This window comes from Centroberyx gerrardi, chromosome 14, assembly GCF_048128805.1.
Source record: "Centroberyx gerrardi isolate f3 chromosome 14, fCenGer3.hap1.cur.20231027, whole genome shotgun sequence".
NCBI lineage: Eukaryota > Metazoa > Chordata > Actinopteri > Beryciformes > Berycidae > Centroberyx > Centroberyx gerrardi.
The window spans coordinates 19,625,918-19,728,420 of NC_136010.1; the positions used below are offsets into that span (position 1 = coordinate 19,625,918).

General features: G+C 42.0%; 10 protein-coding genes across 14 annotated transcripts in view; 4 read left to right on the plus strand and 6 right to left on the minus strand.

The window, feature by feature from the left end:
- Positions 1 to 1,786, minus strand: part of LOC139928791 (ras-related protein Rap-1b) — an 8,755-nt gene extending 6,969 nt beyond the window's left edge. Inside the window, exon 1 of the mRNA XM_071921447.2 lies at positions 1,748 to 1,786. The gene's annotated coding sequence lies outside the window, so the exon portion shown is untranslated. The remainder of the gene's footprint in view (positions 1 to 1,747) is intronic.
- Positions 1,787 to 5,067: 3,281 nt separating this feature from the next.
- lmod1a (leiomodin 1a (smooth muscle)) lies at positions 5,068 to 9,425 on the minus strand. The gene is made up of 3 exons (XM_071921399.2): positions 9,145 to 9,425; positions 6,308 to 7,972; positions 5,068 to 6,134 (listed from the first exon to the last, which is right to left on the minus strand). The coding sequence occupies exons 1-3, from the start codon at positions 9,394 to 9,396 to the stop codon at positions 6,108 to 6,110; spliced, it is 1,944 nt and encodes a 647-aa protein (XP_071777500.2). The 5' UTR covers positions 9,397 to 9,425; the 3' UTR covers positions 5,068 to 6,107.
- Positions 9,426 to 10,371: 946 nt separating this feature from the next.
- kdm5bb (lysine demethylase 5Bb) lies at positions 10,372 to 25,897 on the minus strand. 4 transcript variants are annotated; one of them, XM_071921396.2, is made up of 28 exons: positions 25,569 to 25,897; positions 23,980 to 24,057; positions 23,200 to 23,322; positions 22,920 to 23,090; positions 22,230 to 22,286; positions 21,094 to 21,231; positions 20,728 to 20,821; positions 20,468 to 20,586; positions 20,026 to 20,184; positions 19,681 to 19,800; positions 19,432 to 19,590; positions 19,057 to 19,238; positions 18,102 to 18,264; positions 17,821 to 17,940; positions 17,132 to 17,326; positions 16,655 to 16,836; positions 16,338 to 16,462; positions 15,948 to 16,098; positions 15,701 to 15,815; positions 15,198 to 15,553; positions 14,089 to 14,227; positions 13,763 to 13,942; positions 13,503 to 13,664; positions 12,878 to 13,363; positions 12,653 to 12,737; positions 12,300 to 12,508; positions 11,938 to 12,207; positions 10,372 to 11,343 (listed from the first exon to the last, which is right to left on the minus strand). In XM_071921396.2, exons 1-28 carry the CDS (start codon positions 25,719 to 25,721, stop codon positions 11,206 to 11,208), a joined length of 4,629 nt encoding a protein of 1,542 aa, XP_071777497.1. In that variant the 5' UTR covers positions 25,722 to 25,897; the 3' UTR covers positions 10,372 to 11,205. The 4 variants fall into 4 exon arrangements, with proteins under 4 accessions (XP_071777497.1, XP_071777495.1, XP_078144253.1 ...); XM_071921394.2 differs by having other exon boundaries at positions 20,468 to 20,589; XM_078288127.1 differs by lacking the exon at positions 22,230 to 22,286.
- Positions 25,898 to 27,518: 1,621 nt separating this feature from the next.
- On the minus strand, positions 27,519 to 31,624 carry tuba5 (tubulin alpha 5). The gene is made up of 5 exons (XM_071921379.2): positions 31,491 to 31,624; positions 29,904 to 30,129; positions 29,298 to 29,446; positions 28,134 to 28,814; positions 27,519 to 28,033 (listed from the first exon to the last, which is right to left on the minus strand). The coding sequence occupies exons 1-5, from the start codon at positions 31,491 to 31,493 to the stop codon at positions 27,737 to 27,739; spliced, it is 1,356 nt and encodes a 451-aa protein (XP_071777480.1). The 5' UTR covers positions 31,494 to 31,624; the 3' UTR covers positions 27,519 to 27,736.
- A 1,084-nt stretch (positions 31,625 to 32,708) lies between these two features.
- klhl12 (kelch-like family member 12) lies at positions 32,709 to 39,496 on the minus strand. The gene is made up of 12 exons (XM_071921421.2): positions 39,231 to 39,496; positions 38,339 to 38,568; positions 37,772 to 37,925; positions 37,337 to 37,554; positions 36,210 to 36,359; positions 35,953 to 36,067; positions 35,731 to 35,837; positions 35,452 to 35,647; positions 35,152 to 35,310; positions 34,961 to 35,059; positions 34,667 to 34,853; positions 32,709 to 33,696 (listed from the first exon to the last, which is right to left on the minus strand). The coding sequence occupies exons 2-12, from the start codon at positions 38,519 to 38,521 to the stop codon at positions 33,570 to 33,572; spliced, it is 1,695 nt and encodes a 564-aa protein (XP_071777522.1). The 5' UTR covers positions 38,522 to 38,568; positions 39,231 to 39,496; the 3' UTR covers positions 32,709 to 33,569.
- Positions 39,497 to 39,632: 136 nt separating this feature from the next.
- On the plus strand, positions 39,633 to 47,874 carry ptpn1 (protein tyrosine phosphatase non-receptor type 1). Its single transcript, XM_071921386.2, has 9 exons — positions 39,633 to 40,069; positions 40,872 to 40,962; positions 41,981 to 42,081; positions 43,809 to 43,907; positions 44,039 to 44,176; positions 44,400 to 44,609; positions 44,878 to 45,039; positions 45,240 to 45,400; positions 45,578 to 47,874. Exons 1-9 carry the CDS (start codon positions 40,013 to 40,015, stop codon positions 45,870 to 45,872), a joined length of 1,314 nt encoding a protein of 437 aa, XP_071777487.1. The 5' UTR covers positions 39,633 to 40,012; the 3' UTR covers positions 45,873 to 47,874.
- Positions 47,875 to 58,156: 10,282 nt separating this feature from the next.
- On the minus strand, positions 58,157 to 59,736 carry cebpb (CCAAT enhancer binding protein beta). The gene has a single exon (XM_071921408.2). The coding sequence runs from the start codon at positions 59,515 to 59,517 to the stop codon at positions 58,648 to 58,650; it is 870 nt and encodes a 289-aa protein (XP_071777509.1). The 5' UTR covers positions 59,518 to 59,736; the 3' UTR covers positions 58,157 to 58,647.
- A 1,930-nt stretch (positions 59,737 to 61,666) lies between these two features.
- peds1b (plasmanylethanolamine desaturase 1b) lies at positions 61,667 to 68,026 on the plus strand. The gene is made up of 6 exons (XM_071921380.2): positions 61,667 to 61,889; positions 63,030 to 63,149; positions 63,350 to 63,441; positions 63,620 to 63,764; positions 63,908 to 64,120; positions 64,252 to 68,026. The coding sequence occupies exons 1-6, from the start codon at positions 61,754 to 61,756 to the stop codon at positions 64,371 to 64,373; spliced, it is 828 nt and encodes a 275-aa protein (XP_071777481.1). The 5' UTR covers positions 61,667 to 61,753; the 3' UTR covers positions 64,374 to 68,026.
- Positions 68,027 to 68,271: 245 nt separating this feature from the next.
- On the plus strand, positions 68,272 to 72,182 carry LOC139928738 (ubiquitin-conjugating enzyme E2 variant 1-like). 2 transcript variants are annotated; one of them, XM_071921384.2, is made up of 4 exons: positions 68,272 to 68,367; positions 69,517 to 69,665; positions 70,230 to 70,355; positions 71,240 to 72,182. In XM_071921384.2, the coding sequence occupies exons 1-4, from the start codon at positions 68,346 to 68,348 to the stop codon at positions 71,384 to 71,386; spliced, it is 444 nt and encodes a 147-aa protein (XP_071777485.1). In that variant the 5' UTR covers positions 68,272 to 68,345; the 3' UTR covers positions 71,387 to 72,182. The 2 variants fall into 2 exon arrangements, with proteins under 2 accessions (XP_071777485.1, XP_071777483.1); XM_071921382.2 differs by having other exon boundaries at positions 68,346 to 68,367; positions 69,502 to 69,665.
- Positions 72,183 to 74,136: 1,954 nt separating this feature from the next.
- On the plus strand, positions 74,137 to 78,852 carry slc52a3-1 (solute carrier family 52 member 3-1). Its single transcript, XM_071921431.2, has 4 exons — positions 74,137 to 74,233; positions 75,571 to 76,673; positions 76,863 to 76,986; positions 78,066 to 78,852. The coding sequence occupies exons 2-4, from the start codon at positions 75,664 to 75,666 to the stop codon at positions 78,276 to 78,278; spliced, it is 1,347 nt and encodes a 448-aa protein (XP_071777532.1). The 5' UTR covers positions 74,137 to 74,233; positions 75,571 to 75,663; the 3' UTR covers positions 78,279 to 78,852.
- The last annotated feature ends 23,651 nt before the right edge of the window (positions 78,853 to 102,503 follow it).

Here is a 102,503-nt window from a genome sequence, read left to right on the forward strand (position 1 = left end):
AGACTTTTGCTCATCTGTTTTAAAAAAATGTAGATGGATGGCAGGAGGAAAACGGTTTGGCAGTTTTTTTTTTAATTTACACCATCTAGATTATGGATGCAAAATACACTGGAGACCATTGGTAAAACAGCCAATGAGGAGAATTATCAAATTCATACATGGAAGTTTCAGGTTTGCTATGCTGCATGTACTGTCATAAAGCGAGTTGGTCATATGCTTTTGGTGATGACTATTAATGTAGCCAAACTGTCTGCTGTGTGGGCCTATTTCAAGGTGTCAACAGGTGAGCTCGGTCTAAAACACAAATAAGATAAAATATTGGCTATATGTATAGGAGACAACAGTAACCTAGCCATTTATAAAACCTACATCATTTCACTGACCTGCCTCAATGTATGAAAAATGTCCAAATGTTTTACAATAGCACAAAACCGTTTTATTTCTTAAAACCTGTTGCTGATCAACGTAAATTAGAATTATGAGCAACATTTAACAAAGGCCTTAATGTTTTCCTTGTAAAAAAAATAAAATAAAATGCTATCAAGAAATGAATCACAAAGTTAGATGATTGTGGCCCATTATGGGTAATTGCAATACCCGAGCTCCATAGACAGGACTTCTTGCTATGAATATTCTCGTATGTTTGTGCTTGTCTGTTGGAGCCAGAAGGGGGCAAATGGGTTTTAACTTCACAGAAGAGCACAAAATGCTAAACTTCTGATTGAGGTCGATTTATAAAACCTGAAAAGATTTTTATCTTGTAAATGCATTTTTGAAATTACCTAAGTGGTGCGCTTTTGGCGTTAGATACATCTCAATATCTAAACCTAACTTATTTTCGTGTCTACTTGGGGCACGGTTGATTTCGAAAGGAAGGGTGGGGCTATTAGTTAGTTTCCCAACGCAAGTGACTGTGGAAGCAACTGTTACAACGTTTAACATAAACACAGTCAAAGTCGGTAGCGTTAGCAATGGCTAGACAAATTATATCTGACGTTAACGTTAAGTTTGCAAGGTGATAGCCGGTACTAAAAGCCAGCTTAATCACGACCAGGCTTGACAACCTGAATGCTAACGTTTAGCAACATTTGTTAACGTCCATGAGAAAATGCTAACGTTATCGGATATTAACGTTAGTCTGGAAAAGATTCGGTAAAATGTGCAGTACAGACGCCAAGGTTGACTAAAGTTGGCTTTGCAGTGAAGAAAGTTGATTTAGCAGTTTAACGTTAGCTAGCTCTTGGCTGACAAACTTAGCCTCCCTTTTAAGTTACCTAGCGGCTAACGTTAACTTTAGCTGTTTAGCTAACGTCGGCTGGCGAGAAGTTAGCTAGCCAGCTAGCATTTTTCTGGACTCACAAACCTCCTTTTGTATTTCGTCTAGAGCTTAGAGCAGCCAGCTGGTTTGCTGTTAGCATGTGTAAGCTGCGACCTAACTAACTGACGGCGAGAAAGTTAACGTTAGTCGGTAACGTTAAATTACTTGAAAACCAAACCATGTTAGAATCACGAACTCGTTAGTTAGTCATTAGCTAACATTCGCTAGTCAATCCGGGTAGCTAGCTAACGTTAGTACGCTATTTTACACCCTGAATTATTCTGCCACAGTGAAGTCGTCATTTTACTATCTAATCGAAGATAGGCTAATATTTTCAAACTAATTATTAATTATCCGATGTTACAACCTGGATAATTAGCTATCAAATCGCCAATTTTACACAGGGGCAAAGCTTTACAAGACACTTACCGTGTTCCGCTATGTGTGCGCTAAATCACACTGGGCGAATGTACGGAAGGGTCGGGACAGCAGCTATTGATTGGATCATGATCAGCCTATCAGAGCTGTCCAGGTTAAGGTACAATATAAACCTCTTCAATTCAAACATCTCCCACATCTTGATAACGAAGTATTGTTCTGCCCTTTGCACATTTCTTAATAAACTCGGACTACCAGCTACAAAATCACGATTAGTGTGGATCTCTTCACAGTTCACTGCACTGGTTTCATTATAACCCCTTCAGACTGGTTCAAATAGCCAGTAAAGAGATGACTGGGCTACGATCTACGTCTCCTCCAACATATCTGTGGGTTGCATAGTAAACATGATGTGGTTTGCATCAACAATGATTGTTGCTCTGTGGAATAGCCATCTCTCTCATTCACAAACCCTCTGAGTATTTTGAATAGTGCATTTCATACACTGCCCCATATTACATTATTTCAAACAAAATGTACACATTCATTTAGAAGGTCAGTGGTGATGTGAGGCATAACATAGTGATTGTTAGAAATGTGCACCCGAGATTAAAGTTTGTGACAACTGAACTGAGGATAGCCACAACAGCAAAGAAAGAGCAGAAATACCATCATGAGTCTTTTTTGGTTATAATCTCCACAACATTAATGTCACCAGGGAATTGAAAGCATGTTCCATTTCCAGTGCTGGGATGTCACCTGTAATTGTGTGAACTCGTGTCTTCCTGAGGCACACACAGTTCAATAATCTCATTTACATCTATCCACACACTGACCGACTTCATTTTCACCCTGAGAAAAACGGTGTGTGTGAAAGAGAGAGAGAGACACAGATGAAACAGGAGAGAAGAGGGGAGGAGGAGAGTATTTTAATATAATTTAGAGGGTGCTGATGACAGAGGAAGGGGAATGCATAAAGAACAGAGGCATACTAGGAATTATGGGTTTGTTATATTGTAACTGACTCAATATTCGAAATGAGAAGAAAACGGAGTGTTTTATCTTGATGTGTGATGCTTGTTTTCTGCGTAGGACACTATGCCACTGCAGTGAGAAAAAATAGAAATCATTGGAGGGGAAGGATATTGCCAACAGCAATACGCATAATTACAAACCTAAATAAAATGCTGAAAATGTCAACTATCAATACTAAAAAAAGAATTCTGGTTGAATTACATCCCATACAAAAGGCAAGCATGCATGTATTTTCTGTTTAAAGCTCTAAAAATATCCTCTTTAGACAGTTAATAGCATTCAGGACTTAATTTGTTTATATGCTTTTTCAAAAATGTGTTTCATTATGGAACGCCTCATAAAATGATAATTGTTTTTCACACTGCAAGATGAAAAGACACTTGGAGGAAAAAGTGCCTCTTAAAGCCATTTTGAAACCATGTTTATTCAGTTAGTGATTGTTTTGTTGCAGTTAACGTGTGCACACCAGTGTAATAGCACTCTACAGTTAATAAGGAGAACGGGTTAAGGTGTATTTTGGAGCATAAGGTTTTGTCTGTTGAAAAGGTATTGGTTATGTTTTAGGGCCAATTTGAATGTTAAAGTTGATTAGCCCAGAGGTGATCCTGTCTCAAACCAACAGGACAGAACTGGTCTCTTCCCTCGCATTCACACTGAACAAAAATAAGTGACCATTGGTTACTTTGTCAGATGGAGTTTTATGTAAAATAATACAATGTATCAGAATCAGAAATAGAAAAGATAGCATCTTCTGAATAAATCAAGAGTGTTTTTTTGTATTACCAAAACTTAAACTGCGAGTCAGAGAGATCTCCTTAGTTGGAGACCAGATCACCCAAACGGTTCTTGATACCATGAGTGACACATGACACCAACATTGCAGCTCTTCAGCTGGGATCATAGTTATTCATGTGTTTAGAGTGAATTTAGGTCAGTGTAGGATTTTAGTTATATTCACTGTACTGAAAAGTACCCTTCATTTATTTGATGTGGCACTTGATGAGAAAATTATTTTGAAAATGTTTTGAGTTTGCGAAACACCTTCACATTTAAACCCTATGTAGCCTAATTTTAGTCTATAGACTTCTATAACCATTTGGAATATTTTAAATGTCTAATCAGCTCAGTAGTGCATTTGCATTTCCCACATTCTTAAGAATATGTTTAGAGTTGTGTTTCAAAATAGAAAAACTGGGTCAAAATGTATTTGTACATGTAGCTCACTTTCAGTCCAACAAAACATTTATGGCCAAAATATATTTTGGTAAGTATGCAAATATGTTATTGTAGAGGATTGGAAACTGGCCTCTATTTTAAGTATAACGTTCTGAGAACTGATGTTTGTCAGGTGATTTTAGCAGAATCCAATAACAAGTGCAGTAATACACCTAACGTGATTTAAAAAGCCATATTGAGAAATGTATTTTTTGCACTGAGGAGTTTGGATTTTTGGGTGCATCTACAAACATCACAGCAACAAAATGGTTGTTTTGCAGTCCTTGCAATCTAATCACAGTTATGTTTATGTTCTTGTCACAAATATTTCATGGAATTGTTCTGTTCCCATTGTGTTATATTTTAGCATGAAAACAGACTGCTGATATTCCCTTGTTGCTGAATGGATTATGAAAGCACTTGCCTGGGAAACCATCCATCTACAGTGTCTGTGTAACATGTGGGATGCAGCCACTTGGTGTGGACTCACTCCTGAGCTGAAATACGCTGGCCTGCCATCTGAACTGGATCCTTTTCAAGTGGTGAATCTGATAAGGCAGTACATATTTAACTTTTGTGATCACATGGCGCTGGTGAGAGGAGGGCAAGTGCTGAACACAAAGTGCCTGGCAGTAGCCAGTGGACACAGTGGTGCAGTGATAATAATGCACCAGTTACCATTTAGCAAGATGGTCTCCACCACAAACCGTCAGTCAGACCTGCAAGGTTCCTGACGATTTGAGATTACATCTGTCTTACCGTTCTTTTCAGTCCATTTCTTTAACACTGTCTGATAATCAACAAATCGCTGAGGGAGTGTTGACTGCTTAACCTCCAGTAAAGCCTTTACACTTTCAGTTTGCTCGCATGAGAGGCTCCAGTGAGCTCAAGGCAAACGCATTGAATTCTAATAGAATTCACCCACCCCAAGGCCCTTGTGGTTTCTGTGTCTGTCCTGTTTGGGTGTGTACTAAGATAAAGGGTGTATGTGCATGTGTAGGCACCACAGAAGAGTGAGTGTCTCCACTTTCATTATTGAGCATTCAGAAACTTTCAACACACTCAATTTGCTGTTGTGAAGCACTCAAATTGTTGGTGTAACTAAACACCACATTGTGTTTCATAACATTTTATATAGTCTCAGTACAGCAGAACTGTCTCACAACACCCACCAAAGATTGTTTTGCCAGAAGCCCAGTGGTCTGTAGGCTATCGGTGACACCTCAGCTGCCATTTCATTTGGTTTTTAAACACATTTTAACTATTAAGTGGGTCACAAAATTGGTAGTGTCTAAATATTTCCCTCCATTTGATCTTCCCCTTTTTTATTGACATATTTCCACTGTCACTGTGAGCCTGACTATTCTCAGTGCCTTTTGGCATGACAAAGCCCTACATAACAGAGCGAGACGCCCAGTTGGCTATGGCCCAATAATTGAATGGATTGGATGAGTTACTCTTACTGCATATCTTCCTCATTACAATGGCCAAATATGGATATTGAATTCATGACAAACAGACAGGAGGCAGTGCATCACAGGATGACTTATGGGTATGAATATCATCTTGATGTGTGCTTAAGACAATGTTACTATGTTAGTCAAACAAAATGTTCCAGCCTTTGTTCAAACAAACAAGTTGAGGAACGTATTACAATAGAGGTCCACAGTCATAAAAGTTATAAACCATAAGCTAACATCAGGCACAAAATTATATTGTAACTTATTTAAATATAATTATATCTCTACTTCTTTGGTATGCTCTGTCATTCTACTAATAGAAACCTATGAACATTTACCTATATACTGTCCTTTAAGCTCATAGTACAAACCACAGATTGTCTTAAGAGGGTACACACACTCTCCTATTGTTCTCATTTTTCAGTGTAAAAATAAATTGGTGCATAGCAACAGTGACTGAGCTTTAGCTCAACATTATAAAATAAAAGAGACATCAAAGAACAGATATATATATGATGTGAGGACAAACCACAGGGCTTTGAATGTGAAGACACAGTTGAAATTTCCTTTCCAACTGTAGACTTGCTCCAAGAGTCATCCATCCACTCATAATAACACCAAATCAGTTGGATATTTGAAGATATTTCATGTTCACAAACTACAGTTAGTCAGGTGCGGTTCAGTTAAGCGCATCTCATTCTTTAGCGAAGACGCTTTGGAACATCAACCTGCAAGAGAGAAAGAGGCTTACTGATAATTTATTCACTGTTCACATGTGAAATGTAATTACGAAAATCCAATTTACACGATTTAATATTTGCCTCATTTGCAGGGCCTTAAGTTATGCTATTGCTAATTGTTTAATACATAATGAGATCATATCCTTTTCATCAGTTCTAACCTTTTTGAGAGCTTTCAATGCGCTGTTGCGAATGGAGTCCAGCAACTGATCCCTGGAGTTTCTCCCTCCAGTCTGTCGTGAAGTCTGACGATCCAGTTTACTGGGTGACAGGCCTTCCAGCGTGGGAGCAGGAGGAGCAGCCGGTGTAGAAACCTGCCCAGATCGGCCAGCCTTAGCCTTTGGTGTTACCTTGACGCAGGGTCCAAGTGAGGGGTCAGTGGAGGAGGGATACTGTGTCTTAATGATGCGTCCTTTCTCCTTGAACAGAGGGAGCGTGGTTTTTTCCTTGTTGACCTGCTGCACGTCTAGAGGGCTCTTTAGTGTTGTGTGTCTGGATGGAGGAATGTGCTGGAATGAGGGGGATTTCAGGCCAGACTGAGCTGGACGGGTTTGCTCGGCCTGCTTCTTCTCTAGCATCCGTCTTTGGCGCTGCTGGTCCATATTGCGACTCAGGATGCTGGTCATCGTCATCCTGGGCCCGGCCAGCTCAAAGTGATAGCCCAGCTTTAGCAGCGCGGTGTTGCCTTTTAACATCTTAGCCATCTCCATCTCCGTTTTCCCCCCACATATGTGCCGCTGGTTGTGGAAGCGAAGCTCGGTGACGGTCGTGTTGTTCTCTATCGCGCGGATCAGAGCCAGGATGCCTTTGCTGGTGAGGTGGTTGGAGTCCAGATTAATGCTGGTCAGGCAGGCGTTGCTCTGCAGAGTGTCAGCAACGGCATAAGCTACATGGTCGTCGGCCCGAGTGTTTGCCAAAGCCAAAGTATTTACGTGTACGTTGTCGTGAAGTGCTTCTGCAAACTGGATGAGCGTCTGAGTTTGGATCACGTCCGAGTTGTTGACGTTCAGCTCGGTCAGTGACGGGTCATTTCTCCTGACTCTCTCAAGCAGTTCATCAAACATACTGGAAACATCGCCCTCGCCCTCCTCTGTTTCACCTGCTGGGGATTCTTTGCTATTGCTGCTTGATAGTTTTGCATTGTCAGTTTCACATTTATTACCAGTCCCTGTTGTCTTTTCTCTGGACCATGCTTTCTTGTGTGACTTTGTGTTGTCTTTGTGATATTCCTTCTCACTAATCTTATTGTCTTCCACTGTAGATCCCCTCAGTTCACTTTGCCTTTCCTTTTCAGGGTGGAGTCCTCTAATTTTGCTATCCTTAAATTTTTGTCTTTTTTCATGTCTGTCCATCCCCCTCCTATCCTCTTTCTCACCTTGGCCTTGCAGCTTTGAAATTAGTTCTTTGGTTTTGCAGTCTGCTCTCTTTCTGCTCTCCTCTTTTCTGCCCTTCTCTACTTCAGTCTCGTTTTTTCTTTGTAATTTTGATATGAGGTCATGTGTTTTGCAGCCACGCCTCTTCTGTTTCGTAGGCTCCTTGTTTTTCCCCTTCACCTCTAGCGTACCCTCAGCTTCTGTTAGCTTTACACTCTGACTTTCTTCCCTGTTGCTGTCTTGAAACACACCAGCACACTCCAATTGTTTGTTCTCTTGCTTCTCTTTTGTGTCCTCAGATCTGTCATTCTTATTTATATCCAAATCGGTGGCGTCAGCTTTTATTCCACTGCAGTGATCTGGTATTGTTAGGGTGTCACAGCTGTCACAACCTTTCTCCACCTCTGTCGTAGTTTGGCTTCCTCTTCTCTCACTGTCGGTTTTTGGCTCCCCCTTCAGTGAGAAGCAGATTAAGAGCAGTGTATCATAAAGATATTATAATTGCACAATAACATTGTCAAAACACTTCAACAAAATGAATGTTCAGGGAGGCTACGCCACCCATGAGCAAATCCATTTTTGTTTATTATGCAAATAAAAAGTCAGGGGTTTATCTGTTAAACCATTACAGAACTTAAATGATAAAATAATATGTTGTGCTTGTGAACATTGCCCCATTGGTCAGTGTTTTGAATCTAGAAAGCAAGCTGTTGTAGAAAAACATGCTGGAAGAGATTTACAAGAGTGTGTTGAAGAAACTCTAACTGTCCAGTCCTTAAAAGGCACTATGGCTTGGCAGTAGCCTCATGTACAGGAATTTAATTTGTCTTCACATTACGAGCAGCGTGCCTGCATGAGCAAGCCTGCTGCAGTCCCTGAGCTCCATTCCCTGCTGTTAAAGGAAACTGACTTTAAAAGTGAAGGAAATTGAGATTTGAGATAGCAGTGCAAAAGGAAATGCACAGTGTATTATAACAGTAGTTTGTTGTGTAGACTAATTTGTATGGTTGGGTTTCTATTACAGGTCTGTAGTAGCTCCATTTTGACTTGTTTCTGAGTGGTTATGAATCTGATAAACATGCATGAAATACCTGAATGATGACAACTCTGCTCTGAAATAATCATCATCGCATGCCAATTTAAAATCTGCATGTCCTTGTTGTATCATGTTGTTTGTTGTGGCAGATTAGACAGGGGGAGCCTTGCTCTGTCGTAGACATATTTTTTATTTATTTTAATCAGACATTCTGCCTTTTCACACTGGTATAGAGATATACAACCCATAGAAATGGAGCATATGCAATAAAATAAGTCATGAATATGGTTGTATGTTTGGTTCCTAACAATTGAAGAGATTTGTTCCAAAATTAGATATGCCTCTATAGGAAAATTGCAACTGGGCACTCACTTTACATCCATTGCATCCTTTTTGCTTGCCTCAGTTCCATATATCTACACAATATGCAGAGGTCCACCTCAAAGAAACACACCACAAGAAGTTGCATTTACCCAGATAAAGCCTTACGTAACACTTAAGTTGAATCCTACAGGTTACTAATAATTAAGAATGGAATAATTCAAACGCAGCTTGGGATGGGAGACAAAAAAAAAGTAAATCACCAAACCTCAAAGGACATTTCCCTCTGAATGAGCTTCTTGGTCTCTTGCTCACAGAAGTCCAGCATCGCCTCCCTGTTGTACTGGACCGACGGCTTCTTCTCCGTCTGGTTCCTCTGCCGGAGCCCGACAGGCACGGCCGGGTCCGGGTCGATATCCATCAGTTCATTCCCCAGCTCCTCCACCTCCGCGGCCGTCAGACAGGCCAGCAGTCTGTCAATCTCCTCCTCACCGGTGCTCTCATCACGCACTTTGGACATTATCGGGCGGCCCGGAGGAGGCAGCTGGCCCGGTTTATTATGTGGGGTATTTGGTCTTCTTTACACCTGCGATAGACGGTTTATGGTCACACAGTAATGGACCTCCTTCTGGCACTAACCTCCATTAGCTTCGCCTTCCTCCTCACACCCTATTTTGGAGAAGAGCGGGACCATTGGTTTATCAGGTGGACCGTCCGGACCGCCTCTCCAGTCACATAACAGGGTGAAGCACACTGAAATAACTTAGCTGGCACTGTTAAAAGACAGTTTCTGGTTTTTTAATTTATGAGTGGAGGAAAAAAAAGAATCGGAGTGGGAATACATTATGGTGTTTTTTGGAAGTTTATGCCAAGTCTAGGTAGCCTAGCTGTGTCTGCACAGACAAAACAGTTGGAGATATCAGGGCTCCTCCCTTCAGAAGAAGCTCATTTGCTGCCGTTTATTTTTTTTTTCTTTTCAGTATGAAAAACAACCTCCACAGCCTTGAACATTGCCCGAGCTAGATAGTCCATCACAGTAAACACGAAGCCTTCCTTTGGTTTTGTCAGATTTTGTTTTACCCTTTCTTCACAAGGTTTTATGTTTTTGTTTATGTTCTCATATCAGGGCGCGCACTACGACACCCTCGGGAACAAATGGAAGTCTCCGCCAGGAAATAATCCCTCAAAATATGTCGCCATGCAAACTTTGTCACATCCGTGTCTTTTTATTTTAGGGCGTCTTTGTTAGCCGGGACAGCAGTTAATTTAAATCTAGACACTGTTAAGTTGTACTTTCAAAACTATGAAAAGCGAGTTCATGTTAAAAAATATAATTAGATACGGCATGCAGGAAATGATTAGGGGAAATGTAAACTAGATGTAGACAGAAGTAAATAGGCTACAACTCTAAATGATATTCTCATTGAAGCCATGTTTATGAGGACATCTAGTGGTTTGTTTCTATCATGATCAAGGGAAAGGATGAGACTTGTTCATAGAACAAAAGGGTTTTATTCCACAATATAAACTTGCAACGTCTTTAACTACCCCACGGCCTTCTCAAAGTATCCTAAGCCAAATCACATGCTGTGGCAGCAAATGTAAGCAGTTTCTTTCCTTCAGCCTGCTACATTGTCACTCCACAGCTGTAAGCCATCCATCTATTTAGCATTCTGTACACCACACCATTGCTAAAGCACCAACACAATTCAGCGGAGATCAAGCCATTTAAGTCAATTCAGACAAAAATTATTGCTCAGATAAATAAACCTATTCTACAAAAATCGGGAATAATTATATTAAGATGCATGTACTAAACACTGGGTTTCAAAGAAAAAAAAGTTGTAATAGTCATTTTTTTTAGGGGAGGGGGACAGGGGGTGAAAACCTTTACTTCTCTCCCCTTATCTCTGGTTTTGCATGCAAGGAGGTTCCAAAGAAGATAATATAATTAACCCTTGATCTTTACAGGGTGCATCATGTTCGTTAAGACTCCTCTGCACCAATGTAATGGAATCCCATGCAGCACACTCCACATCCTGTTTTTTTTTTTCTTTTAGACAACCACAAACAATTCATAGGAAGAAAGAAATATATATAATATATATATATATGTAAAAATACAAAAAAATAACTAAACAGTATAGTTCTGGACAACAAGTCAATAAAGAGGAGATAGCACCGTTGTTACAAAAGGGTTGGACAGACGGGACAGGGGGTGAAGGGGATAAAGGATCAGTGACACATCCAGACTGGTGGCTTGCTATAACGGATTGACGGGCAGACCTCTCCAGCCATCCTTCAAAAAAAAAAAATCTCAATTTTCTCTTCACTTTCTCATGTGTCCATCGTTTATTGTACAGCCGACGCAAATGTAGTCCTCCTTCTCTGCCAGCTCAGCTGTGACGCCCACGCAGACTTGGTGGAACCACTGGTTACAGCTGCCGTCGCACTGGACCCAATCCACCTGGAGGGACACACACAAGTCATTTGCACCTTAATAAAGAGGGAACACGATATGAAATAATATGATCCGCGAGCTCCAGTGCTTCCTCTGGATTGAGTCTTGATAAGGTTTCCCAGTGACCTTGATCTAGAGAGGCGCTCGCATTTCAGATTTACAACAGATTTTACCATCCAGATCAAGTATGACACAGAAAATGGGAAATAGAAGAAAAACTATGACTTCCAGTTGATGATAATCATAAGGAAAACAACAAACAATATCACCAAAAACCTATGATTTCAGAAAAACAATTTAGGTTCATTTTTGCTTTAAAGACCCTATCCTCAGATGCCTTACATCAGTTTGATGTTACTTACTATGATGTAAACCATGTATTTAAATCTATGAAATAATTAAATAAAAATAATAATAATTAAATCTATTTATGACTATCTATTTAGTCTAAAAAGAGGTCAAGTATATTCGGTGAAAGAACGGTGGGTTAACTGTATTTTGGTGGTTTTACCCTCCACTACATCCCTGCCTACTGATGCGAACATCAGTGACAACCCGAATAAGGTGGACAGGATGTATAATTGAAGCCATTTTCCTCACCTCATCTCCCTCTGGCAGCTGACACCTCTCTGCCGGACACATGGCCATTTCCTCATCAGAGTCATCTGACTGGGAGAAATCGGAGCGGGGGGAGGAAGAGGTCGAGGCCGCCCTGCGCTCCAGGTTCTTCTCTTTATTCATCTTCTGTCTCTTGTGATAGTGCTTTTTGTCCTTTCCCCTGCGCTCCGCCGCTAGACTCTCCCTCTCCAAATGCCGCTTGGCTTTCTTTTCTGAGCCATTCATAACCTCCTTCACGCCGGCGACCCCATCCTGAAAATATAAAACAGTTAAAATTTAAAACTGCCATCGTAGCAGCTTTGAAATGCATCTCATTCCTTGCATTTGGTGGCAGGTTTATTAACCTCTTTCTGTGGCAGATTTTTTCCCTGAGAGTTGTACTGCGTGTGTTTGTCACAGTCTGTGGAGTCGTCTTGTGGTGGCGACATGCATCCATTGGTGTGGTGGGTTGGGACCCTGTCCAGTAAAACGTGGTAGAGGTTCTGGATCTCTGGCAGAGACACCTGCAGCAGGAGTCCCTCCACCATCAGCTCCTCAAGATCCCTACTCAAACCTGCCGCAAAGAAAATTACAGAGAATATATACTATTATACTGCACGATTAACCAAAAATCCTGTTTTCAAGATATATCAACACTTTACGGAAATGTGTTTTCCCATTTAGTTACTACTACAGTTCAGAATAACACGACACTGACCCTGTAGAGGTATGCATCTCTGCTCTGTGTAAAAGACAGTCTGAGCATGGCTTGTCCTATTCCACTCTGGAGTCAAACAAGGAGCCTGGATCAGAAACATCAAAACACAAGTTTGGTTATTCAAAATGTCAACCTGTATATTTTCAACGAGTGTGTAAGTAATACAATTTTTCAAATGATCTGCTACAAAAACTGGCAGTCAAGTCAAAGGAACTGCTGGTTGACCTGGGCGTTGTTGTCAGCATTGTGGCTGCCTGACGCCCAGCGGGTCAGAGTGGGCGGAGTTCCAGGTCTCTCTTCCAGCTCTGGTAGGTTAAAGGACTGCGAAACCTGCTGTGCCCGGTGCTGCCAGTCGGCCGTCCTCTCGACCACATAGTGCAGTGCCTCGCCCTCCGGCAGGCGCACCCGTATGCGCTGCAGGGACGCCAGCAGGGAGAGGACCTTGTTCAGGGGGGGCTTTTCAGATCGCCGGCACTGCGGACAGAGCCACGGCTGGGCCGCGCAGGTGTCCGACGGGTCCCTGACGCACACGCTGTGGAACGCGTCCCTGCAGAGCTCGCACTGCAGCATTGCTCCCATGGGGGCCTTCTGACAGACGCACACCTTCAGGTCCATGCAGTCTGCCGTGGGAAGGAGCTTCGACTCATTAGCTGCCCTGAGAATGGAGAGATCCTCCATCTCCCTCACCCGCAGCTCCTCCAGAGTTGCCATCTGGTGAATAAAATAGATACTTATTTATTCGAGGCACTTCTTGACAGTGAGACCTGGTACGGAAAAATCTACTGCTCTGACAAAACCCTTGGCCCCTTTTACGCTCATTACAGGCAGCTGTCAAAGTTACTGCACTTACAGCCGAGGTAGAGTCCTTGGTCTCTGAGAGCGCCTTCTCCACATCAGAGAGAGTGTTTAGCCTGGCTGTTTTCTTTTTGTTACTCTGAGGTAATTCTTTCACTTTCTTGGACTTTCTCTTTGGAGAACCTAAATTTCCAACCTCACATCTTGGACACAGGACCTGTGATGAACAAAAACAAATAATACATGTCAGTCAGTCTGTTGCACTAGCAGGACCTCAGTGGCTTTAGATTGATTATAAGTTGTTATAAGATTTACCTCCAGTAAAGTAAAGGGAGAGGTTTTCAGCAGGAAAGTTGTAGCTGCAGATTCTTTCCATTCCTGCACTTCTCCCACCAAAGTCTCAAGCCTCTCCAAAGGCTCCAGATGTACTTGAATGGCTTGTCCTCGCAGCACCATATCAGACACGTTGTCCACCATAGGTACGTGACCACCAGCCTGAAAGACGGTGGGTTATTTCAGCGTTATTCGAACCAAATCAAAGATCACTTTGAGTTTAAAGAGCAATAATATAGAGTGCAATATCCAAAGATAACGTGAAAATAATGTTCCTCCTGGTCATGCCAGGTCAAGTGTGTCCAAACCTGAAGCTCCTCGGTTTCCTGAAGCCACTCTCTGGCTTTTCTGATGGTGTCCTTCAGAAGCAGACAGTTAGGGAGGTAAGCAGGGATGCCAGACGCCTTCTCAGCAGCAGCACTCAGAGTCTCTATGGAGTGTGGTGGTCTGGTGGAGAGTAAAATATAACTGATTTAGCTAATAAGCTTGGCAACAAACACCTGCATCACCTTCAAGTTAATAACTATCTATGAAAGATACAGAAATCCTCACAAGAAACTTTTTAAAGATTTATTTTGCACTCATGCAACACCTTCAACTGCAAATATCCAGTGCTATGCAAAACCTGTCTTCTCCAATATAAAGGTCTGGTAGGACAGTTTTGACCATGTTATACCCTACACTTATTCTGAAAACCAAGAACCTTGCTGAGTTTTTACAGCCACATTCTGTGGAGCCACAACTACTGTGATATGGAAATAAAGTTCTAAGTCATGAGAAGTGTCAAACATCGTGGGAAACGCTAATAAACGCTATCTTAAGCAAGCTGTGAATCTCAAAATTCAAAGCTGCTGTAACAATGATCATTACACTTTTGGGAGATGCAGAAAATAAAGGCCTGACCCAAAGTTAGTTAATTTGAAATATGGAGAGCACAGATGCACATTCCTGATAGCCATGCCATTAAAAGCCTTTGGAAAGCACTTGTGACAGTTAATACTGAATAGCACTAAGTGCCGATGGAATGAGGGCAGAACTAAATATGCATGCTCACTTTTTGTTGATCTTGTTGAATATTCTAGCAGCAGCATTTTGCACTAGCTGTAATTAAAATGAAGCAAAATCAGGAGCACTGATGTAATACTACATTATTCAGTTAAAAATCAGTGCAAATACTTGGACAAAAAGTTAAAGCTCTCTCTGGTAAAACAAAATAACAACACCCCTGTTTGGTGGTAAAACACTGTGATAACAGTGGACAGTGGACAGAAACATAATGTTTTGCATTAGTTTTCAGTTTGAGGCTACTATAAACAGAGCATAGCAACCTTTCAGTTTCCCTTTCTAAACCTTGTGGGTGTTGTTTCCACCCAGTCGCTTAGATACTGCGTCTTGGCCCAGTCGGTGCTGCCCTCACCTGGCTTTGAGGAGGCTGCTCGCCTTGTCCTCCCAGTGCTCTGACACAGTGAGCAGCTCCTGAAGGCGAGCCATGGCTTTCTCCACGGATGGATGCGGGGCCAGGCCGACTCCCTGGTCGATGAGCCTCCTCATGGTCTCCAGCGTCAGGGTGGCAGGCTGGGTGCCGGCCTGCTGCACGCCCTCCAGCCAGCGTGCCTGTTCCAGCCTCACTCTCAGGCGAGGCAGCTCAGGCAGCTCCACGTCAAAGTCAAAGCTGACATCCAACAGGCTCTGGATCTCAGCAACGCCGGGGACTTCATCCGCCAGGACCTTCTCACTGTGCTGCTGGAAGTCTTCGATGCGATTCAAGAGTTCCTAAGGACGGACATCGAGAAATGTTCAAACCAGATGTACAGGTATTCAAAATACTATACCACAGCAAAACACGTGGTTGCCTACACCATTATTAATCTCATTTCAATGTCATAACATCACAGGGTGCCTTTCTCCCCTTCAGCCTACCTTTAACAAGGGGGCTTGAGTGAGACTGCAGGGAAGGTTATAAAGCTGCCTCACAAATGAACTCAGCTCCTCCACACTCAGCTGGCTCTGTGATTTCCCACCACCACACCGATACCTAGGGGAGGATGTCAAAACAATGAAAGGAATAAGCCGTATTTATGTCACAACACTGTAATACTATTTCCTAATGGGATGACAACTAAAGTATATGCCTATCTGACAGCATGGTGGGGTGTTTGCACTCTACCTGGTCTGCCTTTTGCCATTCAATAGCTGCTGTGCCACCGAGGAGCACTTCTCTGCATCCTGTGTGACTAGACGCAGCCGACGCAGGAGGTCGTTCTCAGGGAACGTGTTGGTTTCTGATTCAGCAAGAAGGGAGCGAAAGACTGCCAGGCCTGAGGAGAGAACACCTGGTTAATCACACAGGGAAATCACAGGCTGCCTAGACTGAAGTTATGAGGGCTGGCTCACCACTAAATGTAGCATTCACAACGTGAATAACGTGCTCAGCATTCAATGACTTGGTGCTTACATGTTTTTTTTTATTCATTTTCACCTGTGATGACTATGATATTACATGTCGTCATATTTGCTTAATCCTTAGTTTTCTCATTCACTCTCATTCGCTCCTCACCTTTCTTCTTTTCCAGTTTAGCCTCGAGTGTCTGCACCACACGGGAAGCCCATCCATCATACAATTCAGCTCGCTGTCTCACAGCGTTCATCATGGGGAAGAGGTCGTCCAGTGTAAATCTGAAACTGAATGAGAAAATGCAACACTGACATTACGGGGAGCACAAGTGGTAATCTCACGATAACAGAAGTATTCAGTTATGAAATTTATCTCTACAGACATATTCAATGTGTTCATAAATCTCATACAGCCCCTGTACTCTCATCTCTGTGTCTAAAGCCTTTAACGAGCTCTAAATCAGCTCCAGAGAGACTTACTTCAGTGTGTAGTTGGCGACAGGGCAGGAGCAGAGGTCGTTGATGTGGTGCAGACAGACCAGCACTCCTGGGCTGCAGGGACAAGTCACGGCAGACAGGTAGCAGGTGGTCCTGCACTTGGCACACTGCCGCTCGTCATCCTGGAGGTGATCGTATTTTGCCTCCTTGCAATGCAACACCCCCTAAGGGAGCAAGACAATAACAACAGAGTTTATAGCAAAATCCTCAAGTATAGGGCAACACAGCAGCTTTTTGCTTGAGCAAACATGGTTTCTCATTACATTGTTAATCATGTAATAAGTATAAAGCAAGCCTAGAACCTATTGCACCAGCATGACTAACTACTTGCAAAGCTTTTACAGATAAAGTGACTGGCTTACACATGTTTTTACACATTGAGCAGGACTCAATCTTGCCAGAAAACTTGCACAATATACAGTATAATGGTGCAACAACATGATACGAGTCCCACCCTACCATTTTCTTGATTTTCTCTCTCAGTCCCTGCTCTTCACGGATCATGATGGCCATGTCCTTGTGGACAGCTGATGCCAGGACCACATCGAGCGTCTCTGCTTTAGAGGCCATGTTGCAAACCATCTCGTCATGGGAGAAGACGTTGTACCGGTGCAGCAGACGGTAGTGGTCAACACACTGCCTGCCGAGGGGCATCTGGTATAGTAGAGTGGAAAAAAAAGATGGGTTACAAGGACAGTTCACTTCATGTCAGATTTACACACACTACCGTTTCACTGGAGAGGCTAATCCATAAAATAAATTAGAAAATGGATAGTCCCGGTCCTCAGTTCTGATTGGCTGAGTCACGTTGGATGCCATTGTAAAATACCTGATAAAAAATACTCTGGGACCACATAACAGTTAATTAAAATATTGATGCACTAACCAAAACCCACAACTCATACCACTACTTATGTGTTGCTTAGCAAGCACTTTATTTAGCTACTGTTTCAGAACTATATTGCTTGGTGCAACATTATTATTATAAAAGATTAATTGAAAAATTGATACAATTGGTAACAATGATGTTACCGCCATCTTATAAAAGCAATGAGCCACTTGAGGCAACACTTTACAGTGGTTATAAAATGGCTAAGAGCTATTGTTAGGAACAATACAAATTGAATGATAAACCAAGAGGAACATACCCAATCCACAGTGCAGAAGTTGACTGCCTCAGCAAAGTTGAAGCCCTGATTGAAGCCACTGTGGTAGGCTCTGGGAAAGGTAACAACGAACTCACCGGCACACTGGTTTGTTCTGTAAATCTAAAAGGCAGGGGTGGCAAAAAAAATAATTATTTCCCTGTTACAGAAAAACCATCTCGTCATTCATGAATATATCAGCCATCACTACAGAAGCGCATTACTGTGAGGTGAGAGAGACAGAAAGAATCAGTAAATTTGAAAGCAGCTAAATGAAGACGTACTGGGACTCCGTAGGACATCAGGGTGTTGGGGTTCATGATGGTGACCAGCTGGTGGAGAAGGTCAGGCTGGGACTCAAACAGCTCTGGAGCCAGTTTCTTCATCACCGCCTCCAGCTGTTCTGCAGCAAAACCAGGAGCTCCGTACCACGTTTTCGGTTCCCCCCTTTGTAGTGAATAAGTTAAACAGCAGAGTTCAGTTCAGACATGCCAAAAATGATGAGAAAACCAGGAGGTCTAGACCTGATGTTTACCAACACATGTTATAACCACATATCTCTCTGCTTTGGTCAAGAAAAACTAAAACTGACGTGCCGGTCAAGCACAGGAGTACATTCAGTGCGAGACTCATTCCACCAAGATGCACCACAGAGCGCCACAGGAAGTCATTCCTGCCTGTGGCCATCAAACTTTTCAACTCCTCCCTCAGCGTGTCAGACACTCTGAGTCAATAGACTGGACCTTGGACTTATTTCACCCGTCAGCAGCTTAATAACCCCATAATTTATAACTTATATTTTAAACTGTGCAATACTGATTCCGGTAATAATTTTGTGCAATAATTTAAAACAAAGGGGAAGGAAAAAAGCAGGAGTGAAAGGCCCAGGTCAGGGATTTCCTCCTACTCCTCCTCCCCCACACCCACCCACAAATTTCTTATTTTTCTTATTTCTATATTATTGTTGTTATATATTGTAGCATAATGCACACACTTTACATATTTTTATTTGCACATATTTTTATAATGCACATACGGTACTTTACATATTTTTATTTTATTGTAGTATAATGCACATATTCTACATATTTTTATATTTATTTTCTTATTTCTATTTTTCTTATAATTTCTCTATGCCTATATATATATTTCTGTGAGCAACTGCAACGAAACCCTCAGGGATCAATAAAGTATTTCTGATTCTGAAAAGCTGTATCACCAATCTATATCCCAACGTACCAGTGCAGGTAGTTGATGGAGTAGCTCCAGTGGTCCTCGATGTGCCAGCAGAAGGAGGAGAAGCACATGCCAACATAGAGCCATGGCAGAGTCATTCCACAGATGTCGGCTGTGACATGAGTCAGTACGGACGGGTCCATCATCGCCATGTTGTTGAGGTTCCAGCCACACTTGAGGTACTTCTGCAAGAGAGACAGACATTCCCAGATCAATCACACTGGAGTTATTGCGTACTATATCACTTAATTTTTCATTACTGATGCTGCCTAATATCGTCAAAAGATGTGATTGCCACAACACTGTTTCTGTAGACAAAGCTAGGGTTTTGAATGCCTTATTTCAAGAGTATATTTTCACGTATAGCGAGTGGTTTACCTCATCCGCTGGGGAAATCTTAAATTTTCCATTCCGAATGGGGAATCCACTCCCAAACTCCTTCGAGGCAATATCTGCTCCGTATTCCACAGTAACATCCTCCTCGATGGCTCCCACCAAGCGCCAGAACTCTTTCTCCACCAGCTCTGTTGGTACCATCTGTAACAAATGCACGACAAGAACATTCAAATTCAAAATACTTGCAGCAATAGAGACTGAAAAAATTACTCTGAAACCTTTTCTACTTACATGAACTGGCATGTTGAAGTAATCAGACTTGAATGCATCAGCCATTTGCCCAAATGCACGCAGGGAATAGTCTCTGTAGGCCTGCTCGAAGCCAAATGCCTCTTGAGGTTTGCTGCATTCCTGCTCGTGACATAAACAAATGGGTTGAACAAATAAGTTAAATATCCTTTGTAGCATTTGGATAGCTTTCATAGATATTTCTAATTTGTCTTCTCCTTTTGCACGTTGACATATTTTGTGTAAACTCTTTTAGGAGTAGTGGGACTTTCCATATCATCCCCGGGGGCTGCATAGATGAAGAGCGAATTTGCAACAAGGTAGGCATATACTGCTTGTTATTCTCACCTGAGCCAGACACTTGGGGCACCTCCAGTCTCCTTTAGGGACATCGTGGAGAGGGGGGATCAGGCAGAAGGTGTGGTAGCTGTCGTCACAGCCGTCACACAGCAACAGACGGTCCTCCTCAGCCCCGCTGCCGCACACCAGACACACAACCAGGTCCACCTGGAGAACAAGGGAGTGGCTTGTAATGAATCTGTTCCAGAGCCATGACTACTGACAAAAGTGGCTTCAAGTTACATGAAAGTGAATGGACAAAGAAAACACCTTTAGCAGCATCACATTAACATTGTTTAATCTAAGTGATTAAAACTGAGCTTGGACTTGGATTTGGCAGGACTGACGGTGCACTAAATAGACTAAGGTCAATAGCTATTTGGCCAAAAAATGTGATAACTTGTACATACTTCTCCCATCCAAATAGTGGACAAAAGGGGTTCCTACTTACTGGGCTCGGAGGGACTGGAGGCATGTATTTCTTGTATCGTGACTTGTTTTTGTCAACTTCAATCACTGGTTCCTTAATCTCCACTGGTTCCTGTTTCACTGGAATTGGAATCTCTTTTTCTGCTAGGTGACAGGAATATAGGAATTACTAAGCACACCTTTTTTCTGGTTTTAACATAAACAATATAAGTAAATGCTGTGTGGTCTGTATAGTAGTTCTGTATAATAGTATTTTTTGGACTTTGGGATGTTGAGCCTTACCTGGTTCTGGCTTGGCAACAAAAGAACCCATCCTCCTCCTCAGGTTAGGCCTGTTGTCACAAGGCTCGCCTGGTTCCATCTTCACACAGACAGACTGCAAGAAGAAGAAATAAATAAATAAATGAAGTGAGAGAGAAATGAGAGTGCAGGTGAAACAACAACCATGAAATCATGGCGTGGGAAAACATGGAGATTAACTGAATATTAACTCCATCATATTACTTTTTACATATTTCAGTTTCAGAAGCACAGATGGACAGAGTGAAGTAGGGAGTGTGAGGTATTATTTGGAAATCTGTGTTGCTGTTATTTGGAGAGGCTTCTGTCAGGTTTGTGTGTTTTTAGGCTCTGTTCAAGAACACCCACATTGCACTTCATGCGCTTGGCTCGGCGGGCATTGGGGCAAGTCTCGGACGGCTGGGCAAACTGTCTCTGAACCAGGTCGTGGGGCTTGTACTCCTTGGTGTCCATGCTGTCCACTGGCAGGATCGGTTTCTGAACATACTGAAAGAAACAGGAGCCACAAATTGTCAGTTATAATCACAGTTCCCTGGCTTATACAAAGAGAGTGTATGCTTAACTGGAGATGTTTGTGTGATCAACTGCAAATGATGATTAAGATATCAATGGAATGGAAGTTGTATCTTAAAATCTGAAGAATACAGAAGCACCGACAGAGGATTGATTTCGGTGTCTAGTAAATGTGAGCATACCACAGCCTACATTTGAAAGGGATCTAATTATATTAGTAATTATTACTTAAGCCTACCAGTGGTAATGAAATAAATTGAAACCTGAACTTGATTAGATGTAATAAGATACGTGAAATTCGCTGGGCTGTATACTGTATACTGTACACTGTATACTATTGTCATTTTTAACAGGTTTCATCATACAGTTTTTGACATTAATCTAGCTAATAGGTAAATAGCCAAAAAGAGAGGGGGTCAGGGCGTGAAGTGGTTAGTTATGCTTTGCCCCAGAAAGGGAGCACAGAAACCAAAAGGCAACATGGCAAATCAGAAGCCAGACAGATACAGGCTGGAGTCGTTTATAGATAAAGAGTGTCTGTTGAGCAGAAAAAGGGGGGTTGCCTTTTGGTTTGCAGTTTAATTCATTTCTGTATCCTTAAGAAGTGCTGGGCAATCTATAACAGAAAACTCTATTGCAATATTTGAACTGATTAATAATTACCTACTAATTACTGACTAATTATCATAGTGACAACACATTCTGTTGAACATTTGTGCCAAGATACACATTTAAATGTAGAATGACTTCGGTGTTTGATGCAATCCATTTGCTGCAAATATATGATGCTGCCAATGTCTTTTAGTTTGAAGACTGTCAAAGAAAAATGTAATTCTAATTGTTATAGATTAATTTCTACAAATATTGCAACAACAATAAGCTGTCAATATACTGCCCAGCCCTTTATAAACGTGCAATTTGTTAATTATGAGGCCTATTGGCTTCTTGACCATGACACAAACATACTGTACCTTTTCAAGTTCAGGATCAGCCTCCAAACCCATCAGTTTGGAAGCTGGCTCTGGTGCCTGAGGCAAGAGAGAGCTTGGGTAGTTAAACAATTTAGAGTGACCTGTTCAAGAGGTCACACAGTACCAATCCACTCTCCTGGATGAGCTCTCTTGCAAATTGTTATGAAATATGAAGGTGCAAACTGCTGTTATCTTATCTATCTTGACTAGACACCAGATAATCAATTCACACTCAATATATTAGTCAAACAACAAAGTTAGCATCTCAAAAAAACATCAAGTTATTATGGAAGCCAATTTGTCCTCTCTAAATAAACCTAACAAATAATTTTCTGTCCATCACAGAACATGCGTACTACTTATCATAATAATGCACTTGTCCACTTAACTCTACTGTGTTGCCACTATCCATACCCCCCCCCCCAAATGTTTGCCACAATCAAATGCTTGATATGGCTAGTGGCCTACTGTTGAAATATAAAATGTGAAAATGAAATATAACTCTTTTAGCATAATAAATTTGAGCTTTGAGTTTTGATTGTAATGTTAAAAACCTGGTTGTAAATAACTATACAGCAAAGCATTATTACGCCTACACCTACAGATGAGCCAGCCATTCTTGAACCTCCTCTTTGGGTTTATTATTAGGTACAAGATATGTTGACATATTGATGCATGTGTCCAACTCACCAGGAGGTTTGTTCCATTCTGAAAGAGATTGTAGGGATAGAGGATTTTCTCGTAATGCCCTCGCAGGTGTGAGCCTACAGCCTTGCCAGGGGCAAAGCCCATTTGTAGTGCAATCTTGGTCCATCGCCTGTCCCGACAGACAAGATCAAATCCACCCTCATCTGCTACCAGCTGAAACAAAAGGTTGGCTCAAAGTTACATTAATGATGTGTGCTGTTGGAGGCCATTTTTAAACAAACATCAAAATAATATGTAGTGTTGAATTTCATCAAACATCAACCTTGTTTAGCTTATATAAATCCAAAATCTTCCTCTCCACATGAGGAATCTTCAGGGCACACCCCTGCAAGTCCCAAAATTTTGCAATCTGGTCCAAGAAGTTAAGCTTGACTCTGGTCTGTGCCTGGGAAAAGGGACACATGGGCATATACAATGACAATGGTTTAAAAAAACAACAACAAATTAATTAATTAATTAATCAATTAATTAAATAAAAAAATTTATTCAAGGAAATCATAGTGTTTACATTGTCTCCTGACTGAGAGACTTAAGGGATAAAAGAATGTATCCACAAAAAATAATCCAAAGTTGATGAGCAACTCAAACCAGACTAATTTTTATCCAAGCACCTGGGGGTGGGGCGGGATGGGGTGATGCATTTGTGTGTGTGTGTGTGTGTGTGTGTGTGTGTGTGTGTGTGTGTGTGTGTGTGTATGTGTGTATGTGTGTGTGTGTCCCTTTGTTCAACAAAACATTGTAAATACACTTTCCCTTTATTTATTTTAGCCTGCATTTTGTGAAATTGAGGCCTTGTAATTTTCTTTCTAAATTAGCAGCTTGTCCTTTGTTAGGTGATATCACTAACAGGTGATCGTGTAACTGTCCCTTGTTCCATGGTTGTAATAATCAATATAGCCTAAATAGCAATTATCTATACAAGGTAACAACATGCCATTAATCTGTATAATTATATAAGTATAAAAGTGCTGCAACAGACATGAATAGTATGGTAAATTATGTTAATTTCTAGATCAACACAGAGATGAATAACCAAACTTACCTCCAGTTCATTGAGCCTCTGGATCCGAGGAACAAAGTGAAGTCTGTCAACATCGCAAGCAAATGGAGGCTGCCAACCCTAAACAGCCACAAAAAAAACAAAAAACTTTTACGCTACATAATGGCACATGAAGGTCATCATAATGTGTAGCCTAAATAGTTTTGTAGTGGACAGTTTTCATGATTTCCATTCTGGCACTGATTAACAATTTTGGATACTATTTGTATTTTTCTTTCAAGACTCTTGGCCTAGGACCGTTTCTTCACAAAGCATGGGCCCACATCTAGCAAAATTTCAGAGCCTTCACACATAGTGCCTGAACCAAAAGTAGGACTAAAAACAGAAATCAGGCTAATAAACACAGCATATGACTGCACGCTTGGAGATATGATTTTTAGACTGAGGTTAAAATTTAGTCTGGGAGAAAAGCAGGCCTACTGATATAAAAAGACTACAGGGATCATTTTCAGCTAAAATTCAGAACACCAATCGATATTTATGTGCCATTATTACAGACAGCCTAGCTTATAGGATGACAATACCCCATCGGGCAAGGAGAGATCCAAGTTCTTGTTTTGACTCACTAGCCAACATCCCCCACTGACACACAAAATGGCCAGATGGAACACTCACTCACCAGCCCAGCTTACCACAAAGCCAACATGGAGGACAACACCCTAACACAGGCTGATACATGAACATGAGTAACAGTGGCTGATCTTAAAGAAAGTTAGGCTAAATTACAATAATGTGTTACACAACTATAATGTATTGTAAAATGACAGTTTAGAGCACAACTTCAAAAGTCCCAACTTGTTATGTAACAACAATAGTGGTCTATGTAGTTACACAATATAGTTCTTGTCCCACCACGGGGCAATTTCTTTTGACAGCTAACCATGAAAAATATATATATGTATTTTATTCTGCCACACAAAATACCAAAAAGATTAAAAACACCAGCCATTCATTAAGAAGTACCAGCTGGCCAAGAGGTGGTGGATCACACACTGGGGGACATTGATGACTGACTCAACTGCATCATGATGCTCTTCAACAAATAATGCAGAATAACTGCACGGGTTTTCAGGAATGAAGAGCCAAGATGGATTATTAGCGTTGCCGTCACTATTTATCTCGTCGTCATATCATTATCATATTCTATGCAGTCGAATGGCTTCCGCATAGCCAAGTATGTCAATGCCGTGTGCTAAATTATGACAGGTTGGTGAGCTACTAGCTAGCGTTAGCCTGCTAGCTAGCTGGTCAGCCTCAATGACCTGACCGAAGCTTTGTTGACACATTGCAAGCCACAACAACACTCCAAATTTCAAGACATTGCTGTCTCTGTGTCACCGCTAACAAGCTACAACTCAACCAAAAACGCAACGGTAACTACAAAATGAACACGAATGATAGCTAGCTAGCAACACAAAGAATCAGCATAGCCTTGAATCCGCCATGTTGAAAAGTCCCTTTAAATCCCTCAGCGCTTGCTTGTGCTTGATCCATCTTCAGCTACGATCTTATAGTTAGATGTGCTTAACTAATTCAGCATCAGTGTCTTTATCATCTTTTATCACACTCACCGGAGGCGGGCGGACTTTGCAAATGCCAGTTTTTTCGGCGATTGGACGGATCTTGTTGATAAAAGCAAAGGGATCTCCAAATTCTTCCCAGCTGGGCTCGAAGACTGGGCACTCCGGAGGCGGCTTGAACTCGTCCGGCCGAGGCTGGGTCATCGTTTTGGACCGACCTTGGAGCTCAGACAGGACAAGTCGCGGCAAAGTATCACCGTGTTTTGATTTTCCTGGGGGTCTATCCCTTTTTTCCACCGTCAGACTCGCTGGTAGTCAACCGACATCAACACGAGAAGCAGCTTACACACACACACACACACATACACACTCACACACATCCACGCACAGTGAAGCGAATGTTCCAAGGCAGTGAGCACGTCCGCTCAAAAAACTAGACACCAAATAGTTTCTATAACGTTTGTGTAATTTGTCAAGATTTCATAATGTTTAGTGTAAAATAAATTTCACAATAAGTAGTTAATCCTAAATATGTATTGATTTTTTTGTCAGCGATGTGGCATAATACATCGATTGTTAAGAGTTTTAGAATTACACTCAGAATTTCAGATCAAGACATCACATTGTCACATTTTAATTTTGAATCTTTTAATAACTACATTTTTTATAACTACCCAGTCCGGGCATCCTGGTATGAGAAATTTAGAATAAGTCTATAGTTTACCATCCAAAAGATGGGGGATAGGGCTGCCCTGGAGTCTATAATGGTGTAGCCTAGAGGTTTTTAATGTGCTTTATGCTATAGCCTAGTCAAAGAAAAATTCTGACATTGAGGTAAGGCTGTTGTAATGTTAAAAACTCATTATACCTATATAATTTTACTGGCAGGATGTCTGAGCTCAGTTGGTCTTGGCTATAGAATTGTGATGGATTTTATGGTCCTAAACAACAGCCAAAATGAAAATATTTACATGAATTTAAAATAGTCTATGGTTAACAGCAGGCTACCTATAGAATTTAACGAACATACTCCAGAAATCATGCAAGACCGGGCTACTTTAGTTATGTCTAATTACATATCTAGCTTGAAAAATAATCGAAAAGTGTGACGGCCCATGGCATTTTCCACTGTATCATACTGCTTATTGTATCTAATTGTGAATATCAATACGATAGTTTTGGTCAACACCTTGTTAGTGAATGTATTATTCACTATCTGTAAAACAACTCTCCTTTGTAGCCTATCTTGTGTTTACACTTGCGCGGATGGATATTTTCAGGTGACACCTTCACGGCCACCGGGACTTATTGTTTAAATAGCCAATAAGGACAATTTGATTGGATGTGCCTCATAAAGGTTTTATAACACTTGCTGCTACACAATCAGAGGCTTTTGTCAACTGTGTTCCAGTTTAGAAACTTGGTCAATGTCATGTTCAGGGATGCAGTGGAGGGTAAACCCACACAAACTCAGTTTAACCTCCACTATATTTGCAAATATAGTAGCCTATACTCACCTTTTCACACACAAATCTTGATGATGCAAATTCCTAGTATATATTTCCTAGTATATAAGTAGCATCAAAATAAGTTACATGAAGATAGGGTCTTTTAAGAAAGAACAACAATGAATGCTGATTTTTGTTCATATTGGTGGTTATGATCACTGTCTGCAGGTCATAGTTAATCCACCTTTGCACTTGCCACTACATCACTGGTCTTATTGCTTGTGGTGTCTAGTTGGATGATGGGCCTTATCTGAGGAAAGACCAAGGAATCAGACTGGGAGCTGTCCTTTTCCTTAGCTACTAAAGCAATGAATAAGTAGCCATGATGGCACAAGTGAAGGTGCCTTAGATACTCTGTTGGCTACTAATGGTACATACTAACCTTGCAACTCCTTGTATTTTGGAAGATTTCATTTAACCTAGTTATTTCATATAGGCTATTGTGGTTAGTTTTATGCATGCATGTGGTTTCTATTAAATCTCACACAGAATATGCCAAAATGAGCTTTATTCAGCAGCACATGATTCAAATGCAATATAGTTTGTCCCTTGAATTTAAAACTGACATTATACAAGCACTGTAATGAGAAAGAAATTCAATTTGTTTTTCTTGGGCTTAGAAGATACACAGTGTAATTATGAAGTGGTTATTAACTCAATACAGGATAGGACAATTGCTGTGTAGCCAGCACAGCCCCCGGGCTTCAAGATTCAGTATTGGCCCTCTTCGTCATCGTCAGAGTCGAGGCTCATTTTACCCAGCTCCTCATAATCCTTCTCAAGACAGGCCAGGTCCTCTCTGGCCTCGGCAAACTCTCCCTCCTCCATGCCTTCGCCCACGTACCAGTGGACAAAAGCGCGCTTAGCGTACATAAGGTCAAACTTGTGGTCAAGGCGAGACCAGGCCTCGGCAATGGCGGTGGTGTTGCTCAGCATGCACACAGCCCTCTGGACTTTGGCCAGGTCGCCTCCAGGAACTGCAGTTGGAGGCTGATAATTGATTCCAACCTGTTGAGACAAAGTCAGAGAGAAGTAATCACAGAAAAGGGTGTGTACTGATGTGCATCTCAAGTTACAATTATAATTGCCAGTTCATAATGTTACTCACCTTGAAACCAGTGGGGCACCAATCAACGAACTGAATGGAACGTCTGGTCTTTATATTTGCGATGGCAGCGTTTACATCCTTAGGGACGACATCACCTCGGTACAGCATACAGCAAGCCATGTACTTGCCGTGACGAGGATCGCACTTGACCATCTGATTGGTCGGCTCGAAGCAGGCAGTTGTGATCTCAGAGACAGTCAGTTGCTCGTGGTAAGCTTTCTCAGCGGAGATGATGGGTGAGTAGGTCACCAGAGGGAAATGGATGCGCGGGAACGGCACCAAGTTGGTCTGGAACTCCATCAGATCGACGTTGAGGGCGCCGTCGAAACGAAGGGAGGCGGTGATGGAGGAAACAATCTGACCAATCAATCTGTTGAGGTTGGTGTAACTGGGACTCTCGATGTCCATGTTGCGATGACAGATGTCATAGATGGCCTCGTTGTCCACCATGAAGGCGCAGTCGGAGTGCTCTAGGGTGGTGTGGGTGGTCAGGATGGAGTTGTAGGGCTCCACCACAGCGGTGGACACCTGCGGAGCCGGGTAGATGGCGAACTCCAACTTGGATTTCTTGCCGTAGTCGACAGACAGACGCTCCATCAGCAGGGAGGTGAAGCCCGAGCCGGTGCCACCTCCAAAACTATGAAACACAAGGAATCCTTGCAGACCTGTGCACTGGTCCGTCTGAGGAGAAGAAAAGTATTCTACATTAAGCGTTTTTTCTGTGTTCCTGGTTGCTGTTTTCAGGTAGAAATTTGATAGTAATTCAAATTTGCCTGTTGAAATTACTGATAAGTAAAGTCAGGGGAAAGGCTTCAGTTCCAGTGGTAACTACAGTACAGCTTCCTGGGGTCAGAGGTTGACTGTTGAATTTATACATATTCATAACAGAAAGTTAATGTGTTCTGCATACATATGACATTTCTTTAAGCTTACATAACAAGACTAATTATAGCAGCAGCATCATTCTCATCATTAAATTTGACAAACCTTTCTCTCTCATTTCTGGCTGTGGGAGACGGCATACTGAATGTTCATTAATATTAACTTAGGGCATAGGAAAACCATGTTTGAACAATGAAATTCACTGGTATTCCCTTTTAAAACCTCAATAGTAAACAGTATGTCAGCTTCAGGCAGGCATCATAATTATTACACCCCACTGACCATTTTCCGAACACGCTCCAAGACCCCGTCGATGATTTCTTTCCCGACAGTGTAATGGCCGCGAGCGTAGTTGTTGGCTGCATCCTCCTTTCCAGAGATCAGCTGCTCAGGGTGGAAGAGCTCCCTGTATTTTCCAACCCTGACTTCATCTGAAAAGAAAGCGTTTTTTTTTTCTCACTGAGGATGTTCAGATCAATTGCAGAACTCGATTTACCTTGACAGATTGCACAGTGGCGTATGTCTGCCTCCAAAACAACATACACATTATGTTCAGGTGTGTATTATCATCATAAATCAATTCAATATTCCACTCAAAAACTTACCATTTACATAAATAGGCTTTTGTAAGTGTTATCGAGCATCTGTCTCACTGGATAAAAGGTAAAGCAGTCATCACTGCCACCACTGTACTTGTTGCTTGGATACCTGCGTTCCTTTCAGTACAGTGTACAGTGAACAATCCTGCATGACCCATGTGGAGGGAGACGCACTCACACTAGATGCGTGTGACCACACATGATGCAGTGATAAAGGGCGAGGGGAAAGATAATGAGAAAAAAGAGATAAAGAGAGTACACTATGAGCACATATAAAGGGGCTGCTCACCAACCACTGTGGGCTCCAGGTCTACATATATAGCTCTCGGGACGTGACGCCCAGAGCTCCCGGTGTTGAAGAAAGTGTTGAAGGGATCCTGACGGGTGTTTGGCTCGGCAGGGCTGTCCAGAAACACGCCGTCAGGCCCGACGCCATGCTCCAGGCAGAAGAGCTCCCAGCAGGCGTTCCCTGTCTGGACACCTGCCTGGCCCACGTGGATGGAGATGCACTCTCTCTGAACAGAAAAAACTGTCATTAATATATGACATTTTTCATGTCTGTCACAAAGATTCCACATACTAAAAGCACCAAGTAGACAGTAAAAACTGTGGTTTTCAACATTTTCTACTCGTCTACTCGTGAAGCATAAACCCTATAGGATGATGAACTTTGGAGTCAAATGAGGATTATTTCTCTTTTTAGGCTCTTAACTTTAATTATTGGAAGGAGCATAGAGACTGCAAACATTCATCACATTCAAACCTGCTAATACATTTTTATATTAGAAATATGCATTTTTTCAGATACCATAAATCATCTTGCGAACCCCTGCAGGGTCCCGACCCCCAGGTTGAGGACCAGAGCCTTAAACGAACTTCTAACATTCGACATTGCTGTTGAGGTGAAGTTCATGGATGTTTCAGAGCCTGGGGGTCAATGTAATTACAAACAGATGACGCTGCATAACAGCTCAAGTTGCAATGCAAAAATGTGTCCGGACATATTGTTCCTTGTAATTGAGCTCTGCTTTCGCAAGTGTTAAGAGTAAACAATGCTAGAAACAGGATAAGCTGGCATTCTGCATTTCCCAAGTATTTCCAGCAGTCATGTTTCAACATGTTGAGAATTTCAGCTTTTGTCCTCCTGGGGGAAACTTCCCCCAAGATGATTTTCTGCTGTTGAGTGACATTTGTAAGACGTCAACAGACTGAAGTTTACAATATGAACACTGATTAGAGGTAAGACACTAAAAAACCACAAAGAACCAACAAAGGTCTGATTTGTTCTGAGGCTGAAGATAAAAATCTGCAGTGAGCACCTCTTGCTGCAGTATAGGCAGATATCTACCATAAACAGCCTCTCTATGCTCATGATTCACAAAACAATTAAGAATAACATTTTGAATATGCTCTGTAACACAAGGGGACGTTTAGCTTAAAATAGCCTAATTAAATGATAGCTTCAAAAAGTTGTAGGTCTACATGGTGAACCTTAACAACTGCATCTGTCATCCTAAATACACTACACTTGTAGTGGGCAACTTCTCACCCAGGGTTTTGTAGATTGGAGAAAATCAGGTGCTATAGTCTATTCAAATTCAATAGCGTCGCCCTGTCAGATAATAAGGCCTAACAAGTCTTTTGACCAGATATGAACATTTAAATAGGCTACTTAGGCTTTAAAAACTGACTGAGGTTCGAAAAGCAGCAAAAGACAAACATTCCATCTTTTTGTAAACGATAAAGAAATTTGCTCTGTTCTGAACTGCTTATGGTACTAAATTACAGTCAAAAGCCAATAGCCAAACATCCCCAAAAAACAAAACATCCCTTCATTTCAACTAATTCTGAGTCAAAAGTTAGTACAGTCTCTCACCATGTTGCTCCAGATATTTGTAAGTAGTAGGTTTTGATAGAAGTTGATGGTCTATCAAGAGGCTTCAGCCTAAATAGATGAGCTGTTCTGCAGTGTCGACCGGACGGGTAACGAGTCTCCGCCAACACAGCGCTGCACTGTGCCGCCCGCTGTGCCACGCGCTCTTTATAGTTTCGTCTGGTCCGGACCGCGCGGCGCGGCGCACCGCTCTGCTCTGACGGTGCACGCTCAGGTTATATTACTGAAGGAGCATAGGTGCAGATTTGGAGGAGACATGGGGACATGTCGCCCTCAATATCAGGACAAGATGACGAGAACAAATTACACTGCCATGTTTCATATTTTGATTCATGTTTGCTCTTCTGATCAGGTTTAGATTTAGCCGTGTCTATTCTATTTCACATTGAGCAATAATTCCACTAACGCTCTTTCAAAACTTAATACAGGGTTTGATCCAGACACAGTACCCCCCCCCCCCCCCTCCCCTCCCCTCCCTATTAAGGTTAACCTAGTCACAGTTGTTCATAGTTCATTCCAGAGGTAAAGTATGGATAAATAATGACTATTTCACAGATGAATAGTTTCTACTTTAAATTAAAATGGTTTAGCTGTTGGTTACATATAGGCTACATGTTATTTCATAACTTTGTCTTCTGCATCTTAACAGAGGTTAGCCAGCAAAGGCCTTTTTAAAGGGAAAGTCCACCATAAAAATGAATTGACATAAGTCATTCCCTTGAATTTAGAGAGTTCAGTGTAGAATTATGAATAACAACAAGTCTCTCTCCCAGAGCTAGAGAGAGACAAATCCTTGAGCTGCTACATTGATACTGAAGCAATCTTTTCCATATGGTACAGAAAAGAGTAAGTGTGGTACAGTGCACATTGAAGTTGAACCATGATTTGCATTGCGATGGCTTGTGGACATACTGTTTATGCTCTGGAGCCATAGGAAACAGGTAATCAGTTGCTCTGAGTGGTTGGTCCATTAAAATCTTTAAAGCACACCGTGTCAAGTGGTGTACAATGGGATTTCTGGAGTCAGAGAATAGAGTTTAATCCAACATTTTAAATAGATGTAAATAAATTATCACTTTGATGACAGAAGTGCTACTGACTCAGCTGTTGATGCGTAAGAGGCTGGGGCATTTTGTCTCTCTGCATTACTAAACAGGTGTTAATGGACTGGAGAGACTTAACAGATAAAATGAATCACTTCTCATTATGTTTATTCACTTCCCAAGCAACAGTGACTTTAGGACTTGATGACTTACATGTACATGTCCAAATGAATAAGCTGAGGACAATCACATGCACCTCATACTCATTATTTTGCCTTTTTTCCTCTCTTTTCAATCTCAACAATCACATAAGAGGACAAAATAAGCGGAGTAAAACGGTACAATTCAGTCATTTCCTAAAACAATATTTATCTCTAAATATATTTTCTATTTTGAGAGCAATAACAAGTAGTAAACCGTTTGTATTAAAGTGATTTGATTCTAAAAGCACTTTATACAGAAAGAATTACAAAAAGGGATTGAATTACTGACCCATTAATGACCTTGCAAATGCCAAATGATTATACTTGATAACAAGCTAATGTAACAATCATCACAGTCAAAATGGGAGGCAACACGGATGTTCTCTGTTAGATGTAGGCCAAGGGCATAAGGCATATAGCAGCAGCTGGAGTCTAAATCTGCTCCATCTTTTCATTTTTTTCCCCAACAAGTAGAAATATATTGCACTTTGAAGACAAACTGAAAAAATAATCTCACAGGTAACGACAGCAACAAGTACCACCGAAGAGAGTCATGCAAGTGGTGATGGGTTCCTTGGAGTCTACCACGGCGAAGCTGAATCTCTGTTGCACAGTCCAAGTTGCAAAGGTTTAACCGTCTGGTAGAGAGAGCAGCACAAACAGCTGCAATCAATAGTTTTTGAGTGTAGCTATTTGCATACTGGCGACCAAACATCTCCCTTTGTGGCTCCATTGTAGTGGCATTTTAACAAAGTCTAGCTGCCTGTCCTCTTCGCCACTTGTCGTCTTCTAAAGATTCTTGTTCTTGGCAAAGATCACTTTTCTCGTAGAACACACACTCCTGCATCACAGCGCTGTGTGGCCATGGAGGTGACGACCTCCCAGGTGTCGATAACTGGGTCATAACACTCAATACTGCTGAGCAGAGAGTTCCCATCATAACTACAAAGAGATCGAGACAGAGTGAGGTAGAGAGATTGTGAAATACAGTGGGAGAGAGGGGTTTTAGTTGCATCACATCACAACAATAAATGACTCCACAAGGAAATGCTGCTTAAAAGAATATAACAATAAAAGCATAATGTAAACAAGTGTGCATTACTGTACTGGGATTTGCCTATAAATAATCCTGCAGCCTGTTGCACCAGCTGGATGTGTGTTCGCTCCCAAGTTAGGGTGTAAAGTCTAAATTAAATGTTAGGTTGAAACTAGTTAGTTTCACACTAAAGCTGTATCTTTGCATAATTGCACCATGGAGACCAAACGCAGGCCTACATCTTAGTGTAAAGGAACCACTAACCAAAACATTGTTGCTGACAGAGATGTTTTCCATTCAGTGGCCAATAACATGCATGCCAAAATCAATTTCTCATGTCCTAATTAACAGTAGCCTCACTTAGTTTTCTAACTTCCATGATAGCAAGAGAAAAAGAGGATAAACTTTGTCATAAAACAGGTATGTTATCTCGGATAAAATATGAGGATGAATTTGTAGCTTGTCTCCCATACCCTGCTATGTAGTTAGGCCTACTGCAATTCTCCTTATCACTAATAGAGTGGAAAAACGTTATTATTTTATTGTTAGCTAGCTAAAATTGCAGTTTGGTTCTGTTTCTGGTCTAATTTCATGTTGCCAACGTAAACTGGACTGTAATTGCTCCTCCGGGTCCTGCAGTAAGTTTTCCCATCTATCAAATCGATGCTCCATACAACGGCTATTTTGCGGAATACTTTACACCTAGGACGAGGTAGGCGTGAGTTCTAAGTTGACTTTTTTTTTAAAAAGTTAACTTGTGACCATTAAAATTAGCAATATGTAAACTCAGACTTAGTGAGATTTTACACTCAAACTAGCCTACATGTGAACTGCCCGGTGCAACAGACGGCAGGTGATCACGGGACCATTACTTACCCAGCTATAGCATAGAGTCGTCCTCGGAGAACAGTTGCTCCCACATAACATCGAGGAGTGGTCATACTGGCTACAGTGGTCCAATAGTCTGTTCTGATGTTATACACCTCCACAGAGTCGAGGTGTGAAACGCCATCAAAGCCTCCTACCACATAGATGTGGTCATTGAGCAAAGCTACACCAGCTCCTGTATATAGAAACAGTATAGAGGCCTGTCAGATAAACAGTTCCACCAAACAACACACAATAAGCTGCCTAGTAATATTTAATTCCTCTCCATTATCTTAAACCTACCTGACCGCTTGGTGGCCATGGGTGTAACGCTTGTCCAGTGCCCCGTGTGTGGATCATACCGCTCCACTGAATTCAGTATATTTAAGCCATCGTAGCCACCTGTGAATAAATAACAGGACAAGCTACCATATTTTCTAAATCTGAACCAATGTGTCAAAGCTGCGACTGCGATGTCAGATATCTGTTCCTACCTAGACAGTATATAAGTCCACTGGCCACCACCAACCCCGCTCCCTCTCTGGCTGTCTGCATGTCTCCCAGCATGCTCCACTGGTCAATGTTTGGGTCGTATCGCTCCATGCTGGTATGACGCCGGCTGCCGTCGAAGCCTCCGGCAACATAGATCATGTCTGTTAAGAGCCAAATAAGAAAGAATGCACAACAAAATGAATGCACTGTTGACTTTTATAAAAGAGAAGAAAACGTTCAAAGGCGGTAATTCTGTCTGGATGAACCTCTGACCGTTCTGGCACCGGCAGAAGATCCTTTACCTCCGAGTGTTGTGGCCCCAGCAAGGCCACGCCGTACATTCATGGTGGCCACGGTGTACCAAACGCCGTCCTCGTCCGCTGTGTAGTCCAGACATTCCACTGAGCTGAGCCTCGACCGACCATCGTAGCCTCCGATCACATACACTCGGTCATGGAGCGACACCGTGGCCACGTAACGCCTCTTCCGTGCAATGTTCTGTAAAGAGCATGCCGGGGATCAATCAACTGCACTAACATCAGAAAAATCACAATGTGCTATTGCAAGTATTCAATACTTACAGGTAGGAAGCTCCATTCTTGAGTTTTAGGATCGTATTTCTCAACTATGTCTATTGGCGATTGTTGACTGCCAAACCCACCTATAACCAACAGGACTTCTTTGGCACCTGAAAAGAATCATAAATCACTTTACTGTTTTATATCAACAACAATGTGGTTTACAAATGTGGCATATGGGAGGAGTTCATAGAGCTAAATTGCTATTAAGAACAGGACTCATACCTAATCTAGCTTGTGTGCGTGGGCCCTGCATCTCACTCCTCAGCTCTGGTCTTAAGTGGAATTTCTTGGCCTCATCCACAAGGTCTCGACATGGTAGACTACACCGAATGAGTGGCTGGAACATGTTAAAACATAACTTAATTGGGATGGTAACTGTGGAGAATACCTCAAAAGTTAATTCTCTGTTGGAAGCTAGATGTATTATTACACAATAACTGTCAGGAGGGACTCAGCCTCCAGTGTGCAGTCTGGCTCACCTCAGAATCAATGACATCTGTAATGTAGCGGGGAGTCAGCAGAGGCATTCGAACAAACTCAAGCATGTCGGGTAAATACGGCTCTCTCTCTTTCCGGTTGTGTTTGACCCAATTCAACACTGCCTCAAACACAGGTTCTTCTGAGTCCACCTACATACAGACAGCGTATAATAAGATTTATAACTTAAGTAAAGAAATTGAATTCACACATTATTATTAAAGAATGAGCTGACAACTGCATTTGTTAGATCTTGGATAATATTCATTAGTGAAACAAGAATGCAACTAGCTAAGTTGTGCAGCGCTAAGCACTATCAATAACTATTTTTCAGCACTTAATTATTATTTCAGTAATTGCGAGTCTTGTTACATAGGAAAAAAAACGTTCTTGTGGCATTAGTGTTAACAGTAAAACTGTGCAGCCTACTAAAGGTAAAGCACGCAACAAATTCTCTCAATAAATTCTTCATGTGAGAGAGATGTTACAAAGAGAAATAGGTGTACTGAGGGCAAATGATGCGTGCCTGTGATTTACATGCATGGTCTAGCTTAATTTTCAAAACAACAAAAATGACAGGAAGAATCCTTTGAGTGATTTGGTGATCTATAAATCATCATGTGATAATAACCATGTTTTCACAAAGCAACGCGTGTGGTTAGAGACAGGAATTTCCTGAGCACAAAGGCAAACTTAAATCAGGTTTCCTTCTCTGCAATTTCATTGTCAGCCAAATCCACAAAAGTGAGAGGTACTGGGAGTGGGGGGGCACTAACTGAGATTACAGCAAGTTGGTACTTGCTTTTTTCTTTTCCTTCTCAGGTGTTTGTAGCACAATATGAAAGCTGTGAAAGTCAAACACTATAATTCACACTATTAAAATCATGCAATTTTTTCAGGCATCTTAACACTAACTCTGACCCTGAGAGTTGCTGCAGGTATACAGATTTATTGGGGAGCAGAGAAGCCATTATTATTACAGACTGATCTCAGGTGTCTCCACACACAAATTTAGTTTGTGCTTGAGGCACAGCTCCACAATATACAACAATACAGACCAAGCAGCCTGACAGCACACTTGACAATAACATCGAAAAGGGCAATGCCTCAAGACATCCAGTTTTCCTACCTGGATTTCATCACATTTTATAAGCTTTTCAACTTCCGTCTGGCTGAGCAGCATGAACTCCTCGTGCTGAACCACCTCAGGGAAGTGCTTTTGGGAGAAGAGCTCAGCAGCCTGCATCAGGTCAAGGCAATTGTGAGTCTCGGCAAAGTCCCGAATCCCCAGACAGTTGGAGGGATCGAGCTGACTATCCAGAAAATCACAACATGCTCTTTTCACCCCTGAGGAAAACAAAGATACATTTGTATATGTACACATGTATCATTCAAATTCAGCCAAATCATGAGAGTCGCACATCAATCCAGATCTGGAAATGCTGCAGACAACTCATTTGAAAACTGGTGCCATGCCTGTTTTACACATTATACTCACAGCGATACCAGCTGCCTTCAGCACGTGCTATTCAAATCAGGTTACAGTAGACACTTCTAAACTTACCTTTGAGCTGCAGCAGGCATGCTGCAGGAAGCAGTTCTTGTACATTCTCCACTGTAACAAGCACTGTCTCTGTGTAGACAAAGTCCAGCAGGATCTCCATTGTTGATGCAGTGAGCCCCTGAATGTCGACAAAAGATTTCCCCTTCTCTGCTAGCTGCAGAGCCACAACAACAGAGACAACAGGTGTGACGGCAAGGAACACAGCATTAAGGGATTATTTATAGGGATTAATTATAATCCCTTAGAAATTCTCTTATGATTGTCTTTTAAGCATGAGACTCAACTGTAGGCAGATATATATTAATAATGGGAAACGTTGCCTTAGTGATCCTCAGAAAGACCAAAATAGAGAGGTGAGCTAAGTCAAATTAATTGGTTAAAATAAACAGATCATATCCTGAAGTGTAACCGGGGCGCCTTCCTTTCCTGAGAATAGAGTCCATTATGCTCTTAACTTATTTCTGTCATGCCATAGGTAACACATTTAGAAGAGGCAAAGAATTCAACAACCCTCTTTGTATTCAGGCCAAGCACTGAACACTCAAAATAATGAAGAGTTTCAGTTACCTCACTGGTAAACATGGCACAAAAGTAGTCGCTGCAGGCGGCCAGGACAATACGGTGAGCTGGAAAATCTGTGTTCTCCACCCTCAGAGTGATATCGCAGAGTGTGTTGCTCTTGCGAAGTGAATTCATGGCATTGAGGATGGATTTGGCATGGGAATTGGTCATGATGTCTTTGGGAGCCATGATGTGTTGAGGAGTATTTCCCAAGGACCTCAAAATAATCCAAGACTCTAATAAATAAACAGCCAGAAAAACAACAACCTTTGAGAAGAGACAACGAAGTCCAGACACAAGGAACTTCAGCCTGGCTCAGTCCGATCATAGCTGGGAGAAGTCAAACCTTACTGAGTAAATAAAATCTTAACTCTTGTCACTCTACACGTCAACATTTTACAAGCTGAGCATACAAATTAGAAACCACTTAGTAGATATGGACTGGACAAGATTGAGCCTTGATAACTGCATCTTAATCTTTGTTCTGCAGCCCTGCAATATTATTTGTCATTTGGTGGATGAGTGAGTGACTGAGTGAGTGAGTGAGTCTGTGTGTGTGTGTGTGTGTGTGTGTGTGTGTGTGTGTGTGTGTGTAATGTGGGTGTAATGTGTGTGTGAAATTCGAACAGCAAATTTCTGGTATACAGCGAAATAAAGAAATGGAGTTTGGATGTGTTTCTCAGCTAATGTTACCTGTGTGATCATTTAGAGGGTGGAAGGCAATAACTATAGTTGCATATAAAAGCTAACACAGTTAGCAGCAAACGTCAACTCAGGGCTAACGTTAACTCTAGGCTAACGATACACACAACATGTAGCGTTATAAAGTAAGCTAATGGTTGGAGGAAGACAACAAATCAACTGACACACAAAAAACATGTCCAGAATTTGCATATACCTGTCACCGTAGTAACGTTGGTTCAAAACGTTTGGCTATGTAACTAGCTTTGCTAGCTAGTAGCAACAAAGTCTCTAGTCCCAATCCCTGCTGTCACAGTCTCTAGTAAAAGCCACTGAACTATAGGTAATCCATGATGGCCTCGGCTGGGGTGCCACTACGCGTGGGCCCTCTTGGGGAAAAATGTGTTTTTGATATTTCAAAATAATGTAATATTATCTCCGACGCGATTTTGAACTAGCTACAATATTTCATTTACACACTGTAGCGCTAACTACAGCACGTCACAGCAGAGATTCTCCAGGCTGGACGTAAACAGCCCACTACGTCGGTGTACGTGCGCGCTCCACGACGAAGGACGCGTTTCATTCCAGAAGAAAGATGCCTTCCGCGCGTCCTCGTTTACTCACCTCCATAGCGCCTGTAGGAATGGTAAAGTGAATATCTCGTACATATGAAGCGATATATGTTGGTCTGACGAGGACCTACAAACCTTCCCTCAGACCTCCAAGAGGAATAATCTATCTTTTAAACGCAGTTTAGTTTGTTTTTTTAGCCACCCAAGGACAGTCGTGATAACGTGTAGGAGGAGCCTACGGCGTGTTTCCGGTAAGACCAGGCCGAAAGACAACAGTAATCTATGTCGCCTACAGTACTTAGAAATATAGAATAGTGGCGGAACAGTTGTCGGCAATTGCTGGACACTGTCGGAGTAGAAATAGTTTAATCGTTCAGGAGTTGCAGTTGACCGTATCGGGTGAAGGAGTGGCAGCCGGACTGCGATGGAAGCCGAGTTTCGGGAAATCGATGAACTCGGGAGTTGGAGCGCCATTTACCAGGTAGGATCCCTCGGTAAATCAAGGTGCAAATCGAGTGTTGAGACTGGCACATTTAGGACAGATAATCCGTTATGCCGCGCCGACATAACTGTAATTTCTGTAATTATCTGCCTTGTTCCTCTTAGTTGACCGTTCTCCTGCTCGGACCAATCCGATGATTGATGTGTCTGCCTGGCTCTCATAAGCAGCAGATCTCATCACGTTATTGCCTCGTATTTAGATAACAGTCTGATGCAAATTATACATCTGGTATCACTTGATACTTTTGTAGCATGTGCTTTTACATTAATACAGTTTGAATAATGTCCATTTCAGCCTTTTCAGCTCGGGCCGACCATTTATGACAGCTTCATGCACAAAATAGGCAGTAATCACTGATAGTATCAGTATATGACTGTATTTTACTGTTGTATATAGGCCTACTTGCTATGTCAAAGCACCCCCCCCAAAAAAAAAAAAAAAAAAACAACACACACACACACACACACACAACATAGGTCACTTTGGGCACTTTGAGGGAGTTTCTCACCATATAACATCTATGAGAATTTGACTGGAGGTGTTGGTACAGTTGTTTATTACAGTTTATCAACAGACTTAACCAGAGGAAAAATCCCCCTTTCCAAATTCTTTATAAATGCTACCAGTGGTGGGCCTAGTCAGAGAGACCTCAGGACCTCTTATCATATAAATTCTGTTTTAAAGCCTGTAACAACCACAGGGGCATGACATGTGATGGCATGTACCTCTCATATTGCACCAGCATTTTAATGTAATGTCTTTTTTTTTTTTTTTTTTACAGGAAATTCGTCAGCAGTCAAGCGAGCTGCCTTGCAAACTCGCCAAATTACCTGAAAACAAAAGTCGGAACCGTTACAGAGATGTTAGCCCATGTAAGTTACACTTGACCGTCTCAAAGCAATGGACAGAACAATCTATTTAAATGTTATTTTACAGTGATGACATTTAAATGGAGGGTAGACAGCAGCCTGTGACTATAAGCAGCACACCTCCTACAGTGTTACATATCACACCTAAGATAGCTGAAGCTCTGTAATCTCCTATTTATGATCAAACTTCAGCCAGTGGTGACTTAAAGGGTAATTTATGCTTCTGCTTCTTAGTCTTTATGGTTGTAGTACCAGCCAGAACACAGTTGCTAAGTTGATTCGCCCACAACTCAGTCTCAGATGCAAACATTGTATTAATCATTTTGTGAACAGCACAGTGCCATTACACAATAGGCTAACCACTGCATCATTGCGGATGGAGTGACATAGTGAAAAATGTGACTTCTAATTCCTATTTTATGTCCTATTCTCAAAAGCAGTTGATTTCCTGCCATGTATTTATTAATGGTATCAGTATGGCCGTATTAAATGTAGACAAAGCTCCATGAATGTCTTATCTTTAATGTGACTGCTGTTCAGCTGTCATCTTGGGCACATCACATTGTACGGCTGATGCGTCTTTTCATGTCAGAATCACCATGCAGCAGTAGGTGTAGTTCAGTGTTTTTTACATAACGTCACAGTCCAGCAGCTGAACTGTGCGGTTTCCTCTTTTTCACATTAAATAGGATATGCAAATAGTGCCCACCAATATTACAACTAGTTTATGTACTTTTTTTATTGATGTGAAAATCAGTAACCGAAACAAAACATGTTTATTCCAGTGACTCAGCAGCTGAAGTGTTCTTTCACTTCATATCAAGAAAACGGACACAGGCAGTCTTGCTTGTAAAGCCAAAAACCCAACGCCTGTGTTTTGTTCAAAGACACACATGTCATGTTCCGGGCAGCTGTGCTCGTCTGACGGCCTCAAGACAATTGCACTTGTAGTCTCTGGGGGGTTTTGGCATATTGCAAACATGTGAATATATTTTCATGATTCTTATTTTCTTCTCCCCAGTCGACCACAGCAGGATCCGCCTGCAGCTGGGGACGAATGACTACATTAATGCCAGCCTAATATCTGTGGAGGAGGCGCAGAGGAGCTACATCCTTACTCAGGTGAGTGCTCAGCAAAAGGCTTTGAGGAGGACAAGACATGCTCCTGGAGGTGCAGTGATGTCACCTTCAGCATGATACTGACTGAGAGTATGACTTTCCCTCGCTATAACCCAAAAGACCGCAGGGGATAATCGTCCCTGACACAGAATTCACATGTGTGATTCCTATGATCTTGGACATTTCACTTAATGTTTGTTATCATGAACAGCGAAGCTAGAGAATCACACCTGTAATCTGTAACATCATCAAGAATCACCTTCTGGCTCAGTGACACTGAATGTGCGGCTGACGACTTGTGGACGTGTTTGAGTTATTCATTTATTCTACAGTCTATGATTCTTACACAAAAATTTGCATAGCAGTGAACTTGAAAGTGTTCCCATATCTCTAAAAAAAATACACCTGGGTACTGTCGCAATGTGTTGTTTATATTATCAGAGGAGTGGCTCCAGACAGTGCCAGGTGATGGCACTGATGCATGGTGTTTGCAGATTGGACTGAACTATCCAGGATCATAGTAATGACGCTAGTGAATTTTGTTTTATTTTTTTATTTAACCATTTTAGTCTCTTTTTCCAAGGAGACCTGGCAAAGAAAGCAGCATCAAGACAAACATAAAAATTATTGAGCAACAACATGCAGCAATGTATGAAGTCAGAATACAGTCAAAGTTACATAAAAGGAAGACCAAGGTAAAATAGTGAATAAAACCAAAGTACAATCAAAAAAAGCAAAAAAAGAGAGAACTACATAAGCGCTTCAAAAGACAATGGTCCAGTATCGAACCAGAACGCTCGTGGGCCAAATCTATTTTAACCTTCACTAAACAAAGCTCAAGGCTCTTTTGCCTAATTCAGTTCTGACTTTTGGGACAGATAACAACTTTTGGGACAGATAACATAAACAATTTCTGAGACCGTGAACGGTCATTTCTACCAAGTTTTGCAGAAATCTAAGTGCCCATTTAAGACCCAGAAAGGCCTTATTGATAAAATGTATAAGTGCACGAGTGGACAGGGCAGACCAGTCAGCCTGAACATACAAGATATAATGATGACTGAGCGCTTTACAGTCAGTAGTAAACCTCAATGGTCCATGATACACAGTGTCCAAGGCATGAAGGCATGTGACTATAGAACATCTCCATAATCAATTACTGCCATGAAAGTGGCGGCATCCAGTGTTTCTCGAGATGTGAAAGAAAAACAGGACTTGTTCCTAAACTAAAATCCCAATCTCCCTTGTAATTTCTTAGCAAGGTGCTGAATATGTGGCCTGAAGGAGAAGTAGTCATAAATTAGATTAATTCCTATTATGTAAAGATTCAACTGACTTTTTTTTTTAAACAACATATGTTTTGTTCTCTCAGCATTGAAGTTTCAAATGACACAAGGTAGCTTGTGCTGTCTTAAAAGCAGTTTGGACGTTTTTAAAGGCTTCAACAAGGTTAGCAGCCCAACAGTAGATGATTAGCATTTGACACGTTTTGATACTGAGTTTGATACTGAGTACTGAGTTCGCTGGAATCTATCAGGAAGTTTACAAACCATCCTTCCTCTTGCATTGAGAGTCCTACACTAAGCAATCTTTATTTAGGAAGAGTTTGGTCAGCAGTATCAAAAGCCTTGGCCAGATCTATAAATAGGATGACATGATGGTTTCATTCAGGCCTACTGGGAATACACTCCGCTTTTCTAATACCACATCTGTCCCCTTTGTCTTTTCAGGGACCCCTTCCTAATACATGTGGCCACTTCTGGGAGATGGTGTGGGAGCAGCGGACCCGCGGTGTGGTGATGCTGAACCGAGTCATAGAGAAAGGATCTGTAAGCAGTGGTTTCTTTCTTCTCAGTGGAAATTATGTATAAGTGACATAGCCTCAGTAACTGTTTGCCCCGATATCATTACTGCTTGCTTCTGGCCCTCAAATGTAAAATACAACTGAATTTGTTTTTAGGTGAAATGTGCCCAGTATTGGCCCCACAGAGAGGAGAAAGATGCTATCTTTGAAGACACCAATTTCAAGCTTACCCTCGTTTCAGAAGACATCAAGTCTTACTACACAGTCCGTCAGCTGGAGCTGGAAAATCTGTCTGTAAGTTTTCTCTCTAGTTTTTGCTATTTTTTGGGCATGTACATGTAAAACCTATGAGTACTGATCTAGGATCGCTGGCCAGGTCAAATGACTTATTAAACTTCATAATGACTTAAGAGAAAAACTGTGATACTTAATGCATATGGGTCCTGGTCTCTTCTTTGGTCCTTTAACTCACTTGTTGTATCGCTGGATTTGTTTCCCCCTCAATGTCCCTCTACAGACTCAAGAAACTCGGGAGATTTTACATTTTCACTACACCACCTGGCCTGACTTTGGGGTACCAGAGTCTCCTGCCTCCTTCCTTAACTTCCTGTTCAAGGTGCGAGAGTCAGGTTGTCTCAATTCGGACCAGGGACCCGTGGTGGTGCACTGCAGCGCCGGCATCGGACGCTCCGGGACCTTTTGTCTTGTTGACACCTGCCTCTTACTGGTTTGTACTCAGCTCTGCTATTGAGAAATCATGATGTTAATATGGAGTTAACCTGTTAAATTAGCTCACGCTTATCTAGAGCAACTGAGTGAAATAGTAGAATAATCCTAAATTTGTTGATCATCAACATTACAAACAACCAATAATAAGGAGCACAAGGCTCCAGTGATATTTAGGGGTTGATATTTGATACAGTTCCATTTCATCAGGCACTTTAAACTCTAACCTTGCACTTACGTACCGCATGTCTTTTTTCGATTATATTTAGATGTCCATCCGCAAGGACCCGTCATCTGTGCGTATTCGCGATGTGCTGCTGGAGATGCGCCGTTATCGTATGGGCTTGATTCAGACTGCAGATCAACTTCGCTTTTCCTACCTCGCTGTCATTGAAGGTGCAAAGTGCATCATGGGAGACACATCTCTGCAGGCAAGTCCATTCTCTGTCTTCTGTTCTTTCTTTTGGTGGTTTTTAACACAAACGCCACGTTTTCCATGGTATATCCAATTTTTTTGTCAGATTAAGAAAATGCATATGCATATGCACAAACAGCTTGTCCTTCTCGCTGTATGAATTTCAAGAAATGTATTTTGCAAGTACTCAAAGGGATTTTACATGTTTCTGTCCAGGAATCCTGGAAAGAGCTCTCGAACGAAGAAGATGTTCCTCCAGAGTTCACACCTCCTCCTCCTCCGCCCCCTGCCAGAGATCCTCACAATGGCAAAGTTGAGCCATCCTTCTTTCCAGAAAATGACGAGATCATCCGACAGAATGACATCCACACTCTGGGGTAAGCATCCAAATCATCTATTTGAAAGACTTTTTCTGTCTTCTGTCCAGAACGGCTAATTTAAAGTCTTTCTAAAAGGGACATAACCATTCTTAGTTTGCAGAAAAGCGTCCTCGTCTGCATGATGAAGATCTCCCGACCGCTATATCACTCTTCTCACAACGTTTCCTCATTCAGGTCCTCACAAGAGCCCGATTTGCGAAGGAGGAATATTGCTGCCCCCCAGCCCCCCGCTGAGTCTGCTGATCAGCCGGATTTCCAGACGGGAATCCAAGATCAGACCTCCAAAGCTCCAACCAAATCCCAGCAGCAGCAGCACGAGGCGGAAGAGCCGGAGTTCACCCAGGCAGCGGAGCAGCCAGAGGAAAGCCGCCCTGCACCCGGGTCTTGGTCCCCTCTACTAGCCAACGTGTGCCTGTGCACGGCACTGGCTCTCGGTGCTTATGTCTGTTATCGAGCCTGTTTCCACTGATGTCTTTCCTTCCTCCTCCTTCTGTTCCTCCCTTTCTTTTCACTGTTTTTGCAGAGTGAATTAGGCCGGTCTGGCCGGCCTTCTTTGACTCTGGGTTTACTCTGCGAGCGAGTGGATTATTTGGACTTCAGCGGATTCAGGTTCACTCGTTTAATTTACAAATGCAGTGCAAGGGGACGGCTGGTTGGGAATAAGGGGCTGCTGTTTCCCTCTTACCCACCGTAACTCCCCTTCAAACTGTCAGTTTGGATGCTCAGGGCCTCAATTTTTCAGGTGTCACATCCCAAATACATGTGCCGACTTAAAAATACCAGAGTCCACACATGTTTCCCTTTATAGCAATCCGTAGAGGAAAGGGTATGTTGTAGCTCCTGTGTTCTGTGAACCACTCTGTGAACCAGGCTGAATGGTCTGTCAGCCCATTTTTACATGTGTGCCCTCTCTTCATTTACCAAATGACACTCGTAAGTGTTCTTCCATTTCAGCCTTTACCAATGTGTCCAGTAGGCTTTCATTTTTTTTTTTTTCCACAAATCTTTGTTTTTCCTTACACAGATGGATCAGAAATCACAGAGCCAGATTTCTGACCTGCCTGTCTAAAGGCATACCAATAAGGGAGATACCAAACTTTTTTTCTTTTTTGTTCTCCTGTAGATGGGTCAGTATTAAACCCAAAAGTAAGGTGAAGTGTGTGGAAACTAGAGGGAAGCAACCCTGTCCCCACTAGATGAGGGATGCATGCAGGGGGGGCATTGACATCTTAACTGTCTCCACTAGTGGCCCATGTAGGGCTGCAGGAGGCGTGCTGGTTGAGTGAGAGTGTGTGTGCGTGTAAATTTGTGCGAGTGGTAGTTGTTGGAGCTTTCTACTGATGCTTGAGTTAAATCTACTTAGTGAGAAATATTCAAGCTAATATAATAACATTTACGTCAAATGTGAGATGTAATCTAGGGTGCCTCCTGGTAATTGATCCCCATGCTTATTCTTGCCCTGGTAGCTCGACGGTTACACAGAACAGCCTGCTTGTCGGTACAGTAAGTTTTGGATAGAAACGGTGCATTCGCTGCACGTCTCCAGCTGTTCCGTTTGACTCGGTGTGAGGCGTCTCATTCTCCCTCCGCCTGGCATTCTCAAAAATTGGCATTAGCAAAATCTTAACTTTTTCTACAATTTGGCTCTTAAGGAGTTGCTTCATTATTAGAATCATTCAGGGAGAGCAACTTTTCAGAGTCACCAAAACGGATGAGATGTGCGGAGGCTTTTCGTGCTGAGAGAAGCGAATGCGTAACATACCCGAGTGCGCCCGATGCGCGTTGTGAAGTCGTTTAATGTGTTTCAGTCTGAACACAGGGAGCCGCGTTTACGCACAAGAATGCCAGCTTAACCAATGGAGATACAAAGTAGCTAACGCCCCACTCTGTTCGCCAGCAATACAGATACTTACTAGTATGTCACCCTTTAAGTTACCAACCTCTGAATGCTAAACCATCCTGCCTGTCTGAACAGGGAGCCAGGGATTTTGAACAAACCAAAAATCAAACACCAGCACAGGGATGAAATAATACACTGTAGGGATGATCCGTTTTGTCATGGCGTGGCCCTGAGCTGGCAATATTGTTTTGTATGATTACTTTTAACTTTTTAGCATGCTGCAGTTGTGAATCAACAAGTTTGTCCTAAGAAGAGATTAGTTCAGCTGCTAGCATTCAGTTTACCTTTGTGACTCAAAAAAGTACAGTGCTTGAGTCCCACAGCTGTACCTTTCTCTAGAATGTATAAATGTCCTGTTCATGGACACACCCTTATAGATATATTTTTTTTCAAATCAGGTTTCAGTGTGCTGAGTTATTTTGTTCTGCTTCAGCAAGGGATTAAATCTCAGCACCTGGGCAGCCATTGCACCAGGTTTTCCTGTTTTTCTATACTTATGCTGAGCTCGAAAACATGTATTTTTTATTTACATTCATTGTTTTCCTTTTTTAATAAAAAAAAGTCTACTGTTGATTTGTTCTGGTTTTTGGAACAGATTTATGTTCATCAACTCCATTCTCAGTCTTAATTCTGAACAATGACGGTGGTAATAAAATGTCACACATCAACGTGTTTTCATCTCATTGTTAGGACTCCAGTGGATATGAAAAAGGCTAATGTGCCTTATGATGGGGCACAGCTATCTATGTAACATTCAACACAGTGAAAACTCAACTATATGAAGTGAATCAGAGATATTCACACAGCTGAGCTTTAATGGGTATGAGGCAGATTTGAGAACATTGCTGGAAAAAGACCGAATGAAAAGCAATTATTTGTCCCAAGGCAAAAATATGTATACATGTCACCACTTCATTCAGGTAATTGAATCAGCTAAAAGCAAATCCATGTCTAGGCCTGACATTGCACAACACACAACACTAGACAGTTTTGGGCTGAAGTGAACAGCAGACTAATGGAGCCATGTCTTGGTCCTGCCCCAGGTTCCACATTCAGTCTGGCCCAGGATCAGTGGCGTTGCAAACAGCTTTGTAAATGGGACCAATATTCAGTGTAATTTGGGTAATTCGAAGAGAACAGCTGCTTCAAGTATCCCTGAAGGTGGGACAAAACATTACGGGCCTTACTTATGACTTGTGGAAATAACTGCATTGTAATTCATTAATCTATATGAGCCCTCTGGCCCAGCTGGGCTCAGGACCTGGACAGCTGGTCTGGTTGTGAACAGTATTCACTAAGCTGAGGCTCAAACCTGCAAACCCAACTGTCTGTGCTGCAGTTAGCTTGCTTGGGACCAACAACTGAATTACAACTCACACCCACACTAGACAACTTCAAACAGTATGCAAAACAAATTGTTCTGGATGATTACCCAGGCTTGTTGCACCATTTTCAACAGATTCTTGGTCATCTATTCCTATTATATTGCATATAATTCCTAACAATGTGGAACATTGCCATAAATGCAGTTGATTTTGGCTGTCATTTGACTATGGTTACCTATTATTTGATTTGTTTTGCCTGTCCTTCACAGTCCTTCACAGATACACACTTTTCTGATGACCCTGCATTTCTAAAGAGCGTGCACTGCTTGGAACAGAGCCCAAGTCCATGACCTTGTGCCCTTGCATCACCACCATGCCAATATACCAGGTGCATAAAGATGGCAGCCTCCATCACTGCTGTCATTCAGTCCTCCTCGTCCATTCCATTCCACATGCGCAGTGCGTACACAGCGTTTCTGGGGTTGTTTTCCTGTGAACTGGCACGAGTGGAGGTTGAGATTTCAACATTTTGCGCTGTGGGGGGATTTAAAAAAACTAGTGACATCAGAGCAGGAGGCTTGATATTTAACCCCTTAAAGTAGCTTGTCCTCTCATAGTATTTCACTTATACACTTATACACATATGTCACCACATGTCTACCTAGATAGGCAAACAAGTTGCTTATAATCAAACAAAAGATTTGTAAATGGATAGATTTGTAATGAACAGGCCAAAGCCAATGATCAAGGTTTATGACATTGCTATATAGACAGAAAATGCATGCAACACCACAGGAATACTACAAATAGGGATATTTATGGATTGGAATGTGTTATTACAGTGAGTCACCTCCAAAAACCTCCATTATTATGTGCCAGTCAGTGTATTTAATATTGTGAATAACATTACTTCTGTGCCATTTGAAGAACTGAGTCAAGTCTTTTAAAAGCACCACAAGGTGGCTCTGTGGGACTCTGTAAGACTCTGGTTCCTTTGCTTTGATCAGTGACTTTAGTGCTTTGGCCTTTTCTCACAGCCCACACTTTCCTGTTTTCTCTACTGCACCTGGGTTTGTTCATCAATTATCACTCTTTTATTTACAGTTGACTGTCAGGAGTATTTCTCTAGTGGTAGAACATGCCCTTCTTTCACATTTCTAGAGAAATCATTATACTACTTGCCAAACATATTCCCCCCTTTGATACAATAATGTAGTTGAAATAATATCTAATCACCCCCATGTTTAAGAAGAAGAATAAGAAGAATATTTTCATAAACTGGACTTTGAATTCCCATATCTTGACCACAGACATTACAGATGTAAAATCAGTTTGTTTCTTAATAGTTTGTTGTGAAAACACATTGAGTTCCTTTTAGCACTACAGTCAGGCTTGTACTACACTGAAATACAAAGTTTTCAATGTAGTACAATGTAGTTTCAAAGTATACATTTTTAAGCTTAATGAGAACTGTTTTCTTGACTTGTCTCCAAGCTGTTTGCATTATAAAGGAGCCACGAATGACCTTTGGTTCATTTTACTATAAAGACCGTAGCAGTTATGGTCAGTCCATATTGAGGAAGCAAGCTTGTGTGGAGACACAGACGTTGGTCCACACTCTCAGGCCTTTAAAAGAGTAAACTGTGTTGCCGCTGGTATAGTGTAAATGATTTGGCAACCGTCCTGGCTAGAACTTCCTGTTTGGGAAATAAGAGGGAGGCACTGGTACACGCTGCACAGGAATGCAACTTAAACAGTGAGTAATAGCACTCCCAACCACGAGCGGCTTCTTGACGTCAGCCGGTCGGCAAGATGGAACAAGCTGCACTCATCTTCATTGGGAAAACTACTATCAAGGTGTGGCCAGCGCAGGAAGTGATCTTAAAGGCATAGCTCTATTGAAACAAAGTGTTATCTGATCTGACATTGTTGTTGACTCATCACTGTTCTTCATGCTGATGCATTTTCATTTTGTGTTCCTTAAGCAGGGGTTTAGAGATTTCACAACCGATAATCAACACATCTGGGTACACACCGTACTGTGTGTTTGTGAGTTTAATTTACTACCACTATTGTACTGACAATTTGCTATGGTCAGTACAATAGTAGTGGTAAGTCAGAAATGTAACAATTATGATCAAAATGAATTTGTGTGATGGCTTTAGGGAAAGATGACAGGTCTGAAAAAAGTGATAAGAACCAAAACTGAAATTCACTACAGATTAGCCTACTAGTGACTAGACTAGCCTACTTACTTACTTACTACGTCTAATTTCACACAGTGTTGACAATCAGACAGTCAGAAGTCATCAAAATCCTTGCTGACTCTCCCAGTGTGTGTCCTCAGATTTGTTATTAACCTGGAACTTCCCAATAGCCGGCCAGCTTTAAGGGCGGGTGGGACGACCTTTGGCTGGAACTCTCATTTGCAGACTGCGGATCATTTTCACAGTGAGCCAAGTAGGGATCAGGAAATTCCTGAATGTGAAACCATGAGGAGAGAGAGAGAGATTTTTCCAAAAGTATGACTCTGCACTCTGAGCCTGAGTCACCCCACACACCATACAATGGGAAATTGATAGCGGGAGGTGTGAATGCATTGTGATGTTTACCGTGTTTCCTCATGACCTTATCATTTCAGAACCTAGATAGGGTAGTGAAGACTGAGTGAGACTGGGTCAGCTTTCAGTATTGATCCATTTGAAACTACTATTTTCATTTGTTACTGGTGATATACAATATCTTAAGAATATGAGTGTTTGTACTGAGCAGTTGTGTTTGTGTTTTTCACTCAAATGGAAAAGCATTGTGTTGTTGCTCTCCTGAAACCGCAGCCACACACACCATGAGGTTGATCTCTTTGGTGACGGTTGTTATGACACTCACCCGAGAGCAGTTGCTGTTCCTGTTCCTGTGCCTGGCGACTGTTGTGGACAGAAGTGTCAAGCGCAGCCATAGACGTGACATGCCGTACGGCTGTCATCAGGCTCACTTCATGCATGTAGGTCATAGCGTAAATACAGAGAGGCTGGCGCTGGTGTTTCCCCCTGCTGCGCTAAAAAGCTGCCGCATCCTTCCTCTCGCTGACTTATGACGTTGACGCAGACATAGGGTCCGCATGTAAACAAAGCTCGCTGACCTCCCTGCCTCACCACAGATGTCAAAAGTGTTCCTTTGGTTAGTGTTGATGTTGTCTTCATAGCAACTGTCCAAAAGCTGCGGTGTGGATGTAACATTTGATGTGCGATTATATTTTTGAGTTTCCTGATATACAGATCATTGCATCACTGCCTTCATGGCAGATCACTGTCGAGATGGTTGTGTGTTTGGAGCACCAACTGATGGAATTGAGGTGAAAGGTGCCATGGTTGATGTGAACGTGAGGATGGCCACATATCTTAGCTGGTGTGGGTGGTGAATATTTTCATGTCTGCCACCAGTCAACACGCCCTGTTTCCTGTTGAGTAATCTGTACATGTCAAACCCCACAGATCACTACTGCTTCTATTTAAAGCACCTATCCAAGATTTTATGAGTGTATTGATAAAGAGTATAGGCACATATGCGTGAAGGGTGAGATTTACAGATGGAAAAAAAGCTTTCTCAGTGTTATCATCCTGTCATGACTCAAAATACAAGTCTACACACTAGTGCTTACAAATAACACTAGTAAACAATCTTTCTTCACACACTATATGTATGTATGTATGATGTATGAATAGACGCAAAGCTGAATGATAAAGAGATAGAATGACAAATCCATTGATAGCTGCAATACCAGTAACAGTTTCCACTTCTTGCAGAGTCTATTCTATTAAAGTACGTCTTTTATCTCTATACTTGATCGGATGTGTCCAGTCCAGTCCATGTATAATGTACAATGAACTGAAAGTGCACTCTATTACTCTTTTAGTGCTCTAATGTTTGCACAGATGCAATTCTTGCAACTATTTCTTTAATTTCAACATGTGCAATACAGTAAAAAAAAATTTCACTTCCATTATTTGCAGTCTTTGAGTCCCTATTGTCAAAAGAAAACAGGACCTTAGTTTATGTGACCCTAAGTTAGTGTATCTGGTAATCTAGGAAGTTTTAAAGGAGTGTTTTGAGGAACAGGGCAATGAGCTAAACTTTCTATAGGCCTGTTGATTGAAACTTTGGTGCCTCAAAAGAGAGTTCTTCAAAAGTACTCCACACATGACATTATTGAGGTCTATGTGTCTGTGTGCACCTGCCTACATGGTACTATTAAAAACAAGTATAAAAACATCAAGTATAAAAACATCAACACAATATCAACAATAAATAAATAGATAATATATGCATAATAAATGATAAGCAGTGTGTGTGTGTCAGTTTAAGAGCAGTAATAGAGAGGGGAAGCCTTAAGTAGCCCATTATTAAGAATGGCCACAGCAGAGGGCACAAATGAGTGTTTGTAGCCATTTTTCTTGGCCAGTGGGGCCTTCAGTCTGCGGCCTGAAGACAACTTCTGAAAGGATGAGTGAAGTTCATCATTCAATATCTCTCCAGTTGGTAACTAAAAGTGTCATCTTTCTGTTAAAAAATGACTTGCTATCCTTCAAAAACTACCATAATTTTGATCAATTACTTTGTACAAGCTTTTCAAATGGTCATTCACAGAGGCCTCTTTTGGAATTTGTATTACCACATTTTTAGCCATTTTAACATGAGAGGAAGTATATTAAATCACCTTACTCCTAACTGAAGGCACAGCACCCTCAACATTTTGCATAGAGCTACAATTAACTAGTTTCATAAAAGTCGCTGAAACCCTAGTGGAAGTGGGATTTATATCATTCACATATCAATGAATGAATGCTTTAATGATATATCAATGCGGTGTATTACTTTAGTACGCAGTAAGGAAACACCTGTTGGTCTCTGTATGTGAAGCATCCGTTAAACCTTTGCATACTGTAAGCTTACTGAAGTAAACTCTTGACACCCGTGTGTGTTGTTCTAATAAGTCAATGCTCGTTTTGCAAGACGCTGGGTGGCCTAATGTTACACAAGACCTGGGCAATGATACTTGCTGTGTAGTGACCACAAGTCACTTTTGCACGTCAGCGATGCCTCTTCGCAGTCATCTACAGCAAAATAGGAGAAGTGGATAAAGATGTTGAAATCTGGGTTCACTTCAAGATAGATCATCTTCTGGTCCCTTTACGGTAGCTCAGGCGGTCTGGGTTCCCGTTACACCCCATGTTCCGGATGTCCGGTGTTCCTTTCACTTGTAGGAGGAACTGTAATTAATAATCATAATGATAAACTTTAGTTGTGTAGCACTGTTTGAAACAAAGTCACAAAGTGCTTTACATAGAATAAAACAGAAAAAAAGAACTAGAGCAAACGCGAGCAATAGCAGAATGAAAGATTGAAAAAGCTAAATTCTAATGTTAGCAGTTAAAAGCAAGTTTTGTCGGTAGATCATTTATTGCTTTGAAAGTAATCAATAAAATCTTAAACTCTGAACTAAGAGGGTTCCATGTAGAACCAGAAAGAGGTTCTTTAGGCTTGTATCATAGTAGAACCATAAAGGTTCTACTGGAAAGTAGAACTACAGCATCATGCTCAAATGGTTCTAGATAAAATCTTAATGGTGCTGTAAAGAACCATGTAAGTATGTATGAAATGTCCCAAATCAGATTAAATCAACTGGAAGCCAATGTAAATTGGCTAGAATAAAGGTTATATGATCTCCTCTTTAAGTTCTGGATAAAAGCCCAGCTGCAGCATTCTGGACAAGTTGCAGACGAGAAAGAGTTTTTCAACTGAGACCAGAATACAGGGAGTGCAGTAGTCAATACGAGATTAAATTAAAACTTTTCCCAAGAGGACAAAAATGACCTAATTTTAGAGATAATCATTTACTGGAAGAAACAAGATTAAACAGCTCTTTGTACTTGTTTTTCAAAATTCAGACCAGAGTCTAAAATGACTCCCAAATGTGTGGTACTCAGTTTGACATTGGTTGCCAAGTTACCAAGGTAATCAAGAATTGTAGGAGTATCGTTTGGAGGGCCAAAAATAACCACCTCAGTTTTATCATGATTTAGCTGAAGAATGTTCTGAGACATCCAACGTTTAATATCAGCAAAACAACCTGCTAGGGAATCAAGGTTGTTTGTATCACTAGGTTTTACAGGCAGATACAGCTGTTTATCATCAGCAAAACAATGAAAATAAATATTGTATCTATGAAGAATATGACTAAGTGGCAGCATATAGAAACTGAAACAGGACCCAGAGTGGAACCTTGTGGTACCCCACAGCTTTATTGTGCTGAGGAGGACTATGTAGATTCACCCAAGCCAACACAGCTGTCTGTCTGAGAGATAGGACATAAACCAAATGTCATTCAAAAAAAACTCTCTAAGACGATCAATTAAGATGTTATGATCAACTGTGTCAAAAGTAATTGTAACCGCGAAGATCTAACTGTTTTTTTTTTTTCTTTTCAGAAAATAGTAATTATTCTGTTATTAGTGTTGTGTGCTGCTTTGTGTTTTGTAAGTGCTTGATGATAAAATGTATCTTTCCGATCTTATGAAGCCATTGTCACAGCCAGTTCATGTTCAGAGTGACTTTGCAATGTGGTTTGAGGTCAACAGTTCAGTGTTTGTACTGAAATGTTTTAACTATAAAGTATATTATTTTGAACACCTGTCATACCTATTGTATTGCATTCCTTAATCTGTGAAGATGCCATAAAAAATCCTTCCCATCCTTTTTACCCCACGTTCATGGTGTCATTTCCTGCAGTTTACCGTAACACACTTTTGTTTGGCAATTGGCCTGTTAGTGTCATTTATGATGTAAAACTTTCTTTGGGTACCTCATGTAATATATTATTATTTTTCCTTTTTGATGCAAAACAGCATAAATATTGTGTATGTGTTTCCATCAGTTATGACACTGTGTCAAACTAAACAGGCCAGAAAACATGGAAAAAGCTAAATGTTTTATTCATTTGGTATTATTCATACCAAATGAATAAAAAATAGCAGGCTATGTATTTGATTTGACAAATTGTTTAGAGCATCAAGCTTATTTGATTCATTGAGGCAACACAATGTGATACCGAACTCATATTACTCTTATCACATTGTAAAAACACTGTTTTGAACAGTGGAAGCGCCAAAAGCAAGAACAAGTGTCATGAAATCTAAAAGTGACTCATAGGAAAAAAAAATTCTTGCATTTCAAAACTGGTACAGCGTGGACATTAGAATGGCAGGTGTGTGTGTGTGTGTGTGTGTGTGTGTGTGTGTGTGTGTGCGTGTGTGTGTGTGTGTGTGTGTGTGTGTGTGTTAAGAGGGTGTGTGTGTGTGCTCTGTTTGTATTGCTTTATCAGAGGAGTTTTGAGGAGGGCAGTTGTCCTGGAGGGGGGGTATGATGCAACATGGAGCTTACGGACAGACACTGCCCATTGACGGTAAAATCTGAAAGGGGGGTTGGGCTAAACTTTCCAGAAAAAGAGGTCATCCTGTGTGGGAAATTCCCTCGCTCCTGTCAGTGTGTGAGCCAGGAGCGAGGAAAGACTCTGTGGGTCTGCGTTAGGAAACAAGGGGTCATCTAAGAAAGAATGTTTAGAATGTTTGAGCCCCTCTGTGCCAAGACGGAGAGCGACGAGGGCACCGCTGTTTCCATAGCTGTTACGCAAAATCACAACAATAACACATTTTTGAGTTACATGAATGATTCGACAAAATCTTTGTTGTAGTGATTGGGTCCTGTTTAAAGTTTGGATTTTCATTTGTGCTGTTTTGCAACCAGTTACATAGGCCTAGTGCCAAGCCATAACTACCAAAACTATTGTCATGTATAAGGAGTGTAACAATGACTTATTTAGTAGTGGGTGTAGCATTCTTAAAGTAGTGATGTGCTGGAAAAGGAGGATATTGCACAATAGCACAAAGCTAAGCTGTTCATCATTGGAGGTGTTGAGAAATCCACTGTGTTCAAAATGTCAACTCTCACAGCAGGAAACAGGAGTGACACCGTTTCTACTATAGTTTGCTCTATTTCAGGTAATATAATATGACTCTCAAAGTGCCAGCCTAGTAAATGTGCCCTCTCCTGAAAAACGGGCAGAAGAGGTTTTTCCTCTTTATTGTTTGAAGTGAGAGTTGGAAAAGATCTCCACCCTGAATTGTCATGGATCACCTACAGATCACACCTTGCCTCCACTTGCTGCTTCCTGTTCCTCTCCTCATCTACTCTGAGGTTTTAGCTTGGAAGCCCGGAGGTGTTACACATACAAGTTTCATAAACTACACATACGTAGTGATAAACTTTGGTGAATTCCACTATAAGCAGCTGTCAGCTAATCAGTCTTGTCTGGTGTGATCTATCTCGTCACTCCCATTTCAACTTCTACATTCTCAACTGAGTGTTTTCCACTTCAGGGTTAAACAGGGTTTGCTTGGGATTATCCATATCAGTCAGCTTCATTGACTCCCAGTTCCTAGCTGTTATAGCGTGACCTAAGGTGGTGTGAGGTTAGTTGTTGATTAATTTTTATGCAACCTTGAACCCTTTTCTGGGCCAGTGGACCCACCAGACTGTTGACAGAGCTGTGTGCTAAAGATAAAGCTAACAATTCTGTGCTGCATGCAGTTTGGCTGAGTCTTTCTGCTGCTCTCAGCAATATCATTTTCAGCATAAATTGGTCGTTGTAATTCAGGATCAGTGCTCTTTTGTATCACATTCTCAGAACCAATGAGGTAAAGATAGGTTTGCAACCTATGGTCAAAATAAAGGTAACGTCAGTATAAAGAATTTCCTCCGTTATGTTACCTCTCAGTGTGGAGAGTCGGCGCCTGTTTCTTGCATAGTTTTGGTCAGTTAGTCAATGCTAATTGCTACAAACATAACAATTTTGAGTGATCACCTCACCTATCTACTGTATTTTATGGCAAATGCTATTTCAGACATCGTTACGTTCTACGTTTTTATTTGTGATCATAGGCTATTTAATATTTGAGGTGTATAACACTATAATTGTGCTGTTGAAACCACTGGGTGCCCTATCTTGTTTTGTGGATAGAGGAATTGGAAGTGCATCATGGGATGATGACAATCCCCTAATAAGAAGCATTATTAAAACGTCTGTAGCCTTACTAGTCATGACTGGATTGAAGAAATTCACTCCATGTCAAAACAGAACCACCACATTCCTTCAATGTGGCAAGACTTTATACTGGGGATTATTCTGACAAGACTATGACTGAATCATTCGCAGTATCCAAATCAGCAGCCTGGAATAAGGGCTTACAAGTTTGTAATTTCGGCATATGGGTCTGAAATAAGACATTGCAATTTGGGCGTATTGTTAGGCTAGTTTTGTATCCACAATATCTTGCAGCTGAGAGACATGATATAGTATGCAGTCTGACTGAAATCATGTGTGTGAAGACCTGAGGCAAGCATAATATAACACCCCAGTCAGTCTGTGCATGCTTCTGCTTTGAAAGGGCAGAAAAGAAGAAAATACAAGTGAAATTGATAAAAACAAAGTAGAAATCTGTTTAATTCAATAAAATATCAAGTACAATTAAAGCATTTCACCTTTAATATTAAATAATTAAGACTTATTTCATTCCTTGCCAATACTGTTACAAAGAGTTGCATCATTTCACTGCAGTACAACTCTTCCCTTGACAACCATTGCTCCAGATAAGGAAATATAAATTCACTCGTATGTATGTAAAACCTGCACACAAATACTGCATACACAAAATTACATCTGAGAATAAAGCGAAGGTGACATGTCAAGAATCATGAATGATTGCGCAATCCATGCACTCAGTTCTTCACTCCTATTCAAAGTGTCCTTGTAAACTGGTGGTAGCTGTTTTCACCTGTAAGCGTACCATTTTCAACACTTGTTCAGTGTAACACCTCCGGGCTTCAAGTCCATCAATGATTAGACAGGTAGCCGAGGAGTCTGTACCGGTTCCCACAGAGCCATGTGGAGCCTGTGGCCGCGGTCTCTAACACTGCCCGGTAGCAGAGAGCAGGTTGCGCAGGGTCGCGAGCTCTCTGGACAGCTGCTCCACTCGCTTTTGTAAACGATCGTTCTCTGCAGCCAGTTCCAGCACTTTATGTTGAGTCTCCATGTTGCGCATTTTGGCTTTATCCCTGCTCTTCCTCACCGCGAGGTTGTTCCTCTCCCGCCTCTGCTTGTACTCATCGCTGTCCTTGTCCAGCCGTTTCTTTGCTTTGCCGCTGGACATCTTGGCCGTGTGCGACGGCGACCTGCTTTTACCTGACGGGGCAGGTGTGCCGGGCGGGCTGGAGCAGGTCGAGGACGCGGTGGAGATGTTGCCGAGACTGCCGCTGGGAGTGGATTGGTAGTGAAGATAGGACCTCATGTCGAAACCAGACGACCCGTTGTCCATCTTTGTGTCTTCTTTACTCTCGTCTCTTTCGGCAGCTCTGTAGCGGTTCCCGAGAAGTTCGGGGCTGAAGACGGTGTCCACACGGGTTTCCTGCAGCTCGGTGTAACCCAGCGCGTAGGGCTCCCTGGGGTCCCTTAAGTTGTCGCACTGACTCGACTCCAGCTCGTTCGCAAACGGGTAGTTTTTGTAGTTTTGTAAAGCTGTAACTCTCTTTATCTTGTTCTCCGCCAGGAAATCAGAGTATACGTCCCCCTGCTGCTGCGTCGGCGCCGCCAGCTGCGGACAGTGCAGAGCTGAATCCAGGTAAACACAGAAATCTATCGCTTTCTCCCGCTCGTCGATGCCCAGCTCCGTCATCGAGTCGTCAAGCCTCCTGTATGAGCTGTTGCTGATGGGACTGATAATGCTGTCTCTATTGTGGAAAGCAAAGCTGTCCTCGTTGTAGAAGCCGGCCACTTCCATGGATCTTAACACCCGCCGGATTGCAGGAACATTGAGGGCAGATGAGACGCCCGAAGTGGTTTGGCTCGCTGAAGCCTCAACAGTGAAATGGCTCAAGTGGCGCAGTGTCTGTCAGTCTATATCCAGTGAGTCACTGTTGAAACCATAGACTACAACATTAATTTATAAAGTGAAATTGTTTTAAGCGGTTGTTCTGATGCAGTGGGGTGTTTGACAGCTCTTCCTGTCTTGGAGAGGTTTATATAGGGTTCGAAGTGGGAGGGGTCGGGTCGCGCTGCACCTGGGTGAATGACGCGCGAGATCCGAACGACCTGTAGGTTCTGATTTCAAGTGTCGTGACCTGCTTCCGAGTGGGGATGTCGTAAATAGGCTACGACTTGTCGCGCACTCAAGTGATTGTTCGGAGATCATAACAAGATGGATAACGAAAGTAGTTTTTTTTGTGTCAGTTGTGTTATTTTAGAAACCAAGCGCGCGGAGCTACTATGTGCTGCAGCAACAGATTGAATTTGAGGAAATGCACATTAGAATTGATGCTTTAGTTAGGCTACTTTATCAAAAACAACATTGTGCGGCAACTAAAAGATAAACAAAGAGTGAAAATAGAAACATAGGCTATAACAATGCTAATAATTTACACAGAATGCCAAACAGTAACATATAACAACAAAATGCAATAGGCTTACTTTAACCAATAATTGTTAACACGGCTTCCATGTTCACCGCCCCCTAAACGTCACATCTCGGCAACTCGGGTATCATTAAAAATCCCACTTTCTCAGTGAAAGGCTATTTATGACCTCGTTGGGTGATGAACACACGCTTAATGACGATGTGTCCGGCAGCACTGGACAACATTCCCAGACTGCAGTTATTACACAACAAAAACAAGATGATGCGCACACCAGGGTTCAAACCCAAACACTTCTTTTATCGCATGAGAAATAATCAGCAGGTGCTAGACTATTTGCTGTCTACAATTATTTAATGCATGTTAAATGGAGTCAAAGCAAAAGTTGCACATTAAACATGGGATATCATTGTTTTCAACTTTATTTTCAACTTTAATAACAAAAACAATGTCATGAAAGCAACACTGCTGAACTAACTTGCTCAAGTACAGGCAGACCTTCATCTCCTAGACTGGTGTGCACATATTGATTGAGTCTAAATGCACAGGCGGTTTCTCTCCAATTTGACTCAGAGCAGAGTGATTTGGATTTGATGTGTGGCACTGCTGCCATCTTGTGGTATAGAATTGCAACAACGCAAATAAACGCCCGGATAGCCATAGTGCGAGTAAAAAGACTATTTAGCACTGTTATTGTGTATCAATCCATTCACAGTTATATCAAGAAGAGGAGGCCAAGAGAGAGAGAATTTATTTTAGATATTACATTGAGATGCTCAGCCCTCCTAGCCTGGGAAATCAACAGCGGTCTACAGCAGTGATTGTGTTTATATGACATGTTTGGTCATATCTAAACATGTTTTTTCCACCTCATAAATAAGCATCGCTTTATAGGCCAGTTACTTGTTTGACAACTGACAAAATATTTTTTGTGGCAATGTAAGAAGCAACAACTGCGTGACCTGCTGTAGCCTATCCCCCATCACAGCCAGTCCAACAACACAAAAATATGAATGCATGGTTGCTTTGTAACTTTTTCATCAACACCATATAGGCTACTATGCATTCGTGGTCAGCTATTCATGTGAATGTAGGCCTACTCTTATAAAGGCATAGGTTGTCGCCTACATACGCTTCTACAGCCAAACACATTTTTCTGATTGGGCATGTCTTGCGTAAAAACATTCTTCAGCCTCCTTTCCCCTCTGAAACATGCACTGGGCCCTTCTCACATTGGATCTCAAAGCTCTTAACTGGTGTAAGCCAATGATAAAACTGCGTGCTGACGCCGGTGCTTGCGTGTCAGATCATGTGGGCAGAGGGAGCGAGTGAAGCTGCGTCTGCTTCAAGCAGTGGGTTGAGAATTGGGACTCGACAGGACGGGTGGGGTCAGGAAATGCGGTCTTTTCCCTCGCAACCCCATTGGTTACTCGGCGGATTCTAGAACCTGTTCCCGTCCAGCGATTGGCTGTCGCCTTTACCGAACTGGAAACGATTGGCTGAAAACGTTAACGCTATTTGTGGGCTGAGAAGTTGATGAATCCGTTGGTTCCTGACTATGTGTAGATAGATTGAAGGGGTTGGGCTCAACCAAAAGTGGAGAACATGGCGAGAATGGTAAACGAGAACGGGTGTGGACAAGAAACACAGAGTCCAGAACCACAGGGACCGGGCCGGGGTGCGGCGAGATGGGGCGCGCAACACGCAGGGGCCCGAGAACTAGCGAATTTATACTCTCCAGGTGAGCCAATTCACCCAGCAGTGTCGTGTTGTGGGTCTGTTCCCATGGTCAAAGTGTCCATCGGCGTGACATAACATAACAGTCGGCTTTTTTTTTTTTTTTTTTTTTAGTAACTAAGTAAGCACGCGAAAAGAACTCCTCAAAAAATTGCAATCAAGTGTATCCATTTACCTGCAGTTGCTACAATTAAATGATACTGAGCAACCAGCGAGACAGTGCCCGGCGTGTTACATAGTCACACTCTTATCGTTACACAATAGGAATCATGTGAGATTGCGGGTTGGATATTTGTTTGTGCTTTTGTTATGCTTTCAGTGACATTTCGAGCACGAGGCTGCACTGCTAGAAGATTCCACTGCTTCTGCTTTACGAACAGACGCTCCATATGGACACGGAGTTGCTGTGACCTTTCATAACAATGTTGCTGTAATTGCGAACTCAGCTGATGGATTGGAACTCAATCAGCAATGCAGAACCGAGCACTTGGCTGTTTACTAATAGTCCAAGTTGCTCTTGCTGGTTGTTTTTAGATTTTTGTCCAGCCACTGTGACTGGACAATCTAATATCACCATTTGAACTTGCACTATCAACACAACGTGAATGGCCTTTGCACGCCCACAATACAAATACTAATGTTTGGTTTGGGCAGTCTCTCTCTCTGACAGAGGGGAGTTGCCTTATGGTGCTTTAGACTTTGCAGGAGTTGTCTGCCAGTGGGGGTTTAGCCGTAAGGATTTCTACCCCTCCTTGAATTGTAAGAGCTGGGCAGGTATTTCAGGCCCAGCTGCTTACAAGAGTTCTTTAACCAGCAACGGATGGGGGAATGTGGTATCTTAGTGTACAAGTTCTCTCTGTTGTAAATAGATGTAATACCTGAGAGTTAATTCTGCCGAACACTTCATTGACCTTTGGACATTAGGACATTTGGACTTAGTTTGGAGTTTTTGATATCAGGTCATTACAGGTACTATAGACTGTAGACAGTGATTAAACATAACTACAGTCTTATCAGCTTATCAGACAATCATTTTTCCAGATGAACCCAAAGATGAAGCAATGCTCATACCTCATTGTTTTAGTTATTCTGACATGTATGTTGTATGCTCATGTTTTTTATGTGTTTTGTTTTTACTCTCAAGGCAAAAGATGTCAAGAATGGATAAGTGTTGTCCTCTGCTTCTCTCTTATGGCCTTCAACTTCATTCACCTCCTTGCCAATTTCCACCTGGGACATGTGTGGCACATTGTGTTGGGCATCGGTAAGTACAGACTCAACAATTATATAATGCTGTTGAGCTGCAACTGCATATTGTCAGCGGTGGATCAGCTCTGTTGTTTTTTTCTCAGAGCTACACATATGTGATGGCCCACAAAGCACTCTTCACTAAAGCACAGCGCTGTTTGTTCTTTGTTTTGTTGATTCTGTCATCCTTTATTTTTCTCTCAAACTCCATTTCAGTGGCAGGAATACTCACCGCAGACTTTGCATCAGGCCTTGTTCACTGGGGGGCTGATACATGGGGATCAGTGGAACTTCCCATCTTTGGAAAGGTAGAGGTCCATGAGTGGATTTCCCATCATGTTTTTTGGGTTTAGTGCCAAAACCACAATCCGTTACTTTGTTCTACCCACAATGTAGGCCTACTCATAAAAATCTGGGTTTCTGTTCTGAACAGAATGGCCGTCTGTTTGTCTTGTTCTTCACCCTACTTTCCGATCTCTCCCCCAGGCTTTTATACGACCATTTAGAGAGCACCACATTGACCCCACAGCCATCACCCGTCACGACTTCATTGAGACCAATGGTGACAATTGCATGCTGACCATAGTCCCTCTAGCAAACATGGCCTTCAACTTCCTCACCCTCTCCCCTGGTGAGCTACTAACAAATTCAGCCCGGCGTTTGTTTTTTACACACAGAATTGCTGTAATCTGGTGTTACTTCAGAATATCCATGTAGAGAAAAACGTTAAATTAAACAAATGAATTTCTCTTTTCCTCTGTCTCCTATTTGTAGCGGAGATTTACCACAACTACCCCTGGTACTGCTTCTTGTTTGCACTGGCCATCTTTGTGACCCTCACCAACCAGATTCACAAGTGGTCGCACACGTACTTCGGCCTGCCTCGTTGGGTCGTGCTCCTACAGGACTGCCACATCATCCTTCCCCGCAAGCACCACCGCGTCCACCACGTCTCCCCGCATGAGACGTACTTCTGCATCACCACAGGTTTGTGCTCGATTTCTTTGTTGTGAAATCGCCGTCATAGAGGTAAAGCGGCGTGTAGACAGTTGGAAATAATGACAAAAGACTAGTGGGTTAAGAGTGGGCTGAGTTGTCATTGGACCTTGTGTTCCCAGGTTGGCTGAACTACCCTCTGGAGAAGCTGGGCTTCTGGCGTAACCTTGAGGATCTCATCCAGGGCGTGACGGGGGAGAAGCCCCGGGCAGACGACCTGAAATGGGCTCACAAAGTCAAGTAACAGCGCAGGCCGACCGCACCCTACCTCAGAAGACGCCGGCTCTGTCCTGTCTTCTCCTCCCCTTTTGCCTAACTCAAACTGTAATCCATTGGAAGAAAACTTAACCAACAGTTTCTGATGCCATAGCTTTAAGTCTTGCACATTTTGTCTGGTTTTCAAGAAGAGCGCTTCGTTGATGGGATTTTTCATTACCCGCGGTGGAGATCGTCATTTTAGATTGCAATATCTCCGTAACTCCTTGACAAGCTCCATATTCTGATGTTGTCTGTCTAACACAGCTCACCACTTTTTGAGGTGACGTACAAAGGCCGTTGCTCTCAGAAGGTATGCACAATTTGAAATCACTTTCAAAGGAGAATCAAAGAGATTTTACTCAAAAAACTCAAACATCCCCAGCAAGAATACTTGAAAGGAAAACGCACTTCTTAACGGCACTTGTTTTTATTCAAATTGTTTTTCTTCAAAGCCACACATCCGCGTTTGGAAAGATGATAAAACACTGAGTATGTTTATTATTGCTATTATTATTTTCTTTGCCAGTAAGTGCTGGATCAGTTGTTGTGTCTCCACCTCAACAAGGGTCTGCTTGACGGTTATAAAACAAAGTTGGATTTAGACTAAGTAGTAGGGCTGGGTTGATGCAGGATTTTTGGATGCATTACCAATGTTGATATGTAAAGAACAAATTGGTTAATTACTGTTTTATATGCTAATGCTGACTTTTTGTGATTTGTGCGGTAATCCATTTGCATACTTAGCACAAGCATCATTGTTTTTGTATTAGCTACTATTATAATTAATAATTTTAGTTGTGGATTTATTATAATCCACAAGTGAATCTGAGACAGTGGCTACAGTTACACTGGAAGTTTTAATGCAACTTTAATCATCCAAAATCATCACACCAGGATGCACTTAATGACGCTATCCAGCCACAATGTGCAGACAAACAACATAAAGAGATGGAGAGGGAGAAGTAGTAATGGAAACACAGAAGACAAATAATAGCTGTTTTCAGGCCATGTGATTTGGTCTAAAAAAAACATTCTGAATTGTGTGTAACTGTAGCCCATGTTGATGCTAGGCCAAAACAAAATTTGGCCAAATACCAATCTTTAATGTTCGGCTGCATCAGTCTGGCCCAACTAAGTAGCCTTTTAAGATGATCAAGTGTCCTCTGTGAAAAGCTTTTTCTGTTTTCTTTTTTTAAGTGTATGACTCTTTCCAGTCAACAGGCCTTGGTGTTGCTGTCAGGAAGGAGACACATGCCGTTTTGTCAAGCAGCCTTAAGTACCACAGATGCAGTAATTGTGTCATTGTTATTTTTTGCATTTGCAGATCTCCTTTGTAACGTCGCAACGGTAGTTTTTGCTATCAAGGATTTCTGTTTTAGACTTCATCATACGCCGACACTCCTAAATCACGTGCCAATTTTATGTAACGTTATTTTCACATCTCACAGCTATTCTTTTATAATCTGGGAGGGAAGAGTCGTAGTTTTAGAACATAACATTCCCCTTGAGTAACATTGCCAATGTGAACCGTCTTGGTAACTGTGACAAGCAGGCTTGGTAATGTTACAAGGGCTTCAGCGATGACTGACGATCCAAGAATTACTTGAGTGCTATAGATGAGATTATATAATGAACTGATGAGTGAAACGTTTGTTAATGCTTTAGTAAGTCATTTGTAAATGTATTGTACAGCAGATAACTATGCAGTGTAATAAGAGGCCCTTAACTATATGTCTTAACTCAAGTTAAATAATCTGATTTGGCTAAAATGGCTTCCTTTTCCCAAAGTTTTACCCATGTTTGCAAAAACGCAAAAATGGAGCTCAGAAAATTAGCTAGTTAAAAACAACTGCATGACAAACTACAAACTACTTTTACTAATTACTCTCAAGATGTCACTTACACAGGCTTAAGGATGCATGCATGCGTACAGCATGTTGGCTTGTGCAAGCAATATATTGGCTCACCAGCTTTCCTTAGATTTTGAGTGAAGCAGCCACTGACAGGAGAGGACTCTGTTGCAGGTGAACTTCTCATCTAATGTACCGTTTTCAAATGAAGACCCCAACTTTTACCAAATGGTCCCTGGTTTGAACTACCAAAACTTTATCTTCATTCCAAGGAACTCCTGGGAACTGTTTTCAGGTGCTAACGGGAGAAGCAAACCCTGCTGTTCAGTGGGCTTGAGCAGGTTAAAGGCTAAATTGTGAAGCTCTTGGGTGTTTTAGTCAAAGTAGATAATTTAATGATAGTATGTAGTTTATTTCAAAGCCAAAATAGCTTTTTATACTCTGTAATATTCCAGATTTTGAATCCTTCATACTTGATTATTTAAATTTCTTCACCATAGGTCAGCAGCAAAGCTACACTGCAAATTGCATAGTGCTTGCCAAGATATGTATGTTGTGAGAGGCAGTTTTGTGTGCTTGGTAGTTTTAGTATACGCTGGTTAAGGGATGACATTTTGTGTCACTACATCTGAGTTTGAGGCCCGCATAGAGGGTTTTCTTTTTACTTCAGTGGTGCTCTCTCATCAGTATTGGGTCAAAATATTGTTTGGGAACTGTTAAATATATTAAAGACATTGTAACTTTGAATGAGAACAAATTTTCTAAATAGGATTTTGGACTTATTATGGCTGTGGTCTTACTGTATGGCGCCCCACTGAACTAAAATGCTCTCTGTGGTCATAATATAAAACTAGTGACATAATTTGCCTGCATTTCTAGACAGTTCTGTGTTTACGTAATATGGCAAAATTCAGTGTAAGTAATTTTTACATGGCTATAAGGTAATGGATAGAAAAACTAGAGATATGCCGTAAATAGTTTGGAGATCAAAATTGACAAACATTTATTTGAAGAAAATACTGTAATTCCTACTGGTGATAAAATTAGTTTGACATATGAATTGGTGAAAATAATTTCTTCACTTTTTCTCTTTTTATTGTGATGTTAAGGTGGTCATTGGGTAGGTAGTTAAGTTATTACTGCTGTGTGGTAAAGGAGTTGTATCACTAATTTTCCATCAGAGTTTTTGTTGGCCAAAGTAATGTTTTTTTTGTTTGTTTTTTGAATGCTTTACAGGTCCTACTGTAGCCATATATTTGTATAATTAACTAGGCCTTCTGCTATTGAGGTAGACATTATGGTTAAGCTGTTTTTGGTTTTCTTGCTTCAAGACAATGGGTTTTCATCAGTGGATTTGAAGGGTATTGTTGACAATATACGGCTAATTCGTATTTGCCCTCTGGAACTAATTTTATGAGAACAAATCAGTTTTGTTTAGAATTGGGCAGACCTTGTTGGTATGTTTGACATGCTGTGTCTAAATCAATTTTGTAGTGATCCTTGAACTTTTTATTGAATTGCCTTATCCTCTACCTAATTGATTTATTGTAAACCCCACAATCTGGGAAACCATTTTATTGACTGTCCTTAAGTTGCCCTTCCCTTGCCTCCAGTTTCTTCTGAGGCAAGACCCATGGATGTTGTTGGTTATGTATGGTGGTGGTGATGATGGAGTTTTAGATATCAGAAACAATGCCTTGATGCCTTTTTGTTGTCTTCCATTTGGGAGACTTACAATGTATATATTAAACTGTATTTATAAAGAAACTAAATAAACAGTTAAATAATATTGCCATTGCCCGTTTTCTCTGAGAAATCCACTAACAATATTTTACAGTTGGTTATGGTGCAGGGGCACGGCTATAAAGGAATTGCGTTGCTATACATATAATTTAGACCACACTATAGTTATATTCGTGCATAGCATTTCACTGCGTGTAATTCAACTTTTGTCGAGCCCTACAATGTCTGCATTAATGAAATGGGGTGCATCGGACTAGGATACAACAAAGGAAGCGACGTTTGCACTGAGGTGCAAACTTCCTCGTGCACGAACTGCAGGCGACAATGGCAAAACTACGTGCGCGCACCCGCTATTAAGCGACAAGATGGCGGGCGCCGCCGGATCAGGTAAATGTTTGAGATAAATAAATGATCATCATAATAAACTATTGTTAAAAAAAATAAATCCAACGGATGCTTATGCTGTATATAAGTTACATACTGAGCCTGACGACCTGTTTGTGCACGTACTGTTAAAATCCACAATTAAACAGCAAGCTAACGCCTAGCTATGGAATTGTTGAAGTGAATGAATAGGAAGCTAACGTTAGTTTAGGCTGTCTTGGTTGCTCTTAGCTAAGCTAGCTAGTTAATAGATAACTGTGAGACGCAGTATAATTGCCGAAAATTGAGCAACTAATCATGTGGTTTGATTGTCATGAATTTAACGGAATGACATGGCATTAAACTGTTTATCTGTGTATGTAACATCGCTGAACTTGTTAGCTTTAACTTGATAACGTAGCTAACGCGCTAACGTTAACATTAGTGCAGCACAGTAGCGCTATCTTAACGCCTGGTAGCTAGTTTGCTACATAAATGTTTTCTCTTTATGAAAATATGTATGATATGACACATACTGTAATATTTAATAGCATTTGAGCCTCAACATTTAGCCTTCTCCCTTAGCCAACCATTTGCTATTTAGCAATGACAGTATTGAGACAGTGACATTTAACCTAGCAAAGTTAATCTTCGCTGAGTGTTGTAGTAAAGACTAGCGACTTGCTAACAGTTAACAAAGCTAAATTTGCTGTACTAGCTAGCTGTGTGAATGTGTTTGCTCGGCTGGCCCGCATGGAAGCAAAGCTCAGTAACATTGAAGCACCTCCATATCTCACTGCAGAGGCCAAATGATGCAACAGCATCGGAGGGAGATGCAGAAGTAATTAGGGGGCATAACTTTGCATCAGGCTCATTGAAAGGCTTCTAGCATTATCTCAATGTCCAGCGACGATAGATCAAGGTGGTAGAAAAAGGCGTGTTGCTTTCTGTCCGATCATGTATTGTGTATTGTAATGAGTCATGGCCAATTCACACCTTTAACTGCACTTCACTACTGACTAAGGCAGGAGTTTATATAAATTCACAGTTCGGTCGGCGTTTGTGGTGTCAAAATCCAGTCGCCTGGATATCCATGCGCCTGATTTCAATCTTGCTATCAACTGAAATGTATGTGGAACTATGTTCTTATTTAACTAGGTTATGCTCTTACAGGCGTTAAAGTTCCTCGCAATTTCCGGCTGCTTGAAGAGCTGGAAGAAGGCCAGAAAGGTTTGGGAGATGGGACAGTCAGCTGGGGTCTGGAAGACGATGAGGACATGACCTTAACACGATGGAGAGGGATGATCGTCGGCCCTCCTAGGGTGAGTGGTGGCATTTTAGACAAACTTCTCTGTGTGCAAAGGGCATCGAGTGGATTAGTGCTTAGTGAAACCGTCCCCAGTCAATGTCCCCATCAGGACCCTTGTGTCCTTTTGAAGTGTCCTTGAGCAAGACACTGAACCTCTACTTGGGCTACATGAGTAAAACGTAAAGGTAAATGTAAAGGAATGGGACATTGCTGTCTGATATTTAGTTATTGAACTGTGCAGTTATAAATACGATGGATAGATGCTTCATTATTCCCCAGAGGGAACTGAGGCGGCATGGTGAAGATAAAAGAGATAATACTACATAAAATATAAAAAGGATAATAAATCAGCAATAAAATGTATATCACAAAAGGACAGGAGCTGCTGAAACAGGTAGCAGAACATTTGGCATAATCTTGAGAAAATATATTTATTCCTTTTTGAAAATCAACATTTTTGCATGCATTATCGAAAGACTAAATGTGGGATTTACTATTGTGTGTGCTGGAATCATTCTTTTTTGAAAGCAGGATCTTCTACCCACCCCACCCTATTTAATCATGTCTTTGTCCACAGACAATCTATGAAAATAGGATTTACAGTCTGAAGGTTGAATGTGGGCCCAGATATCCTGAGACACCACCATTTGTCAGATTTGTGACGAAGATAAACTTGAATGGCGTGCACAACTCCAACGGTGTGGTGAGTAAATCTGTTTATCTACTATTCTAGCTTGATAGATTTAGCCTAAATGCAATGACTAAGCTGTCAGCAGAACTGTTGGGAGGCTGACATAGATAAGAATGCCCTTATGTATTGTCTCCTTGTTATTTAAGTAAAAAGATTTTGAAATAGAAATATAAGTTGGAGATCAGGCTCATGCAGGTTTTGTACAGTAGGACTAAAGCTTGTCCAAACCCACCAGGAAGAGTTTGTACTGGAGAAGAGTATTGAGGGTATTTGGGACTATGTGCCTGAAATATAAAGCTTATAAAGCTCAGATTGATTTGCAGTATAAGTGCTTTTAGAGTGGCATGTATCAACAAAGTTCCATCAATTACATGCAAGCAATGGAAGATATTTTGTCCTAATTTTTTCCCGTGGCTGCTCAGTAGACTGGTCAGTCCAGATGAACAAGGTCCTGTTCTAAGTGCTGCTGAGAGCTAGTACAATCTTTACATTTCTACAGGGACAGAAGTGAAATGTATGTGGTGAAAGTCAGTACATCACCTGCATATTTCAAACACATTTAGGAGACACCTGTGATCGGTAGAGACATGCAACCCTCATACCATAAATTCCTTAAAATCTCCTTTCTCACATTTTTGTGTTTGTTGAAAGGCAAAGTAGTTTAGTTAGAAGACAATTTCTGTTGTGTTTGCGTTCCAAACTCAAATTCTTCTCCTCAAGCGACGGCTGCAGAGTTGCAGATAGGATGTTGAGGATGTCAAGCGTCTCCAATTTTCATTTCCATTTCATAAAGTGATATGTGCACTTTTCATTGCGTGTAATGACGCAGGTTACCGGTGTGACGGGGCGCATGTTGTAACACTGGATCCGCCCCCCGTTGGTTCTCTGTCCTGCAGGTTGACACGCGAGCGGTGTCGGCACTGGCCAAGTGGCAGAACTCCAACAGTATCCGGATGGTGCTGCAGGAGCTCAGACGGCTTATGATGTGCAAGGAAAACATGAAGCTCCCTCAGCCACCCGAGGGCCAGAACTACACCAACTGAGCCCGTGCTACTTTTGCCTCCTCGTTTCCCTTCTCCTTTTTCCCCGCTCTTCTGTTTGCATTCATCCCTTCATCCCATCCACCGCCACGTGACATTCAGTTGCCTGCCAACACCTCTGGCTGTGCGCGCACACACACGGCAGCAGACCTGCTTATACAATGACAATGACAGATACACACAACAAGCATAAATACACACACATACACACATATACACACATACACACGCACACACACACGCACACACATGCACTCTCATTCACCGTTCATGAAAGCCATTCTCAGGCCCTGGTCCCCTCCCTCTCCCATCACTGGAGCTCTGGGTGGACTAGATGTGACGAGGCAGGTGGAGTCCTCAGTCCACACCAGACGTGATCATTCGAATACTGTACATCTTACTAATCTTTTTTTATTATTATTTGTTATAAATGCAGATTGTACAATAACATAAATAATCTTATTGAGTGTACATCTCGTGTGTTGCCTTTTTGTAACATTGAAAGTAGCCACTTAACATAATTGCGCATAGTTCACTTAACGTTTGTGGTTGCTGTTAGTTACGAGATACATTATCTTTCAAGGTTTACCTTTCCCTAAGAAAATTGTACCCAAAACATATTTAACTTGGCAGGTAATGTTAATTATGACAAATATGTCAAATGAGAGTATTTCACAAGTATTTGTTGAAGTTATGGTACCATGGTACATGCATTTGAGTGCAGCTCATAGCGAGGTGCCTATAAGTGGTCACCTTAGTCAACTGTCACATAGCTTTTTTTATTTTATTTTTTTTTTTTAAAGCAAACCACAGATATTTATAATTATTTCATTTAAGGAAGTACAACTGTCATAAGTCCTTAGAGCTGAAGTGAACGTAATGTAATCTACACCACAATATCTAGTCTTACACCGTCACAGTATGTGTAGCCTGCATCAAGAGGTCTGCAGACATCCCACTCAACAATGCTTGAAAAGAGAACTTAAATCAGCTACCTCTTTTGGTCCTGTGTAATGTCAGAGCATATCTGACTGGTGGAACTGTCTTCTTTGCAACTTTTTTTTTTTCTTTTGTTTTTTTTTTCTCCTTGTCTTTCATAAATCTTAAGTCATGCTTTTCCATTTGTGTGGTCATTCTAGATCCCTAGATGTTCGTGTTTATGGGTTCAAGGTCAGTCATTCATACACCACATATAGTAATAGGGTCATTAAATTAGTTTTATTATTTTTGTTTTTTTTGCATTTTTACACAATGACTTGCCTTATGTACAGTGTTTACATATCTTCTGCCCTTGAATGACCTTACCAAATGCAGCAAAAGTGTAATGTAAGCACTCCTCCCATCAGTGAGGAGACCATTTCAAATTTCACTTCCAGTTTGGCTTTTACTGGCTTAGCAACACAGTTAATGCTTGTTGGTAAGACATCTCTATTTGTGTAATGATCTATGTGATCGGATTTGTGTGCAGACAACATGTAATATTAATTTGACATTTTATCCCCCCAAATTAGAATGTAAACCCACCATGAGATACAGCTGTAATGAAACTTTCATGTTCAATACCCAAATCACTGTACTAGTAATAAAAGCTGCTGCTAGTCTATCAGCGATGAAGGTAATCATGTCCCAGTTTTAAGTGTGACCAAGCGTTATTTTAAGTGAGTATTTCTTGCCGTTCCAAGCTTCAACATTAAATTATGGTGACACAAGAACACAAGAACACTAACCTGGAGACACGTCTAACTTTATCCTGATCTTCAGAGGTTTTTCTATTAACAAATCCTCGCTGGAAGACCTTTTCAAAATTCAAAGTAGATAAACAACTGCACCTGCTCCTTCTGTTGGGCCTCTGTGGACACCATTGATTTTTTTTTTTTTTTAGATCATGATATTTCTGCTTTATTAGATGGCGAACATTGGTGATTGACTCGAAAAATGGGAGCGAGATGAGGGATTTCACTTGGCACAGGTCAGCTGGATTTTGAGCCCGTTAACCCACCAGGATGCGCCCTATTGATCTGCTTTTTTCACTGCAGAAGGTCACAGCAGTTCATTTTGTGTGCATGGTCAGTCTGTTCTGGTCTGCAACACTCAAGCATTTGTCTGGTTTTGTTTTTCTCCACTCCATTTGCTGTATCTGATACCAGACCATCTTATTTCAATGATCATTACATAGAAACAGCACATAATATACTCATAGTAGCCACAGGTTGCCATGCAACCAACCTTACTGGGACTAAAACCAGCTGTAAAATTAAATATAGAGATAAATGGTATAGAGATAGGAGGCCAGTGGTGTCCCATTACTGAATAGAAATGGAGGGGGAAAGAAGAAGTGGCTACTTTCCTGGTATAATTCCACAACTCGGGCACTTACACTGATTTTAAACCTCTCATTCCAGTGTGTAAAGTGAGACAGCGTTGAAGTTTCTACTCCAGTGAGAGATACTCTGTACATATTCAGCACACACGGCCAGTAGGGGGTGGTGCAGGCTCCAACAGTACACCACAACAACTGGAGCACATTTGATTTGCTTCTTGGAACCGTCAAATGTGCATGCATGCCAAAAATCTTCAAGGTCAAGTGAGTCAGCGTCGACCTGGAGCGCCTGGATATTTGAAATGAGCAGGAGTGTGTGACAGAGAGAGCGCAGTTGAATGAGACACTGCCCTCTGTTATCCGCTGGAGTCGACTGCTGGACTGGACTCTGACCTACCCAGCAGGCAGGCATGTGATTTCCCTCAGTCTGTGTGTGTAAGAAACACGCGAAGGAGATCTCCCACTGTCACTTCGCTCTATGTGAGATGACAGCAAGTCACATTCAGGGCATCCAGAGACTGAAGAAACTTGTAAGTATATTTCCATGCTTGAAAGAGTTACTGGGCTTATGGGAACAGTAAGTGTGGTACTTTATATGTCAATTCTGTTTTCTATTTTTCTGAGACTTCCCCTTTATCTAAAGCTGCTTTTTCACAAGCTTTTGCAACACTTAATTCTACCAAGTTGGATACATCATGTGATAAGCGAGGCAAGATATTTTCTCATTTGTTTTGACCATCATCATGAGATCAGTGTGAAAGCTACAAGCCTGTCGAGAGACAGAGAAAGGAGGCCCATATGGTTTGTTAGATTTCTACGGCATGTGTGAAAGGGGATGTGAAAATTGTATCAGCTGCTTGAAAACGGGGATAATATACTTAGCTGTTAGCAGGAGTGACTCATTTTGGTGCCTTCTATGCATGGTTTGTTAAGAGAGCCGTACCTTCCCAGCTACTTCATCTATGAAGCAAGGCACTTGTCCTTGACTTACTTTGCTTTATTAATGCATGTGAAGTTATAGTTTGTTGATTGTATCTAATAAACTAAACCAGCCTCTTCAAGTCAGGGCATACAACTGACATTTCCTCCATTGAGCAGCATTTAACAAATTCAATTAAAGAAACACTTGAAACAATAGAGAAATTCACCATGGGAATTTCTCTGTCCTTAATGTTGTAGGATGCAAACGGCTATGAGGAAGAGAAATAATAATTTATTTGCCTCCTGTGATTTAAAATAGCTGCATTGCTGAGCCAATCAATACTGAGTTTTGTAGGACCACATTAAGTGTCCATTGGTTTCCTTCTTGGTTGTTGATTCTGGGTCTTGACACATCACCCACTGTTTCTGGGTGATATGTCATTCTTGCTTTATAGCAGTAATTATCTCAGAGAGTAATCTGGCATGTTTTCCATTAATGAGATATTTGGCAGCGCTGCCAAACTGCCAATGACATCAAATATATCTCAGATGTACTTTACACACCTCAGAAACTCATTAAAACCACTGAGGTGTCAAAATCTTTCTGAAAAGCTGCTCAGTTGTGCCTTGAAATTCAGTTTTGTAAGTTTTCACAAAGTGCCTCGTCTGGTGGATGTATGTTTTGGCATGCTTTTTCTGACATTATTAGCTGTCTGTTGATATGAATAAATTGGCTACAGACAAGTTGTGCTGCTGCCATAAGCTGCATGCTTCTTGGAGAGAGATTTACAAGCTACAAGCTTATTTTGTGTTTTCTAGAAATACAATTTTGAAATCCCTGTTGTGGTCAACCTTAAATATCTAAAGAGGAGGCTCTCCTTCAGAAGCTGTATTTTGGAGCAATGTAGCAGCAAAATGTAAGCCTCTTGACTTTTTGCTCCTCAAGGTATGACAAGTAGCAGAAGTTGAACCATTTGGGGAGGCTGCTTCTTCATACACAAGGTTTCTGCAGACCGCCTCAGACCGATCGGGCTGCAGTATGGCTCTGCTCATCCACCTGCTGGCCTGTGCCTTTGGCCTGGGCTCCTGGGTGGCTGTGAACGGCCTGTGGGTGGAGCTGCCCCTCATCGTCAACACTCTGCCTGAGGGCTGGGAGCTTCCCTCCTACCTGACGGTCATCATCCAGCTGGCTAACCTGGGACCCGTGCTAGTTGCTCTCATGCACAAACTGTGCCCAGGCCGCCTGAAAGAGCCCGTTGTCATCTACTCCATCCTGTCCATCGGCGTCCTGTCCTGCCTCCTGCTCGCCTTCTTCTGGGATGAGACTACGGTTGTGGCTGGAGCCTCACACAGCACTGCCTTCTTCATCATAACCTTCTTCCTCTCTCTGGTGGATTGCACTTCCTCGGTTACCTTCCTGCCTTTCATGATGCAGCTTCCAGCAAAGTACATCACCACGTACTTTATTGGGGAAGGACTGAGCGGCTTCATTCCTGGCCTGGTGGCCCTGGCACAAGGAGTCGGCATTGCCAAATGTGTCAACTCCTCTCAGCCCTCAGGAAACCACTCAGACGGCGGGGACGTGTGGTCGTTACAGACCCAGTACCTTCCTCCCAACTTTTCCACTGAGGTTTTTTTCTTCTTCCTAGCAGCCATGATGTGCATAAGCCTGGCTGCTTTCTGCACACTAAACAGACTTCCTCGGACATTCGAGCTGTCCACCGAGAACCTCGTGCCAGACACTGTAGCATCTGTCTGCTCTGGCCTGGATAACCCCGGAGCAGAGACTGATGGCGAGGGTGTGAAACGCCAGGGCGAGGGGACGGGCCAGAGCAGGCCGCTACTGGCCAAACCGAAACACTCTGTGTACCAGCTGACCTTCATCTACTTCCTGGTGGTGTGGGTTAATGCTGTGACCAACGGCCTGCTGCCCTCTGTGCAGACATACTCCTGCATGCCCTACGGGAACCTGGCCTATCACCTCTCCGCTGCTCTGGCATCCGTGGCCAACCCAGTGGCTTGCACCATCGCAATGTTCTTCCCTAACAGGTAAAAACTATATTGGTATCGACTTTTCATGAACATTTTCAAAACATTCACACTAATCATTCCAGTAAATGGCCCAGTTTATGAGGGATAATCAAAGTCCCCTTTTAAAGATAAGCTGTCTTTATGGAGTTACTTCTGGGGATATGCAAATCACTACTGATTACAAATCCTGTCCTACATTGTTTTCAGGTCACTGGTCTTCCTAGGTGTGCTGGGTCTGCTGGGGACAGGATTTGGCAGCTATAACATGGCTATGGCAGCTATGAGTCCATGTCCTCTGCTCCAAAATTCAGCAGCGGGAGAGGCAATCATTGTGAGTGATACACTAAGATATGTTGTTGTGGATTTTCTTCCTTCTTCAACTTCCACTTCAGGTTCGAGGAGCTGAACACAGAATGAATGAGACAAACTCTGACTCTTTTTCTCTTGGCTTTATTCTTCAGATAACAGAGTACATAATACAACTGATATGTGAAGGGTCTGACCAAGAATTCTCATCTTCAGGTTCTTTTCTACCTTCTAACACCCCCCCACCCCCCCACCCCACACCATGCTCCACCTAGAGGGATAGTCTATTCCCAATTCTTTACCTACTATAGCTCTCCAATTGGTCTAACTGTTGGAATGTGGTCAGTGCGTCAATCCAGCTATTGCTGAAGGAAAGCACCTGTTTGTTTTGTACCTCAAGGCCGAAACTAGGAGTCTTCCTCCCTAAATCCTGTATCATGCTGTCCCTGATATGAGTGCTCTCTGCGTGCAATATTTGATTTGATTTGATTTGATTTGATTTTATTTGGATCTCTTTTAGCCTTAGCTTTTAGATAACAACCTCTCTTTCTGGCAATAACAATCCCATTAATCTTGCTTGTTTGTGAGAAACTTACTGGCATGAGCTGGTAACAATGACCTCTTTCTCTCTACTCTCTCCTCACTGTGCATAGTGCATGAGTACATGTATGTGTGCTGTCTGATCAAAGGAATGTGTTAATATATTCTTGATTATATTGATTTAAGTATAGATTATGCATTGATTATGAAGATAACATAGTTTCCTTCAACGGATACTGTGTAAGAGACTGTGGCAGAGGCAGAATAAACACAGATTCTTTAGAAACCTTTCTCAGTGGTTTTATCAGGGAAATGCCTGTGGCAAAGTTCAACTCCTCTATTACAGAAGACTGAGCATTGAGTAACTCTGCTAAGAGTCATCACACCTGGTGATGAGGTAACATATTTGTGTTGTTAGGCTTTAGTTAAGGTATCAAGTTTGAAAATAATGATGCATAAAATACTCATGTTTTGTATTTCAGCCATGAATTTAGATCGTAGTCCTTTGCTAGATTATTGTTCAGCTAAAGTGCCGAGTAGACCTTGCTCTTTTGCAATCCCCAGGTGCTGTCGTGGGTCTTCTTCACTGGAACCCTGACGTATGCGAAGGTCATGGTGGGCGTCATCCTGAGAGACCGGAGCCACAGCGCCCTGGTCTGGTGTGGAGCTGCAGCACAGATGGGCTCCCTGGTCGGCTCAGTCACTATGTTCCCACTGATCAATGTCTACCGGCTGTTTCAGTCAGGAGACTTCTGCAACACTAAATGTCCGTTATGACAGTTCATCTGAGAACCACAACAGACTGGAGGAGGAAACACTGCATAAACAAAAACATCTCCAACTGACTGCTTGAGACAGGACTCTTCAATTCAAGTTATTCTGCTGTACCAGGATGCTGCAGTCCTTCAGTATTTTCATTTATGTTTTGTGTTTTCTTTTCTTTGCAGTTTTATGATTTTTGTCCATTGTTTGTACCTGTCTTTATAAATGCCTGTATTAAAATGGGGTCAGTCATTTGATACACTGTGATGGGAATCTATTTTGTGATGTTAACTCATCATTGTTATATCATTGTACAAACATTAAATATGACAAATCAGCTCAATACTGGGACATAGATCTTTTAATTATTATCATGTTTTCTTGTCAAAATTGCATTGCAGCAAGATGTTGCAATCTCTGATGAAACTTTCAGGCAGTTGTTGTGCATTTGCTCACTAGATGGCGCAAGTAAACTTCTATATAGTAAAAACCTGTTCCACTTCCATCCTGCAGGTGCCCAGTGACCACAAATCCTTGCAGCACAGGAAATACATTTATACTGTGAATTTATAAAAGGAATAAAATAAATCCGTAAAAACTTGTTTGCCGCTTGTAAGCTCAGGTTGTAATGCTGATAATTAATCCACTTATTATTTTATCATTTGCACTTAAGTTCTTACATATATTAAATGAAATACTGAAACAAAAACAAGCTGTTGATGGGTTTTTACCAGTTTGAATATAAATATGACAGAGACAGGACAATGGGCAGCTGTGTATGCTACCAGTTGTGTTTTTGCCTTCAGTGAGGGCAGCAAGGGCTTGGGAAACATCAGTGGGATGCAAGGTACAAGTCAAGGGTTTGGTCTTGTGAATCTCGCTTGTTTATGATATACTTTGTTGCTCACATGGTACATGTAAGCTTGAACAACACATCAGTAAAAATGCCATTTGTGTATTGAAATGCTGCCTTTCAAATACTGACTGAAAAGCTTACATTAGAGAGAGAGAGAGAGAGAGAGAGGAAGCAAGATAGTCAGCCCAGTCAGTCATAAGGAACCAGACAGGCAAGACTCTAATCCCATGTCTGGTCCAAGCCCTATCATCCCCGTCAAGGATGCTGCTGCACATCCTCAGAGGAGGACGGAGGGACGCTGGTCATCCATGGGAACCAGAGAGTGGTTTCCCATCAGCAGCTGTTCCCCCTCCCCACCCCCTGCCCCTCAGACGGGGAGCGAGAGGTCCCCAGGCCTGGGTCTGCGGGGAAGCACAGGGAGGAGGAGGGCTCTAATTACTGACACTCAGAGGGGGCCACTGGCTGTTGCTCCTGCCGCTGGTCACTTGGGAGCTTCCCTGACCCCGACACTGAGTAAAAACAAAAAACGGAAGGAAAACGGGGCCACAATTAGCCCTATGTAGCCTCCAGGGCCGAGGATCGGTGGAAGACGGGCACAGATGGGACTTTCTCACTTGGATTTGTTGAATCTACATTGCAGTATGCATAAGCTGCACATGAAATCACTGCAGTCAGTTGTTGAAACACTCAGAATTGATTGATGGGTTGGCATGAAATCTTGATCAATTCAAATCATATTTAGATCAAGACGAATATGAAAGACTTTTTTCTATTGTTTTGGTTTTGAAAAAAATATATTGTCTTTATTCTCTATACAGAACCTGCACATAGACTCAGCTGTGACAAGCTAGCATGAGATAGTTCACCTGAAGCTTGCATGTAAATGCTGTTCCCCTTTTGTTACATGACCTTGAATATTTGTGTGTAATCAAAAGGATTTTCCCCTAGCTTCATTAGCTAAATTCCTTGATTGGCTCGGGGCTTTTGTGTCGAGGCATTGACAAAACAAAGCGGCAAAGAAAAGTGTATCATTTCCCTGCGAGTGTCAGATGGTCCCATCGCTCCTCCAGCTGGTCAGGAGGGGCCGCGGCCACCTGGATGCTGTGTCCTGGTCCTGTGAGATCCTGCAGTCTCCTCTGCCATGTGAAGACTCCACTTACTACGCCACTGAGAGGTCCATCTGCTCAGGACGACACCTCCCAGAGAGTCCCCCCCCCCCCCCCATCCACCCTACCCCTCCGCCCCTGCCCCGCCACCTCCCCTCCTTCCCTATCCCCCAGCCAGCCACGGTGCCTCTCAGCTAAATGAGCAGCGTGTCAAATGGAAGGAGGATTTACCCTTCCTTTAACTGGATAAGAGAATGAATTCAGAGCACCATGATGCGATGAATGAGCGAACCCGCCGGTGTAGATATGCTGCACTCCTGGAGCACGGCTGCTGCTGAATCGACAGATACGTCACCTGTGTCTGACTTTGCACGATCCTCTCGTTCTAAGGCAATCGCGTGGCGTGCAGGGTTCACCGAGTAGCATGTTAGATTGGAGAGCACAGTGTCAAAGCATAGCCACTCAAAGGGAAAATGTTATTGTCAAAAATAACAACAGAACATTCAGAAAGTGTGGAAATCTGCTTGAGTAAACCCGGAGGGCAACAGATTTTGGCAGCTGATTTTCAGGTGAACAGCTTGTGGGGAAACCAATTGCTGATGCATGCAGACAATTCACAGACAGGCACAAGGCGCTGTTCAGACAGTACCTCACCACCTCTCTCCCATCAATTTCCACACAAACTCCATTTAATAAACGCTGTCCATTTATTTCAAATTGAATGTGACAGCCCCATGTCATTTCACTATAGTGTCTTCCAGCAGACAGTGATGCGCGCAGGCCCACTCCTCGTTTTCTATCAGCAGGTATTGATGTTGCTTTAATGAAGTGCCTAGCACTCCACCCTAGGAGGAGACAAGTCTGTCAGCATATGTAAATGCTTCCTGCCTGTCATTGTTGTGGAGGGTTCAGCATGGGTCAGCATAGATTCCCCCTCTGGGAACCCTTTGTTCTGGGGCCCAACTGTGCCACATGAGGGGACCAATTACAGAGCTGCACAGCAGGGAGGGGGTGCAAACTTGTTACACTGCTGTAGTGAGCTAATTATTACCTCAACACTGTGGGTAGCATAGAGCCCAGCTCATCATGGGTGGGTAACAATAGATGCTGATGTATAAGGTGCTTGTCTGGATGCATATTGGATCTGATTTGATGGTTTACATTTTCAGTGTAGTATAATATAGCACCTTTTACTTCAGTGTATTGGTTTATACTGAAGGCACTATTATCACAATTTGGGAAAAGGTCATCCTAATTTTCCAGCCATGAACAGCTACTGAACTAGTGAAATCCCAGCGGTGCTCCTTTGCATTGTCAATGCAAAGGCAATTTACAGGCTACTGACTGCCAGCCACATAACCTTGATGTGGTGTCAAGAAATGATTTATGAAAATGCATCCCGCTCTCCCTGTCCCGAATGAGACCTGACTGGGCCTGGTGTGTTGACACAAAGCCCATATGGCCAGGCAACCAGACACTTGCATGAATTATCATTCATATCATAATATCTCTATGGGGTTTTGTTCCCAGTTCCTGATGAGCTATTGGCAGTCTGTTCGGCATCAAGGAGTGCAAGAGATTTGCCAGGTTTTCACCCAGTACCATAATGTTTCAGTTGACATACAAAGCTATGCTTTATCTTAGTGCCAATCATAGCACAAAAATAAAGTCAGATATTTGATGAAGTATTAAATTTGGTGAAAATTAATGATGAACAGATCGACCAAAACAGGTAAACACACTGGTGTGACAGACCTTTTACTGTGTGCTGCACTGTAACTGAGGTAATTGACAGTAAAAGCATGAAATTATCAATACCATTCTGAGAGTAAAGTAAAGGGTACATTTTAGGACAAAACACGACGCACCTCTTGATGCATGTTGTGGACGGCGATGCTCCTCCCTCCTCGCTATTAGCCCCGTCCCCTAGCCTAATATCCAACCCATTCATCTCCTGTACCCCACCCCCAGTGACCAGTCTAGCACAGCTGCTAGGGGCTACCAGTCCCCCTTGTGTGTGGGGCCAGTCAAGTGGAAAATGGCTGCTACCGAGAGAGCCCACTTCAGAGAGCCATCATCCTTTGAAGGGGCATGATGGCCTTTGACAGCCACAGTGTTAACATGGAGCCCGCATGAACACAGCACTGCTATTATCGTGTTTACTAAAGCAAGGGGAGAAGAGAGAGGATCAAGGGGAGACCCCTTCGGTTGATGTTTGAATCCAGTGGTAGCAGGGAGCTTGTCTGCACCGTGCCAGAGTGGCACTGTAGGGAGACATGACATGAGATTACTCACAGCCAGGTGGAGATTGAATTTCAACACGTCAGCTGAGCTTTTAGTGAACAAGTCATCCAATAAAGGTCAGATGACGTACTGCGTATGATGTATTGTTGGGACATATGCCACAAATGCACACTTACTTACTTGTCTTGGTACACTGTAATTATCGTTCTAGCATTCATACCTGCTATGGACAAATATTGAAGCTGACACAACTTATGCAATTATTATGCTCATTAGCCGATGCACTGTATACTAATTTCCCGATGCAGTGTATACTAATTTGCCTATGACCTTAGGCAACGTGTAACCCAATTTATGGATGCAGATTGGATCGGCGTCAAACAAAGGTGACTGAAATAGTTTCATCCAGCCCTGCCTTCACTGGCACAGCTCCAAAACAGAATGACTGCTGATCTATCGCTGTAAAACTCTGGTGCTCCACCAAGCCGCTCTCACAGCTCGGGCACGTGTTGCTAGAGGACACATGTGGAGCTCTGAATGAGCAACAGTGATTTTAACTGCAACAAATGGTTGAGGTATGTCATTATCCAGATTTTTGGCGGAGGGATCATTACCTGCCACAGATGCCACTGTTGTTTTGTGTCTCCATTTGTCCAGAGGCTAGTATAACCCTAATACTTGAAAAGAGCAGGAGGTGCCTTTGTGTTGAAGCACACCTGATCTTACCAATCAATTGGCAGCTCTACCCTCACATGAGTCTCTCAGGCTCTGCCTCTAGGCAGTCCATCTGTTGCTATGAGGATGTGTGGCTATGGGTGCCTGTGTGCATACGTAGGCCTGTGTGTGTGTTTGTGTGTGTGTGTGTGTGTTTGTGTGTGTGTGTGGGGGGGTGGGGGGTGGGAGGGGTGGGGTAGAAAATATGTGATTTGTGGTTTTGTGCCTGCTGACACCTCTGATCCCAGAGGTGCAGCTCTCTCGCGCTCCCTGTAGTTATGAAACTGATATTTAAAGTGGGAAAAGGTGACAAGCAAAGGTGGCAGGATGCACGGTGTGTAATTAGCACAAACAGAGGTGGTATTTGAGAGCCAGGGGAGATATACTTAGATCTACATTCAAATGAAACAAGTGTGTTAACGCCCTCTTTCCTATAACCGTACGGAAAGCCGAAAGAGAAGAGAAGGAATCTGATTTATAAAGAACCGAAAGAAAGAAGAGGCCTTTCTAACGCACTGTAGCAACTGATTTGTTTTCTGCCGAGTCTGCACTATGCCGCTGTTCTTGAGCACCTTATCTTCTCTGAGAACAGTAGAAAAGGCTCTTTTGAATGCTTTCAGCGTTAAATACTTGCGTGTGTATATGTATGTGTGAGTGTGTGTGTGATTATCAGAGCAGGCATTTTACCGGAAGTCTCTTATTACAGCCGAATTCATTGAGAAAAGCAGTGAAGAAGCACAGTGTAAATGAAAGATGTAATGACCTTGAACCCACAGCGTGTATTGAATGGTTTTCTGTCTCACCCACAGTAAAGTCACTCCGTCCAGCGTTCAGGGTCAAACATGGAGACAATGAGAGAGGGTGAGAGGGGTGAAAGAGCATATAGATTGCCCACAGGTTATAATTTATCCACCTGCACACCACAGAGGACAATGATATTACACATTACAGGCTGAAACAATGAAGCGAGTGTCTATCTGCAAACAGTTCAAGCGAATATGATATTTGACATCACTGACCTTGTGGGTGTTATGTACCCTCCACCTTTGAAATACTGAACTTTTGTGATGGATGTCCTATGTGTAAACTGATTCAGGATGGTTCTGCGGTGAGCACGGTCGTACATAATATATAGGAAATTGATAAATAATTAATTGATAATGGAAGAAATGTGTTCCAGTGTTTTATTTTGTATTGTTCCACTTACACTCTGGTGGACTGAATTCCCATGTTTACTGAGTGTATTTTAATTCATGTGACATTTAGATTTTGTTTTTCCATTTGCTTGGTATCTATCAAAGGAGTTGTCAGTTCTTCAACAGTAACCACTATATGCTTTAAGGTTTAATGATATCTTTTCATTAATCACTGATAGAATCATTGATCTCTCTTATGCCTGCACCACTATTCTCTAAATAGAATTATTGGAGATGGAAAAACAATAATGTGTTATGCTCATGTTTCTCTTTGGTAATCCTCTTTGTCCCTGATTTAGTTCATTATGTGGATATGGTGCTGGGGAGAATGTCATATGCTAAGTTAACCTCTCCATGCCTCAATGGCTCGGTGCCAGTTATGAAAGGACAAGAACATAGACACACTCTCTTTGATGACGACAATTGGCAAAGTCCCCAACCCTTAAAACAACCCTAGCTGCTGTTGGATGTATCCAATGGTGAGAGTGCACTCAATAAATCTGCTCGGGTCTGATTCAGACTCACACACACAGCCGTTCAGTGTCCTTGAAAATAGCCATGTATTGCAGTTAATGCCCTATCACTTCAGGAAACACAAGATCTATCCATATCACCACTGTGTCATCAAGAACATTTTTAATTGTGTGCATGGTGGTAGATTCATACATACATTCATACATTTCAGAAATGTATTGAGGAAAACCTGCACATATGATTTGAATCCTAGCCTCTAAGCATGTCTTTTCATTGGACAGCCTGCTGTGAGGACAGCCAACAATCCCATTGAGAAATTAGCAGGGTCCCCTGTGCTTTCCTCTCCTTTAATGAATAATTCAGCTGTCAGGGTGAAAGCAGGGCGAGGAGACCTTGTCACTGGCGACTGACTCAGCACTCTGTGGCCTGAGGGTGACACTCTAAACCTGAGCGTTGCATCCTGTCCTCTCCCTAACAGGTTGTGGTGCGATGGCTCCTGTGTTGGGGGCGACATGGTCGTCCAAATGCAAAGGACATAGAGCGGAGGAAAGGGAGCTTTGGGACGTATGGATCTATTCGTCATCAGGCTCCCGCTGAATTTCTGCAGGCCAAGATGGTGGGTTGGTTGTCACTGCAAATCAAATCATAAATCACAATGATCCACACAGAAAACAACAAATGATCATCAAGATATACTGCTATCTACATACAGTACATCACCACTTTTCTCCTTCAAAAGAATCCTTCCTTCCATCGTTTTACCCCGCTTCCACCATCAGTGTTAATTTGTGTGTTAAAATGTTTTGTCCTTCCTTTGTCATGCAGACCTCTGCTGGGTGCATCATTCCTGCAGCTGTCTCCTGCTTTCATAGCTTATGGAGGAGGAAGACACTTCAGGACTCTTACAAAAGAGGATCCACAGCCAGCACACTCAAGCCCCCTGGGCTCCATGCGTTCGCATCCTATGGTCCACAGCACTCTGAGCAAACATCTGTTTGGCTCTGGAAACAACCTTTGATCTCACAACTAAGACTTGCTGTCAAATTCATTAAGGAAGAAACTGCTAAATCCATAAGAATTACAGGGCTGGATAGGAGTGAATCTGTGATTCCTGTTATTGAATAGAAGAAATGTGAGTGTGTAAAGTTAAGGATTAAAGATTCTCTTCTCAAGCTTGAATTTGTCCATGATAAGTTATACTGGATAAACCCTGCATTTCAGGTTTCTACAGACCCAAACACAGTGAGTGTCATGTAGAAAAAGTACAGTAGTACAAGCCACTGTGGATCCATTATACCTGGGCAGAGTGAGGCTCTTCCACATGTATAGAGGATGTGCACAGTGGTTGTACATATACAGCATATACAGTAGATCTCTACTGTAGTTAATGTTTCACTTTTGAGTAGAACACTGAAAATTTGCATACTGGTATTTACTGTGTGCTGAATAAAATCTGATGTAGTTCAATTATAGCTGGTCGTTTTGGGACCATTATAGTTATTACAGCACCTGTATAGTATAACTCAAATTTCTGAGTAGAGGAATGAGACTGGTGTATATGTTCTTGTTTTGAACACAACATGATGACATGCAGCTCTAATAAAAATTGGTGCACCTGAGAATTGTGGGAATCAGTAACAGTACAAAAAGATTGATAGTTTAAGTATTGTTACTATAGATCTTATTTATGGAAGCAAAGGGCTTAAAATTGGCATAATTGCATATTTTCTTGTTATGAATAAAATCAAATACAATATAATTTTGTGCGAAAGCCATTGCAGCTCGTCACTAAAGGCTAAATATTAATCCAGTAAATAAACAGTAAATGGTTATCTTTTGATTAGACAGCTGTACATTTCCATAATTGCATAGTTTGCATACTGAATAATACCTGATAAATTGCATTACTGACCAGATATTACACACCCTTATAGTGCCACCTCAGGTGCCTAAAATGCCACCAAAAATCAATATTTGGGCTTTAGCTGGTGTTATGGGGCTTTGTAAATTCCAAATAAAAACATATTGTCATATGTCAAGAACAACTGGAGCACCGTTTTACCTCATGTACAAATGCACATGGATGCCACTAATACACATCAATTCTTGGATTCTTTGACTTTTTATAGCTGCCTTGACAGTTGTTGTGGGCCCAAATAACAACAGAAACAACAAACAAACAGAAACATCACTGTCTATCTCTTGAGTGAAGCACAGCACCAATCATTAGTGAGGTAGGGAGACAGATTAAGTGACAGCAGTCTTCTCCCACACATGAAAAAGCCTTTTATTGAGAATTCAAACAGGTGTCATCCTGGTTCCTGAGAGGAAAAACGAATGACAGGCTACTGGGCCGTAAATAGCAGAGCAGACGATGGGAGATTGGCCATATGTCCACTGTATGTGTGAGCGCCAGCTACACTGGCTCGGTTTGAGATAGGATTCTTTTGGGAACATCCCAGTAAAAGCTCCTCTGGGACAGAGATGGATTCGACTACAACATCCGTTCACTCAATTTTGGTCAGTTAAAATGCTTAACAGTGCACTTGTCTCCTCTGAGGTTTGGATATATTAAAATGGCAATTTCACTGTGTGTTATCTGTCACTGCTAAGCAATTAGCTGACAATCAAAACATTGTTGAAATTGGCAAATCATCGTTGCTAGGACACACACGTCAAATACAGTGAGAAAGCATCAAATGATCCAAAATGCTGTCAAAGCATGATTATCATTTTGAAATTAATATTTCTGTACCTCATTAGCCCTCTTCATATCCCCTCAATGCCTATTCACTACCAAGAGAGTGCAAGGCCTCGAGACTCCTCTGTATGTATGTGTGTGTGTGTGTGTGTATGTGAATGTGTGTGTGCGCGCGCAGGCAGGGATAGGGGCATTCTCCAAGGAGCACACAGCTCCATCTGGGCCAAAGTAATTGGTCTGCTATTCATATTCAGCAATGTAATAGCCTCAAGCTATTCATACAGTCACACATGAACTAGTTACACTGAGGACAATCAAAAGATGGGTTGACCCAAGTGTCACAGTTTTTCAGGAGGGGTTACATGTACGACACAGTGAGAAAATGTAACCTGGTTTGATGGGATGAACGAGGAGATAACATTTCTGAAGATAAATCCTCTGCTGATAGCATCTTTCAAACATCAACTTATCCACAGGCTTCCAGTCTGTGCAGCACTTAGCAGGGAGATTTACGATTCCTGTACTGCAAAATTAGATTTAACAGCAACGCTAGATTACAGTTTTGGTACTAAACAAGTATGAAGGTGAAAAAGAGTAAGAAACTCGAGTTGTGCGAGTTGGAGTCAGTGAATCTTGCATTATGATGAACTGCCATTAATAGAACCTGCTTGCACTTTGAATAAGAATCTGCCCTCCTTTCCCTGGAAAAGGCCTACAGCGCCCCTGCTCTCTGAAACGTATGCAGTGAATCATCAATTACAGTGGCAGCTTATGGTGAGTTATTATCCTCTTAGAAATAATTATGTTAAAGTTCCAAAGGGTTGTGAGCGCAATGATAATAACATACACCCATAACGCTTACACAATAACACAGGCACAGTATTTGCACCTACACATTTTCTTGGCAGCCGCCGAACACAACATGAATAAATTGTATCTATTTCACCATTAATAAACCTTCTTGTGGGGAGCAGTAAAATTACTATTCCTCACTGCCATCAATGTTATGTGACTACTGTAAAGTCTCACGCTGTAAAGTCAAGCTGCCACCCATGTTTTCCCCGTGTAAAAATGCCTGTAATTACCTACGTAATGGAAGAAAGCACCCTTCATCATCTGATCATTCCTCAACAAGATAAATATGGTGGTCAAGGCATTTAGAGACAAATGCTATCCTCTTGGTCGCGAGGGTTTGGAGTGGTTTATTTATCATGGTTTGAAGTGGTGTCTGAGTCTAACCAAAGTACTGATTATTCAGAGTGAAGAGGAGCTGCCAGCCCATTACCTCCCGGAAAATAACAATGTGAACACCCGCCTCCCTGGCCTTTCCCAATGTAGTCTGTCAGAGCTTGTCAGCTGCAGCACCATTCATTCAATCTCAACAAGCAGCGTGCTCCAGTATTCATTCCCTGTCCTGCACTATCTCTCTCCCTGCGCCCCCCCCCCCCCCCCCCTCCTCTCTCTTAGTTTCACTCTCCCTACACTGCCTCGCATTAGGTCCCAATGTCTTGCAGGTTGCACCCCCCCACCCCCCCACCCCGCCTCACCCTCTCCACCCCTCCCACCCTCCCTCACTTCCTCCCATTCTGCGAGCCTCCGCTGCTCCACCCCTCCACCCTACTTGGTCCCGATGAGCCATTGTGAGATTCAAGCAGATGGATGGGGAACAAAGGGGTGAGAGGGGGGCCCCCTCTGCCTGTCCCCCTTGTATCACTGCCAACCAGGCTCTGGGTAATCTTCTCAAGCTTTCACGGCAGAGCAATGAATAACCTCAGCCTCCTCTCTGAGACCCAGGCTCCACCGCAGCCGCCCCCTCTTATCTCACCCTCTGCAGACTCGCCAGGGCCGGCTGCTCCCCGGATAGCATCTCTCACCCTCGCTTTCTACTCACTGTCTCTGTCCTCCACACCCAATCAGGGTTTTTTTTTGTTTCTCGGGGCGTGTTACAAGGCCCGGAGATTAATTGGGGCTGTGGCTGGATGACATCTGGTCCCAGCTTCATAAAAGTCTGGGTCCTTGAGGTCTGCCGGGTTTATAATGAAGTGTACATAAGTTAATTTTCTCATCAACAGAGCGTTCATCAGAGCTCCTTCAATAGCCATTTCAGCACTTATCAGGGAATACTTCTCAAAACATTTTGGTAAATTTGATTACCAATACTCCGAACCGCTAACATAAACTGCGCATTTGTATAAAACATGTTTACCAGTTCACAGTACCATTTAAAAAAAATAAAATCTGTTTACTAGTTTAGCAGTACCATGATAAACGTAACAGAAAATACATTTTGTAACGTCAAATGGTCAGTATAACCTATGTTTCCCAAGATCAATTCCACTTGTCAATTTTAATTCCTTGATGAAATATACTATTAGCAACTAGTGTAGGTTTGAATCAACGAGTTCTCTGTGAGCAACTGAATACTGGACTATAACATTTCCAAGTCTATTTGCATTTCGTTATAGCTCAGCATAGAGGCTCTAGAGTCTATGATTTGAGCTATATGCCATGCCAAAAACAATCCACCTGCGCTGCTTTACAGGCACAGCCCAACCATTCCACAGCTTCCTTGCACGGCCCTGTTAAAATATTGAGCATGTACTTAAGTGCTATTTGGCCAAGTGTCATTTAGGCTGAAGGGCTCTCCATCCACAAAGGACATCTTGAAGTGACTGGATCAGAGCTGGTAGTGAACCACAGAGGAATACACAGGTGTTGAATTATTTACTTTGAATTAAATATTTATACTTTTGTCTCGCTAACTACTAACTAAAACTAGGCGGTGAGGCTACAACTAAATCAAGAGAACAGAAGCCTTGGTGATGCATCATATAACATTTGTGCAAAACATCTTTTACTAGTACAGTACTTACCAAATTGTTATTTGAGATCATTATGATAGGATTTACTGTAGTTTGAGATCATCATGATAGGATTTACTGTAGATGTTAACAGAAATGGAACAGGTCTTTAATTTGTGTATCAGTACAGGAATGAAAGGAGCATAATGTAATTGATGTTTCACTGACCCATTCATCAATGAACAATCAACAGCTTCTTTGATCTGACATTTATCAACATTTATGTAACATGATTTCAATTCAGATTTCATAATAAAAGCTGCCTGGACCAATTTTCAATTTCAAAATGTTCACATTATTCTTATGTGCCACACCTAGTGTATGCTTGTGTGGTTCATTTTGAATAATAAAAATAACTAACTAATGTGCCAAAACTGTCAAAAACAAAGTGTCAAAAACAAAATTGCTATCACTCATTCCTCAAAACTCCTGGTCCTCACCTATATTAAGTATATTAAGTGTATTACAGTGAAAAAACTATAGGGAACATAAACAGAAGCAGAATTTCGTATATCACTTGTTATATTACTTTTGTTTACATTGGCAACTGGCATAGATTTGAATCAGTGTTTACCGTGAGCCTTGCAATTGAATCACAGTGTTAAGATCGCAACATTTGCATCCTCTCTTTTCTTCTAATAGTGGCTGACCGCTGTGCAGATTCTTTTTTCACTATGAATGTATGAAAACTTCTAAAAACCTTCTGCAGTGTTTCTTGACACTTTCAGTCTATTGTTAATAGGAGTGATCAGCTGAATGCAAATTGTGCAATACCTTGTGTGTAAAGTCCACACGTGTGTGTTTATCCCTCCATACACAGTGGTGACATTTTGTGATTAAGTTATAGTTATATTGGCTTTTGGAAACCGCTGACCTAAATCAATAAGATTAGCCTATGATTAATGATGGACACTTAATCCTTTGTTCAAGTTGAACAGTTCAAATAATTGTAGCTGGGGAAGTGAAAAACCTCACCAGGCCTTCACTCTCGCCTCTTCAACCACCTGCTATTGCATCTTATTACAAGACTACAGTGCTGAAAAATAGCCTGTTAACTAAATAACTGTGTATTGCACGCTCTTATCCTTTGTCCTTTCAAAAATGCCAAATAGCGCTAGTGCGTCACATTGACACAGATAAAATGTTGACAGGATACAAGTGCTTCAGCGACCCTAACGTGATATGAAAGGCCAAGCGAGTTCCTATATGTGCAAGGCCTTCTCTCTTGTACTGCAGTGAGAATAACAGCAGGGCCAATTATGAGGAAATTTGTGGATGGGACAAGAGAGCAAATCACACAGATTTTGGATCAGACAAATTCTGGTATTTATAGGGGATGATTACAGAAGTAATAACCTTTTGCTAAATGTCATATTATTATTCAAATTTAGCAACTTAGTAATTTTTAAATGCAATTTTCCACACTGCATTAATGAGAGAAGAAATAATATCACTGTAATGTGTAACCACCCACTGGTAACCATGTTACATGAATGTGTAACAAATCTGTTAGAAATGTTTTTCCTTTATGAATGTGTCACAAAATATAATAACATCATGGGCGTTTCACAAATGTGCTATTTCTGTTACCTGCCAGAGGAAGATACATTCATGTGTCATATGAAGGGAGCTACCGTCAGAGGTTTATGGATACATGAAAGACAATGAAGAACATAGAAATGCAGCCTATTTTCGTCTAAAAGGGTTTGCTGGAATATCAGACATCATCGCATGACACGTTAGTCAGAGATTGAACAGTTGTTTATGTATAATCCCTTTGTTGCTGCAGGAGCACATTCTGCGGTCGAACATGCTCTCCTCTGTCTCGGTTGAGAAGCTGACCTGTTGTGCAGAGATGTGCATATTTACTCTATTCATAGGATCCACACACCCCACATGCTACAGGCACATATTCATTACTAAGTAGCCTGTGGCGACTGTCATGTGCAGACAATGGCTAGAGACAAAAACAGTGCATCTACCACACGGGGAATCTTCCACACTTGTAACCACGCTATAGCAGCAGCATTCCCAAGTAGCGTGTTTTTTTTAATCATATTCACATAATCTTTGAGATTGAGAGTCGTATTTGGAATCATAGATAAGCCTCCTTATGTTGCTCCGATATTACTGCAAATGAGCATGTCTGAGAAATGTAACACCTTGCACAGACTCTTGCATTTTAATTTCTGTGGCATCTGTGACCAGTCCGTCGTGTCCCTAACCCCCTCGGGGGACCCCCAACCTATCTGCAGCAGACCCCAAAACCCAGGAGGGGGGGAGCAGGGACACATTTGATTGATGATGGTGTGAATTAAACAGAAAGAGATGGAGAGAATCCTTTTATCAGGCCAGAAACACGAGTGGATTAAAATGTAGTTGTACAACCCCTCTGTATAATGCAGCAGCCTGGCCGCATATCACTAGGCACCAGAAGCCAAGATGAGAGCCACCCTTCATTACTGCCCCCCCGAAACTTTGCTGAACCAGGAAAAACAGGACTGAACATGTGGTAAACGCACCGAACAGCTCCAGATCATCATCACATTATTTTCTGATAAGAAAACCTTTTTCCATTCCAATATTTGGACAGATCCTGTCTTCTCAGTCACATTATTATTTTTTTTGTTCATTTAAATTTTGGCACTGAGCATAATAAACCCGTTTTACTTGTTACAAGAGAAGAAATCATGACAAGTTCAAATAGATATTTCCAAACAATCTGACAGTAATAGTGGGTGTATTAAAATAAAAACATGAAAATTTCATAACAGGAAGTTACATTTCTCTGGAGACAGTATTTTGCTCTGTCTGCATTATAAGCTTCATGCTACATAACCAGCCAAGTAGTAGCCCTTGATTGTCCTTAAATAGCGTCATTGAGGCAAGCCCTCCATGATCACGTCTGAAGCTTTAATGGACCTGCAGCATGTCTCCGTCTGGCAGTACCCTCTGTGCCTGACTCCATGGCTGCTCTGCTGATGTTTTGTGCCACTGCATAATTTATTGCCCTCTTTGCAGGCCTCTTCTTGCACATCCCCTACTCATGGGGCAGGTGAGAGTTCAGCTGTTTAGTTTAACACATCACTGAGAAGGGCCCCGGACCTGGTTCCACCGCAGCAGACCCCACATGTGACAAATGCAATTAGAGGGAAATATGCAATTACTGCAATCCCCACTCTCTCATGCGGCCAGACAAGGACAATTTGTCAACGAGGCCCCAGCGGTATCTCCTGAGCCTGGATGGGGAACTGCAGGTACCATTGTCCCTGCCTCCCCCTCCAGCGCTGGCCTGTGGTGTTGGATGGCCCGTGGCCCCAGGGAGACCTGGCAGAGGAAGATGTATGGCCAGAAAGGCACACAGGGTTCAATAATCAAAAACAAACCCCTCGCCTTTGACTGTTTTCCACTGTAGACCACAGGGAGGCTGCGGTGTGTTTACTACCGGCCACAGGGGAGAGGCACAGAGTGCAGTAGGGCAAAGTTTACAACTGTGACATAGAGAAAAGATAGGAAATGGCTGTCAAAATTTCACCCCATACAGATTATAATGAAGAGAATGATTTAGCCTTGTATGTTCACGTCCGTCCAGACTGAGACACTTGTCTGAAGTGTTCAACACTGGCTGACATGTGGAGTGCACGACCTGCTGCAGGCCTTTATCCCCAGTTTGAATGGACGTGATAGATAGAACTGGAGCAATGGGGGCAAAGACCATGACAATTTGAGCACTGACCTGGTTTTCACTGTAGTCATCATAAAACACAGAGCCAGGCTCCCGGGGACATGTAATAACATCAGGCCTTTGGTGTAATTCACAATCTCAGTGTGTGGCAATATCGCAGAACCCATTACATTTGCCTTATAATTTGCCGTCGCCCCAGCGAGGGATTCAGGTGACTGCGGTCCCCGTTAATGGAGTTCCAGGGATAAGGACAGGTCTGTTTATTAGCCACATGCGGTCAAGCGTGGCAGGAACAGCTGAGCGCAGGCAGGTGTCAGGCCCTGCGAGGGCTCAGGCACCACTGGCAGGCCTTGGCGCTCATTTCACGCACGTTATCGTCACACTAGCTATGTTGGAAAAGGAGGTCGCCGGGTGCACGGCAATATAACTGCTGAGTGATGAGGTTTCCTCAGAGTCACAGTGGTGTGTACCATTACTGGCAATTTGGTTTGTTTGTGAAAATCAATGAGTCATCAGCGGTTTTGTTTTTAGTGAAGCTGGAGGAGGTGAACTATAAAAGGAATATCTGGTTTTCTTTTTTTTTTGGAGGCTACATGTGCCATCTTACATAAATTGGAATAGATCCAGCGCACACCAAAGAATTTGGACTCAATCTTACAGTATGCCTATCAAAATGTAGTCAATGATAACTGAACATTTTATTAGGACACAAAAATGAAAAGATCACACATGCCAACACTGCAAAGAAAGGTTATCTCTTCCAGCATGTGTGCTAGCAGACATTTACAGAGCCTTGAGGAGAAAATGAACTTCAAATTAAAATGTCTATTTGATGCATTATCCTAATAGGGACGGATGGGAGAAGAGAACTCTATGGTGCTCTCATCCCTCAGCCTGGGGGGACAGACTTGGGGAGTTGTCATTACCAACTTAGGCCATCAAGATGAGCCTATTGGGAGGTGGATTCACAGAGATTGTCTGCTGTTTTGACAGGTGTCTGTGCTGGTTAATTTATCAGGCAATTACAGAATAAATGGAACTATCTTTACTTGGGTAACCTGATTGATCCTGCATGAAATTACACAACAAACGGTTTCTTGTTAGAGTCACTATTGAGTATTGGGTCGAGTATTGAAAATAAGATCAGAATAACAAAATAAACCAATTTATTATCCACCTCAACAAAGTTTTGAAGCATAAAGGATGAGTACCCAATGATCCTGCCTTGTAGTACGTGGGTTGCTCATTTCACAGAGACTGCTTGGCTTGTAAGTTGCATTTATGAACATTCAGTGTAACACTATGTCTACTATCTTGAATTAAAGAGCTTGTCCTCATGAAAAACCTTCCACCCCTTTCACAGGAGAGGAGTAGCACAATGTGACAGGAAGTAGTAAAATTAATATCTGACAAAGAATTGATAATGGCTTATGAAGACTGACAGCTTCGTATTGTCTCTGCACTTTTCAGTCTGTTCAGCACAGCCATTATCGATGGGCCAGACAGCAGACGGATAGGCAGCCTTTATGTACCCTATATAAAGTGTGACCCAGGAGCCAGGGCTTTCTGAAAGTGTGCCAACTTGGACATGCTTCCAGCAATAGTCATGCTTCTGCCAGCTGCATCATCTGTGCCTGCACAAAAGCATGCCCTTTGAAAAGCGCGCAAACACACACAAATGCAACGATGCGTGGCGCACATGCATCAGTGTGCAAACGTGCATGCTCACACTATTACGCTTTATTCACAGTTAGATACCCAATGAAAATGAATATCAGGGTTTTTTTTCTTGATTGGGAAATAAAATGAGGTTTCTTCTGAGTGGGCTTCACGATGCATTGTGAGAATTTTTAATTTTCCTCACAAGCCTGCACTTTCTTAAGACAGAAATCTTGCACAAACATTAAAAGCAGTGTAACACTGAGCCTAATCTAAAAAGATTCAAGGTGAAATCTAAGCATGCAGCACCAAATGTGGCAGAAGCAACAGAGCTCATCTGTCCTCTAGCAAAAGACTCACTGTGAGTCATACCAAGTGCACACATCACTGTAGAGACACTCAATTATGATTCAAATCTCCATAACGGGGCAATAAAGCCATTTGTCATGTGACCATCTGCAGTGCATCTCCTCTGATTCTGCCTGAATATACTTAGTCTTTTCACACTGAAAAGAGGAAAGTGTGGAACGTGTGGATATATTAACGTCAGCCTCAAATCTTAATCACCACACTATCGGTGCTGTGCCAGTGAATGAATTGCATTTTCTGTAAACTTTGTCCCCTCTTGAAAATCTCCAGAAGCAGGGAGACAAATATAAAAACCCTGCAGAGTCATGGACCAGGAGTCTTTGTTTTACCTGGGGTTATTCTGCTCAGATTTAAAACAATGTGTGAAGGGAGAGAGCAACACCAGTTTAGTCCCAGCACCATAATTATCGCCTGCTTTCGTCTCTCAGGGATGTTCATGGACAAGGGCCTCATAACAGGTGACAGAATGCCTGCCAGCCGCCCCCAGTTCCCCGCCCCCACCCCAGAATGGTGACTATTATAAACCAAAAACGTATGCTCTCAATATATATGCAAATGATGCTTGGTCCCAAGGTGAAGTTCGCAGAGCAGCAACGCCGCTTGCCTCTGTTTTGCTCATTTGCAAAAATGTTGGGAGTAACAAAGACCACAGGAAATTGAAAAATTGTTACTAAGTATTAGAAAAAGCAATCATTTTCCCCAGGCAGCCTAATCCCATGGAAATTGATCTCACCTCTCTCCCTGACATGCACCGGTAGGAAAAACACATAAGAGGAAAATGCCTTTCTCAATGTTGCCTGATGGAAAATTTGTTTGGTTGCAGATTTCTTCATTTTATTCATAAAAGCACGCCTTATTTGGTGTCAGGGACCGGTCTCTTTGTTTGTCCCCTCGGCTGCAAACAGGTGTACTGAATCCTCAAAAAGAAAATGAGTAACTGGTGTGTAATTGTTTCCTAGACTTGCTGCTGCTGCACACAGCTAGCTACCTGAATAACCTACAGTATCTGTGCTGCTTCTGCTGGGCTGCTCCATCCATGCTGCATGCATGCAAATCTTCCCATTTGTTGTCTAATTTTAAACAGACTGATACCATCTCACTAATGCATTTGCTCTTCCTTTTCGTGGAAGTACAAATTGGAAACGACAGTCTATTACCCACTGCTCTGACCTTCGCCATGAAACATAATGTGAAAAGATCCACAATGCCTTTATTTGAGGGAGGGAGGGGGTACGGTGGTGATTAATTAACCCAATTAATTTAGAATAAGATTATTTGAACAATTATTTTTAGATAACTCAGAGCAAGGTGTGATGATGACTATTATAATTACGGTTTAATTACAACACTAGAAAGTGAAAATACTTTACTATGAATACACTGGAAGTCTTTTGTACGATGTCCTGGGCCGTAGATGAAATTATAACTTCCTCTTGAAATACAAAAGAATGATTGGGAGACAATAAAACGATTAAGAACAAATCCACAGCCAGATCAAGCTCATTCCAAGTTAAGAGCAGGTGTTAAAATTATAACATGCATTTTGATCGTGCTTTCAATTCTGTTTGCTGGTGCACAAAAGAAATTAGCTTACCCTTGGAAGCTGACACATTTGTTCTTAGTGGGTGACAGGAGAGCTCCTTACTGGGCATGATAGTGGGTAGCTGGTAGAGATTTCACATGGTTTATTGCTCCTACTTTCACCAGTGTTATTTATTGAACTGCCATCATGGCCCCTGCTCTCCACAGCCACTGAATCGCTCTGTGCCCCTCAGTACGAAAGAGGAATTTATGCCACATGAACAGCATACTGAGCTACAGTTTAAGTGTTATTAAGAAGCATCACTCATGCATAGGCTACTATTTACAGTAATACATTCACACATGCTGCGACTTCCTAATGAAGGCTCTTGAAGGAAAAATTATGATAGATTGTGTGGATGGCGTGAGGGAAGGAGAGAGCAGGGGAGAGAGGGGGGAAACTAGGTTTCAAGTATTCGACAGGCTAAATGAAGAACAAACGGGCACCATACAAGACAGTGAAGGAGAAAAGATTATCATCTGTAGATGAAAGAGAGAGAGAGGGGGAGAGAGAGAGAGAGAGAGAGAGGGAGAGAGAGAGAGAGAGAGAGAGAGAGAGAGAGAGAGAGAGATGCTCATTCACTGCCACACAGCTGTCTTATTTGCAAGGTGTTGAGAAACCACTTTTTTTTCAAGAGGATGAAAAGATTTTTCTGAAGCCAAAAGGGTCTGCTATCATTTTTGGGCAGCTTGAGCGGTAGAGATGTTATTAGCATAAATTATCTCCCCCACCAAAGAGATAGGAACATGCTAGCTCCTTTCTGCTTTTCACACTTAATTGCCCTATTTACTGAACAGTTGCCCATGGACAACAAATGCACACACGCTCTGAGATGCATACAGGACAACAGGCAGACACAAGCCAAATAGGGCATGAGTGATACACTGAACTATCTGCCAACCTGCATTAGATACAGTATGGCAGGAGTAGCAGTTAAGGTCCATTTAGTCTTAATGTTGGCCTGGGAATCCACAATAAAATGTTAAATATTGTTTTCTCGACCTTCTTCACTGTGCTCTATCTGATCAGTGTCTGTGTAAAAGGACAAAAAAATAAAAAATTGTCTGCCAAATACATTTCTTGTGAGAGAGTGAGAGATAAATGGTTGCCACAAAATGAAATGGCTGTAAATGAAAAAAGCAATATTTTTCAAATGAAATAAATACTTGTTGCATCTAGTAAGAATGCATGCAGTATCTATTTACTTTGTCAGCTGTTTAGTCTGTATAATCATCAGCTCACATCTTTCTAAAGAGTACAACAGTATCCTAGCTGCTCAAAAAAAGCCTCATTGAAGTGACCCAGTAAGCAAGAGTGAGGTGAATTATAGATGTCTATGCCTAATGGACTCATAGCTTCTCTCCACCTAGCCCAACACTCAGTGAGACTTTATGTAAGCGGTGCTCCAGCATGAGACACTTAGGTTTTAGCTGTTATGCATCACAATCTCAACGCAAACTGTATTTTCTATTCAGTTTTCCTTCTTTCTTTTTAAATAATTCGCCGGGCATCTGAATTAGCTGGGGAATTAAGTCGAATGATTAAACGGGCTTCACGTGTCTGTAAATAGAGATAATAGATGTTCCTGTAGACGGGGTAATTGTCAGCGGCGTCTCTTGTGTAACAGTCTGGAGGAGGAACAAATCAAGTAGATTGACTTCATTCATTCTGCTGGCCAGGTCATCTCCATAACCCTGGAGGGCCATACAGGATGTTAATGAGGTTGAGATTGTATCACAGCCTCCCCCCTCCATCTGACCAGAGTGTAGCCCCGGCCCGAGCCGCGGCTACGGCACGGGAGGGTAAAAAACCATTCCTTCAGCCCAGGGGGGGTCAGTCGCTATGGTAACGTCCTGAGGCAGTGACCACATGTCAGAGGGAGTCTGGGGGCTGAACGTGGACTGGAGTAGGGGGAGGGAGAGGGGTGAGGGGAGGGGTAGGGGTGAGGGGTGGGGGGTGGAAGAGAACCGGCAATGTGTTGCCTGCAACTTGATACATGCGACCTGTGAGATATTTCAATCACAGCATGTTCCCTTTCATTTGTAACATTTCACCTGTAACCCATAACCTGTAGCTATGCATTTTCACTTGTTGCACTCATTCATCAATTTGTTGTCGTTATGAAATACGATGGAATGGTGTGGAAATAAATTAGCGAATTATGTTAATGTTCTGAGCACTGGAAATTAATACAAAGCATCGTGCTGCAACGTATTGTGTGTGTACAAGATACAACCATGAGGGAGTGGTGAGAGGACGCTTCTGTTTCAAACACGCTGGTTGATGCTTTCTCTAGTTATGGGTGGCTTCCTCCATTATGTTGAGCTGCTATCAGCACCTAAATGTTTCCTCAGACCATCGTGAGTTTGAAATATTGATGTGTGTGTGCCATGTGTATACTTTAGAGAAGTGAACTGGCTGTGCTCCACTGCACTGTACAAAGGGCAGAATAATGAGGATTGCTTCTGCCAGAGGTGAGCTGTAGTTCAGACAGAGTCAAACTGGAGGTTGGTTCAGCTGCTGGAAAAGCTCAATATCAGTCAAGGAAGGTTCATTGTCTATTTAACCTCCCTCTTCCCTGGTATAAGTTGGAAAAATAATTTAACAGCCACACAGCCTTTCTCTCATGAACAAATTATGATGGTTGCTGCAACCCAGACATGTTGACGTGAGAAGCTGATGTTGACGGCGGGAGGCTTGACGAATAGTAGTAGCATATAGAAAATAGCTGCAGTTAGATAATTAAATAGTTTCAATTAGATAGGATGTCTTAATGTGAAAACCTGCTACACAACATGACACATACAGAATATAATGTTCATGAAATAAGATACTTCATAAAAACAGCAGGCCCCCTCACCGCAATCCATTATTTTAGACAAATATGATGCACAGTTTTCCCCAGATCTTTCCTGTCCTTGCTTCTGTACTATAAGTTTGGCTCAGTGACAGCAATGTGAACTTGTACTGTAATGTACAATCACATATGTGTGATAAATCCTGACCACATTGATTTAACACAGTTCCCTCTTGAAACCTGCCACATCCAAGTTGCAGGGTCACCGTCAGTGGCAGGGATGATTTAGAGGGACCCAAGCCAGAAGGCACCTCTAAATGTCAAGATGAATCTATGGCTCCTCAACCGGATTCAACCACAATTTTGGGACCCTTATCAACATAGAACATGCAAATATCTGATATCAATCAAAAGATAAGCTTATCATCTCTGTCAAACAGGCACAAAGGTCGTGGGATCCCTTGGATTTACCCTCTCCCAGTCACCTCACAGATTTTCAATAATTCTCATCTGATTCTCATGTTCTTTCAAAGCTTAATGTGACTTCTATGAATGTGACTGATAAAAAAATCTAATTATGGGAAATATAATATATAAAATAAAATTGCTTCACAAAAGATGTAACATCACCACATACTTATATGTGAGAAAGGTATTTTGAGTGTTGAAATCTATAAGGATGATTTCACTGATTTCACATTCACTTTTTAAAGAAAAAAAAAAATACTCTTAATTATCTGTGCTATCACCATAGCAGAATTATGAACTATGTATTACCACATCTTACCACATCTCTAGGATTATTTGAAAACATGAATTTGGCTAATTATGGCCAATTTTGTCTACCTAAAATGGAGAAATTCAATTTCCTACTCCAGTGCTTTACTCATCCAGTCCAAACCATTACTTTAGCAGCACTATTACTGTTCAAAAATAGTGGTAGAATAGAATAGAATAGAATAAAAAACACATGGGCCAACATAGATCTACACTGTGTTCTGATGCCTGCACCTTCCCCTATCAGGATCCGATGTGTCATCTTCAGCTGTATCACAATATAATAGAAATAGAAGCATTAGTTTTACTTTTAAATAGTTTTGATCTATTTATTTTATTTAATCAAACAAGTGATGTTTTTGTTTTGCTATATAACAGATAAAAACATAGGATTGTCGCTATTCATGTTGAATCAAACAGGTATATCATTTGTGTTTCACTTGGGGAAAACTTCTCTATTGTTGTTTTATGAAAATTCCATGAGAATTTGTTTGTCTGTATAAATATTTTGCTTCCATTCATTCTAACAAGCAACAATGAACACTGAGTTAAAATGATATACATACACAATACAAGTCATAGTGAGCTAATGAGTCCAAACAAATACAAACCAACCCAGAGATATCTGGCCAATTTAGCGAGCACGAGTCTAATTCTAGATTTCACTCTAATCAAAAAAGATGTAATTAATTAATCAGATAATTCATTGCCACGCATGGCAGGACACACATCTGTGCTGTGGTAATGGGGAGGGAGAAACAAGCTGAGCGGTGCAGCACTATTACTTTCCCCCTAGCCTGTTCATCAGCAGTGCTGGAATCCAGTCCGGCTTTAAAAAGGTCCAGCACTCCCAGATGCTCAGAGAGCCTGTATAGTGCGTGTGCTGCACTTGGCGTTTTCAGTATGCGAGCACAGTGCGGCGTGTCGACGGGATGGATGGATCTGAGCGGTGCGAGGGTGTCTGAGGTAACCGAGAGGACATGAGGGAGGCAGCGCCTGTACAAGGCAAACATAAACTGTGCCACTTCATCTGAAAACAATGGGGGACAGGACACTGAATGTGCTCTCATCCACGTCTCCATTGTCTGCCCTCCTCTTTTACTCCTCCTCCGAGCAGGGAGCATAAGCGGGGTGAAAGAGGGAGGGAGAGGGAGAGAGGGGGAGAGGGGGAGCAGCAGCGGGGGCAGTGGGGGTCTGGCTGTGTTCTTTCTCCTCTGTC

What these genes read in the sequence shown, in the direction of transcription:
- cebpb (XM_071921408.2), bottom strand. Translation starts at nt 59,517, where the DNA reads ATGGAAGTGGCCGGCTTCTACAACGAGGACAGCTTTGCTTTCCACAAT.
- ptpn1 (XM_071921386.2), top strand. Translation starts at nt 40,013, where the DNA reads ATGGAAGCCGAGTTTCGGGAAATCGATGAACTCGGGAGTTGGAGCGCC. An exon ending in GAGTCATAGAGAAAGGATCT is followed by an intron (nt 43,908 to 44,038) that starts GTAAGCAGTGGT and finishes ATTTGTTTTTAG; the next exon opens with GTGAAATGTGCCCAGTATTG. An exon ending in TTGACACCTGCCTCTTACTG is followed by an intron (nt 44,610 to 44,877) that starts GTTTGTACTCAG and finishes GATTATATTTAG; the next exon opens with ATGTCCATCCGCAAGGACCC.
- tuba5 (XM_071921379.2), bottom strand. An exon ending in CCTGGAGCCCACAGTGGTTG is followed by an intron (nt 29,447 to 29,903) that starts GTGAGCAGCCCC and finishes CTTTCTTTTCAG; the next exon opens with ATGAAGTCAGGGTTGGAAAA. An exon ending in TGGAGCGTGTTCGGAAAATG is followed by an intron (nt 28,815 to 29,297) that starts GTCAGTGGGGTG and finishes TCTTCTCCTCAG; the next exon opens with ACGGACCAGTGCACAGGTCT.
- klhl12 (XM_071921421.2), bottom strand. Translation starts at nt 38,521, where the DNA reads ATGGCTCCCAAAGACATCATGACCAATTCCCATGCCAAATCCATCCTC. An exon ending in CAGATGTCATTGATTCTGAG is followed by an intron (nt 36,068 to 36,209) that starts GTGAGCCAGACT and finishes AACATGTTCCAG; the next exon opens with CCACTCATTCGGTGTAGTCT. An exon ending in AAGAATGGAGCTTCCTACCT is followed by an intron (nt 35,648 to 35,730) that starts GTAAGTATTGAA and finishes TGCTCTTTACAG; the next exon opens with AACATTGCACGGAAGAGGCG.
- lmod1a (XM_071921399.2), bottom strand. Translation starts at nt 9,396, where the DNA reads ATGTCCAAAGTGCGTGATGAGAGCACCGGTGAGGAGGAGATTGACAGA. An exon ending in AGAGGGAAATGTCCTTTGAG is followed by an intron (nt 7,973 to 9,144) that starts GTTTGGTGATTT and finishes TTCTCACTGAAG; the next exon opens with GGGGAGCCAAAAACCGACAG. An exon ending in CATTGAAAGCTCTCAAAAAG is followed by an intron (nt 6,135 to 6,307) that starts GTTAGAACTGAT and finishes TCTCTCTTGCAG; the next exon opens with GTTGATGTTCCAAAGCGTCT.
- peds1b (XM_071921380.2), top strand. Translation starts at nt 61,754, where the DNA reads ATGGCGAGAATGGTAAACGAGAACGGGTGTGGACAAGAAACACAGAGT. An exon ending in AGCGAATTTATACTCTCCAG is followed by an intron (nt 61,890 to 63,029) that starts GTGAGCCAATTC and finishes TTTACTCTCAAG; the next exon opens with GCAAAAGATGTCAAGAATGG. An exon ending in GTACTTCTGCATCACCACAG is followed by an intron (nt 64,121 to 64,251) that starts GTTTGTGCTCGA and finishes TTGTGTTCCCAG; the next exon opens with GTTGGCTGAACTACCCTCTG.
- slc52a3-1 (XM_071921431.2), top strand. Translation starts at nt 75,664, where the DNA reads ATGGCTCTGCTCATCCACCTGCTGGCCTGTGCCTTTGGCCTGGGCTCC. An exon ending in GCAATGTTCTTCCCTAACAG is followed by an intron (nt 76,674 to 76,862) that starts GTAAAAACTATA and finishes CATTGTTTTCAG; the next exon opens with GTCACTGGTCTTCCTAGGTG. An exon ending in CAGCGGGAGAGGCAATCATT is followed by an intron (nt 76,987 to 78,065) that starts GTGAGTGATACA and finishes TGCAATCCCCAG; the next exon opens with GTGCTGTCGTGGGTCTTCTT.
- LOC139928738 (XM_071921382.2), top strand. Translation starts at nt 68,346, where the DNA reads ATGGCGGGCGCCGCCGGATCAG. An exon ending in TGATCGTCGGCCCTCCTAGG is followed by an intron (nt 69,666 to 70,229) that starts GTGAGTGGTGGC and finishes CTTTGTCCACAG; the next exon opens with ACAATCTATGAAAATAGGAT. An exon ending in TGCACAACTCCAACGGTGTG is followed by an intron (nt 70,356 to 71,239) that starts GTGAGTAAATCT and finishes TCTGTCCTGCAG; the next exon opens with GTTGACACGCGAGCGGTGTC.
- kdm5bb (XM_071921394.2), bottom strand. Translation starts at nt 25,721, where the DNA reads ATGACCCAGCCTCGGCCGGACGAGTTCAAGCCGCCTCCGGAGTGCCCA. An exon ending in AGAGGCTCAATGAACTGGAG is followed by an intron (nt 23,323 to 23,979) that starts GTAAGTTTGGTT and finishes CCCTTTTCCCAG; the next exon opens with GCACAGACCAGAGTCAAGCT. An exon ending in CCAAGCGCATGAAGTGCAAT is followed by an intron (nt 20,822 to 21,093) that starts GTGGGTGTTCTT and finishes TTCTTCTTGCAG; the next exon opens with TCTGTCTGTGTGAAGATGGA.